The sequence below is a fragment of the Melospiza melodia genome, chromosome 9 (assembly GCF_035770615.1).
Source record: "Melospiza melodia melodia isolate bMelMel2 chromosome 9, bMelMel2.pri, whole genome shotgun sequence".
Lineage (NCBI taxonomy): Eukaryota > Metazoa > Chordata > Aves > Passeriformes > Passerellidae > Melospiza > Melospiza melodia.
Genome location: NC_086202.1, coordinates 2,720,838 through 2,826,865, shown reverse-complemented (window position 1 = coordinate 2,826,865; position 106,028 = coordinate 2,720,838). Strand labels below are relative to the sequence as shown.

Here is a 106,028-nt window from a genome sequence, read left to right as displayed (position 1 = left end):
GGATAAATGCCTGATTTCCATGGAAAACATTCCCAATGAGGAAGATCCTGTCTCTTCCTCTCTGTCAGAGAAGAAGTGGGAAAGTTTTGGGGCTCCCTTCTGGTGTCACCCCTGACCTGGGAGTGATTATTTTGCTGTGTCCTCCATGGATACCAAACCCCAAATGTTTTCTCTCCATGCCAGAATATCTTGCTGTGGCTTTAGGGTGAGACTCCAGGCTGGCCTAAGGGCATCCACTAAAGCAGGGTGAAATGTAAATAACATTCTTTGACTTCCCAGATGTGCAGGAAATAATCACCTGAGGGTGCAGACCTGATGAACCAAAGCTGCATTTTCCTGAAGTCAAAAATCAGAATGTGAGGACTCAAGGGGGAGAAGTGTTCAGTTTCTACTGAAATAAAAGAGAATCTGGGTACTGATCCTGTAGGAAATGTCTCTGGCCATAGTGAGCTAGGACAGGATGAAAGCTTGGAAGAGAATCCTTCTTGGTGTCCCTTTGCTGAGCCTTGGTTTGGTTTCCAGTGCAGAATGACTTCCTTAGTTAAAAAGGTGTTTTTCAGGGAAAAGCTGGCAGGTCCTTCCTCACTGCCTTACCCTCCACATCCTCTCCCAATGGACTGAACTATTGATGAGTTTTTGAGGATATCTATCTGGAATAAATTTGTTCAACAGATCTCTGTCTCCTCTGCGAGCAAAAATTCCCATCGTTATTCCTACGTTAACTGGGAAGCTGAACCACAAAAAGGCAAAACAATCCAACAGAAACAGAGCACAAAACACCCCAGTCCTGTGTCCAGCACAGGTCACCCAGCTGGAGCTTGTCCCAGTGGCTCACAAACATCCCTCTTCCAAAAAATCCTGACCTTACATCCCAGGCTGGATTGGGAAAACAAAGCAGAACCACCAAAGGCCAAATTCCAGCCCCATTCAGACCCCTGCTCAAACTTTGTGCAGCAGAATTTAACACTTGCAGTGATTTTTAGGGGCAGTGGTTTTTCCCCATGGGATTTGTGGGTACAAAGGCACGACTTCTCAGGCAGTTTCAATAATTTTGTTTTATTTAACAGCACCAAATAAAAACACAGTGCTTGGATCAATATTATCCTCATGCTTTATTCCATAAATAAACTCCATTGGTTTGTGAGCTGCTTGTTTTTACTTCCAACATGTACAAATAAAGATTTAAATATTTTTTTGGAGGAAACGTGACAGCTGGTTTGAGTTCTGCAAGTTTTTGATGCAAACATCCTTCTTGGCACCACTCCTTCATCTGCCATTTCTAGAAACACTTTGTGCTCACAGAAGTGGAGTAAAACGTATGTTACAATGAAAAAACGTGAAAAAGTGTTATAAACAAATAGTTAAATATTGGGTTTTTTTAATGGGAGAGCTTGCTAGGTAGTTTCACTCTATGAACAGGAATGGAGTTCTTCAGAAAGCTGAAATATTGGTCCCTTTTGGAATGTTAAGTATTAATGTGAAACTGCTGTTGCTCTGATGATGTGGTAATGCTATTTCAACTGGTTCCTAAACATAACAAATAAAACAGTTTTCTTCAAGGATTTAACTCACAGGAAATCAATTAATAAAATACTTCAGAGAAATAAGTTTTCCATGTATTATAAACACTGGGCTATTGCTACAGAGAAGTGTGCTTTTTAAAAGAAGATTAAGATAAATAATACCCCTGTAATTCAGTATTTGCATTAAAAATTCTTAAAATTATTTCCTCTGGGTAAACTGACCAAAAGGTGATGCTCTGGAACAGCTGTGCTCCCTTTTAGGCTGTTTTTGATTACAAGAAAGTTGCCTTAAAATTTCAATTGAAACATAAATGATCTTTCTTTATACAAGGAGCCAATGATAAGAAAAATACCTCCAGGTAATTGAGATAACAGTTAATTTTATGGCTTATCTAGAAGTCAAAGGCATCCAAGATCCAATTAGGATGATGAGCAAGAGACTCCTTTGTCACTCCGTGTTTCTGTGGAGGAGCTGGTCCAGTAATTGCTAGAAAAATAAAATACAAAAATGCTTTAAAATACTGTTAAAACCCATGAGGTGATAGAAATGTTTAGTGATACAGGAGGTGAGGTGGAGTTGGCATCCCAGATTCAGATTTACTAGCTGCATTTGCTCCAGAAATCACAGGAAATCCTCACCTTTTTAAACATCTCCACACGCAGCCTGTTGCTCTGGATGATGATCCGCTTCTGCTTCTCTTCTTGTTTCTTTTTGACCTCAGGTAAATTGTCATAAATCCTGTCAGGAATTCAGAAAGCAGAGTTCATGTCATCCCTGGGGCTCACAAATAATTAATTTTTCCTGTAGGGAATATTTGCCTTCCGTGCAATACTTGTAATGGGCATCTCTAAGTATTTAAATTTGATTTATGGCATGGGAGTGATAAATTATGAACAGTCATGGTTTGATATGAAATCTGACTGGTTTCAAATCTTGCTGAAAATTCTGATTTTGGAACAAAAAAACTTAAGAAAGAGATGGGATCAGGTGATTTCAATGCAGTAGCTTCTAATGAGCTCAGTGAAGTGGGTTCCAATTTGTAGCAACAAAATTCAAACCAGAATCTGGGTGAACATGGTTGGTTTTTTGTTGTATTTATGTCACACAATTAGTATCAAGCAATCATTTTCAAGTAATCTTCTAAAATATAAGAAAACCATCATTGTAAGTCTGCAAACTGTTTACATTTTTTCACTGTCATTAGGAACATGTTTTACCAAGGACAACACAATCTTTCCATTCTAAAAATAACAGGAGTTGCCATTCAAAAGGTGGCTTCTGATCTTTTCCCATTAAAATCAGTGATAGAATTCCCAGGATTTGGAAGGGAAAGCTGGACAGTCCTGGTTTTGCATCCTCTGTGCCATAATCTGGGGGAAAAAATCCAAAGTGACCTCACTGCTTCCATTTTTGGGTGTTCAACACGAAGGACCTGATGAGGGTTTGGTTTTCATTGCCATGGGGGTGTTGAAAGGGCAGGGCTGCCCAAATCTAAGCTGATAGAACAGAGAAAAATCCATGGACAAACTGTAAAGCAGAGGGATTTGTACCTTTTAGATCTCATGTGCATCTCCCTCTCGGGAATGACTCTCTCCTTTGGTTTGAAGAGGTTATCTGGCAGAGAGAAAATAAAGTTAGTACTGGAGGGGTCTGCTTTTACTGAAATCTCAAATGTCATATTTCACTGAGCCACAATTTGCCATCTCTGGTTAAAGTTTTGAAGGCTTAAGGCCAGATCCAAATATCCAAATCTCTCCAAAATTTCCTCACAGGTTCCTGCAGGCAGCTGCAGCCTGGCTGCTCCTCAGTGTGTCAGGAGCCTGCCCTGGTGCAGCCATTTCTGATTCAATTTACACCGGTTTTGCAGGGCTGTGGATAATTATCTGAGCTTGAGAAGGAGGAAAATCATATTACTCCTTCCTGATCAAGTATGAAGATATCTGTGATAATTCCAATCAGCATTTCCCTGGATAGAGGAAAATAATTTCTGATCTGAGCAGTGAGTGGTTCTGAGGAAAAGGTGATTTTAACACCTGCCTTGCAAAAATGAGTCCTGAATGGGAAGGGGGGATATTTGTACAAGGTGGGAAGCCAAGAAATAAATGAGATCACTGCTGTATCTCTGTGTAAAATTCATGGAATCACAGAATGGTTTGTGTTGGAAAGGACCATAAAGCCCTTCCCATTCCCATGGCAGGGACACCTTCCACTGTCCCAGGTGCTCCAGCCCCAATGTCCAGCCTGGCCTTGGGCACTGCCAGGGATCCAGGGGCAGCCACAGCTGCTCTGGGAATTCCATCCCAGCCAGGAATTCCCAATCTCCCATCCATCCCTGCCTTTTGTCAGCTTAAAGCCATTCCCTGTGTGCTGTCCCTCCATCCCTGTCCCCAGTCCCTCTCCAGCTCTCCTGCAGCTCCTCCAGGCCCTGCAGGGGCTCTGAGCTCTCCCTGGGGCTTTTTCCAGGCTGAACAATCCCAAGTCTCTCATCCATTCCTCACAGCAGAGATGTTCCATCCTTCCAATTAAAAATCAAAATCAGTGGTTTCAGTTCTGAACTGGTGCAGTTTCCAAAGAACAAACTCAGAAAGGAGAGAGGCTCTGGAGCCTCCTCTGCCTCGGGACTGACTTTCCCCCCTCAGCAGTTGTCTACACTTAATCATCCTTGTTAAATCTTCAGCACACACCAGCCATATGCTCGATTTGCAAGGAAAACATAATTTGTCTTTTATTTATTAGTGTTCTAACGCTCATTTGCATGTTGATTCACTTAAAAGGAATAAACACTTGGATGCTGCTGCTGTCCAAAAGACTCTCAAAGTGCAGGGAGCAGCCTGTCTCTGACCCAGGGACACCTTCCACTCTCCCAGGTTGCTCCAAACCCCTTCAAGCTGGCTTTGAACTCCTCCAGGGATGGAGCATGGTGACACAAGAACATTCCAGAGCTTTGTGTAGCCACCAGAACAGGAAATGCCCATCCAGGGGTTTGCAGACCCACTTCCTATTCTATATACAGCATGATAAAGTGATAAAATGCATTTTTCCTGCCAGTCCCTAATCAGGGTGGCCTCTGTTTTCAGTTTCTGGGAAGGCTGGGAGCTGTGCTGGTGCTGTTGGTCCAGAACAATCCTCTCCTGCTGGCACAGAAGGGCATCAGACCCATCCCTGCCCTGGAACAATATATGAGGCTGTGCAGGGCTTTGAAGGGATGGACTCAAAAGAGACTCTGGGGAGAATCCTCCAAGAAAATAATAAATCCACTTCCCCATGGAGCCACGAGGTTGATTCTCATGGCCAAACATTCCTGCAGCACTTCCCAGCTTGCTATTTACCAGAAGAAAAATCACATGCAATCACAGAGGCTAATCCTTGATGGATTGTAGGATTAGGACTCAAAAGTTAAATAAGAAATAAATAAAAGAAATGCTAGAAATGAGAAAATAAAGTCATGAGTGGATTTAAATAGTTGTTAATCCTTGACATTGAGAAGAATGAGCATTTAAAAGGGGCAGAGCAGCAAACAGAGCTGAAATAACCTCGAGCTCATCCTGGAGACCTGGCTTAAAGCTCTCTCCTACCAAGACAAGATCAAATGTAGACAATTCCCCAGGCTGATAGGCTCTAAATTGTGTTTTAGCTGCTCCTTATCAAAGCCCCTTATCAGATTCCATAGCCTTGGATGGCTTTTGGAGCAGGGATTTCAGAGCAGACCTTCAGCAGTACCATCCATGCACCACAGTTGATAAAGCTGCAGACAGAGAGGGCTGAGTCTCCTCCTGGGTGTTTTATTCCCACCCTGTGAAACTCCTGAGTTTCTGGCTTTTACAACTGGTCTCACACCTGCACTACAGCAAGCTGGAAATGAAGGTAAATGGGTCGTCCCTGTAATATATTTTAATTAATGCTAAACTGCACCTCCAAGAGGATGAGTAACTCTCCTGCTTGGGAAGTCAGTAAATATTTAGACAGAGAACAGATGAAATGATTGTGTTGGAACCAGCCCCTGACTTCCTATTTACCACTAAATCACTGGAGCACTTAAAAGAGAAAAACAATGGCAAAATTTATCAAAGAATACACAATATAGACTCATTTCCTTCTAACATGAATGTAAATTCTCAAAATTTGGTAGGAGCTAAAATGTGCCTTTGAGGATGTGTGCAAAGCAAAGCACTGCTGCTGGTGGATCTCTAATTTAATTTGTCATTAACTGAACTGAAAAAATAATTCACCAAAAACCCATTTGCCCAGAGAAATCCTGGGATACAGAACGTTTCTTTTAAAAACTGGGGTTTTTAAAATCAGCAGTCCCCTAGAAAATAAATTAGCCTTGAATCTAAGGTACATGTGGATGTGATGTTGAGCTCTGCATCACATTGTCCTGGGAATTCATCCAGGGTGTGTAAAGCAAAAAAAAAAAAAAAAAAAAAAGGGGCAAAAAATTATTATTATTATTATTATTATCATTATCATTATTATTGTCAATGTTTTAATATTTTAATATATAATATTATATTATAATGTTATTATTTACATTATATATTGCATAATATAATATAATATAATATAATATAATATAATATAATATAATATAATATAATATTATATTATATTATATTATATTATATTATATTATATTATATTATATTATATTATATTATATTATATTATATTATATATTGATATATTAAAACTATACTAAAGAAAGAGAAAGGAGACATCAGAACGCTGGAAAAGAAAAGAACAAATAAAAAAAATCTTGTGATTGCTCACAGCCTCGACACAGCTGGACCTGTGATTGGTGATTAATTAAAAACAATTCACATGCTGGGTAAACAATTCTCCAAATCACATTCCCGAGTAGCAAAACGTGGAGAAGCTGAAGTTTCCCAGTTTCTCAGGAGAAAAGATCCTAGCAAAAGGATTTTTCAGAAAATTTGTCTGTGACAAGGTGGTTCCCAGGTTTTCCAGCTGTTCAGGTCTCTCCTGCTACTACGGAGACTTCTGACCCTCCTCAATATTTTAATTTTTCTGGAAAACAGTACTAATATCTCTAAAAAGCTGTAAAATTGAGAGGTTTATGCAAACATTTTTGTATTAGAATAATTTTGGGGATGTTGCTGGAGATTTCAGTCCTCTCTGTCCAAATGATACTTAAATATTCATGGATTTTATCCAGAAAAACAAAAATATTAGCATCTCACCTGGCCTTCCTAAATCTTTCTAATATCATTAGAGCATATTATCCTAAAAAGCATTTTTGTTCCCAAAAATAGCAGCTTTTGAAGAAGATGTGGCAGAATTAACATTAGTTTAATAATATCTTCAAAACAGATCATTCCTCTTCTTAATTCCATTACCTGACTGCAGCTTAGACTTCATTCAGAGCTGCCAGCCAAAAAAGCCAAAAGAATGGGTGGCACTATTAAAAGTTTGAATGGGGAGAAGGAAACTGGGAAATGACCTAAAGTGAATGACTGTGGTGGTGTTTTCAGGGTCTCAGGATGAGAGAAGAGACGAGGATTTTGAATCCATGTTTCAGAAGGTTGGTTTATTATTTTATGATATATATTATATTAGAAGAAAATTATATGTTAAAACTACACTAAAAGAATAGAAGAAAGGATTTCATCAGAAGGCTGGCAAGCAATAGAAAGGAATGGAATGATAATAAAATCTTGTGACTGACCAGAGAGTCTGAGACAGCTGGGCTGTGATTGGCCATTAATTAGAAACAACTAACAAGGACTAATCAAAGATCTACCTGTTGCATTCCACAGCAGCAGATAATCAATGTTTACATTTCATTTCTGAGGCCTCCCAGCTTCTCAGGAGAAAAAATCCTAACGAAAGGATTTTTCATAAAACATGTCTGTGACAAAGGCCCCAAATAAAGTCCCAGCTGAGCACCAATGTGAATGTCACAGGATTACACCTGAGTGGCTGCAGGATTATTGCAAATTCTCTGATTGCCCCCTTCTCCTCCCTCACTCCAAATAAAACCCTCCCTGGCACAGAGCTGCTGGAGAAATCCACCCCTAGAAAATCCAAACAAACAGCAATCCAGAAAACACCTAAACAAGCAGCAATCCAAAAATACTTTTGGGGAAGGTTTAGAAGCACGACTGAAGGAATATAAATTGTTTCCAAGATATTATTAAATATTGAGGGTTTGGGTGCAAACCCAGAGGAGCTCAGCAGGGTCCACAGTGGGGTGGAAGGGTAACCATCAAATCCCATGGCCAATCCCAAAGAACAACCAACCCCTCAAAGGAAAGGTGGAAAAAACCCCAAAGGTGCCTGAGAAATTGTGTGAAACCTCCCAAAGTCCCCGTGCACACCAAGATCACAGGGCTGTTCATTCTGCAGATTTAAAGGCCCATAAACAGCTGGTAGTCCTGTCAGTGCAGTAATTACATTACGGTTTTGGAGATTTAAATGCAGTTATTTGAACATTGTTTCTATTCAGCTCGTCACAGTGGGATCCCTAATTTGTTCGACACAGTCAACAGCAGAGCTGTCTATCTTGGACTAATTAGCACTCTCAAAATTTAGCAGTGCCCATTACCCAGCACAAAGGCTGCCTGGGAGTTCTGAGCAGGTTCTGTGCCTTCAAAGAGCTCTGGTGATGGTAAAATCTCGTGCAGGATAAACATTTCCAATTTCCTCAGATTACTTTCAGCGTTTTGTAAAACCCTGCTCGTGAAGGACAATTAAAAACTGGTAAGCAGCTCCGGTTTTTGAGGATGGGAAGGTAAATGGGAACTGCACAGATGTTGGTATTTATATGGAAATTATGCTGAATGCCAATTATTTCTTCATCCTGAAAGAAACTGAAGTTGAAACAACACTGTCAAAACACAGGGAAACCCTGCTAGTCAATAATTTCATGTTATCAATAAAGATGTTTTAGGCTGATAGAATAATCTCTCTGGGAGAGAGAAAAATCCCTGCAGGTCTTTGCTCTGGGTGTGAATTATTTTATTGGAATCCAAGTTGCAAGAGCAGAGAGAAGCACATATCCCAAAGTTATTTCAGAGAGAGGCAAGTGCAGCAAACTGCTTAAAACACCTTGGGCTGCAGTTAAAGCCCCATTTCCACCTGAATAAAAGCAGGCACCCACTCCTCCCCACCCTGGGTGCTGAGAATTTCAGACTTTCTGTACTGACCCCCAAGAGAACTCTGCATTTGACCTGAGGCTGTGGAGAAGCTTCCAAAATGGAATAACAGAACTGAGATTATGAGTGTGTACTTTGATATCACGCACCTCTGATATCACACACTTCTATCCAAACTCCACACCCACAATCCCAGTTCCATCATTCCATTCTGGAAGCTTCTCCACGGCCTCAGGTCAGTGCAGTGTTCTCCTGGAGGTCAGTGCTGCCAGCACAGAAAATCTGAAATTCTCAGCAGCCAGGGCTCCAACAAGGGCCCTCTGTAGTGCAGGTTACAGGCTCTGCTTCACCCAGGGATTTGGATTTCCAGCATAACTCCAGTTCTGCTTCAACTACAGACATGTGACACTTCTGTTATTATAAAAATATTAAGGTCTCACAAACAGAAAACCACACTACACGAAGGCAGATGAGTTACAGAAACCAAAGATTCTCTCTAGACAAATTCACCTTTAATGACCAACCACTAAAAGATGGAAATAGTCATTAACTTCAATAATTAATGAATATATTTCAATATTATGATTTTATTACTCATTAAACAAGCATAAAGATTAAAATTTCATTATAATTTGAGGAGAAATAGGTTTAGCCTTTCATATTTTGTTTCATAAATTATTTGCAGAGTGGTTTGGGGGATTTTCAAAGATGTTCAGACAGAAGTGGGAGATTTTTGCCACTTCCTCTAATAAAGATGACAAACTCCTGGTGTGCTGCTGGCAGAGCTCAGAGTCCTCACACTGCACAGCCCTGAGAGATCTGATTCCAGGTAAATTAACTTGGCTCATGGAAATGGTGAATTAATTCTGTTGAGTCTTTAAGATAGAATTCATGCTTTGTGCCATGTGTCCTTATGTGTATTTAGCTCTCACTATAAAAACTCAGTAGGGCTCTGATTAGGACAGACCACTGGACGTTGGAATTCTCCAGGAAACTCCAAGAGCCCTGAAATGTGGCTGCACTCACATCCCCTGCACTCACCCTCATTCTCCAGGGAGCCAAAAACCTATTTGTGTTTCCCCAGCTTGAGGACATCAAATATTCCCTTTCCTGCATCCTCCAGGTGTCTTCGTTAGTTTGTTTAATCTTTTCAATTAATTACTTTTCAGTAGCATAATGTATCTTCAAGCAGCCACAGATTTAAAACCAAGATGTAAAGAGGAATGCCAATCAATCAAATAAATCTTTGTTCTTTAGTCAACTGAGTTAATTAAAATCCAGATGGCAATTAAAAAAAAAAAAAAGAAAAAGAAAAGCAATTTGTTTAACATCTTGAGCTTAGATAACATTTACAGAGGTGTTGTGAGGGACAGAAGGGTTTCCCTCACAGGGTGCTGAGGCTGTTTGCCACAACCTAATCATCTTAAATTAGGAAATGACAGAGTTTGCATGGCCTGATTTAGCAGGGCTGGGCAGGCCAGAGCTCTTCCCCAGCTCTGGGATTTCTGACACAAGAGGCAAATCCACACCTGCAGCTGGGGCTCCCGTCCCAAATCCCACCTGCCTCCCTGCTGTCACCTCTGTCCCCAAACTGATCATTCTGTAAGCTGGGAGAGGATGAAATGTCATTTATTGCCATCAGCCCACAACCAGCAGCAGCTGCACCGTGCTGAAGAACACAACTGCATGTGACAGGGACAAAAAGTGCCCAAGGAGCTGCCACAGAGCACAGGAAACTCCTCATCCCCACTAACCCTTCTCAGGAATTCCTGCCAGGAGCATCTGCACAGATGCTGGAGTGTCACTGTCATAGTTTCTGGAAAATCCCTTTGCCAAGATTTCTTTTCTTGGGAAGCTGGGAAGCCTCAGAGAAAAATGAAAACAATAATTGTCTTATTTGCTTCTCCTGTGTTTTGCTGCTTTGGAATGTGGTTTGGAGATTGTTTATCCAACAGGTGAATGTTTGATTGGTTTCATGTCAATTGTTTTTACTTAATGACCAATCACTGCCCAGCTGTGTCAGGACTCTGGAAGAGGTCAGGAGTTTTTAATTAGTATCTTGTTAAGCCTTCTCTAAGTATCCATTTTCTATTCTTTAGTATAGTTTTAGTATATTAGTATATAGTATTTAGTATGTAAAGAATATGCTATATTCTTTAATATAGCATAAGTACATGAAAAAATAAATTAGCCTTCTAAGAACACGGAGTCAGATTCATCATTCCTTCCTGCCATGGGGGACCCTGAAAATACCACACTGTGGAATGAACCAGGAACAGCAGCTCTCCCATTCCTCCCCAAATTCAATTTGGAAATTCCATCCAGGACTTCCAAAGGCAGCCGAGGACGTGCTGCTGCTCCCAACTCACCACTGAGAGGGTCAGGGATGGTGAATTGCCTCTTCCTGCTGGAGGTGGAGGTGGAGAGCTTGCGCGCCCGGGCCCGGGGGGTGCCCGGGGGAGCCTCCCTGTGCTGGGCCCTCCTCAGCTGCACCATGAGCTCCAGCCTCTTCAGCCTCTGCTGCGAGCGCGAGATGAACTGCGGGTTGTGCAGCTCCAGGGCCTCCTGCAGGACACAGAGAAGCTGCTTTATGCTCTGGTGATTCAAAGGGAGGAAAAGGTGTGATGGGCGTAGGGCTGAGTTTGGTTAGGGATGTTAAAATGGTGAAAATGAATCTGGGTTTTGGTTGGAAGGGAATTTAAAGCTCATCCCACCCCAGCCATGGGCAGGGACACCTCCCACTGTCCCAGGTGCTCCAAGTCCTGTCCAACCTGGCCTTGGGCACTGCCAGGGATGCAGGGGCAGCCACAGCTCCTCTTCACAGCTTCTACCCTCCCAGCCAGGAATTCCATCCCAATATCCCATCCATCCCTGCCCTCTGGCACTGGGAAGCCATTCCCCCTTGTCCTGTCAAGGTTACACATTTCTGTGTTTCAAATTACATATTTTTACATCCAAATTCAAGTTCTTGATGTTTTGCCTGTTTCCTTTTCTCACCCCATCACCGAAGCAACTCGTCACTGGCAGTTCACAAACTTTCCTGTTTATTTAGATTGTCAGATCTCTCCATGGCTGATCCAGAAAGAAAACACTTCCCAGTCAAAGGCTGCTTCAACATTTAGGAATGTCTTAGGACAGGGGAAAGGAGCAGAGATGGGTCTGCAACATGTGCAGGAGGAAAAGGCAGGGAAGTCCATCAGGCAGGTACCACCTGGGCCATGTCCACAGCTACAGCTGGAGCTGGAAGTGCCAGGCGCTTGGGAAGCTGGGGATTTGTAAATTCCCAAACTCTTAACAAGTTCCCCCCCAGGAACAGCAGCTGCAGCTCCAAACAGGGAGCCTGGACAACCAAGCAAGTTCTGGCAGTGGATACAAACTGCCAAAACTTCACTGGAAAGGGAAAAATCAAGGAATGTGAACTTCTGCCCTTAACAAGTTCCCAGGAAGCAAACACCATCCATGGGGAAAAAGGGGAGAAAACGGGAAAAAAAATAAAACTAAGTGGGGGAAAAAGGAAGAAAAATGCTGCTTTACCCGCAGTGAACATGGAGCTGCTGGAGTTTTCTCCTGCTGGGAGCGGGGCTCTGGCCAGGTGAGCAGGTTTTTGTCCCAAGCCACACCTGGAGAGCAGGCCCTGGACAGGGTCACCCTGGACAGTGGCACCCTGGACAGGGGCACCCTTGACAAGGGCACCCTGGACAGGGGCACCCTCCAGCCTTGCTTGTCCTGTGCCTCGAGCTCCTCTGCTCTGTCCCTCGGAGCAGGGAATTCATAATTGCCTTGGAGAGATTTAAAAGTTCGTTAGGAGCGCATGGCTAATTTTTTATTGGGTTCTCCACCTCATTAGACAGAGAGGGCAATTCCTGAAATAAGAAAGCCAGGCTGTTATTAATAGGCCTCATTAGGCAGAAGAGATCAGGTCTAATGGTGGCTGCCCTGTGACACCCAGAGTGTCTCTCACATTATCCAGACCTCACAGGGAAGGAAATCACAATTAAAACTCTGGGACACTCAGCTCTCCTTGCTGGTGCTTCCCAAAATCTGCGCCATGGAAAGCCAGGGATATCTTGCTGTGTGACCTGCAGTTGGAGTTCATTCCAATTTATTGCAGAAAATACCAGATTGTTATGGGCTTTAACCACAAATCATTTCCCTTTCACCACACCGAGCCTTTCATCAGCACCACTGTTTTGGTTTTTTTCCTTTGTTTTTAATCCAGTTTGCTTTCTGTCATTCCTACAGATCCATTAGCCAGTGGAAAAGCTCCATTAAAAAAATAATCAACAAAAGGTTATTGTGCATTATAGGGCATTATTATGAAACCTGTCAATTCACATTGAGAAAAAGAGATTATTTTCTACACTTATAATTAAGTTTTAATGCTCACTGACTGATACTCCCTGTACAAATTAGGACCAAAAGAAGGCTGTGTGCTCAAAAATCAGATTCTCATTCAGGACAGAACGAATCCAAAATAACAAAGGAACTTCAGAATGGCTCCATATGAACTGTTTGAAAAGTCACACTGGATGGAGTGCTCCTTCCTTGCCAAATAATTTGATTTCTAGAACGAAATATCTGGGAATAAAGCCCGTTACTGTTTTATTTCAATTTTTGGTTACAATAAACTTAAAATATTTTCCTCTTTATGACATATTGTACATATTATATTGTACTTTAAAAACATATTAAAAAGATCTGTGTTGGGTACATTTGCCTTATAAAAGCCTGAACTGTATTTCCTCCCTAACACTGTTCTCACCAACATTTTGGAATAAACCTTGAAACCTGTGAACATGAAATTAAATTCCTCCCTAAGCCAGGTTTAGAGGTGTGGATTAAGTTGGGCTTTGCCAGATCTCAGTGGATGCTTCACTTTTGTAAAACAAAGTTGCTCTCAGTTAGGGGAATGCCATGATTTAACTTCAGGCATTAAAAACAGCATTTAGGCTTCCAAATGTGTGACATTCAGTAGCTTTATGCTCAGTGATGACAAATTTTCCCTACCTGCCTGCAAAAAATTCTCTTCAGAAAACACAGCTGTAAGAAAAAAAGGTTCTATGACAGGTTCTATTACAACATTTTTAAGGAATAAGTTTCTCACAAACATATTGATACTAAACCCAAATTATTCTCAGTTGCTTTCTGCAAAAATACCTGGTGCATGAATACAGCTGCTGGTGTCATCCGCATTTCAGCTGTGAGAATTAATGTTGGAAGTAAGACATCCCAGACACAGCTGAACCCAAAGAAATTATGTTTTATGTTATTAAATCTTGTTAATAATCATAGTTCAGGTTGTTGTGTCATTAAAAAAAAGGTTGAAGGAGTGAAAGAAAGGTATCAGAAGAAGGTTGTAAAAATAACCTCACTACTGGTGGTGGTGGGGCTGCTTGACTTTGCAATTTTAATGCTTTTTCAAGATTTTCTTGGGAATCTAAGCCTATCTTGGTAATTTTAATCTTGTTTTCTGTGAACCATAGCAATGTATACAGTCAGATCAGCTGATTGATCTCTCACCAGATGACTCACGCTCAGCACTTAAAGCTGCACAAAAATGGCCCGACTTTCCATTATTTCACTTTTCTTCTCTGAGACTGATCTCATCTTATTATTGAAACCATATTCCTGACAACCACAGTAGGATTTGTACCTTACTTTTTAGGAGCTGCTTTTGCCTGTGAACATTTTCTTCCCAGAGCATTCCTGATGACGCCTTTACATTGCATGTGCTGTTGGAGACACACATTTTTGGTTTCAGGACACCCTGTGCTTGGATCTCTTTGGGTTTGGAGGGGTCTTTGGAGGGATCTGCCCTGTTGGATGAGCCATCAGGAGCAGCAGCAATGGTTTCTCTGGAGGCTGCAAATGGAAGGGAGCCAGGGGTTGTTGTGCTGCTCCTCTTCCTGCTTCCCAACAGCATTGGTGTTCCTGTGAAAAACAGAAAAACAATCCTATAACATGGGAATTTTTTTTTTCTCAGCCTTCTAATCCATGTGGTTTTTATTGGTATGGCAGGATCCTGGAGTTGTATGGGCTGAGCAATCAAAAACTGCAATGGCAAAGCATTGTACAAGTTGGACTTTTGGGTGCTAGTTCTTGCTATGGCTTTGCACAGAGCCAGAGTGGGGCACTGGAAGTGCTGGGGGTGGGAGATGCTCCTGAGGCAACCACTCCACTGGAGAGGGGATAAAACCCTGATCCCAAAACTTGTTAGGCCTTGGTTTTCATCACAGCCACCGCTGAACCCATAACAAAGATTTTGATGAGGTTCAAACAATTTCAAATCCTAGAATCCTGGAACACTTCCAGTTGAAATGTATCCTAAAGAACATCCAGTGCCACCTCCTTCTATGGGCAGGAACACCTCCCACTGTCCCAGGTGCTCCCAGCCCTGTCCAGCCTGGCCTTGGGCACTGCCAGGGATCCAGGGGCAGCCACAGCTGCTGTGGTCACTCTCCCCACCCTCCAGGGATCAATTCCTTCCCAAAATCCTGTCTATCCCTGCCCTCAGGCTGTGGGAAGCCATTCCTCTTGTCCTGTCCCTCCAGGCCATTGCAAAGATTCCTTCACCTTTCTTCTTGTCTTTTTAAAAGCAGATTTAACACAATTCTTTCCCTGCTGACTCTTTGCCATGTCTTGGCTGAGAACAGAGTGAAGATTAGAAGTGTTTTTCTCCTTTGAGCCAATTCATGGCAAAGGGTGAGATGGCACTGCAGGGATTTTAAAGAATTTGTGAAGAATTTGTGGATGTGGCACTTGGGGACATGGGTTAGTGATGGGCAGTGCTGGGGTCATGGTTGGACTCGATGATTGTGAGGGGTTTTTCCAACCTAAATGATTCTGTGATTCTGTGTTTGGCAATTCCTTATCTCAAAGCCACTCACTAAGATCAGATCCTGTCTTGTGGGAAGCTTGCAGTTCACTTTCCCAGTCCTTAATCCACCATCAGTAGATAAGAAATATTCTTTTCCACAAAATGATGATCTCCTATGCAATTTAGTGACCTGACTGACTCGTGTCTTTTGACTCTCCAGTATTTCTGAGAAAATCAGAGGCATTAAGATACAGCATTTCCTCTTTTTCCCTTTCCCTGTAGATCAGAGCTTGGAGCACAGAACCACAGAATTGTTTAGGTTGGCAAAGCCCTCAGAGATCATCGACTCCAACCACAACATCTTGAGCTCCTTCCTGTCGCTGCCCATACAGTGAGAAGGAGTCAGCTCCTCAGGGGATCCTCCAGTGAGGGATCCCTGAAGATCAGCACAAACAGAAAAAACAAACCTTGGTTTTAATGTTTTTAATTAAATTCATTGAGATGGACCCTATCCAAAGCAGTTTCACAGCCCTACAGAAAATCTGGTCAAAGCAAGGACGTGCACACAGAGCTCTCAAACATCCAAGCTCTCTTGCTCTCTGACAAAACTTATTTTTCTCTGTGCTTTTCATACATTGCAAATATCTCCCTTATCTTTTATCACAACCAAGTCCTTTTCTCAGATGGAAATAGTTTTGATGCAAATGCTCCCAAGAAACTGGACAGACTCAATTCTGTGCATCCCCTCAGAGCTCTTGCATATCCATGGACCTGCTCCCTGACCAATCCCATTCCTGCAGTCACACAAAAATGTCTTATGGCACAGAGAGGGGGGAAAAAGCACTGGGACAGATTAATGGGATCATGGGCTCAAAGGGTGACTGTGGGAGGAGGTAGGAACAAGCAGTGGGGTAGGAGAAGATGAAGAAAGCAGCAGGTAGCATTGAGGAGCTGCAGAGCAGCAGGGGAGGAAGCCCTTTCACTCAGGCAGCCAAGAAATCAGATGGATGGAGGGGAAAAAAGGAGGGGAGCTAAGCCACAGGAAGAACCTGAATGGAAAACAGATTATCTCATTAAATCACCTTTTAAATTAAAATAGTTTACTGGCCAGCAGTACACAGAGAAGAGAAGAAAGAAGAAAGGAAGAAAGAGTCTCTGCTCATCCATGGCAGCATCACAGTGGGAGATAATTTGCCTTCATATCAAGAAACGGTCTGTGCAGCAAATGTGTGTTGTGAAGCCAAACAGCTTGGCTGTCAAATTGCTCCAGGCAGTGCTGTGTCCCCAGGAGGGGCTGTTTGCTGCTGCTGGGCACCCCAAAATCAGCAGGAGTCATCAGGGGGGTCACAATGGGCTGAAGGGAGAAGGGTGGAACAGTGGAGACCGGAGTGAGGGAAGGAGGAGGCTCCAAACCACATCTCCCCTCTCTAACTCAGAATATTGATCTGAACACAAGAAAGAAGAGCTGCCTGGAGTATTCACAGCCCATTTACTCCTAACTACCAGACAAGCTCTCCATGGATATTGGCTTCCAAGTGTAAGTACAGCAACCTTCAAGAATGGACAATTAAGCTCCAGGAAATTTCTTACGTGTTGTGCAAATGGAGAAAACCTTCTCTCCTCTCTGTACCACTTCCCTGCTGAAAGAAACTCCACCAGTGGCATCCTCCCAACAAGGCCTGGGGGACCCCTACGAAGATGTGGAGTAGGAGAGAAGGAAAAGAAATGCATGAACAAAACTAAGAATGGGGTCAAAAACTACAAAAAGCGGATGGATGCTTCTCAGCATTTTATGATAAAAGGTTGCCTTGAGAAAGAATTTCAAAACCCCCCATGATTCCTGATGAAATTCAGGAACAAAATCAACACGTCCTTCCTGCATGAAAAGCTTCTTCCTTGTGGATCTGGTTCTAATATTCTAACTGAATCTTAATCCTTATTAGATTCACAGTATGGTGGGGATCTTTTTTTGGTGGTAGTTAATTAAAGCAATTAAAAAAAAAAAGTGCATCTTCTTCTTGTCTAACACTGAAGGCAATCAGAATAATAACAGAGTCAATTTGCTAAATTCTTTCTTCCAGCTCCCTCTTGAATTAACCTTTCTCTTCCAAAGGTGCACCCAGGTGGAGCAAAATCTCCAGGAAAACAGAGCAAAGCAAACCAGACAGGGGCTCCAAAATTCAACTCCCTCATCCTCAAAGCAGCTCTCAGTTACTTTAATGAACACAGATGCAAATGATATTTAGGAATAAAAAGAAAAAAAAGAACAAGGCAAAGGTACTTAAAGGTAAGATCACAGCGTTTCACTCTGTACACCCTGGACCCATTTTTAATATTCTGTGTGGGGAATTAGGACTGTTACTCTCATTAAGACTATCTGGAATTGCATATCTAAATCCCTCCACCAACCCAGCTTGAAATATATATGCCCCACTGAGAATAGCCAGAATTGCAACTGGATGACCAGAAATAGATGGTTTTTCTATTATCCCAGCTGAGGAAAGCCTTTAAAACCAATGAACAAAGACATGCAAGTGTAATGCTTTGGGAGATATGGGAGAGCAAAACTCAAAGAAACAGAAAGCAGAGTGACTCCATTAATAAAATTCAGCCAGTATAGGTTGTAGTTGGAAAAGTTCAGCTGCTTATAGAAGCAAATTTAAGGAACAAAGTCATAATTACATCTGGAGAAGAGTCATTTTTGCCCTGTGCAAGAAAGATGACAAGAGCTCAATTTTTAAATAATGACTTAGTGAAAACCATACCATATAGGAGGAGTTTAAAATATTCTGTAAAACCAAGGGTAGGTTTTCAAAAGCTCCTTTAAAAAAAAAAAAAAGAAAAAAAAATCCTTGATCTTGGAGTAAAATAAGTATATTGTTTTACTGTAAAGTATCTTTTTACATTTCCCCTCTCTCCCTTCAGGGGGTTTTGCTAACGGGAAGTGACCCTGCATTACAGCAGGGTAAATTTGAGACACACACAATCCAGGCAAACATCCCCTGCTCCATTGTTACTGCTTTTTTCCCCCCATTTCACTTTACAGCAGGATAATTCAGCTTTTCATCCTTGAATATAACACTCTTCCCAGAGTTCCAGTGTGGATTTTTGATGATTTATGACAAAGTGCTCCTTTGAAACTGGCCAAATCTCATTTTAGCAGAGGCAGGGCTGCAAATCCTCCCCGGCCACCGAGTCAGGCCGAGAGGTGGCTGGGGAGGGGACACTGAGCTGATTCCCCGGGTGTCTCTAATGAGATCAGCCATCAGCACTGGGGGTGTTTGGGGAGGGGACACTGAGGTGATTCCCTGGGTGTCCCCAATGAGATCAGCCATCAGCACTGGGGGTGGCAGGGAGGGGACACTGAGCTGATTCCCTGGGTGTCCCTCATGAGATCAGCCATCAGCACTGGGGGTGTTTGGGGAGGGGACACTGAGCTGATTCCCTGGGTGTCCCTCATGAGATCAGCCATCAGCACTGGGGGTGTTTGGGGAGGGGACACTGAGCTGATTCCCCGGGTGTCCCCAATGAGATCAGCCATCAGCACTGGGGGTGTTTGGGGAGGGGACACTGAGCTGATTCCCCGGGTGTCCCCAATGAGATCAGCCATCAGCACTGGGGGTGTTTGGGGAGGGGACACTGAGCTGATTCCCCGGGTGTCCCCAATGAGATCAGCCATCAGCACTGGGGGTGTTTGGGGAGGGGACACTGAGCTGATTCCCCGGGTGTCCCCAATGAGATCAGCCATCAGCACTGGGGGTGGCAGGGAGGGGACACTGAGCTGATTCCCCGGGTGTCCCCAATGAGATCAGCCATCAGCACTGGGGGTGGCAGGGAGGGGACACTGAGCTGATTCTCCGGGTGTCCCCAATGAGATCAGCCATCAGCACTGGGGGTGTTTGGGGAGGGGACACTGAGCTGATTCCCTGGGTGTCCCTCATGAGATCACCCATCAGCACTGGGGGTGTTTGGGGAGGGGACACTGAGCTGATTCCCTGGGTGTCCCTCATGAGATCAGCCATCAGCACTGGGGGTGGCTGTGCATTGCAGAGCACCTGCTGGGGGGTTTGTTGGAATTTAATAAAAAAGCCCCACATCCTGAGCTGCTGAGCTCTGCCGGACCTCCGTGCTGGGAGCCGATGCTGCCAACACCCCAAGCAGAGAGGAGCAGGAATGAACATTCCTCAAATATAAGAAACTTCTGCCTCCTTCAAGATTCAGCCCCAGTAGTTGTGGAGACCCACACGTGCCTCGAGCAGCCATCCATAATCCCGAGCAAGGCTCCAGCCCCTGTCTGACAGAGACTGATGGCCCAGCCCTTATCATGAATCAAGGGCTGGCATAGCTGAGCCACGCAGTCTTAGATGGGAGCAAACAGAGCACATCATCTCAACAGCCTGGGAACCCAGAGAAATGGAAACACTGAGAGCCGTGGCAGTGTTATTAGTTATGCCAGGGTTTGTCAAGGGATGCAAGGTAGGATGGAGGATTTATTTTTTACAAAAGGTATCACTTGTGATCAGTCAGCGAGCTGCAGTCAGCCAGGGGTGCCACAAAATTCATGTTTTGACTAAAATTCCTGCTGACCAGCAATGAGACTTTTGTCCCAAACTGCCTCCTGATGCTTCTCAAATGATTCATTTGCAAGAAGCAGCATCAGCTGCTGCTCAGCATCAACATCCATGGAAACCACCTGAATTCCTGGTAATGTGGCTCTGCCCACACTCCCTGTTCAAAATGTGATGTCTAACAAGGTCTTGATTCACCTTTCAATAAAAACCTGGGGCTGGATCCTGAGAAACAGGGCTGGGCCCTGACCTCAGCGCCATTCCCAGAACTGCCAAGATCCAAAGTCAAGGTAACTTTGCTGGCTTCAGGAGAGAGGCTCAGCCAGCCCATTCCTCCCAATGAATGTGTCATTGCACCTGTATTAATGCTTCTTCAAACAGCCCTGCCTGCTGGGGATAAAGCTTAATTATCTCAGCTCTATCAATAACACCGCAAGCTAAGAGTCTAGATTAAAAAATTATCTCTAGCAAAAAAGCTTCTCTTTTTCCTAGCTACCACTTTCTGGGTTTGTTTTTTTTTTAAACCATGTTGACAGCTGTGGCCATATTTCTCAAAAGGAAGAGGCTTTCTTTTGGCAAAAGCTAATATTTGACTGCAGAAAGTTGTAATCATTTAAAACAGAAAGTGTACCTAAGAGCTGTTAGGCTTCAAACCTATAATCAGTCCTAAGTAGGAAAAGCTTCTTAATGTCAAGAAACAGCTTGTTTACAGAAGGCTTTGGGCAAAATTATTGTAGTGGCTTCAGAGCAAACAATCCCAAACCCAGCTAATCACCAGCCCCTAACAATCAGCCTCTCCCTGCTGAAGGCCAATTTATTTTCTCCAAGCACTTTTCAAATAATTAATTGACCTTCTCCCTTGCTGTTAAACAAGGGAACATCACTTATTCCAGGGAGGGAATGAAGACCAACCTGCAGCACCCAGTCTGGCTGCCATGGAGAGTTTTGGTGGAAGGAGGATTTGCAGTGGTTGCACCAGCAAAATCCTGCAATTTGACAGCCTTCAGTGGCACCAGAGCAGGTCCAGGTTGGGCAGCAGCAGGAAAGATCTCTTCACTGACAGAGTGGTTAACCCCAAAACAGGCTTCCCAGGTGGAGCCAGCATCTCTGGAAGTGTTCCAAAAAGTAGCAGATGTGGCACTTGGTGATATGGTTTAGTTGACATGGTGGTGTTGGACTTGGTGATCTTGCAGGACTTTTTCCAACCCTAATGAGAAGGAAACGTTCCTGCCTGGCACCTGCAGGACATCACCTTACACCTGTAATCATGAGAGGGTGTAATTGCAGCAGGATATTTGAGTGGACAGCTAATAACCCACCCACAGGATCTGAGGTGACTGCTCGCACCACGGAGCTCCCAGTATCCAGCTGCTCAACTACAGTGTTTGTATATTTTACTAGCATTTTTCCCTTTCTCTTCCTATGAGCTGGGAGAGGATGAAAGGAAAAAATATTTACTGCTGTACTTTCGAGACATTGCCTGTAACAGCCACAGACCCAAACCCTCCGAGTTAGAAATCCATGTTTGCATTTCCAGGACGTCATGCTAGAAGCTATCAGACGCTATTGTAGTGACTCAAGGAGTAATCTGATGCAGTGTGACTTGGAAAAAAAAAACCTTCAGGATGATTCAGAACATTTAAATGGCGATTTTCAGGGTAAGAAAGACTTGGGCCACTTGGAATTCTCATCATGTCTGAGGCACCTAGTTCAGCTCCTTCTGATAATTTACCGCAGCCAGGCTGAGCCAAGTATTCATTTCACAGACTGTACAAGAGTCGTTCCTGGTTTAAACCAAGTGTGAATTAGGGGAAAATGAGGCTCTTTACTCCAGCGGCATAATGCAGTCACTGAATCCACAGAGCCCATCTCTTTTAATCATTATTTTAATGATTCTGGTATTCCAGCCCTGCTGCTGGCCCCGAGTGCTAACGAGTGACTTGTACCCTCCAGTCTTTCACTTCAAGCTGTCTCACATTCTTACCAAGGCTGACAGCTCAGATAGAAATGTCACAGAATCACAGAATCATAGAATGGGGTAGGTTGGAAGAGACCTTTAAATCATGGAATCCAAAATGGAAAAGAGAGGAAGAATCAAACCCTCAGTTTTCATATGCTGAACTTTAACTTGGATCCTCAGACAACACGAACATCTTTGGGAAAATCTAATTTATAAATTTCACTCATAAAACTGTGTTCTGTATCATCATTAACAGGGCAGATATCATTCTGTCTTCCAGAGAAACAATGGCCTTCCTACCCAACAGCTTCATTGCAATGTCCCAGAACAGAAAATTGAGCCTTTAATCCTCAAAATGCATTTCCTGAAGGAAATTTCAACTCCAGTCAAATTATTTTATGATCACACAAAACCAAACAAAAAAATCCACAAGAAAATTGCAAAGAAACAAACAAACTCCAAGAAGATCCAACCATCTCTGGCTGCTCGTTGTCTTAAACCACAGAGAAATTGATAAAGAACAATTGGCTCCACAGGAAAATGGTCTCAGCCAGGGTCACTGTGACATGGCAGCACTGTCACTGAAAGCCAGCTTTGGCTCTCACAGCCCCGAGCATCACCCTTCTCCCTTGCTGACAGCATTGTTCACAATCCCAGGGGTAGCCTTGCCTCCATATGGCAGGACAGGAGGTCACCACATCTGTCTCCTGATTTCATAAATAAGTAGTTTAAAGGAGTGGAATATCAAAGAATATCCCTCCTGCTGATCCCTTCCTTCTCCTACACCCTTTGTACCACCAGATGATGGGGAAGGCAGCAAACCTTTGAGACAGAGCAAAGCTGAAGAGCTGCTACTCTAAAACATGCAAAAGGGCCCTCCAAAAAACATGAGGCATCCCCTTCTTTCTACAAATGAAATTAAAAGCTCCAAGATAGAGAGGCAACTGCTCAGGCCCATCACACAGGCTGCGGTCTGTCTCAAAGGCTGGCAGCATCTTCCAGAGTAACAGGATTTCCAGTTCCTCACTCGAGTTTTCATCACCTGCAGTGATTGAATCCTCATTTTCTGGGGATGCAGCACATGAAGGTCACACCTCAGTGTAACACGGACCCAGTGACACAGAATGTCTAGACTAAGGAAAATTGACAGCCTCCTCCATTTTAAATTTATCCCAGATGAAGTGAAACATCAAAGGAGCTCCTTTTAATGGGCTTTTTGGCATGTGGTCCTTTGTTCTTAACAAGTCAGCACCAGCTGCTGTGTCCATAATGCCAAGTCAGTAACATCCCCAGCCAAATTCCTGGCTGGTGTAAATCAGTGTCACTCCTCTGCAGGCAGAGATTTCACTTGGTTGACATCAGCTGAAGATTTGGCTCCTTGTGCTTAGCAGGTGCAAGATAAGTAAAATCTCCTGTGCCATATTTCATATTTCTCCTGTCTTCACCACCAGTTCTGCTGCACACATTTGCAGGGTGGAGAGTTAATTAGCATCAGCTGGAGCTGCTCAAGTTTCTATACAATAAATTCCATATTGTCAGGAACTGCTTTCCTCTAATTATATCTTGTTCATGTATATATATATATTTATTTATTTATTTATTTATTTTTACTCACGTACAAATCTTGTACTCTGGCTTATTGCATGGTGACTTTCCCATAAACAGAAGATGATGTGAGAGCAACAGGCCACATTCCTTCATCACAGCATTTCAAATACTATTTAATTAATGAAAGTAAATATTACTCATAGCCTTCAGATTTCCTAATTAGCTCATTCTGTTACCAGGTTGATCTATTAGTTTAAAGGTGACCCACAAGATTTTCTTGATACATATATGTCTCAAATACCTGGAGCTCTTCAGTGTGTATTTAAAACAAAAATGTATTTTTGCTTTGCAGGTAGCAGCTTATCAAAGTCCCACAGCACCAGCTGTTCTGATTTTACCCCAGTATCAGGAGGAATATACATACATGCATCAAAAAATTAAAACAGATCTTGAAACAAATTCAAGTCTAGTTATTTACCCCTTAAAAACTCATTAACACTGCTGACTTCAGCACCTGTTAATGAGTAAGTTCAAGAGGGAAACAGAAATCTGTACTCATCTGGGGCCATTTAACAAACCCAAAGCCCAGATCCCATCTCAGTTTTCCCCACTGGCTGCCTTGGGTTGTTTTAATTAGGCAAATTATGCTTCCAAGTCCCCTGCCACGCTCTTTGGGCAAAGGTGCAAGCATTGGCATTACCGAGTGTCTGGGGTGTCTCATTCACTGCTGTGGCCACGTCCCTCCCCTCCTGAGCATCTCATCCCTGAATTCTCAAAGAGGAACGTTGGGAGTGCTGCCCTGGACACCCCAGAGGCAGGAGAGCTCCCAGGGCTCTGCTGAGCACGTTCATCACAGCCACCCATTGTGTGCCATCCCCATTGTGTGCCATCCCCTCCTGCTGCTGACTGCAGTGTGGAACCATGGAACCCTTCTGGCTGGAACTCTGGAACCTTCTGTGCCTGGGCTCCAACCATTCCCAGCTCTGCCATGGCCACCATGTCCCCAGGTGCCACCTCCACATGGCTTTTGATTCCCTCCAGGATGGGGACTCCACCACTGGAAAACCTTTCCATGAAGGAATTTTCCCCAATACCAAACGCAAACTTGCCCTGGCCCAGCCTGAGGCCGTTCCCTCTCCTCCTGTCCCTCTTCCCTGGCCGTCCCTCCTGTCAGGAGCTGTGCAGAGCCACAAGGGCCCCCTGAGCCTCCTTTGCTCCAGGCTGAGCTCCTTCCCAGCTCCCTCAGAGCCTCCAGCCCCTTCCCCAGCTCCATTCCCTTCCCTGGACTCTCTCCAGCCCCTCAATGTCTCTCTTGTCCAAGACTGACCCCAGGATCTGAGGTCCCTCAGCAGTGCCTGGCACAGGGATTGTCACTGCCTTGGTCCTATGACCACACTGTTGTGGCCATATGATTATCTTATAACCCTGATGTCCCTAATTTTGGGTGGCTTACGTGGCAATGTAATTCATGATTTTCCCTTTTGTCATCTCCCCCTACCCTCCTTGCACATCTGCACCTCAGCTCAGGGCAGAGGGATCCAGCACAGCACCCACAATCCAGAGTGGATTCACTCTCCAGCTCAGCTGTTATTCCTTAATATCTCTCCACATCAGTTTTGGGTATGACAACAAAACATGAACAAAAGTGTAGAGGTGAGCAGGAAATATTTTGGTTTAGAAAAGAGCTGAGATGTGTGAAGGCGCTCAGGCATGAAGTTTACTGCTATCTAAGCTCAAATGGATAAATTTAGATGTTGGCATTAATAATCTTCCCTAGAAAAGTGATGATATTGTTTAATCAAGAGGTCAAAAAGAATTTAAAATTGTCCCATTTTCTTCTTTTTTCTCCTTTTTAATAATTCAGCCTAGTGCCCAGTAGGGTAATAGATAGTGAAAGACGGATGGAGAACTAGATATTCATGGGGAATACATTCTTCATGAAAGCTAGGTGAGAAATTAATATTAAAATGTTCCTGTCTTCAGCAGAAACAAGACTAATCTTTTCATTTCTAACTTACCTTGTATTTATGAGACATCAGCTGCAGACAGGAAAGGAAATTGCAGCATTGCCTAAGAGCAGCGTTAGCAAGTCCTGACAGCTTGTTAAAAGCCATGACCAAAGGCAGGGTGATGCACATCCATCACCCGTGGCAGGCACCTCGTGGAGCTTGGCCTGGGCTGGCCCTTGGCCACATCTCTGAGTGGGTGGCTCGTGTGGCCCCCAGTGGGACCCTTCACACGTCCCTGCAGCTGCCCCAGGGATGGGAATGTTGGCCACTCACTAAAAATAAACACAGTTCTGTCCCACGGCTCTGTCCTCCCACGGTTCCAGCCTGACTTCATGTATAACATGGATTTTCCAGCCCTTACAATCCCATTTCTTGCCAGATAATGGAAGTAAAGGCCCAAAGCAGTGCAGCCAATAGAAGATAGAGTCCACAGTGGGGAAATATCATATTCCATCCTTGGGATGCTCTAGCAGAAACCATGGCTTTGAACTCTGAGTCCCAGAGATTTGGATTTCCAAGTGTAATTCCCATCCACGAGCAGAGCCCAAGATTTACATTTCATTAATAATCCTAAAGCATCCTTTTCATATGAGGCACATGATGAAAATACATAACTCTGGAGATTACCTGGCCCAGCCTCCTGCTGAAAGAAGGGCCTTAGATTAAGTTATCCAGGTCCATGTAAAGCCAAATCTTGAACAGTTGGATTTGGACATGAAATAATGAGTAATACAGTAAGTAGAGTCATCATTACTGCAGTGAAGTCACACAAAGATTAGGAAAAAGACACTCAGCTGGGCCTAGAGGAAACAGCAAACCCAGCCCCAGCACCTGTAAAGCAGAGAGTATTTGGGTGCTCCTTCCAACTCAGATCCTAATAAAGCAACCTATACATCCTGCAAACTGCATTTACAGATTTCATACAGAGAAGTGTAGCCTTGAAAGTAATTTTTCTTTTTTTTTTTCCCTCAGCATAGTGATGTTATTACCACTTGTATTTCTGCTGGCAGGAAGCTCTTGCCTACAGCTGCAAACCAATATAAACTCCAACTTTCTGGGTCATCAGAAACGTAATGGACAAAGTGCTCTCTGCAGTTACCTCATCCATAAGATAACTGAGTTAAAGCATGAACACTGTGGCAAAACTTGTTCACTGTCCCTTCTTTGCTGGTTCCCCTTTCTTTTTAAACACTTCATTTCACAAACATTTCATTGCATAAACATGGAGCGGAGCAAAGCCTAACAGGAACAGGTTTGAATTAGTAAACAGCAGAGGAAAAAAAATATCCAAAATAACTGGGAATCTAGAATGGGATAAAAGTTCCTCCCCAAAAGGGTTGTCCAGTCCTACAGGGATTTAAAAGCCCTTTGGATGTGGCACTTGGGGACGTGGGTCAGTGGTGGCCTTGGCAGTGCTGGGGGCTGGTTTGACTGGATGATCTTAAAGGTCGTTTCAAACATTAATGATTCCATGATTGATAATCTCATACCAGTACTTCTCCTCCTCACTTCACCCAGTCCAGAAGTAAAAAGGACTCAGTTTTTAAGTTGTCCCGGGTTAAAACCACACCATTCCCTCTCATTTTGAGGACCAGTGGGGATGTCCCATGCATTTTACCAGGCTTCTCCTATTAAATGGTTGATGGCTGTGCACGAGCTCATTACTTGGATTATCCTGCTGTTGTTTTGGAGCATTATTCTGGTTGTTTATTGAAATTTCACACAGGAAAGTTGTAGTAGGCTGATAAACACCTCCTTACACATTACAAAGGGTCTGAGCAGGAGAAATGTATATCTTTGCATTCTACATTATGGCCCACACAAAAGGTGGAAGCAGTTAAAAGGTAACACTTCCCATGTTTATTTACACCTATAGTCTTATGTACACAAATGGTGGAAGTTCTTTATCACAAACCAGTATTTCTCAGCTCCTTACTTCACTGATTTCCTCCTTTCAGTAAAACTATGGAACCATGAGGAGCCTCCCAACTCACTTTCTAATTATTTCTAATAAAAGTGGTTCTTCCACACCACCATGGCATCACTAAGCCCAGGGAAGGCTCAGTTTTAAATCTGCTCTATCACAGAGAAACCTTAGATGGTGTTGAATAAAGCCTTGAATACATAACACTCCCCATGGAGTGATATTCCCTGATATTTAAAATTAGGATGTGTACAATGAAGTGATGCATTTGCTGGTGCCATCCCTTTGTATTTCCATCCCAAACCCCTTAGCACTGGTTGGCATCTTCCCTCTCCTGTTCCCCACTGTTCTTCTCCTGTCTAACACCACATAGCCTGCATTATGCTTAGGAAAACAGAGGAATATTTTATGTCAGGCTCTGCCCCTGCAGGAGCAATCCCACTGATTTCAGGCATGGAAAAGGGAGAGCAGCAGAGACTGGGGGGAGTTTGCACCTTGCCCAGCCCTCGAGGCAGCGTGAGGCTTCTCATCTCTCTGTTTCCTTCCACTGGCACACCGGGAGGATGAAGGTACAAAGGAGCTTTAGGAAGTGGCTCGTGTTCGTGCACTGACCCTTAGCTCAAAAAGGCCATATAAGAACAGGGTAATTGCAATTAAATGTAGCCCAAGGCTGCAGGGTACAGAGGGGGCAAGTTTAATCTTTGTGCTTTTGGTAAAAAACAGACTGCACTCATTGACAATCTTCCCATCCACCTTCCCTTCCTGGAAAGGCAATAAACCCAGCTGTGGCTGTCTAAGTGTGCTGGAAAATCCCAGTGCAGCAGGAGCTGCACCACTCTGGGCAGGAAGCAATCCCCAGGGCCCCTCTCCCTTCCCCAAGGAGCAATGCTGCAAAGAACATTTTATGTTTGTAAAATGCTTGGAATGGTTGGAAACAAATGTGTTCAAGATTTGCAAACCTTTTACCTGGTTCCATTAAGTATAAAAGCCTGGGCTTATTACTGTAGCCTTCTAAATAAAAGCTGAAAACAAGATCATTTTTAATTGCAAGGAGCACAAAACCAAGCTCAGTGCAGTCATCTCCTTCTTAAAATTCACACCTTGAAATTCAGCCCTTATTCAAAGATAAACCTAATTATTTTCAGGGGATAAGCACTTGCAGGTTGCTGGAAGAATAATAAAAAAAAAAAAATACTGTTATAAATAGTTTTACAAAGGGATTTAATGCAGAAAACACAGGGGGATTTCTCTCTTTCAGCTGATGAGCAGCACACATCACTACCATGGTGAATATTCATGGCAGTGCTGGAGCTGGAAACCTCTGGGCTGTGCTCTAGCTCCCTGAGCCTCTGCAGAAGTAGAAATTGCTCTTATCTGCTCTCACATGATCACTGTGGTGGGGCTGCTCCAGCCTGAACCTCTGCTCCACCAGCCTGAGGTTTGTGGAAATGACTTACCTGCCTCATTGCTTGAATGAGGAATTTGGAGGGAAAGCACAGTGTGGTGGCTGCCAGGCTGCTCATCCTCTTCCACTGCTGCCTTGTGAGGTCCTCTGGGAATATCCACAAATGCTGCAAGTCCCGAGGCAAAGACACTTTGCAAAGGGTATTTACGACCCAAATGTCCTTCCTTTGTTTTCTCCTCCTTAATTACCTTATTTCCCGTGAAGTCTGTGCTCAGGTGGGATCTGAGCGGAGCTCCGTGCGCTCCTGGGAGCGTCCTTGGAGCTGTCTCCTCCATGGGCTCTCCATTAGCTATGCCATCTACTCCATCTGCTGTTAATCCGGACAAACTGCACTTCAGGCTCAAGGACAACGTGGATCTGTACAATTTTTGGCATTTAACTCGAGGTTGGTGAATGCACACGCTGAGTGACCTGTCCAGATAATAGATGGTGTTTGGACAGGGCTCACACACCTGGAGCTGGACACAGGAGATGAATGAAGGTGGAATTTTCTCCCTCCCATCACTGCTTTGGAGACCCACGCCATCCTCCTTGATTCCAGGGTCAAAAAGCTGCTTTTGGGGTTCTTCACCTAATCTTGAGCAAGACTCGGGAGCCTTTAAAGGAGGTTGGATGGCATGGGCTGGGGGAGGCCAGCGCTCGAGGAGAGCGGGAACTGTGCTGGGCGTGGGGGACACGGTGCTGGGCTCCTGGCCAGCCCCAGGGCCACCTGCCAGCTCCCCAGAGCCCACAGGAACACGCCTGGCCGTGACAGTGATGGAGGCAAAGCCTCTCTGCTGGCCTGGACACTGCTTTGGGCTGGGAGAGTCCGACGGTGACATGGTGTCCTCTAAGGATGCCTGGATCTCCAAGCGGCTGGGAAGCACCAGAAATGTTCTGCTAACGATGGCTGAGCCCTGGGTAGGCAAGGGTGGCTCTGTGTGAGGAGCTCTGGGCTGGGGGAGCAGGGCCTGCATAGGCACAGAGGGCTTCTCCTCATCAATCTGTGCAGTGATTACTGGTGAAATCAATGTCGTGTTTTGGGAAGGGAGAGATTCCTGTAAAAGAAAAGATTCCCAGTTATCACCATACTCCAATATCCTGTGTGCAACTGTTTCTCGTCTACCATCTATCACAGCAGACAGTTTTGTTCAAGATGTCTTGTTACTTTTCTATTCATAATAACATTTTTGTCATTAAAAAATGCACGCTCTTGAAATCAGCTTGGAATTGTCTGGGAGGCTTCAATGAAAACTTTATCACTCTGGTGAAGGGAAAAATATTAAAATTTAAAACCTGTATTCTGTAGCATTATTTTGAGTATTTAACTTGTGACCATGGATGGGATTGGTGGGTGTATAAAAATGGACATGGCAAAGACAGTTGCCAGTTTCAGACTATAAATTCCTCTTTCATGATGATCTGCTGGAATTTAGAATGCATTTAAGTACATTATGAATCACTGCCCTGTGACATCACATGCTGCAGAAGACATGTGGGCACCAGAGGCATGACAGCTTTACAACCTCACCAGTTATAGGCATGAAAAACTCCCAAAAAAGAGCTACAGTTACTCATAAGGGCTCTGAGTACTATTTTAATTAATTAGTTCCCTCTTTCTTATGATTCCCTGGTGACACCTGCCAACAATGTACAAACACATATGTACAAGATTGATTGACAGTAGTCCAGAGACTGAGAGTGGCCCAGATTAATTTTTCCATCCATGACAGGAAATATCCATCTTGATAGACCACACCTTACTTCCCCTGAGGTGACAAAGAGGTGCTTTTATGTTCCAGCTCTCTAACAGAGTAAACCTGAGTTTAAGGCCTCCTGTTGTTATTATCTACCCCATTGGGCACGTAAGTCCCATGCAATAAAGCATCTGGCCTGATCTCATTGCTGCTGTAAATTGGCTGATTAGATTGCTCCTGCCCTGTGTACATTGAATTGGCATGCAGAATGTGAGGATTAGCTTCCTAAAGAAAGCCCATTCTGTGTTTAGGTGCCATCAACTCCTGCTTATTGGAAATTCACCCCAATCCTAGCTGAGTGTCTCTATCACCTGATAATCAATGCCAGGACTCAACAAGGGCTTCAAAACACTACATTGTCCTTCCTCCAGGAGGGCTGTGAGGGTGACACTGCTCTGACCTCCCTGGTACCATGGTCACCCTTCTCAGGAAGAAGGAATGAAGCCTCAGGTTTGGCTTTTTTATGTTTCACATTCTGTGCTGCTTTAATATGCACTTCTGAGCTTCATATTAAGGGCTGCTGAGCAGGGAGACAAAACAATTCCTGCTCCAGCTGGGCACCAAGGACAAATGATCCAAATCTCAGCCCAGGAGCACAAACACCGTGGGCTGCAGAGAGAAAAACAAGCAGGGTGGGACTGCAGGGCTAAAGCTGGAATGGGACAATGAACTGCAAGGTGCAAATGGAGCAGAACTGATCCCAGGGACAGAGCCCGTGCCCGGCCGTGCATTTTGGGGCCATTTTGGTTCATCTTGGGTGCAGCCCTGGCTGGGCTCTGGTGCTGCCCAAGGTGCATCCATGGAGGAGATCCTTTGAATCAATCCCTGCTTTATTCTTTAACTCCATCCAGCCTCTGTTCTAGATCAGCCTTCACAAGGCATCAGGGTGACACCACGCTGGAGCCCATGGGGAGATGATTTTTAAGGACCCTTCCAACTCAAACCATTCCATGATTCTGAGCGCCTATGAAACCATCCCTGTGCTCTTTCTCCATGCAGGAAAACATCACCAGGAACACTTTCTTTGTATCCCTTGGGAAGGAGCCTCTTGGGAACCCAAATGGGCAGAGGTAGATCAACAGTTTATTAACAAGGTGAAATGCCAGATAAATTTTATCAACTCTTTTAAACCAGCTGCCTGTGGTTTGGACAATTCAATAATTTCACAGCCTCAGGGAAAGCATTTTCTTCCTCCTCTGTTTCTTTCATGGTTTGTAACAACATTTGCCTCATATTTTCTTCACTTCATTTACTTCTACCTACAGGTTTAAGACCTTTGCATGCCTTCCAAAACTCTCAAGTTCCCCCAGATTTCTACAGGGCACCAAAGAAGAATGTTCCTTGAGAGACTTTATTTTGGATGCATCTCTCATGCTCCAGTAGTTAATTTGACATTTATTTCTTTTGTTGAGGGCTGCACAGATGGAGACATCCTGCAAGAGTCCAAAGGCATGTCAGAAACGCTCCTGATTAGCTGCAAACTCCTGCGCCAATATTTTAAATAATTTACATTCCTTTTTTATGTAGAAAATATGTATTATTTCCTCCTCTCAATCTTTAGCAAAGAATTGGATCTTTAAGGTTTGCCCAACTGATCCTGTGCTCGTTGGGAGCTTTCAAGCTTCACTGCATCTTGTGAAAAAAATCCACACATACACAAAGTAATTGTGGTGAGCTGAAAACCTCAGGCTTTGTCCTGAGGACATATTGGGCAGAGTGTACTGATATTTGGGATATTGCTTGATTTAGCCTCGTGGGGGGTTTTTTTACAACTTCTTTTCCCCAACAAAACATGCCATTTTTCCCCATCACCAAGAGCACGCAGAATCACAACACTTAGCCATCATTATATTTGGCTTTTCTGCTGCCTAAGCTAAGCTTAGCTAAACAAAACCAAGTCCAAACATTCTGCTCAGCAATCAGTGATTGTTTTTTAAACCCTCCTGCATTCTGCTGACTGCTCCCCAAGCAGAATTTATTTATTTTACCTTGGTAGGGCTGGATTTTCCCCACACACCGCTCTCCCACTGAAGGCCTGTGCATGTCCTCTGACCATCAGGGCCCCAGCGCTTTTGTGTCACCCCTGGGGAAAAACACATGGAAAGGAACATTATTGTCAGTGTTCTGGAGGAGATGAGATAGAAAATGTGCTTTTAAATGGAGTGCAGCAGGAGGGAAGGAGTCCTGGAAGTGATCTGATTGCCCTGGGATCTGTTTCTCCCCCTGCACAGAAGAGGCTGTGGAAACACCCTGGGATTCCATTGCTGGGACTTGGACAGTCCCACACTGAGTCCAGGGCTGATCCAAAGCTGCACTATCTCTGCTTTTGATTTCCATGGGCAGCACTGTGGCGGGACTGGGGAAGCTGGGAAATGTGGATTTCTATTATAATCCTACATTAATTAAGGGATGGGACCACAGTTGGGCTAAGAATGATTTCTTGCTCAGACAAACATCAGTCTCAGAGGCCCTGAGATTTCAGAGGAGCAAGCATTCTGCCATAGCTCAGAGCAGTCACAAGTTCTTTGTTACAAGGCAATCTAGAACTTTCTAACCCCATGGACAGCTGCCACAGGGTTTACTTTGCTTTTCTGACCCATCACCTTTACTCACTTCTGCTGCACTGAGGATGCTTTTGTCCAATGGGCTTCTGTCTCACAGGCACACATCTGCTTCTGTTCTAACTTCTGAACTCTCAGCTCGTTCCATACAGCCCCACCCCTGCATTATAAACCTTCACCATCTCATCAGTGCAGTTTCTCACTCACTTCAGGCAGATTCTTACTTACAACTGTAGAAATAGGAGTTTATGATTTTTCTGCCTAATATCTGTGTATTGTATTGTTACATCAATCCAAGCTTCTCCCAAGGCTGCAGATCAAACCCTTCAGTGTCTGTGGAAGTTTCTATTTTTCCATTTCCCACAGATTTCAACAAACACCCTTTCTGTGTCCTCTGCAGAACAGGAAGCACAAACAGCACAGCAACAAGCTGGATTTCACTGGCACTGAGTCACCTTCACATTTAAAGATCTGCAGTGATTGCAAACCGTGTCCACAAATTCTGTTACATCCCAGCATTCCCAGTTCAGTGATAACTGTTCCACCAGCACCTCAACCTCTGCTCTTGTCACGGGCTGTTTTCTGCAAGCACTATTCCCTCTCTGCAGCTTTTTGCATGGAGCTAATTTCCATTTAACACAGTCTGGGCTATTGCACTGATGCATTACGTCTGCTGTCAACTGTTTTGCCAGAAATTACGTTACTTTCTAGTTTGTATTAAGCATCCAAAATTAATTTTCAGAAATTCTCCATTTGGACTGAAATCTCTTGACGTTCCTGGCTGTTGTTTTACAGCAACATGTCACACCACTGGTAAGACCTTTTGTATTATTTTTCTTCCACCCAGGCAGGCTGCCACAGGAGAAAATTTTTTGCTAAGCAGAATTTCAGTTTATGTGTTACATTATATTAACAAAGGAATATAAATCATCTCCACTTTAGGAACTGTTTATTAAACCATGCCCACCACAACAGAATTCATCTCCTTGGTGAAGGGCAAGAGGGAGAAGATATCAGATCTATCCCTCAAGAAGTCTTTAGTCCCCCCACAACATTTAGAGGGTGTTTGATGAGCTTTTGTTTTAATAAGGTACACTAAAATATACTTTAACATTTCCCTAGCATAACTCCAAGATGCCACCATGTATGTTCATAGCTGGCATGAAGGAAGAGGCTTGTTTTTGTCATTGAGCTACAGAGTCCAGAGCCACAGAGCAAACAGCTGGACTCATTAGCCACAGTGTGGGAAAAGCCAGAGTCCAGCAAACAGCCAGAGCAGAGGGCCCACTCCATGGTTTTTGGCAAAGGAATAATGCTGGGTTGCCATCAGTGCAAAGGTAGGGAACCTGGTCTAGCACTGGAAACTGCTGGCACCAAACACAGGTGAGATGCCTTGGAGCCAGCTCCTCACCCTGCCATGGTGCTCAGTGAGGAGCACAGGATCCAAGGACAAAATCCTCCTCTGCTGCTGGGGAAGCCTCATGGAAAGGTTATTTTCAGTGTATCAGTGCTATGATCAATCACATGGGCACTTTCATGGTGAACAGCAGCCATGCTTGCTCTTATTTATTTTTTAAAGCGACTAAATGGGAAATAACCTGCAGAGAGGGGTAAAGAAGAAATTCTTGGATTGAATAAGACATTAACAGAAATTTGATAAAAAACCCTCTGTAATTAAAGCAACAACTTCCACTAAGTTATCAATATTTTCCTGAAATGCTTTGCAGTAAAAACCCCACAGTTGTCTCAGATCGAGCAGGAAACTACAACAGGTGATCATCAACTTCTGAATGTCAACTGGTGCACAAGGAAATCCAGAGGCAGTGCAGGGATAAATCAGATCCCACAGGCTCATTCTTCCATGAATTTAATTCAAGTCCATTTCCAGCACCAGAGAAAGACTGAGTACTACAGGGTTAAAGAAGAACAAGTTGTCTAAGTCCACACAGCAGATTGCACAGAAGAGGTAGATTATTCTTATCCAAGTAACCTCCCACAATTACCAATAATCTGTGGGTACAACCTTCCAATATCTCACAGATCCTTGGAAAAGATTGGTAAATTCTGGCCTGTCTAACTTTAAAAATAGCTCTTTCTGGAGCAGGAGAGGCAGGAAGAATAGAGACGAGAAGAAGAAGACGATGAAGACGAAGACGAAGACGAAGACGAAGAAGAAGAAGAAGAAGAAGAAGAGGAAATATTTATTTCCTTTGCTAAATCATCCACTGTGGAGTTTAGCATTGCCTTTTGTACCCTGTCCCATCAAGGACATTCTCACATTGCTATAGGAATCCTACAACTGGAAAACACTCAAACTTTTGGCAAGTCATTGAATGTATTTGCTGAGACAGATTAAATGGCATTGGTGGCAAAAGCACTGGCATTTATCTGGTATTATTAAATCTATCGTTGGAAGCTTCACATTTGTTAATTCATGTTAAGAGAACAAGCATAAAAAAACCCCAAACCTTTAAAAAGAGCTTGAATCGTGTTTGCAATGAAGGCACTACAGGCAGCACAAGGCTTTAGCTGAGACATGTCACACACTGAGCGTTCAAATGCTCACTGCTGACAAAACACATTGCCCTGGAACCCTTGTTACACAACAAAATGCAAAGTTCACTTTTCCCTGGTGTGAAAACATGAAAGAAATGGCATTTCAAATACTTTCTGTCTCTGTGGGGAGCAGGAGAAACTTATTTCACTCCAAGCTGAAATCCTGAGGATTGGTTTAACCTCCCCAGACCTTCCCTTCCCACCACAATCAATTAAAAATGGGAGATGCCACAAGGAACAGAGGAGCAACTGCTGGCACGTGACCTCTGTCCTGTGACATCTTCACTCTTCTTAATTTCCTCCCCTCACAAGTCCTGTTTGTTGAACCAAAGGCTGCGTTCCTTGGTGAGGGAGCTTGGGGTGCTCAGCCTGGAGAAAAGGAGACTCAGGGCTGCCCCCATCACTCTCACAGCTCCTGAAAGGTGCCTGTGCTCAGCTGGGGCTGGGCTCTGTCTCCAGCAGCACTGACACAACCAGAGCACACAGCCTCGAGGGAAATACAGGTTGGATATCAGGAAAAATAGAGTGATAAAGTTCTGGAATGGCTGCCCGGGGAGGTGGTGGAGTCCCCATCCCTGGGTGTGTTTAACAAAGCCTGGATGTGGCACTGGGGGCCAGGGTTCAGTTGAGGGGTTGGGGCTGGATGGACTTGATGATCTTGAAGGTCTCTTCCAACCCAGTGATTCTGTGAGTTCTGTGAATTCTGTGAGGCATCTGGACATCCGGCTGCAGCCCAGGGTTTTCCTAATTACAGAGTGCAGCTGGAACCGATTCCCCCGTCTCGAGTGCCTGGATCCTGCCTCGGGCCAACTGGCAGCTGCCTCAGATAATGGCTCAGAAAAGATGTGCTTGTAAATCAGCTGCTGGAGCCCAGATCGATGGCAAAGGTGAGGGAGCTGCTGAGGAATCACGGCCTGGGAATGTTTGGCAGGCCCAGGACAGCCCCGCACGGAGCCAGCTCAGGTTTTGTGCAAAATTTGGGACTCACATAAAAACCTTGGAAAATGCTGGTTTCCCAGTGGTTCAGGTCTTTGCCAGGCTGAGGGACACTGATGATAAACCAGAAGTGACAAGGACATTGAGGCGCTGGAGGGTGTCCAGGGAAGGGAACGGAGCTGGGAAGGGCCTGGAGAATCCCTGAGGAGCTGGGAAGGGCCTGGAGAATCCCTGAGGGAGATGGGCAGGGGCTGCAGAATCCCTGAGGAGCTGGGCAGGGGCTGCAGAATCCCTGAGGAGCTGGGCAGGGGCTGCAGAATCCCTGAGGAGCTGGGCAGGGCTCACCTGGAGCAAAGGAGGCTCAGGGGCCCTCGTGGCTCTGCACAGCTCCTGCCAGGAGGGCACAGCCGGGGGGAACAGGGACAGGAGCAGAGGGAACGGCCTCAGGCTGGGCCAGGGCAGGGACAGGTTGGGAAAATATTGGGAAGATTCCTTCACCAAAAGGGTTTTCAAGAATTGGAACGGGCTGCCTGGGCAAGTAGCAGTATCACCACCCTTGGAAGTGTTCAGAAATCTTGTGGATGTGGCACTTGGGCACAAGGGATGACCTTGGCAGTGCAGGGGAAATGGTTGGACTTGATCTTAGAGAGCTTTTCCAACTTCAAGCATTCTATGATTGACACCCAGAGTGACACCAGGCAGAGCTGGAATGACTTTAGACCACTGGCCCTGGCCTCAGCCCCAGTTTTTGTCAGGAAAGTGGCATATTTTAGTCACTTGCTGTTCACATGCTGACAAATCTCAAAAGTGTGTCAGCACTTCTGATCTCCCTTGTTCTGCTCCAAGCCCTGCTTGCTCTGCACTGATCATGTCCCCTGTCCCCTCTGAGCCACCAGCATCACCTCACAGTGAACTCTGGAGCCCCCAGGAACCTCCAGTGCTTCCCTGAGAACACCATCAAACAGCACTGCAGAACACACACACTGCTCTGAAAAGAGTGGAAACCTCCTCCACTTTACAAAAAAATTACCTTTTTTGTTGATCTTAGCTCAGCATCCATGAGACTGGTGAGGGGAGATGGGCTCCCACCCATGTCCATGGCTGTCACAGACATCTTTTATGAAAAATTCTTTCCTTAGGATTTTTCCTCCTGAGAAGCTGAGAGGCCTCAGGAACACAATGCAAACAATGGTTATCTGCTGCTGGGGAATGCAACAGGTGCATCTGGGATTGGTCTGGTGTGGTTGTTTTTAATTAATGGCCAATCACAGTCTGCTGGCTCAGACTCTCTGAGCCACAAGACTTTGTTATTCACTCTTTCTTTTTCTATTCTTAGCCCGCCTTCTGATGAAATCCTTTCTTCTGTTCTTTTAGTATAGTTTTAATATAATATATATCATAAAATAATAAATCAGCCTTCTGAAACATGGAGTCAGATCCTTGTCTCTTCCCTCATCCTTGGACCCCTGTGAGCACTGTCACACATGGCAGCAGGATCCCTACAGCACTCAAAAATTCCCCAAAATTCCTCAAATTCCCCACGTAGCACCTGGGAGCTAAAAGACAGGGATGGCTTAGCTGCAGGGTGGGGTATCAGAGCAATCACTCTCCTAACACAGTGTCTCACTTAAACATTTTTTTTTAAGGCCTTTTCTTCCTTCTGTGTATTATTCTTACTGGAGGAAGTAATTTATACCCGACTCTGTTTAAAACATTAGAACTGTTTAAATTTCCTTGTGGCTTTTTTAAATTCAAACACCTGCGGAAGCCTGGAGGAAAAAGAAGTGTCGTGGTTAAAGATTCATCAGGTTCCCTGCTCAGTAAGCGCTGGGAGTGATCATGGTTTGCTCCTTCAGATCTGAGGTGACTCATCAAAAAAATCCACCCGGACGTGGTGGATACATCAGAGATGAAAGCCAAGCTGGAATGAGCACCAGAACCAAACCTGTGTCTTCTGCTCTTCTTCATGTGTTACAAAGAGAGGATATCATAAAACTGCAGAGCCTGGTGTCACCTGAAATAAAACTGAGCAGCAAAGCTCAAGTTCACATTCCTGGTATGAAAAGTAGAGACACGAATGGTGAAAATTCCACCTTCTGTCAGAGTCCTTGCTGGTGTCAAAGTGATTTATAGGGAATTCACCAAAAATGTTGTGTTTAGTTGCTAGAGGAGAGAGTGCTGTGTCTCCAGCAAGCCTTGGCACAGGCACATGGAATGGTTTGGGTTGGAAGGGACCTTAAGATCAAGGGCAGGGACACCTTCAACTATCCCAGGCTGCTCCAAGCCCTTTCCAACCTGGCTTTGGACACTTGCAGGGATCCAGGAAGCTTTTCCTGTTGTCCTTCCTGGACATTCTCCTGAGCCTCCAGAAGTGATGTTAAATTCAAGGAAGAGGGGAGGGGTTACACTGATAATCTCTGCAGGATTTCACATTTAGCAGCCTTGGTGTAAGGCTGGGCAGGAATTTTCACCAGGATGCTTAAGGAGAACAGGGAACCATCCTGAGAGCTCAAACACACCTAAAACGCACAGGATGTGCTCCTCAAGAAAGGATGACAAAGGGACAGTCCTTCAGTCCTCTCAGAGCATCTTTGCTGAACTTACAAGGGCAATAAAGAAAGAAAACTTGGAGGAGAAAGGGAAAAGGGAGAAAGTGAAGAATTTTCTTAATTTTGTCTGCGTGATGGATGTGCTGGGGGTGATCTCTGTCTTTATGTTATTAATTGGAGATAAAGAATAACAGCAATGCATAATGAAAACACTTTTTTTTTTTCACTTATGCATGGGTTTGAAGATCTAAGTCCTGTGCCACCTGCACATCCTGACAGCAGGGGTCAAACAGCAACACGGGCTCAAAGCAGGGAAAGCAGCTCCAGCCCTTTCCTTGAAACCTCTCTTGTCATGAAAAAAAGCCAAGCCAACACAAACAAGCACTCTGCCACAAAAGAAAGCACTTGAACACAGTGGCACAAAATGAGGGTGTTTTAAGGCAGCTTGGTGGGGAAGGCTTTCAAATCAGAGCGAGCCTAACAGCCTGAAATCATTTCAGCCTGAAAAGGAGTCATTGTGTAAACAAAATAGAAGAGTTTTCTTTGTTGTTGTGGTTTTTTTTAATGTGTCAGGAGGGATTTTCTTCTGTTACAAGTGAGATTTGATAAGTGAATTATCTCTCCCTGCTTGCACACCTTGGAGCTGTGCTGGCTGCCTGCAGAGATGATTACAGGATCCACCATGGAAGGGACAAATGGGTTCTGGTCTGCTATCAAAAAGCCACAAGTCATGAATGTCTCATTATCTGTGTTATTAGAAGCAAGGTGCTCATCAGGGGGCTGGAAAGAGCACAGGAATTAGATCTTCAAACCCATGCATAAGTGGAAAAAAATGGTGTTTTCATTATGCATTGCTGTTATTCTTTATCTCCAATTAATAATATAAAGACAGGGATCACCCCCAGCACATCCATCACACAGACAAAATTAAGAAAATTCTTCACTTTCTCCCTTTTCCCTTTCTCCTCCAAGTTTTCTTTCTTTTTTCCTTTTTTTTTTTTTTTTTTTTTTTTAATTTTCAGTGATGTGCTGTTGGGCAATCCAATATTATCCATACATCTCACCATGATCCTAGGACATGGATACATTTCCATAGTTTGGACACATTTTTATAAGAGGATTTGGCAAAGCAGTGAGAGGAGCATGAACAACAACAAAACCCCCAAATTCTGCTCAGAGAAAAGGAATCCTCTTTATGAGATCCTGGGAAATCCTGATCCCTCTATGAGGTGCTCACACCAAGGGAGGTTCCTTGCCAAATTCCTGCTTGGTGACCATTTTATTCTTTTGGGAAACTGCTGATATTTCTTTAACCAAACCCTTCAGTGGGGTCAGGGATCCCAGGGAGGGGTTTTGCCCTGGAGGTGTCACTGGCCTGGCATGGGAAGCAAGAGAGGGGAAAAACCACAAGCAAGGCACTCACTGGAGGCTGTTTTATGTCAGAAATTTGCAGCGCTGACTTTTGGGTCAGAACCTGAATAAATATATTCAATATTTCAATATGAACACTGGATGTGCCAGAAATTTGTACAGAAAATAAAGTAACCAGGAGACAGAAACAAAGAAAGGACCTGAGTCCAGGCAACATCAGCACCTAAATTTTTCCTACTTTTAGGGAATTCTGAAGACAATTCCTGGTTCAGAGCCTGGCACTGAGATTCATTAGTACCTACTGTCACATTATTTGGTTTATTGGCCCTGAGCACCCAATATCCTCTCAGAATAAAGATGTAATTAACAGAAACATTCCATAAAGAGCTGATGGAAGGTTTCCTTCACCCCTCTCAGAATCCCCTTCCCAACCTGGCATTAAAACAACCCCACTTTAGAGACCACATCCATTTCTGGAAGTCTAGGAATGCTTGAGACAGCCAGAAAATTCTTAAGTGACTGCAAACATGACAAATACAGTGCATAATCAAACAAAGGCAAAGCAGTTCTGCAGCCAAAAAATTTTATTTATGAAGAGTGATTTTAGTGTTATTACCAGTATTTATGTAAAGGTCACAACGTGCATAGAGTTTGATGGCACAAATGGATTCTGTAAATAAAAATTCCGCCCGTGTTGCTCAGAACTGGTAGCAATTACAAAATGTACACATTTGCCCAGAGCTGCTTGTGCATAATAAGAGCTCGAGGTTTTTGTGTAGCCTCCCAATTCAATATTTCTTATATTTACCTGCTTTTGAAAGAGAAATTCAGAGAGGACAAGTGTGCTGCCTGTTATGCATTTCATGACTCAATTTATGTCCTGCTGCAGGGGTTTTTTTGAGATGCTTTGGCGTAACAATGGTATTTATTGATTTTTTTTTCCTTTTAATACTCCTAAAACAGCAGTGACTCCAGAAAATGATGTGTGCCTTGGGTACAGATATTTCTGTGGAGGTATCAAAGGAGTGACTCCAGCCCACATCTCTATCACTCCCATTTTGTTTCCAAAACAAAGAAATGGGATGTTCAGGAGCCAAATTTGACACTGAGCGATTTGTACAACAAAACAAAACTTGCTGGATTTCCAGCCATGCCAGATTGAATACAGACTTTTCATGTTACTTTTGTACAACAGAAGCATTCATTTTTTTGCGTAATACTTGGGATTATTCTTTCTTTCTGGGAAATCTTTCACATTAACTGCTGTGATTACAGACATCACAAACTGCTTGATAATAGGGGATGCAGGAGGCTAAAGCCAAGATAAAAAAAATAAGCTTTCACAGGATAAAAACACAATAGGCAAGATTTAAATAACTATGAGGCCTCAAAAGTTCCGTTTCTAAGTCGCTGGTGTGATCACAAATAGTTTTGTTTTGCAAAATTTAAGAATATTTTGCAGCTCCCTCTAATTTATTTCAGTTGCCATGGACTTGCCCCTTTTTGAAATCTAATAGCTGAACTTTGTAGTTATTCCACCACATAAAACTTTCCAGTTGGTGAATTATTACCTGAATTTGCCTTTAGAAGGGAAAGCAGAAAACCAAATCTCTATTCATAAGGTGCTTTTACTACACACCCACATTTGTTTCACCTTGAAATTACCCTTTCTGGATTTCATTGCAACAGGTGGAAAAACCCAGAAAGAGATTAAATAATAGAGATTAAATCAAAAATGTTGCCATATGATGATTAAACAGGGGATGTGGTTGGTTTTATCACCAGATTCAGCAGAAAACAATTGGCCATTGCTTTTTTTCTTTTTTTAATCACTCAGGCTTTCAGCTCTGAAATGGTGCAGAAAGTCTGGAATAGATGATTAAATGTTAAAGCCCTCGAACCTGTAATTCCTGGCAGCTTTTTGGGATGAAAGGTGGAGTTCTCTCCAGCTTTCTGTTGGCTGTGGATGTCACCTGGATGGGAAGGAGCAGGGCTGGGCTGTCAGCACCAGCCCAGGCAGCCCTGGCTGCTTTTCCAAGAGGGAAGCAGCTGCTGCCTAGCAACAACCACCCAAACCTGTTTGTGTATTCCAGTTCTTGTGCAAAACTAAGCTCAGATCTCAAATTATTGCATTCAACAATAATTGCATTCAACACCAGAGCTGCATCAGATGGGTAAGAAAGAGCATTGTCCTGAAATTCCTCGTTCTCCAAGGCTGTGTTTGTAAAATTGACACACACCCCCACAACAAATTCAATGCCAGACCAATCATGAAAATATTTCAATATGTGAATAGTTATTTTTTGTAATAGTTATTCTTTTAGAGCTACTTGCATGGATAAAGTCATTCATACAGCTTTACATTTTAATTATGATGTCACTAAGGGTGATATAGGAACAAACTTAGAGGGTTGCATTCTCTTGGGCAAGACACAAATTTCCCTGCAAAAAAGTTGTCCCTGTGGTTTAGAAATCCTGATTTTTTTTCCTGATTTTCATTTACTGCATGTGAAACAAGTAAGGGAAAAAAAACCCTAACCCAAAAAACAAAAAAACCCAACAATTTTGCACCGTGCCCTGTAACTGGGTCACATTGATTTCCAAAAGGAATTTTATTTATGCCCTATCCTTCTTTCTGCCCAACCTGGGCTTTTTGAAGTTGTGATCTCTTCCAAGCAAGCTGACAGAAGGGTCAGTAGCTGATGTCCCAAGCTGACCACAAAAATCAATGGATTTGTGGGAATGAGAGGCTGCACAAACAGAAGCTGACCAGGTCATCCCTGTTGGATCTATGGACACGTTTCCCACTCAGACAGGACACATTGGGAGGGGGCACAGGGGCGGATGGAAGAGGGGAAGGGAAAGGGGACATGGGGAGGAGTGAGGAACAATATTTGGGTCTGGGCTTGTGGGCTCTGCCAGCTCTCATGGAATGGGCTCTTTTTGTCAGCCTGGATTTTCCATTCCACATTCTTGTGTTCATTCTCTAAAACAATATGGAAATCTCCTGGTATGATTATGGAAATTGAGGGGCTTGGAGAAAATCAAATAATGCTGCTTGACCCTGGTAGTGGGGTACCTCAGACATAACCACATGCAACATCTGTCCTGCTTGAAGCCACAGAGCAAAGCAGTGCTGGAGCAGTCACCCTCCTAAATGTGACAGACTCAGCACCAGATTCCCAGATTTTACTGCAGAGAATGCTTGGAGTAATGCCATGTGAAGGGATAACTGAGCAGCTCAGAACAACCAAATGCTGAAACAATTCCCTCTCCAAGGCAAATGAGGTGGCTGGGGACGGTTGCCACCAGCACCACTTTGTTTGTCCTGCAGTTGTTCCTTTCCACAACAATCTCTGATCCAGAGCCAACACACAAACCATTAAATAACTCGGCTGCACTCTTCCCCCAGCCAAACCCTCCACATCCAATCCTTCCATGCTTTGGGATGGGAATTGATCCCAAACATCTCTCCTGCTTTTGGGACACAACTCCAAGGTTAGGTCAAGACTACAACAGAAAGAAGCAGGGAAAGGAGCTCACATGGTGTGAACTAATGCTGTAACAAAACCACTTCCAGGGCACAGACTTTGCTGGATGTGCTTTCAGAAACTTCTTTGGTCACTGTTGATATTCCCTGTTTCATCAAACCTTGGGAATGACCTGCAGGACATGGCTGAGCCTTTTCAGGCCCAACAAGGAGCACCATGAGCTCCCAGCCCTGTGCTGGGATGTGACCAGGTCAGATCTGCCCAAAGCCAAGGACAGCAAAGCTCAGGTGGTAGGTCCAATTCTTTTGGGAAAAAAGCTGCAGCTGGAAATGTGGATGTGAAACTGTACAGCCAATCCACACGGCTTCAGCCCTCAGCAAACTGAGTGCACCCTTTGTGCACCCATATCTTCTTTTGATCCCCATTTTCTTGCACCAATAGGTTCAGCTAGATATCTCTATTGGATTAGTTCCAGTTGCTTTGGTTAATTTACAATTTCAGTTTGATGGTTTGGTTTTAGTTTTTTTGGTTTTGGTGTTTTGGGTTTTTTTTAAGATGAGATGTGTCTTTGTCTGGTTTGTTTTCTTTTTTTTTGTTTGTAAAGGACATTTTTTTACATCTGCTCCAAAAAGGTACCTTGGTGGCTCTTATATCCAAAGGGAAAATGGAGAAAAGCCTGGTGTTTCCCACCCTGAGGAAGAAAACAGGCCAGTTTTATTTCCAACCCTGCACCATGGAGCTCAGTGATGCTGAATTTTCTCTGCCCAAACCCATCCGTGCAATCTGGATGGTGGGAATGCTAAACAGATGTGCACACACAGGGGTTCAATCTAGAGAGCACTGCATTATTCAAGGGAGGCAAAAAGGCCAATATTTACAACAGGAATATTTACTGTAAATTAAACCCAACCAACAGCAGCCAACAGGACAGACAAACACTGCAGGGACACATGCAAGGGCATTGTGTTAAAGTTTAGTCCTCTTTAAACAGATTAAAACCCAGGACTTTAAATTTTTTCCATTTTTAAAGAGCAAAAAAATGTTAAAATACACTCAGAAGTACATGCACTTTATGCACTTTTTGGTCCTTAGTGGGATAAAGGTCATCTATGATGTAAAAAAAAAAAAAAAATCCCAATAATTCCAGCAAGTCACTCATTATTTTAAATAAAAAGGCAAACATGTTTCTCACAACCTAAACTGAAAGCATGATTTTGGAGAATGTGTCTGGTCTATGTCATATTGATTTAAAACCATCTTATTACTCTAAATGTAGTTAGCCTTAGAAGAATGTTGGGATTAACACCTTGGCCAGAAATTTAATGCTGATTGATGTATAAATGTAGATTTATATACTTCATTCAACAGTTCAGGGAAGTTTATTAAGTAAGTCAAAATTATGTGGATTTCTCTAATTTATAATGGTCTTTTTATATTTCAATAAAATACTGAAATGTGCACAGATGTTTCTGTACCTTGGGTGTACACTGGTGTTTCTGGCTGTGTGTTGTGATAATATTAGGATTTTCCCAGGATTTCCGAGGTTGAGAACATGGAGGTTTGGGGGATTTTTGGTGTTTTGGGTTCTTTTTCCACTTTTTTCCCTGTTGCCTTTTAAAAAGCAGTAGCTAAATCAAAGTGTTACTGATTTCCTTGCATACAGACAACTAGAAGTTCCACCAGCTCCAAACCTTATTCTTCCCAATCTTCTCCTTTTCTAATAAAGCTTCCAGGTCATGGTTATCCATTGGCAGAGCTGGATAAATCTGGTAAACAGAGCTGGAAAGATCTGGTAAATGCTCAACCCAAATTATTACAACTTGACTCTCAGATTCCTGGAAAAAACTGCTCCTTTTGGGACACAACTCCAAGGCTAGGTCAAGACTACAACACAAAGAAGCAGGGAAAGGAGCTTAGGTGGTGTGTAGCAATGCTGTAATAAAATCCAATATTTCCCTGAAGAAGAAGTTTGCAATACCTGCACCTAGAGCAGGTTATGATAACAGCCCCTGCTTTGTGGGGAGAAATAAACAGCTTTATGTTCCTGACCTCCAGCACACACTGCCACGGAATCGGAGTGCAATTGGAGCTATTTGCTGCTTTTTGGACATTCATTTCTCTTCCCTGGTGCTGAAAAGGCCTGGCTGAAGGCAGCTTATACTAGATTAGGCTTCCAACACCTTCATGCATTATAGACTCCAAAGACATTTTTTTTTCCCACTCTGAGAGAAGGTGAAAGTGTTGAGTCATTTCGTTTAAAGACCTGGTGGAAGTTACTGTTCATTAAATGAAAGAGCTGGTGCTCAAGGCAGGGCTCAGAAATGCTGCTCCAGGCTGGGCTCAGGGATGCTTTCCCAGGCCAGGCTCAGAGCTGCTCTGCCAGGCTGGGCTCAGGGATGCACTTCCCAGGCTGGGCTCAAGGATATCCTTCCAGGCCACGCTCAGGGATCCTGCTCCAAGCTGGGCTCAGGGATGCTCTCCCAGGCTGAGCTCAGGGATGCTGCTCCAGGCCAGGCTCAGGGATTCTCCAGGCCAGGCTCAGGGATGCTGCTCCAGGCCAGGCTCAGGGATGCTCCAGGCCAGGCTCAGTGATGCTGCTCCAGGCCAGGCTCAGGGATGCTGCTCCAGGCCAGGCTCAGGGATGCTCCAGGCCAGGCTCAGGGATGCTCCAGGCCAGGCTCAGGGATGCTGCTCCAGGCCAGGCTCAGTGATGCTGCTCCAGGCCAGGCTCAGGGATGCTCCAGGCCAGGCTCAGGGATGCTGCTCCAGGCCAGGCTCAGGGATGCTCCATGTCCGGCTGCAGCTTCCACATCCCCTCGTGACTCAGCTCCTGCTCCCTTCTGCTGCTCTGCTCACCCTTCCCTGGCCTAGCTGAGCCAGGCTCAGCAGCTTCCCTGAGATCCTGACAGGGATTAGCAGGAGCTCATGGATGCAGCCAGTGCCAGCAATAATTAGGGTTTCAAACGCGAGCGCCTGGTGGGAAGGGATTGTCATTTGTGGAGCCAGTCCCTTTAATGGAGAAACAACCCCCGTGCTACGGAGAGGATAATTTGGCAGTTCCAGTCCCAGTGGCTCAGAGACATAAAAATCCAGGCTCATCAATGTGTAAGATTAGAAGTAATTAGCCCCTATATGGCAAAGTCATCGCTCAGGAACTCGGCGCCGTCTGGGGACTCGGTGTAACGGTGCCTCAGGGACAAGTAAGATGGGACCTTTGACTTGAGCGATTTGGAAGGGGCTGAGACCTAATTAAATCTGCAAAGATGCTGTAACTGCATTAAAAAGGATTTTTAAATATGAGCCATATTCCCTTTCACTAAACAAACTAGGTGTATTCCACCCTGGAACAGGGAGAGAATTAATCAAGGGACAGTGAGCCAACAGCTGCTGTGCGGCTGCCAAAGAGAAGATGATACAGGATTATACAGAATTGAAGAGCATTTAATAAGAATTCAGGGATATTTACAAGAATTGAAGAATATTTAACAGGATTTTTTGAAGGATGAGGTTTTGTTCAGCTGTGGTGAAAACCAAGCACATAACTCTCACTGTAAATCCAAGAGAATGTGGGGATTTTTAAAATCTGGTTCTCCAAATGTTTAACTTATAATAAACACTGATTGCCTTACATAAATAAAAGCTAATTTTCTTGTAAAAAATAATATACAATTCACTTTTTCACTCATTAATAAAACCAACTTGCAGCTTTTCAAAGAGGGCTACACAGAGCTATTATATTTCTGCTACTGAGCTCCACACAGCACTTCCCATCTTCCTTTTCCTTAAAAAGGCTTGGCATTTTGTACTGGAAAAAGGAAAGATTTTAAGTTCTCTTCTCAGCAATGATTGCCTCATTTATATGATCTATCTTCTCACAAGGATAAAAAAATTCACTGTATAATATTAATATTTTTCTAGCATAACTCAGCCCTCTGCCTTTGTCAGTGCAGAGCTGGATCCTCAAAGCCTGGAAGGTGAGTGGAAAAGTATTTTAAGGGCATGAACTCAGAGTGGGACAACAGAAACATCCTGATGGCAAAGAGAGAAGAGCACTGGGATGACACAGGGAAGTTTAGACACTTCATCATTCTGCCTAAAAAAGATTAACTACAACAGCATCAAACTCATGGGCAGGCAGGTCAATGCTGAAAGAAATCACCATTTAGGCAAAAATCTTCAATATTATTGTTCTAAAGTCTCAGAAGCAATTTGATCTTTGCATTTATGATGGTGGTAGGGCTATAGTTACTGCTTTTACAAAAGAACCATGTTCAGCCATTCCTGAGTGAATTCAGGGTCATTTACACTTAAATTATCCATTGTTATTATACTGAAATTATCCACTGCTACTTGTACTGAAATTATCCAATGCTTGGACTGCCTATAAACCTGTGAAGTCAGTAATCTTTATTTGAGCCAAACTTGGTGAACAAACCTATAAATACATTATCTCATAGAACACATCCACAGCTTATGGGGCAACTAAAAGCCTGTTATTAGCATGATCCCAAAAATAATTCACTCAACAACATCACCCCTTACAAACCAGCCCCCAAAATATAGAGGTCACCCTGTCACCTCCCTGAGGATGTGGTTATGATTTAATTTTAGAGAAATTTTGATAATGGAATGGTTTGGGTTGGAAGGGACTTAAATCCCATCCCATCCCAACCCCTGCCATGGTGTCTCAGGTTTAGCTGAGTGTGTGTTCAATTCAAAATTAACATCTGTCAGAGGTGGGGCACTTATCTCTGTTCATGGGGCAGTTTTCTTTATCCCTTCCACAACCAATCCTCCCTCCAGGAGATCTCTGCTGTCCATGGCCACTGAGTGTCCCTGCATGGCTGATCCAATCCCACCATCCCATGGGGAGATGCCCCGCCCAGGGGAGGAGCCAAGCATTCCTCCCTGGATCCAATCTGAGCTTTGGGACACCCCAGCAGCCTCTGTCCCCTGCATTGCCAGAGGAGCAGCTTTCTGCTGCCCTGCATGGCCAGAGGGAGCCCAGGCCCATCTGCAGCAGCCCTGGAGCTGCAGAGGAAAACTCCCCCCTTGTGCAGGATCCCTGCTGCAGCAGAGCCACAGCTGGCACTGCAGGAGGGCTGAGCCCCCATGGCATGGGGCTGGGACACCACCCTGACACACAGGGGGCCAGGGCATGGTCTGACTCTGGCAGCGTTTGTTTGTACAATTCCATTTGTATTTTTAGTTTTCCTACTAAAGAACCATTATTCCTACTCCCATATCTTTGCCTGAGAGCCCCTTAATTTCAATATTATACCAATTCAGAGGGAGAGGGTTTACATTTTCCATTTCAAGGAAGCCTCCTGCTTTCCTTAGCAGACACCTGGCTTTTCCAACCAAGACACATGGGCAGGGTCACCTCCCACTGTCCCAGGTGCTCCCAGCCCCAATGTCCAACCTGGCCTTGGACACTTGCAGGGATCCAGGGGCACCCCCAGCTGCTCTGGGCTATGCACTGAGTACCTCAACCACTGCTGGGCTGTGGAAATTAATCCCTCATCATAATCATGGCTAATTGGATCCATGCTCTCCTTTAACTGCAGCAGGCACATGGAATGGTTTCTCCTCTGCCCCGCTTGGGCAGATCCAGGTGTCATTCCTGGGATATCCATCCCTGCAGAATGCAGTTCCAGCAGCAGCTGTGTGGGAAAGCTCTGTGGGCTTTCTTTACAAGAACAGAAATTTAACCAAGTAAAGCTTGATGAGCTCGATGGCTCCTCAATTACCATGAGAAAAATCAACAGCAATCAAAGTGCTCTGGTATTTCAAACCTTCAAGTGACCTTTCAAGGGGATTTCAGTCTGAAAATACAATATGAGGAAACTCTGTGGATTTGGGAATTCATCTTATAGCCAAAGCCTTTGCTAAATGTCTCCTGCTAGAAATGCAGAATAAACAGCAGTGGGGATCAAAGGTAGGGGAATAAAAATGAAAGAAAAGGTAGGTGGTGACCAGCTGGTGACCTGGGTCAAGCCACATGTAATTATTTGTCTTCAATTCTGGGTGTTAGAAATGTCCCTCAGCTTTCAGAAGGAGAGCAATCCCAGTTAGACAAAGTGGGAAACATGAGTGGGACACAGGAAACAAAAGAAAATCCCTCACATTTAAAATAGTCCCACTCTAATGGCACAGGAAAAGGCAGTGGAGAGAAGGAAAAAAGGGAATTTTACTGGGAAAACCCTGGGGACTGAGGAGGAGGCTGCAAAGAAAGCCTGGCTCCATCCTCCCCAGAATAGAACAGCAGTTAATGCTTTTACAGCTGAGAGAGTTTTTATGGATTTTTTTTTTATTGGGTTTTTTTGGTTTTTTTTCTCCCCAACTAAAAGCTGAAGGAAAGTTGTTTATAAAAGCCTCTCTATTTTTGGACAGAATGGGCAGAGAAAATCTCAGGTTAAAAAAAAAAAAAACAACCCAAAAACAATTACAAAGAACAGTGAAGACAAGGAAAGCTGAATTTGTACACGGAGCTTAAAAATAGCAACTGAAGCAATGCAAAGTGTGTGAGTTTGAATATGAGCACACAGCACAGAAGTGCTGAGCAACCCAGAGTGCTGCTCAAATTATAAAAAAGGATCTTGATAGCTCAGCCATCTCAAAATTAGGATGGGATTAAGACACATCAGAGGATAATATGAAAAAAATAAAGCCAGTGTAAATTACCTTGACAAGACCAGGGTGACAAAGGAACAGAGCCAGAAATCAAAGAAAATATTAATAAAATAAAATAGAGTAGTGCTTCCACATTTCCCTAAAGTCATCCTAAATGAGCAGAAGTACTCTAGGAATTGATATTTTCCCAGAATGACCCCAAAAGGGGCACATTACTGCAAAATACTGACACGAAATGAGCTTGGAATCATCAGCAAGTCAAAAAAAAAGAAGTAATAGGTAGAGATTCCATAAAATCACAAAATTCAGAAGATGTATAGGAGGAGGTATAAGGAGATGTGAAGCTCCTGGGTAGATTAAAATTGAGTTTTTCTGCACAAAGTGTAATTAAATCTTGAATCTCAATGATCATAATCAGGATAATGAAGTAACTGATGATCTACAACAAAATCCTACCCTCCCCAAAGAGTAAATTGATCAAATCAGTCCATTGCACCATTATTTTAACATGTATAAACTGCAAAAAAACATTAGAAATTTCCTCTGAATTCCTTGAAGGAGTTGATAGCTGCACTCTCTGTTGTATTTTTACAGAGGAATTCTCTAAATGAACAAAACAGAACCAAGTTTATTTAAGCCAAATCAACATGCACTGGTCTGAGGAGGAAATCTCTGCTCTCAAATAAAAATTAGGTTGTTTATTGAAACACAAAGCAGCACATTCAAGGTTTTTGCTCATCCCATGTTACAGGAGGATAATTTAGAGGGAAAGGTCATAAGTTTCACACTCCTTATTGATGTTGGGAAACAATGACAGATTTATTGTAAAGATTTGTCAGCAGCAGCAGCAGCGAGGTCACTGTGCCCCAAGAAAGAGAAAATGTTCATTTACCTGTAACCCCACCCCAGTGAAACCTCCCTCACCCAACCCTTTGGCTGCACAAAACATGCATTTACCTTATAAAGCCCAAATTGTGCATCAGCGTTCAGCTAATTGGAGGTTTGCTGTCATTAATTTAGATAATATACATTCATCTCACATAAATAGCTTCTAGCAGCTTCTTTAATTTAACCTTTCTTTTGGCCTCCTTTTTTCACTGTCACACAACCAGCAATTGAGAGCTCACAAATGACCTCCTGTGCCACAGCCCTGCCATAACAATCCATGGGAGGAATTTCATAAAACAGATTAAATTCTGCAGTGCTGGCTTTGATGAATTAGTAGAATTTGTTACCTGCAGCTGCTCAGAGTTAATCTTTGATTTTTAGCTGAGTGTTGGAAGGAGTAAACCAGGGACATGTTGCAGCTTTGACACCTTCATGGCTGAAAAGGAAATAGAGCCACAGCATCCACAGAAGCAAAACCTTTACAGATTTTTGCCTTTTATCTCTCTTATCTCACTGCTTAAAACAATATCTGAGGAGGGACCTCCCATGACAAAAGTGTTTCTGAATAAATTTTGAGATTATTACAATTATTCTATAATGATTATTCCTTCCTGCCTGGTGTCACATCACAGAGAAGCAGAGCTGAGCATCATTTCCCCACAAAGCTTCAAAGGTGGCAAATGATCCCAAGGTAAAAAATGAGCTCCAGCACAGCAAATCACCCAAAATGTTTTGTTCAACATTAAATTATTATTCACCATTTAAATTAAGGATTGCAAGGGAAATTCATTCTGAGCCTTTTCCATTTCCCTCAGACTCACAATTTGGCTAATGAACCAAGAAAGCAATTAGTGAAACATCTCAATTTATAGCAGGTTGAGGTAATCTTTAGCCAGGGCACAGTTAAAACTCCTGCACTGTGAAAAGGAGACTTTTCATCTCCTGAAGCAGCTCTGGGGAGTTAATGGGAGCATCAGCAATGGCACAATTTGTCATTTCTGGCTGCCCTGGATCCCTGGCAGTGCCCAAGGCCAGGCTGGACACTGGGGCTGGGAGCCCCTGGGACAGTGGGAGGTATCCCTGCCAAGGCAGGGGTGGCACTGGGGGGATTTGAGGCCCCTTCCAACCCAAACCATGGGAGCACAGCAGGGATTTCCACAAGATATGGATTTTTTTCAGGCATTTATCCCATTCAGCTCGGTTAAACACTTCCACACAACATCTGGGAGCAACCCAACCAAGGCTCCCCAGCACTGTGGTGGGCACTTCCCAGTTCCCAGCTTTAGAGGGATTTCATTTCTGTGGGACAGCACTTCCATGTATCATCCTGTGCTGATCCTTTGTTGCAGTAAGATAGAAAAATTATTTCAAAATTAAATAAAATCAGGCCAGCTCTGGCTGGCCTATCATTTCTTCTCAGCCAAGCTGGCATTTTACAAGTTCCCATGTGAAAGCAATCCTGGGGTGAGCAGCTCATTAACATAACAAAATATTCCTTGATAAAAAAAAAACAACTAACACCTGTATAAACTGCTTTTACACCTTAAATAGAAAAATGAAAACTATCTCTCACAAACAACTTTCCCTGCACATACACACCAAGACTTTGATGCAATCAATAACAACTTGTTATAAACCAATAAAGTAATTGGCAAGAAAGCTTCTGACATATCGGAGTTCCAAAAGAGATCTGTGAAACTGTATAAAAACGAGTTCTGTGAATAAAGAATGGGTTTTTTCCACCATAAAGAAAATAGTCCTGTGTGATTTATTCCCATAATGCTGCTGTGCCATCCCAGTGGGAAAAGGGGAGAAGCAGAAGAAGGGGAGCACTTCCATGGGAGGTGCAGCCTGCCTGACTCGTGCAGAGTTAATGAGCTCCAGAGCAGGACACAAGTCAGGAATTGTACAGGGACACACTCAGATCACCCAAAATGCAAGAAATAATTCACTATTCTCAAACATTATTGAGCTGCAATCAACAGATCACTCACAAAAGGAACCAGGACTTGTAAACAGCTTAATGCAAACAACTTTTCAGCACAAAAAATGGGGAATAAGGAAAACAAGGCTGCATAAGGAGCAGGATATTATGGAAAATAATACAATGGAAATAACATAACTTAGTGGAATGCTGCAGTATTTTGCCTAGTAATGATATATGTCTGTAAAATTTTAAGAGGACCTGAGTTGATTATGTATACTTGTTATTTTAAAACTTGATTATATATATTCCTATAGCAAGGATTTGGGAATGGGCAATAAACATAGGAAGTGGGGGTTCTTGGGTTTTTTAAAATTCAATGCATCAATAACCACAACTTGGCTAAAAGAAAGAAATACTTAATTGCAATTCAACCAAAAGCTTCCCCTGAGGCTTGGGCTCAGTTGGATGCTGGGTGCTAAAATCAGCCTCTCCTTTTCCTTAGAATAGCAAAGAAAAAGGAAAACGAGCTTGACTTTATTTACAGCAATGGTACATAAAGTCAAGCTCAATCTCAGGAGAAGCGTGAGCCTGGGTAATTGAGTCAGGAAGAGGAGTGGAAGTCTCCTGTGACAGCCTGTAATTGTCAGAGCTCCAGTTAAATGCAGCAGACACGGATTCAATTCATATTTTGAATGCCTGGGTAGTGCCTGGATCAAACCTGGCCTCCAGACCTCTGGAGAGCTGCTTCTCTCTGACACAGAGAACATTAACCAGAAAACTACATGGGTAATTCTGCACTCTGTGCTGAAAATATTTCATTTAGGGCTGCATCAGAACTTCCATCCCCTTAGCAACTGGGAGGCTCCTGCTGGAAGCAGCGATGGGGAAGATGGGGCTCTGGGAATGGCAGAGGCATTCTGTGGGTGTGAAATTGTTGGCAATTATGTCTGAGCACTGGCTGCACATGTTTCTGCTGAATGTGTTCAGATTTACTGGAGGAATTGGCCTGAAGTATTTACTGAATTCTGGGAGGCCTGATTAAAATAAACTGTGCTCAAGACACTTGTACTGTACTGAGACTCTGGAGTCCAGGGAGAGCTCTGGATGTGTCAGACACCAAAACAACAACAAATTAAAGAAAGGAGTTGGCTCAGGAAATATTACTGCTGGTTCCTGAAAACAAGCTAAAATGCAGTTGCTACCTGAGGAGCACAAAGGGAACGAGAAAGAACAAGAGAAGCAATAAAGTGGAGTTTGGATGTGGGGGAGCGGCTCGCTGCAGATCCACACACGAAATGAGCCCAGGTGATTAAGACTAAATCATTCCATGGTGTCCTGACATTCCCATCCAGGCTGGAAGGGTTGGAAAGGCACTCCTGGGATGAGGGGAAAACATCCCTTCCTTCCTGCCTCATCTGCCAGACCCAGGGCAAGTCTCCATTTACCAGCCTGGGAACAGCTTTAGGTTGGAAACAGGGGTGTGAATTCTATTGCCATCTGTCAGAGGTGGGGCAGTTTTCTTTATTGCTTCCACATCCAATCCTCCCTCCAGGAGATCTCTGCTGTCCATGGCCACTGAGTGTCCCTGCAGGGCTGATCCAATCCCAGCATCCCATGGGGAGATGCTCCGCCCAGGGGAGGAGCCAAGCATTCCTACCTGGATCCAATCTGAGCTTTGGGACACCCCAGCAGCCTCTGCCCCCTGCATTGCCAGAGGAGCAGCTTTGTGCTGCCCTGCATGGCCAGAGGGAGCCCAGGCCCATCTGCAGCAGCCCTGGAGCTGCAGAGGAAAACTCCCCCCTTGTGCAGGATCCCTGCTGCAGCAGAGCCACAGCTGGCACTGCAGGAGGGTTGCAGCCACCATTGAATGAAATCGGGATATTTCATTCATTATATGCTGCCACCACCCTGACACACAGGGGGACAGGGCATGGTCTGACTCTCTCAGTGGTTTTTTTTTTTTTACTATTACATTTGTATTTTTAATTTTCCTAGTAAAGAACTGTTATTCCTACTCCCATATCTTTGCCTGAGAGCCCCTTAATTTAAATATTATAACAATTCAGAGGGAGGGAGTTTACATTTTCCATTTCAGGGGAGGCTCCTGCCTTCCTTAGCAGACACCTGGCTTTTCAAACCAAGACAGGAGCACAGGCAGCTGCAGAGGTTTCCTTGAGCTCACTGTTAAGGTTTCTCCCTTCTGGATCTGTCTGACCTGTCTGGTGGAAGGAGCCACCAAAGCAGTTCTTTCACTCTGCACAAGCCATGAACCCCACATCCAGCCCTCTGCCCTTGGAGGCCTCCATGAGCCTTCCCAAGCTCATTGATTATGGAGAGGTTTGCAGGGAATGGCAGTTTAGGAGTGGGACCATTCCCAACCGAGCACTGCGGGAATCACAGAATCCTCAAATGGTTTGGGTTGGAAAGGACCTTGAAGGTCACCTGATTCCAGCTCCTGCCATGGGCAGGGACACCTTCCCTAATCCAGTGGTCCAGGAGCTGTGATTCCACCCCAGTGCCAGCCTCAAAGGGGGACAGCAGCAGCAGCAGCAACACAAGTGGGGCCCTTCTCACAGCCCCCAGTGAGCCCTGAGCAGGAGGAGATCCCCTGGTTTCCTCCTGGTTTCATGGAAGAGGGCTCAGACATCCATTCCCAAGCCCTCTTATCTTCCCACCTGCAGGAGAACAGGACCTGCAGTGGTGTTTGGCTCTTGCATCCTCCAACCACGTGCAGCAACCAAGCCAGCACAGGTTTCCTGTGGCATTCACATTCTCTGGAAAAATTCCTTTGCCCAGGGATTTTCTCCTGGGAAGCTGAGAAGCCTCAGAAAAAAAGAAAAACAATTCTGATCTCATTTGCTTCTCCTGTGTTGTGCTCACGTGGAATGTGTTTGGAGATTGCTCACCCACAGGTGATTGTTCCATTGGATTCTGCTGTGAGTTGTTTTCACTCTTTGGCCAATCAGGGCCAAGCTGTGTCAGGGCTCTGGAAAGAGTCAGGAGTTTTCATTATTATCTTTTTAGCCTTCTGTAAGTATCCTTGCTGTATTCTTTAGTATAGTTTAGTATAGCATTCTTTAATATAATACAGTATAATAAAATAATAAATTAGCCTTCTGAGAACATGGAGTCAGATGCATCATCCCCTCTTTTGTTGGGGGCCCTGTTTTACAATAGTTTCCCCCAGGACAGAAGGAGGAGGAGGAGGAGGAGGCTGTTTCTGCCCCCTCACCTGCTCAGGGAGGCTTTGGCACAAATTGCCATCCAGCACGCAGAGGAGTCCAACACAGAGCTTGTGCCAAAATTCTGCTCTCCTGCTTCCTCAGAGGATGCAAAAAGAAGATGAAACCTTTCTTAATGATCCCCTGGTGCCACTGTGAACGTGGGTACCAAGGAGACAACACAAGTGTGGCTGTGTAGGGATGACTCCCCAGGCCACAGCTCAATTTTGTGTTTAAGGCAAAGCTGCAGCTCTTTGGATGAGGAGCAGATCATTTAGACAAACATAAAAATACTTCCTTTAGCACAGAAGCATCTCTCTGCTACCTTACCCATAAACTCCAGATAATCTGCTGTTCTAAAGTGTTTATAAGGTAATATCATGAGAGTTTCCTTTTAAAGAGTTTTATTTTACAGCTAAATTGCCAGCTTGTATTCCAAAATCTCAGCTATGAGGTTCCACAGATTTTGGGGGATCTGCAGGATTGATGTGCTCAATTCCTGCCTCTCAGACTCTCCTATCTGCTTTTTTCAGTCATCCTGCTACGAGGCATTTCTCCAGGAAGGTGATTTTCCTTCCTGTTCACTGTATCTCTGGCAGAAAATGCATTTTAGTGAACTAATTAAATAGAGTTGGATTGTACATCAAATATCAGTAATAATATCAGGCACTAACGCTCTGGCTGCTGTGAGAACAGGTTGCAATACACAATGTACCTGTAATACATCACTGGGATAATGATTTGATGCATCTGTGCTGTTAAATCCTCCCTTGGCAGAGTGACCAGCAAGCAAAAGACTGGAAAATATTGATGGGAAAGAGGATTCTGGAATGGTGGAGGGACGGATCCTCCTCTGTGTGCTGTTCTTCCCTGGACTTCTCCTCCCAGCCGCATTCCCAGGGCTTGTGTGAGGCTGCATCCCCAATTTTCTCCTCATTTTCTGACTCTCCAGAGTATGAGCAGTTCTCCTTTTCTGTATTCTACTTATTAATTATAATTAATTAAACTCCTGTTTAATTAAAATCTAGTGTATCCCAGAAAAACCTGAGCTAAACCAGCTTATGTTTTTAAATACATTTTTTCCTCCTCCCAAAGGATTCCCGAGTCCTTCACAAGCTACAACCACAGAATGATTAAGATTAAAGCTTTTCTTAAGTTCAGTTTTAATTCTGTGAGTTAATTTAATTGAGGAGAAGACACATTGATAACTTGTCCTCATTTCCCATTTCTGTGGAATAAAAAGAGGGAGATCTTAGCTAAGCAAAACAATGTCCCCAGGAGAGGAAATTCTTGAGATGCTCAAAATGCAGCACCTGTAGCCAGTGTTTCTTCTCAAATGTAGAGAAGTAAATAAGGATATTTTTTTGGGAACAAAGTTCACAGAACCCTTCTGGAGAATGCTAAACTTAATGCTTTGTTCATCAAGCTGTGATCTCCCCAGATCCAGAATTCTGAGTTTTCAGTGACCCACTCATCCTCTAATGTCCATAATCCCCCAAAAAGAGCCATGAAAAGAAGCAAAAAGTATCCTGTATAATAATAAAAATATAAATTGACCTATAAATTGTCCCTGCCCAGGTTCATTTGGGCGCTGAGGGATGGAAGCACCAGGCTCACATCCATCTCCATTAATATTTCCAGCCAAAGGTTAAAGAACAGTAAAACCAACTAAGCTGTCAGAGAAAATACATATTAGCATTTAGATTAGCAGTTATTATCTGCATTTCCCATCAGCAGACAACAGTGAAATACGTGATGATGGCTTCAGATATTTTTTCAGAAAGGTTAAGGGGCCCCTGGATTCAAAGGGCTGGGAAAGACTGGCCTGGGAAATAAATGGCCTGGCCCTGGCATGTGCTGTGCATCCTCAATACATCTGGACTCTGGCTGGAATTAAAATTCATATTGCAGCAGCAATTAAAAGACAGAAGTAGGTCAGGAGCTGTTGTTCAAGGCAAGGAAAGAAAGGAAAAAACCCAGAGTGAGCAGCGTTTGCCTGGTAGGAAATTCAGCAGTGAGAAACTCAGGCTGAGGTAACACTGAGGGGATGAAACAGAGAAAGGAGAGTTTGGGGGGCTCAGCTCTGGCCCAGCAGGCAAAGGCTGCATGCACACTGACATCAGCTCTCATTGTGCATGGAGAGAGCCTCTCATTGTGCATGGCCAGGGCACCCTCCCTCCGTGCCCTCCCTGTGTGTCACACGCTGGGACAATGCCCTTTGTGAGGCTCAGCCAGCTCCAGGCGTGGAAAATGGGAATAAAACCACATTGCTTCAGCTGCTCCTTGAAAAACAGAGGGATTTGGTGCAGTCACCTGCAGGCTGGCACAGACCCTCCCTGCAGGCTGCTCCTCTGCTCTTGCAATGCTGACAATTAATGCAGGGCAGGGATCTCCTGGGCAGCTCAGCCACAGAAAACTGAGCAAAGTGAGCCCCAGCCACCTCGTGTTGGTTAAACCTTGCTTTCAGTATAATCTGTTCTTAAAGGTGTCCTGCGAACCAAAACTACATTTAAAAAAAAAAGTTCTCTTGTTCTGCACGGGAACTTTGCTTGTTAAAGTTTGATTTTGTCCAGAAAGGGAATTTAACAATAATTTTAAATGCTCCAAAGAGCAGCAGCTGCTTTCAGAAGAGGCAGAAGCTCTCCATGTGTGGCCCTGGGCTCTGCCTTGCCCTGTTTCTCATGGGAATTGCAGAGCCAAGCCCTGCCAGGTATCTGCCAAGCTGCCCAGCCTCCCAAATCCATTTCCATGCTGGCAGTTTCACGTGGCATTAGGAATCTACGGCAATAGAAGCACAAAACTAAATGCAATCAATCAGTTAAACCCAAAGAGATCTGAAACCCAGTCCCAGAGGTGTCCCAGAGCACCCATGGCCAGGTGGCCAGAGTTACCTTCTGCTGCCAAAACACTTTTTTCCATTTATTTATCCTACACACACAAGGGAAAATGTGTCCAAATTGTCTTGACTCTATTCTTCTTCTTCCAAAAGACAGCCAAGGTAATTGTTGATTTTGTCACTGGTTATTTTGTGTTTTCTGCACTGCTTTGTCCTCTGCCCCCCATAAATCCTGCACTGATGGGCTTTAATCACCAGCAGAGGTTTCTGAACCTCATTCCCCTCCTGCCATGGGCACTAAAGACATTTTTAGTTGTTTGAGATGCAAACCTATGCAGGACCCTAATAAGTATTAATGGTAACACACCATCAACAAGTGGGGACACAACACTCAGAGCTGTTGGTACTTTGCAGGGAGGGGAGGAAGAGAATCCCCTGTCACAGATATTGGTCAGGGTTTATTCCCCACAGGAGTTTGCTCAGTGGATTGCCAGGTGTGAGACTGAGGTGTTGCAGCATCACCCAATTAACTGAGTGATTAATGCACGGCTCTGATGGCAATCTGGGACAGGTTTGGGGTGGGACCACACACAGGGGTGGGAGTGGGGCTGTCCCCTGCTCTCCCAGGGATGCAGAAATGTCTCATGGATCAGGAGCAGCATCACAGGAGAGAAGAACACCCTTGAAAATGCCCTGGGGGGAAATTGGGGCTGGGCTGGAGCACAAACAAGCAAGGAGTGTTGGGAACTCTGCTCCCAGGCTGGGATTTAGAGCAGAGGAACTCCTGGAGGAAAAGGGAAAACCTTCATTTTAAAAATATGCATTGCAGTTTTATCTGTCTGTAGTCATACATGAAATACAACATGTACACTCACACCAACTCAGCTTCTCCACTTCAAATCACAAGATCACAGAATAACTGAGGTTGGAAAGGACCTCAAAGTCGCAGGATCACAGCATCATTGAGGCTGGAAATTACCTCCAAGATCATCAAGTCCAACCTCTGACCAAGTACCAACCATGACAACGAGAGACTCAAGAATAAACACATCAATAATCACAGAAAACACCTTTTCCATACACAATTTATACCAAAAAAACCCCAAACCCAGCCATTCTACATCACTGCACACACAATTTTTGATACAAAACAGGCTGAACCATTCCAGAGCACGTTTTGGCCAAGTTTGAAAAACTTTTCAAGAAATTTGCTTGAACGGCCACCTCTAAAATTCTCAAAAAGCAATAAAAACTAAAATGGGCACTTGACCTGTGCCCAATGCCAGAAGGAGATCCTCAAATAATAATTGCTTGCACGTGTGGTTTGGATTTTTATAGGTAGAACTCAATAAAGGAGAACAGATGTGAGAAATGTACCGTCAAAATTGATAAAGTTCAAATTGACACACAACCAGTGCTTGGGGGGCTCTCCAAGGATTGGGAACTTTCAAGGGCAGGGTTCAGGGACAAAAAGGGACTTCCCTGGAGAGAAATGATGCTGCTGCTGGGACTCTGCATGGAGCAGAGAAGGGAAATGCTGCCCAGGGCCACTCCTGCCTCCTGCAGCCGCCACTTTGTCCCCCCAGCCCTTGGCACTGGGGGCATTTTACGGCTGCCAGCTCTCTGAGAGCGATGTAAGCTCAGCCTTAAACTGCTTCTGTAGCAATAAATGCTGTTAATCCACTAAACCTCATGTTTAAATAGGAACCACCACGTAAGAAAGCTGATGGAAGAAAACCAGCTCGTTCTTGATGGCTCAATGCAACAACAAAAACCCAACAGAGACTTAGTGCCAACCTCACTTCAGAGCAAGCTTTTAATACCATCTGGAATCATCATCCAGTGCATTTTTACTTGTAATTTTTTCTATTTTTCCCCCTTTCGGGGTGCTCAGAAGAGAATTTTCCCTCACACAGCAGTGACTGCAGAGGGTCACTCCCCTCCATCCCACCAGTGCTGGCAGCAGCACAAGCACAGAGCACCAGGAGCAGTTCATGACTATTTATACTTCACAACCCATCCTGCTGAAAGCTTTTAGGTAATTAGTTTTCCTCATTAACAGATGCTCTGCCTGGGGAAGGGCACTCAGGTGCTCCCAAGCCCCCTCCTGGATTACAGGGCAGCACCACACGGGCTGGGAGGGCAAAGCTCAGAAATGCTGAGCTGGGCTGGTGAAAGGGCAACAAACCCACCACATTTATATAAAAATGTGTCATTCCTGCAAAATCAGAGAGCATCACAGCAGTAAAAAACATCCCCTGAATGTTATCACAATCCCCTTGTATTTAAATCAGATGGACAATATTTATCAACATCACTTTTAGGGAGAGCCAAATACACTTTAAAGGATTTCTGGAGTTTTTTGGTGCTAAAGTTGCATCCTATCCTAAAAACAAGGCAAATTTGATACATCCCATGGACCAAAAAGTGATTTGCAAACACAGGGAACAGGGGCAGCCAATAAAACACGTGGGGTTTGTACCTTCTCCCTGCCACATCCCATCCATTATCTCATTTTTCTCTTTCACACTTGCAGAGGCAAAACGGACATCAGGTAAAGCCTAATTTAATATTATCACTAATGCATTCAAACACATCAGCAAGAGCTGTGTTGCTAAAATTGCACTGCAGAAAAGACCCAGGTAAAACACTGTTATCTCCTTGGAAAAGCTGGGCCTGGTGCTCCAGCACCCACTGATGTCTGCTGAAAGCAGCAGGATTATTTTCCTGAATAAGGATGACTCCCATGATTAAGGAGTGCAGGATTACATCCATTCTTTGCATATCTCCTGGTGTTTACATGTCCCTCTTTTCACCTCTTGGCTTTGGTTGGTTTTTTTTAATTTTTTTTTTAATTTTTAACACAGGCATTTAATTACTGTCAGCACCAGATATCATTGTGCTGGACTTGTATCCCTTCAAAATTTGGCTGGGTTTGAGATGCCAAAGAAGAAATGCTTTTGTGATCAAAACAAAGGAAATAAACCAGAAGCAGCAGAATGTGGACTATGCAATTAAAAACAAATAAAAAGAGAGGGAACTCGTTATTCACAATCAAGGCTTATTCATGATTCATCTCACATCCCTGCTCCTACCCCTGCCCTCTGCTCTCGGGAGCTGATTGCTTTGGTATCAATTTTTAACTGAGTTACCTGAGAGCTCCCAGGCACTGCTGGCAGGAGCACTGCTGGAAAATAACTCAGACAGCTGAAACAAGTATTGTAGGTAGGTGCAGTTAATGATTAACAAAACAAAAATACTTTGATGTTTTTCACCTTATAAAGAAGGGGTCAGAGTTGCTTTAGTTCGTCGCTGCCATGTGCTTTATATATTAAATATATCTCCTCCATTTCCTTAGGAAAATTAAAGTTACTTTTCTACTACTTTAAGGTAAAATAGAGCATTTAATGCAGAGTTACTAATTAGGAACTTGATGCAAGTTTCAGGTCATTGAGAAATGACACTGAGAAATGTCTCTAACTGAGTAAAAATAACACCACCACAAGTTAAACTTCCGACGGGGAACCACCTTTTTTTTTTTTATGGGAAACAAACTTCTTTCAAGCTCTCACATTTGACACCAAATTACATTAATCTTAGTTTGGGAAAATTATAAAGGGAACATAAATATCTTTAGTTTTAGTAGCTTGAAAGCTTAAATACCACCAGATAATTTCAGGCAGCTTCATCATAGCTTCAGTGCCAGTTCTGTAGGTGCTGTTTACATATTCCCTAGAGTTAAAAAGAAAAGCACTTCCTGACTTTTTAGGCTTTTTTAACCCCACTTCAGACTCCGAAAGAGCAGAGTCTGTTTTGAGAAAGAGGCGCAGGAGCGGCAGGAGCTGGCAGGACGCTGAGAACCCCCCGAAGCTGCCCAAACTCACCCCAAATTCGCGGTTCGCTCCCTGCCGGGGTGCGGAGGACGCGGGTGCCCGAGGGCTGCGCTCCCGGCCGGGGCATCCCCGGGGCGACAGCGGCGGCAGCGGCCGGAGCTGCCAGCGCATCAATTATCGCACATCAATTATTCACCCTGCAGCTGCTCCGCTCTGCTCCTCACTGCCGCCTTTGTGCCCGCAAAAATGGCAAAAACCGAACGGCCCCGGGCATGGGGAGGGCTGGGCGCGCTGGCTGGGGACAGCCCGTGTCGCGCTTGTGCCCTCTCGCTCGCCCCTGGGTGTTGGAGCAGGGCAGCCTCTGGATTGAAATATTGGAGTTGTGTCCCTCCTTCCGAGCGGTCTGGAGCGAAGAGGAAATGTCCGAATGTGCTGCTTGCACATATTTCTGTAATGACCTCCCTGACTTTCAAATAGCAAACACCTGTTTCTGTTCCTGTTCCTGTTCACCAAAATGCTCCTGTTCTAAGCATGAAAGGGGGGGGGGGGGGGGGAACAACCACAGCAAATTCCTAATTTACTCCAAAATCCACTGCAGTGTTGTTTTTGAAATTATGTTTTGAAGGTGATATTTTCACCTGGATGTTTTCATTTTTATTGCAAATTTTTTAAATAATCAGTGGTAACACCATTTTTCTCCTTGATGTTTGCCATTTAGAAATCATTAATAACTGAATATAACAACAGTTTAATAATCATCCTTCTGATAATTGATCACAAGACTAATGATGGAACACAATGAAGGATTTTTAATCATTTACCTGTGCAGTTATGTAATGCCTTAATGGGGTAAACAAAAATTAACATCATTTTCTCTGATACTGCTAAGAGCAGCACTGGAATATTGCATTAATTTCAGTATCCATATTCTAAATAGAACTATAGAAAAAAACTGCTCAGAAATTATTTGAACCCACTAAGGAGAATTAAAAACATGTGATCCAGCCAGGTTTGCTGTCCAAAAGGGTACTGAGAGTTCATTTGATTACAGAGCACCAAGGGTTTTTCAAGGAGAAAATACCTCAAAGTACTTCTGAGGTAGATATTTCTTTGGAGACAGTGATTACATACTGCAAAAATGTTCTGAGTACACCGGTGACCTCTGCATTTCTTAGATACCTTTCTAGAAAATATGCTTTTGCCAAACAAACAACAAAATTCACAGAACTTAAAAAGCAGAGAACGTAAGAGCAGATTCCTTTAAATCCTTTTAGACTTGCACTGTGCTCATGTTGTTCCTTGGATCTCCACTACCTTCCTATCAGCTGCATGTGGTGATTTTAGCAATCTTTAAATAAATAAAAAAGAAAAATTGCGATGATTTCAGGATTTCACCCAGAGAACCATGACATTGTAATGCAAATGAGGCTGATGAATGTTTCATGGCAGACTTCAAAACGTTTGCTGCTGAGCCTTTCTAGAGCAGCCCAGGTGGATGCACTTCTCCTCCCACCTTTTTCTCATTATTCCAGTTAGGATGAGAAAGAAAAACAACTTGGGGCACAAGGACATGAAATAATTTGATTTTGCTTGAGAATTATAAATGAAGCTTATTTCTGCCTCTAATATTTCGGCTCTAGACAGGTTTAGACTGAGAAAAACATAACTTTATTCAGTGTTTGATGTAGATTGCATTGAATGACTTTTAAGACTTTGATCACCAGCTTAAAACTGCAGCAGGGACAGAAGGGTTTGTGATTATCTGCTGGATTTTGGCACCAGCCAGGATCTGCTGTTCCTTCCAGATTGCAGGTGCACTTTGGAGGTGCTGATTACAGAGATCACTGCTGAGGTCACCCCCTCCTATGGCAGACTTGTGACAACGGCCAAAAAAAAATGTGTTTTCACCTGAACTGAATGCTGGAGATGTCCTTTAGGATGTGTGCAGCATGAAAGGAAAGGTCAGGCTGCAAGGAAGAAGATAGCCAAGCAGATATTGGCCAAGCCAGCCCTTGGAAGCGTTTCCCAGCAGGATGCTCTGAGCCCAAACCCAGCCCTGATTTATGAGCATTAAATGATATCTCTGGCTGCAGCTGGGCAGGGCATTGTGCAGCTCCAGAGCAGCTCCAGCCCCAAAACTGGCACCTCCTGCACCCCTCCAGAGGATTGTGCAGCTCCAGATCAGCTCCAGCCCCAAAACTGGCACCTCCTGCCACCCTCCAGAGGATTGTGCAGGTACAGATCAGCTCCAGTGTGACGGTGCTCACTGGGGTCTGAGGATGAGGGAAGAGAAGAGGATCTGACTCCATGTTTCAGAAGGCTGATTTATTATTTTATGATATATATTACATTAAAACTGTACTAAAAGAATAGAAGAAAAGGTTTCATCAGAAGGCTGGCTAAGCTAAGAATAGAAAAGAAAAAATTATAACAAAGGCTTGTGTCTCAGACACAGAGTCTGAGCCAGCTGACTGTGATTGGCCATTAATTAGAAACAACCACATGAGACCAATCACAGATGCACCTGTTGCATTCCACAGCAGCAGATAACCATTGTTTACATTTTTTTCCTGAGGCCTCCCAGCTTCTCAGGAGGAAAAATCCTAAGGAAAGGGTTTTTCATGAAAAAATGTCTGCGACACTCCAGCCCCAAAGCTGGCACCTCCTACCACCCCTCCAGAGGTCTGCAGGTGGATGGTGAACACCAAAAAGTGCAAGGGGCACGGGGAAGGGAAGGGGAATTGCTGTCTGGTGGTGCTACATGAGTTTTGCCTGGGAAAAATAAATGATTGACAGAGTTGTAGCTGAGAGTCCCTGTTCAGACAGTGTCACATATGCAAGGCAGTGACAAATTATGCTTGACTGCACTTGAAAGCTGCAGAAATGTTGAGTAGCACGGGCAGGGAGATGGGGTTCCTATCCATTGCCATCAAAATATCATCTTTTAGTGCTGTTGACAGTTTAATAGCTACTTCTGGATGGTGGAGAGCATTGTGAAGTGCTGCCACTGTATTATTAACCCAGGCTGGAGCTTCCCTGCAAATCGGAGCGAAAATCCACACAAATGGAACTTCTGAAACAGTTTTAGATGAAAGGTGTGCTGGTCACAACAGGAATTGTATCTCTCTGTCTGCATCCCAGGGGATCCAATAACTCTTTAACCCCTGATTACGTTATCATAAATTTTCTGAGCTCACAGAATCATTCATGTTGGAAAAGACTCCAAAACCATCAAATCCAGCCATTAACCCAGCACTGCCACATCCACCACTAAACCACATCCCTAAGCACATCCCAGGGCCAAACTCCGTTCCATTTCCAAAATCCAGGTGATGGAATTCTGCTCAAATCCAACATTTTTGGTTCCATTTGTCTCCTCCAGGCAGCTGAGGTGGGATGTGGATATGGATAATTCCATGTGGACATATCCTGCTCTGATCTGCAGGATGCAGTGTGTGACTCTCCACTGCTCCTGAGAAAATGCAGCTGTGCAAAGCTGGATCCATGGATGTGACTGTCTGAAATCATTCCTGGGATGTACAGAGCTGTGCCACACCTTGGAAATGGCTTGCAGGGCCCCAGTCTGTGACGGTTCAGAGCAGATTTGTGCAATATCACCCAGCCTCAGCCCATCCTGTGGCTGGGGAGGTGTGGTGTGATGGTGTGAGCACAGGACAGGTTTGGGATTGAGCAGATTGGAGTGTGACTCTCTATTGATACCTTTAAATTAGCTATCACTGTAGTATCTGCTTTCTGTCAGGGTGCTGCAGGAAATCAGTGAGATGCATCTGGGAGGGGAGTGAATCAATTCCCTGCTCTGCCTGGGGGCTGACCCTTCCCTGTTGGCTCTTTCCCAGCTTGTCACCTCACTCATTTCCCTTTTTTCCCACTGTTCCTTGGCACCACTGGCAGGGAATGTGTTCCCTGACGGGACACCTGCCTAGAACTGCCACCTGCCCACGGTGGCACCTGCCCCAGGGGGCTGAGCTGGCTTTGGGGTGAGACTCCCAGCATCTTCCCTCTGTGCTCAGCTCTGATGAGGAGCACCTTGAGTCCTGTCCCCGCTTTGGAGTCCCTCACTCAAGAAAGGAAATTGAGGGGCTGGAACTGGTCCAGGGAAGGGAATGGAGGTGGGGAAGGGGCTGGAGCCTCAGGAGGGGCTGAGGGAGCTGGGAAGGGGCTCGGCTGGAGAAAAGGGGGATCAAGGGGGACCTTGTGGCTCTGCACAGCTCCTGACAGGAGGGGACAGCCGGGGGGGTCGGGCTCTGCTCCAGGGAGCAGGGACAGGAGCAGAGGGAACAGTAGTAGTATATAATTTAGTATATAGTAATATATAGTAGTACATAATAGTAATATATAGTAGTAATATAGTAATATAATAATAGTAGTATATAATTTATATTATAAATTATATATCAAAATAATATAATATAATATAATATAATATAATATAATATAATATAATATAATATAATATAATATAATATAATATAATATAATATAATATAATATAATATAATATAATATAATACAATATGTAACATTTATATTATTATTATTTTGTGTTATTATATAATATATTAATATAATCAATTATATAATACAAATATATTATATTTCTATCCTAAATTATGTTATAGTATATAAATTATATTTACAAAATTATATATCCGTTATAGACTATTTGTATATGTATATATAAATGTCAATATGATTATATATAAATGTATATATTTGTGTATATATAATGTGCATATGTGTATACATGATACACTCCTGCCAGGAGGGCACAGCCGGGGGGAACAGGGACAGGAGCAGAGGGAACGGCCTCAGGCTGGGCCAGGGCAGGCTCAGGGTGGGCACAGCAGGAATTTCTTCCTGGAGAGGACTGGAAGCACAGGAACAGGCTGCTCAGGAGGTGCTGGGATTCCCTGGAGGTGCCCAAGGAATTCCTGGATGTGGCACTCTGTGCTCTGGGCTGGGGACAAAATGGGGAATGGGCACAGCTTGGATTCGATGATTTTGGAGGTGTTTTCCACCCAAAATAATCCTGGGATTCTGAGACACCAAATGTGGCTCTTGTGGCACGTGGCACCAAGAGGGGCAACACTCCAGGACAGTCCCATGGAACTGTGGCAGAACTGCCAAGACACGTCCTGCTGGCACTTTATTCCCCATCTGGGATGGCTTTTTTTTTGGTTTTTTTGAAGTCTCAGAAAAACAGAGCATTACAAAACCGTCAAGCTGTGAGAAGAAAAGTCAAAAGGCAGAAAATTCCAAGTTAATGCTGACTCCTTAATTCACATCATTAACTCGGAGGCACGGCTGAAGGCTGGGCAGCAGCCTGAGCTGAACTCTGCCGGGGTTTGGAACAGGCTGAGCATTTGCACATCCAAGGGAGCACAGATTCCTGTGTGGATGCAGGAGGGGAGCTGGGTGAAGGGGCTGGGTGCCCCTGGAATGGGGAAAAAATTAAAAATAAAAAAAAAAAGAGGGGCAATCAAGAGATTTCCTGAAAAATCAGGTGGGGGAAGGGAGGTGAGAGAAGAGATAAGCTCATCCCAGAGGAGAATAAGATTAAGGACACTGACAAATGAAGGAGCCAAGACATGAATTCAAAGGTGAGCAGGGAAAGGCAGATAGTTAAACAGGAAAAATAGGGGGTAATTGTGAAAAAGGCAAAAGCAAGAGGGAGTGAGAGGAGGGAGACTTGGCCGGGGATCTGGGATGGAGCTGGCACAAAGCTGGGGAAAGCTGCAGTGAAAGGGCAGGAGAACAATGGCCTCTCAGAGAGGGGACATGCAATTAGGGCTGGGAGAGACCAAAGGAGAAAAATCAAGAGGAAAAAAGGCTCAGGTTTGGTGGGCAGAAGAGTCAGGGCACTTTGGGCTCCCTCCTCTGAAGGCAGAGCAGGATTGAGCTCCCCCCCCTCCCTCTGCCCAAGGCACATTGATCGTCCTGGCTGAGCCCTGGCCTTCATTTCTGCTTATTGTCTCAAAAAATTCAAATTGCACACGAGAAACAGACACTAAACCAATCATTAAGGCTGCAAATGACATATCCCAAAGTAAGGAAATTCGAGGAAAACTGAGGAGGGAAGGGTTTTGCAAACTCTGTGATACATAAATACACATATTGCTCTTCTGCTGGAGATCTTAGAGCACTTTGGCTCTTTGAAAATACACACAGCTGGATACTTACATTTAATTAAATAGGTTTTAAGATAATGACTACAGCAGTTTTGGCATAATTCACAAGTAAAAGCAATCAAACCCAAAATTCAGAACTGCTTTTATTCCAATATCCAGCATCAGTAACAGCCTCTACAGTTTTCGATGGAATGGGAGCCATAAAACTCCATTCCAGAGTTTACAGTTGCAATAAGAACAGATTTATGGGCAATAAGAAGTGTCTGTGTGCACCTTCTCGTGCCTCTCCTTTATTAGGCTAAAGCTGAGACATCCCCAAAAACACCTTTAATTAGCTCAAGCACTTCATTTAACAAAACAAGCAGTTTAGAACAAATACAAACCCCTATTCTCCAGCCACCACGTCCAGGAAGCAACCATTATTTGTGCAAGATTAATAAAGCCACAGGTGATTTTAGAACAACCTCATTAAAGCATGATTTAAACCTAAGAACAAATGTGGTTTTTTGCATCAGCACTGGATCAAGGAAAAGAAAATATTATGTTAATAAATACCCCTGGTTTTGTATTAAAAAAACTATGTTGAGAGTGGGTATGAAGACACCTTGGGATGGAACTTGCTTTTCTTGTAAAGACATGCAATAAAGGCACTTGTGGGATTTTTCCCTCAAATAAACCAGAACTGCTTCTCTGTCCCATCATGTAATCGATGAATTAAGGAAGAACAGTGCAATGATGAGGGGATAATTGAAGTTAGAAAGTCAGGGGGAAGGTCTGGCTGAGGGGGACAGTTTGCTGTCTCACATTTCAGATGTTTCACATAAAATGACCAAATATCTGCATAGAGTTTAATTAAGATTTTTTTCCCCCCTGTGGTAGAACACAGCATTAAAAATACTGAGCACATTCAGCTACACCAAAATCAGAGAGAAATTCCGGACCCCAGCATTGTCTTCAACACATATCAGAGCCCTTTGGGCTGCAATCCAGCACTGGATTTCTAAAGAATTCCTTTTCTCACAGCCAGGGCTTTTCCAGAGATGAATTCCCACCAGTGGACCCAACTGAGGATCCAGAATTCCAAACTCTTCTGCAGCCACAGAGTCACAGGATGGGTTGGAAATGACTGAGAGACCATGGGCAGGCACACCTCCCACCAGAGCAGGCTGATAAATTTTTTTAACTTTCAATAAACTACTTTTAACTTCAATGAAACTTCTTTACTTTTTTTTAACTTTCAATAAACAATGCAAAAATTGTGGCCAAAGAAGGCATTGCAATTTTTGCAAAATCACCAAGAAAATGTGGAGGGTGAATGTCTCCCTGAAAAACATTCACACAGTGACAGGAACTGTTCTAGAATTCTTTTCCCCACAATGCTTTCTTCTCATCATTATTCATCATTGATCTGCTTCTCCAAACTTCATTTTGAAGTCCTGTGAAATGGTTCTGTGAAATCCCTTATTTTAGGAACATAAATTGGTAACTTCAGACACTTTTTGCATGAATTTTAAAACTCTAGGCCTTGGGGAAGTATTTTACTGCAGGTAAGGGTATTTTACTGCAGGTAAGGGTTTCTTTCCCAAATGTCTGCTGCAACACCTGAATTCTTCACTGTGGGTTTTGTTATTGCAGCAGGGATTTTTGTGAAGATTTGTCTGCATTGCCCAGCCATCCTCCTCTTAAAGATTCACTTTGTGGCAAATTTGCACCAAGAAAAGGTTTTGCTTTCTTCCCCCATTTTTGTTTCTCCCAATAAAGAGATTAATTTATTATGTGCCAAGAGAAAGTGCCTGTAATGACCTCTTTTTCCTCAAATATTTATCTCCCAAACATTTTTAATATTTAAACATCAGCTATTTAATTGCTAATAAACCATTTGGTATTAATTGGGTTCAAGGAGTAAAATAGAGGTGGATTCTGTGCTGTCCATGGGTCCTGGTTAGTAGTGCTGGGATTGTATCCTCAGTATTGTCTCACCAACAGTTTATTCCAAATATTTTAATGGGAATAAAGGGAGGGAGATGAAGTTATAATCTCTTAGATAGATGTAATCATTCATCAGTGCCTTTGCTTCCCAGGAGCTGTGTTATCTGGATTTATCACTGAATGGTTTGGGTTGGAAAGGACAGTAAAGACCTGTTGCCCTGACTTTTTAAGATTTTCTAAGCCTTCTGATGTTTACATTCTTGTAGTGAACTTTCTCACACACTTTCTGTAAATAACTTATTGTTTTGCATTATTTTATGGAAGAAGAGAATTTTGATGGACTGTTGGTTTGTCCAGTGTCATTGGAGAGGTGGCACTGTCACTCTCCAATCTGCTGTCACTTTTGGAAATCTGTAAATGTTGCAGTCAGAAAATAAATTTCCTTTTCTTCACCTTGAGAGCAACAGTGTGTGAGCTTGTGTTGTTTTGTGTCCTATAGTGACAAAGACCATCTCATTCCAGCCCCCAAAGGACAGACAGGTCCTACCATCTTTTGTGTTATTTGATGTAAGTTCTGCTGGAGTTACAGCAATTTCTGTGCTTTTTCCTGCACATTTCCAAGGCCTTTCTTAGGCGGGTTTTGCTTTTTACCTGCACACTGCAGAGTGCTCATCTTGATCTTGATTAACCTCTGTCTTGGGCTGTTGGAAATCTTCCTCTGACCCTGACAAATCCCAGCCCTCCTCAGTGACAGCCATCCTTCCTCACAGGTCATTTTTCTGGCTCACTGCTCCAGCAGAATCCCCTCCCTGCTCTTCCCAGTTCCTTCCAACCCAAACCATGCCAGGGAGGCTGATCCCAGCCCTGCTCCCATCCTGCCCAGCCCTCCCTGCTTGGCACTGCATTCCATGCCAGGCTTAATGGACTGAGACAATTCCCCTCTCTAAAGGAGCCTAAAAGGAAACCTGATTTCCCTCTGAGGTCACCTCTGCTGCCACTCTGCAGAGAATAAAGCACCAAACACCTCAGTAATGGTGCAGAGCTGAACTCCTGGGATGGCTCTCGTGATCCTCACAGTGACCTTGTGCTTCCCTCAGCTTTTGTGAGAGTCACCCACGTTTCCCCAGCTTTTACCTCAGCCATAAATTCCCTGGCACTGCTCCAGTGCAGTCTGTGCCCAGTGCCTGCCCTGATGAGCTGGGAAGGCTGGCCAGTGCTGCAGGACAGATGGGACTGTGCCTCTCACTTTGGCAGCCACAGCGAGAGAAATAGATCATTTCAGACAGGAGAAATTGGATTTTTTTTTTTTCCCTTTCACGTTTTCACGGGTTCATTCAGGGCTCGCAGAGGTCAGGAAAAAAACCCCATGAATTGCTGAATGAATTTTACACATCAATTAATAGCAAGCTTTTATAATATCTATGAAACAGTTCACAGGATCCCAAGGTTCCCCAGTGGGAAGGACTTGAGAGGGTTCAGATTCAACCCCTACACATTGGCTCGGGGTTTTCCCCCAGCAAATCCCTTGAAATCCCAAGGATAGGGATGGCAGAAGCTCCCAGGCAGCCATCCCACAGCCCCTCTGCCCTCCATCCTGCAAATCCACAGCTGCAGAAATCCTCAGTCTCACAGCAGGACAGGCTGCACTGAACTCTAACACAAATCTATCTGATTTTATAAAAAAAAGAAGAGCTAAAATGTGCTCTTTGCCCACTAGAACTTTGCAATTGCCTAGGTAATGGAGTAGCATTGGATCACAACCTTAGAATTACCTGTGCTGTTCCGTTCCCCCATTACAACTTCAACCCAGAAATGATTATTCTTTTTTCCAAATGAGATTATGAAAACACAGATGGTGCCACAAAGCCTCAGGACTGCACCGTGCACTCTCCCCTCTGATCACAATTTCCTGCTGCTAAACTCTTTCTTTGGGCCTGTTTTAGACAGAAGCTCCTCAAAGCCATCCTGGGTGCAGCCGTGGCCTGAGTGGAGCAGGTGTGAGGCACTGACCCCACATCATCTCTGCTTTTCCACGGAAATTGCTGAGCCTCCCGAGGTTTTGATTACTTTATGCTCTGCAGCAACCAAATCTTGTATAAAAGAAATTTCCAGGCACAATAACCTGCCCGACCTGGAACAAGGAGCAACAAGAAGCAATTTCATTGTGTCGTGTGTGGGGGTTTCACGTCTTCCCTCTGGCCATTTCCCAATCCAAGGCAGTAAATTAATTCCCAAACACCAACCTGAAAGGGCTCTCTTCACTTCTCTGTGTCTTGCTGCCTGATTTTCTAAGAAATTCATGACCTCGGTAAATAATTCAAGAGGGAAGAGGGAGCTGGGAGACCACAGAAGTTTATCTGGCTGCAGAGGGGAGGGTGTTGTTTCTGAGGAGGTCACAATGAGGGCAGGTCTCTAGAAGATCAAAACTTAAACAGGTTGATGGCTGTGGTTATGAGCTGGAATTTGGGAAAACACAGCAGTGATAAGGATGGCACAATTCCCATCTCTAAGCTGTAGGTGACTGCATTTGAATTCTTGTCTCACAATGAAGAGTGAAAATACCTGGTGCAGGAATTAAAGGCAGAAGGATCTGTGATTCCATCTTAGAATCCTGCTGCATTTAAAAAAGAAAAATTAAATACCAGGCAAGGAAGGAATCTAGATTTTACAGGAGCAGCGTCCACTTGGATGAATATGGGAAAACACTTTTGTTCTAGAAGCCTGTCAGGTCCCCTCACAGATATGTACATTTGTAATGAAGATTTTCAACATTTTCTCTGGGACAAAGTTCATGCCAGGCTGTCACAGGAAAGGCTGATGGACCTTTCAAGAGGGAAATCTACCTTGGAGGGCTAAGTGTAAGATATATAATAATGATATCTAATTACAATATATAGTTCTATCCATATACAAAGTGTGAGAGAGAGACCCCAATCACACAAGTTCTGAACATTTCAGGTTAATTAAACATCTCAATTTAATTCCATACCAACAAAATGACTTCCAGCCTTGGGAAAAGACAGCTGCAGACTTCTGTGGGAGGCAAACCTGCTGTGGATGCACACGGGGCTGGGGAACTAAAGAGGGATCAGATCTGGGACACAGTGGAACATCTTCCCTCAGATCATGAAAGCACAAACACGAATAAAAAAATTCCTGATCACTCTTGAAAGGCTGAGTTTCTGGTAGGAGCAGCCCAGGCTGCAGCAGTGTTGTCACAGCTCTTTAATGAAGTGCTTCTCCTGGCTGCTCTGCTCCAGCTGCTGCTGAGCTGGGCCTTCCAAAAGAAGCAATCACTGCCTGCGAGCTGGGTTTACTCAGCTGTGCCACTTCTGAGCTGATTTAAGCACTCTGTCAAAATGGAGTGAAATTAATTAATTCACTGGAGAGCTTTGCCTTCTCCAAACTTAAGGAAAAGGGAATGCAAACGAGCAGTAATCAGATCCACATTTTTTTTTTCAGGCCAAGTGTTTGAATACCCTCGAAAGATGTTCTGGTTCTGCACAAATCCAGGGAAGGACCAACTCAGTCCTCTCCCCCTGGAATGCATTTCCTCCTCAGAGGCAGCTCCTGCATTTTGGGTGTTTGGCTGCACCCACAGACCCCATTTAATTCCCCAAGCTGTTGCAGGGCTGTGAAAGCAGTGGAAGGATGGAATAAAAGACAATTGGAGCTGGATGACTTCCACGTCCAACTGTGGAGATGCTGAAGCAGACAATTGCCTTCTGCTTCTTACTGAGGCTTTTTGGGGTTTAAGTGCTCCTTGATAGCTTGGTGCACAATTAGAGGTGGATTAGAGGAAGTGGTAATAGGGTATTTTTTGTCTAATCTGCTCTCAATTGTTAATATTAATTAAAGGAGTTCTTCCTCTTTGTTATACAATAAACACGAGCCACTCTTTAAAAAGAGCATTTTAACTTCCTAGCTGCTTAGTGCTGCTTATTTTCAACTATTTATTTTCCTTGCTTTTTCTCTATATTTTAATTTTTTTTCCCAGCAGAAACCATGGCAGGAGCCTGGCACACATCACCACCAGGTGAGGATCATCTGATCCTTGACTTCATCACATTCAGAGCTGGCTGCAACACCTAAACCCTCGAGCTGCTTTTTCCTTAATACAACTGTCAAACTCTCACACAAAGAAAGAGCAGAAAGAAATACAAAATAATCAAGGCATTTCAGGCAGAAGCTGGGGAGGAGGGAGATACAGAGCTGTTGTTCCAGCTGAATACCTGGGGCAGTGGAAGGTGTTCCTGCCCATGGCAAGGGGTCGGGCTGGATAGGCTTGAAGGTCTCTTCCAACCCAAACCAGTCTGGAGTTGTGTGAAATTCAAGGAAGAAGCACTAAAACCCTTCTGCTCCCATTGGGAGCTCACCTGTAACAAGGTGCGATGATCAGGGACTAAATCAGAGAGGTTATTCCTGTCAGTTGGATTAACTCTGGGTATGTCATTAGTTAAAAAAAAACCCCACATTCTCTTCTAGAGCAATAACACAAGAAGCTGTGCTAGTAATCCACAAGCAGCAGCCTCCCTGCATACACAGGGGCAGAGAGTTCTGAGGCCTCTTTGGGAGGGAAAGAAAGACAAAAAGGGAAAGGAAAGGAAAAGAAAGACAAAAAGGGAAAAACAGCAAGAAAAGGCAGCAAAGAGGCATCACCCAGGTCCAGAAAAGACAGAGGGAGGAAAACATTCCTGTGCTGAGCACTGAGTAAGGGTTGAGGAGGCTCCTACAGCCCCAGCCCTGCTGTGCCCGGGGAAATGGGAGCGGGAACATTCCCTGGGAACAAAGAGGGGCTCATCAGAGGTGGCACAGCTCTGCCAGCACTGTCTGCCCCCGATGGAGCAGCCTGCAGGACACCACACCCGGGAACAGAGCACAGCACACTCATCAGGCTGAGCCTGCCTCCAGCTCACGGGGGGCTTTCTCTCTGATTGCTTCCCCACCACGATTCTGATTTCTGATGCATCAGGTTGGAGAGGAGAAACGAATGCTGTAACAGGTGAGAAAATAGCTGGGCTCATCATATCCATGAGAAAAGAAAGAGGAAATAAGCAGTACATGCACCACAGGCAACATAATAAACCATAAATAGGCAATAAATCCATCAGAGGATTAAATGGTAGGGCAGAGGTTCCAGAGCACAGTTTATAGTAGTATATAATTTATATCATAAATAATAGATGCTATATTTCTAATATAATATATTGATATTATTATATCAATAGAATAAATTATATCATACAATACAAATATTTTATTTATATTATAGATTGTTATATAATATATTAATATAATAAATTATAGTATATAATACAAATATATTATATTTATATAATTTATATTATATTATATAATTTATATTTATAAATTTATGAATTTACAGAATGTAATTTATATATATGTATTTATATTATATTATATTATATTACATTATATTATATTACATTACATTATATTACATTATATTATATATAAATGTCAATATAAATGCCAATATGAATATATGTAAAAATGTATATATAATGTATATATGTGTATACATTATATATATGTTATATATATACATATATATAATTATATATGTGTACAATTATATATCCGTTATAAAATATATGTATATATAAATGTCAATATGAATATATATATAAATATATATATATTAAAGAATATATATATATATGTTTATGTAAGTGTATAGATACATAAATCACCTATGTAAAGCAAGGAAAAGAGTCTTGGAGAGACTTTTGCAGAGTTTGGATTTTAATTCCTAAACAGGTAAAATGAGACGCATAGAACAAACCCAGGACACTTTTGTCCTCTAACACTTCCAGGTCACCTGCTCAAATCCCGTTTTCCAGAGGGGAACTGCAAACTCGGCAAGTTTAGTCAGCAAATACAAAGAAAATCTGCCACAGGGTGCTGGGGCTGGCACCCAGGAGCAGCAGACCCAGCCTGAGCCTTGGATGCTCTCACACCACTCCTGACAACTCCCGTTTCTTTTATCTCGGACCGATTTCGAGCTCCTTCTCCTGATAAGAGCATCTGAAGGACTCGGACTATTAAAGTTATCTGGAAGTGATAATCGCTGTCTCCGCGGGGAGCCCGTGATCCGCTTCCCCTGCTTCTCCTGGCCATGCCTCTGCATCCATCTCTGCAGCTCCATGGCAGCTCTGCCTCCAATCCCCTCTGCCTGTGCCTGTTCATTTTTAAAGGCACCTACCTCTGTCCATCAGCTCACCTCCATCTGCAGCATTCCCTCATTTCACTGTAGGCTTGCCATAAAATCATCCACTAATGCCTGTTTGCTATCCAAACACCTGCTGTGTGTTCCCAGCCCAGCCAAGCTGCTTTTTGCTTTGCCTCTCTTATTCTGTCCCTCCCCTGCTTCCTGTGCTGACACTTTTTCCCTAATTATTTTATTTACCCAGATACTTTTTTCCACTCGGGGCTCCCATCTTCACAAATCCCTGTCATGGATTCACCACTTCAAACTTCACTTCAAATGTGTTTAATAAGATCTCAAATCTTTGCCTGCTTCTGGATGTAAATAGGGTGGCAGGATGTGCTACCCAATTTGTGTAGATAGGAGCCTTTTAAATCTAAGATCACTAACATGAATCCAGTGCTGCAGTTGCAATTAAATGCAAAATTAAATGAGGACAATTTGTCAGTTTTGAAGGAAAATTTAAGGAATCAAATTATTCAGAATTGCCTGTGTTTATGCTTTACTGTGTGAGGGTCTCCAGGTCTGATATCACCTTTGAACACAGTTTTTCTGGTTCACATCTCTCTGCTCCCCCAGCACAGCATGAAACTGTTCTGAACTGGTCAAAATGCAAAATCATCCCCAGTTCTCAAAGAAAATAAACCTGGTGAAGCACACATTATAAAACAAACCCACCCTCCTTTTTCCTCCTGGGTTGTGGCTCCACATCCATGTCCTTTACAGCCAAAGCTGAGACCATCCATGAATCTGGAGCAGCATTTTCCCTGGAATGCAGCAATGCCCAGAGAAGCAGCAGCTGCCTGGGCTCCCCCTTCACCAGCAGTCTCTTGCAGAGGCTTGAGGAGTGATTTCCTCCTGAAGAAGTAGGGGATGGAGCTTGCAGCAGGTCCCAAACCCTCTGCCTCCAGGTGTGCCACCTGTGGGAGCCAGCAGAACCTGCCCTTGCGGGGAGCCAGTGCTGCTGGAGCCAGTCTGAGGCTCTGGATAAAAACGTGCCTGGAATGTAAACTCCAAGCTCAAGGGATGCATTTTCAGCCTTGATTTATCTGCAGGCCACTCCAAATTAATTAGGGCAGGAGCTCTCCCTTCACCTTCCCGCTGGCGGCAGGCAGAGGTGCCTGGGGTGGCAGCAGCTCTCTGTCCCTCCTGGCATGGGGACAGCCAGGATGCCACCCCTCCTGCAGCAGGGGCTGTGACCCCGGGGCACACTCTGCTCCTCTCCTGTGCAACCCCTGAATTTGGGCTCTTTTCTTCATGCAGTTCCTCTCTGGATCAAGGTCTCCACCTGGCTCTCCCCAGCTCTTGCTTGCAAACCAACGTAAGAGCACCTGTGGCTCCTTCTGTCTTTCTTCCACCTTGAGTGCCAGCTGGGCAGCCTAAACTCTTCTAAGTTCTTCCCCAGATAAAATTCTCTCTTGGCTCTCCAGGGCCATTTCTGATTTCCCCTGGAAGGAGGCTGTGTGTGAGGGGCAGCGTCAGTGAGGGCAAGGTGTTTCCTTCAGAGGGAAGAAAGCCTGGAGCATGTGGAATTATAAATTTCAACTTCCTTGGAAGGGTTCTTAGGACTACATGACGGAGAAAACCCAAGTTAGGTGGGAAAAGTCACTCCAAATAGTCTCAGGTGCATTCTCTTGATGTGCACCAGTGCAGCAGCCTTGGAGAAATCTCCTTTCCCCCTCCACTCTCTGCATGGCTCCCATGTGTGCTCTCTCCATGGGATATGTGCCAGGAAATCCTAAGAACCTACAGACCAACCTTCCTACGGGGAATGTGAAAGCTTTAATACCCTGCATGGCTAAAAGCAGAGGTAACAAACCTCTAAACCAAAGTGGAAAAACCCCCAGTCCCACCACAGAGCCATCCTGTGTTTTGACAAGCTGCCATCTCTAATTACACCTCTCCATCAAGTGCAAGCTTTTCTGGGAATCATCTTTTGCTTTCCCTTAGAATTATTTCTTATTGGTTAAAAACGGTGAGGGAAGAGAATTTTTTTCAAAAGAGAAAAAAGACACAGCTCAAGTTCACCTGAGCTCAGCCCTCACATGCCTGGTAACATGTCTGCACTCTGGCTTGTTCCTGAATGTCAAAATAAAGACTCTGAGTCTGAACTTAATAATTTCCCTGGAGCACCATTGTCCTGCAGTTTGCCTTTCAGTCCTGCAGTGCTGCCAAGGGAGAGGTGAGGGAAGTGAACCACTTTATTTATTGAGCTGGTTGCTGTAACCACTTAAAGCGAGCTCAGCATCGCTGGCTGCTGCTTTGGGGTGGGTTCCTGCAACGAGGAGATTTTCCTTCAGATCTGCAGAGGGGAATCTCCCTGCTTTTATTGCGCAGCTTTGTCCCAGCTTCAAATACATCTCCTGACCTGAGAGAGGATTAGAGCACCTTTGATACCCCAATTAAAATGGATCAGGAGGGGGAAGGAGCGATTGATCCTCCAGCCCCCGTGCTGATCTGTGAAAGTGCTGACTTGTGCCCATGAGCACAAACACTGAATCACAGGGATCAATAAACAGGGCTGGAGTGCTGCAGCTGCTGCAGGCAGCCTTGCACTGGCAATTACAGAATCTGGGCTGGCTTTACAAGTGCCTCGACAAATGCCCTCTAACCCTGATCCTTCCTATCCAAAAACAACCATTAGCTGCCCTTTGAATTACCAAAATGGCACATAAAAAGGGAAAAACACCTCAATTGCCTGGGAAGTGCTTATAGCTCTGTGTTATAAACATTCTCCTTTTAAACTTATGGGTATTAGGGAAGTTGTTCTTAAATCTACAAAGCTTGGATGTGCTGTGGAGAGAAGGTTTATAAATGAATAAATGATTCATCCTTTTTGCTTTCTGATGCTGCAGGCAGGCAATTAAGTGGGATTGAAGTTGATAGTTTAGGGGGGTTTGGAAGTTCTTAATATAAAAGATCACAACTACAAAATACTTATGAATTATAGAAGAGGCCAAGGGACAGAATGCTATAGATTTTAATGGCACTTGAAAAAAGTGCCTAGAGGAGACAATAATGTGGTTTTCTTTGCTGTGACCTCATTGAAAAGGATCTAAAGACTAAAGGAGCAAAGGCAGGTGAAGGAGGATGAGTTCCATCTTGGGTGTGTCACCCTGAGGACAGTGAACACAATCTCAAACTTCCTTAATCTGCATTTTTCCCATTGCAGAATCCAAGGGCTGGGCAGAGATGTGGGGAATTGTGGTGCTTGCTGACTGTAAGACAAAACAAAAATGTATCTTCCTCATCCCCAGTCAGCTCTGCAGGTCAATATTTACATCCCTCTGCGAGAGTCAACACCAAATATTTGGGATGAGTATTCCATAGGTAAATATCAATACCAAATATTTGGTTCAAACATCTCAACAGCCCAGATATTTGGGGAAAGCCCGATTTGACTGCCTGCAGCTCGGAATAAGAGTTATTAAATGTTTTAAAAAGAACCTTTAATTTTTCATGTGCAATTTTGGGATGAAAGAAAACAAGCAATAAGTTGTTGCTATACTTCCTGCTTGAAACTCCAAATTTTCAACCCACCCCAGCTTTTTCAGAACTGAATTAAATTTTTAATCAGATATTTACCCGATAAGCAATGTCAGCTCTTTCTCTCTGTGTAGGAGTTTTATCTGTTGGCTTTAGAATACAAGTAAAACTGAGTATGAGGTCAGGATCCATAGAATCACCAAGGGGAATCTCTTAATATGAAAACCCTGCTTTGTTCTTTCCATTGGTTTTTCCTCCCTTTTTTCATCTTTCACATAATTTTCATTTATTTCCCAAAAATATTGCCACGAAAACTTCACCCCCCAAAATGGGGAGTTTTAAGAGCTGGGTACTGAACTCTATAAATTCCACTACTTGCAGCTCGTTCTGTTGATTTTTCCCATGGCAGGAGGTTATGTGGTTTTAATGGAATATTAGTAGCATGGCTGCATTAAATGCCATTTAAAACCTCTTTCAAAGTGGCATTGACTGTGTTGAAATGAGACTATGGAAACATCCCAGTGATGGGAAATAGGTGTGAATATTGTATTTTCATCACAGAATTTTCCAAGTGATGCAGAAAACCCTGATATATATATTTTTAAAAACCCTATAAAAATTATTACATTGTTGTGAGTGGATTTGCCTTTCTATACAAAAGAGCTAAAACCAGACTCATTGATGCATTAACAACAAGGAAAAATATTCCAAGTAATTATCAGCTCTCCCCACGTGTTGAAAGCCCATTTTGTCCCGTAGCTGTTTCAATCAATACACTATTTATTTTCAAATAACCATGCACTGAGGATCATTTGGACACAGAGCCCATAAATACACATTACCTCATTATCGACCCTCTCTGGCCACTGCTGCATTATTAACATTTCACTCCAAGAAGCAATCAAGCTGTAAACAGGAGGAATTTCTAGAGTTATTCCTCCCCCAAATGTTTTTGTAGGGATGACCAAGCCTGGGATTTTGCCCCCAAGAATTACTTTTCTCTGTGATATTCTTTACAGAGAAGCAAATGTACCCAGTAGTCAGTGAAACGGGAAGAAATACAATATTTGCTAAGAGGGAATGTACACAGGACAGTTAAACTCCATTTTTTATCCAGGGATTATCACTTGCACATACACAAGAACTCTGAATTTTGGTTCCAAAACACCCTATTGTTTTAATCCTATAAATCTGATTTCTGCAGTTGCTCAGGAGGCTGGAAAAGGAACCAATGAGGCAATCCAGTGCTGGGATGTGATGTTTGTGAGGTCCCCAGATGAGGTGAGAGATGAGAATCTGACTCCTTGTTCTCAGAAGGCTGATGTATTATTTTCTGATAGATTATATTATATTATATTATATTATATTATATTATATTATATTATATTATATTATATTATATTATATTATATTATATTATATTATATTATATTATATTATATTATATTATATTATATTATATTATATTATATTATATTATATTATATTATATTATGTCATATCATATCATATCATATCATGCTATACTAAAACTATACTAAAGAAAGAGAAAGGAGCCATCAGAAGGCTTAACAAGAATGAATAATAAAATCTCATGACTGCTCAGAGAGTCTGACACAGCTGGACTGGGATTGGTCATTAATTGAACACAATTCATCAAACCCATCAAACATTCATCTGTTGGTGGCAATGTCCAAACCACATTCCAAAGCAGCAAACAGATAATTATTGTTTTCATTCCTCCCTGAGGCTTCTCAGCTTCCCAGGAGAAAATCCTGGGCACAGAGGGTTTTTCAGAAAATATCCAGGTGACACTGGGAGCAGAATCACTTAGCCCTGGCTAGGACAGGAGTGTGCAGTGCCATCTTCATGCAGCTCATGCAGGGAAATTTTGCTCCCTGGGTGCTGGGGGTGACTGATGGCTTTCCCATAAAAGATGGGGCAGCAGCACAGGCTGCCCTGGCAATCTGCCAGGAGCTGGAGGGCTGCACCTCGTTTGCATGTGAATTTACATTGCTTTTAGAGCCACTGGTAGTACTTGAATATTACTTGATAGGTTTGTCAGCGCCGTGTGATCTCCAGAATTAAAAACCTGGCTCTGAGCGGCCTGGTCGCCCTCTGTGCCTTTGGGGCTGTGTCCTGACCCCACTGATCTTGGCAGAGGGTGCTCAGCACCCCCAGAACCCCCGAGATTCAACCCCTGCACCTTCACCCCAGGGCTGGGTGCCACAGTTTCACTGTGCCATCCCTTAGGTGCCATGTCCGGCACAGATCCATGCCCACATCCCACCCTCTGGCTAAGCCAGGCCCAAACCAGCCCCACTGGTACCACAGGAAATAAAATTATTGGGGTGCAGATGCTGCATTACTGCTGGGTTTGTAAAATAAACTCCCCTGCTTATGATCAGTAAGAATTTAATGAGTTTGTGGTGGGTTTAGGTGGGATATTGGGCAGGAATTTTTCCCTGTGAGGGAGGTGAGGCCCTGGCACAGGGCGGCTGCCCTGGATCCCTGGCAGTGTCCAAGCCAGGTTGGACAGGGTTTGGAGCCACCTGGGATAATGGAAGGAGTCCCAGGGTGTGTAATGAGATGAGTTTTAAGGTTCTCTCCAACCCAAAGCAGCCTGTGGAAGGAATTCTGTGATGTCTCTGCATTCCTCCACCCATGTGCTGGCACAGGGATGTGGCTCAGGAAGGATTAAGCCCGTTTTGCATAAAACCAATTGCAACAAGTGAGGGGAGAAGGTGTGTAGGGGTCCAAAGTGGAAAATCACTGAGGGAAGGAAAAGAAGATTGAGAGGACAGAGGCAGGTTTGTGTGCCAGCTGCTCTGCAGAGGAAGAAAATGGGAGGGATGAGCTGAAACCTTTGGATTTCAAATTTGGACTGAGGCTGGGGATAATGCAGAAGCTTCCTGGCAGATTGGGCATCTGACGGTAGGAGCTGCAGTCAAGGTGATCTTCTGGGTAGCTGCTGCATTCACTTTATTTCCAAAGCTTGCATTCATGCTCCTGCTGTCAATAAAAATCCCTGCCTGAATAGATAAGCCAGTGCCCCGTATCTCATTAAGCCTGAGAATTCAATCCTCTGCTTCAAGCTCTGTGCTCCTATGCTTCTTTATATCATTAAGAAATATTGCCCGAGCTGATCCCCTAAATCCTTGTATTAGCCAGCACAATTAAATCTAATATGGATGGAAAAATGAGAGCCAGGGGGACTCCTGCATGGTGTGAGCTCCAGGTGCATCCCCATGGATGTGACTGGAGAGTGCACAAGCAACAAGTCAGAAAGGAGACACTTATAAGCCCTAACTCATTCTGTTTTAAATAGCTTAAGAAAATGCTGAGACTTTCTCAGGCTGGATTGTGGAATACCTTGAAGTGAGACCACAAATCCCTGTGCTGTCACTCTTTTTCTCTGAGGAGTTATTAAGTGAAGCATCCAAAATAAAAAGTCAGGCTGTCGAGCTCCTGGGTTTTTGTTTCTCTGTCAGACAGGAAACTTGGTGACTGTTGAGTTTTAAAACAATGGCCTAAACATGCCAGCCATTAGCAGTGGCACTTAATGAGATTCTCAGATAACCCTTTAAGAGAATATGTAGTGATTAAGTCAATTTAAATGATTCATCTCCACTGCAGCCGGTGAGACTTGTACATAACAGCCATTTGCATAGCAATAAAGATCTCCATTTCTCCACACAGGACAGGTTTATAAGGATATTTCCAACCTTAGTCATGTCTGCCCTCATTTGTCTGTTGGGAAGTTTTTTTCACTCCTTTTTTTTTTGCCAGATGCTTCTCCTGATAGGGGAAGATCTCAGGGCAGAGCATCTCCTCGTGCAGTGCCAAGTTTTGAGGAGGAGCATTCCCAGGCTGGCTGCGAAGAGGCTCCGGGGGGAATTTTGCTCCTGTGACATTCCTGGTGTGTGGCCAGAGCATCCCCTGCACTTCCCCATACACAGAGCAGCCCTAATGAGCCCCGACCCTGCCAGCCCAAATTAACCCAGCACTGCAGTCTGCTCCAAGGGAATTGCTAAAATCCCTCCAACATCCAAAGGTGCAGGATCAGATCCTCACAGATCTGAGATACATCAAAGGATGAGGCTCTGCCAAGCCAGTCCCTGGCAAGGCTGTGTTTTCTGGAAGATCCTGGAGCACCCTGGCCAAGGCAGGTTGTTGGAAACTTCTTTACCTTCTTCTTCCTTCTTCTTCACCTTCTTCTTCCTTCTTCATCATAAGTTTAGATAACATTTTATAATTAAACAAAAAAGTCCGCATTGTGGACTTCAAGTAATTAGTTATTAAATTAAAAATAAAAATAAACTATCATTTTTAATTAGACAGTTTAACCTTAAAAAAAAAACTTGTCACAGAATATTAACCATTTTTTGTACCTTATTACTAAAGAACTGCAAAACTTACTACCTATAAAACTATAACATAAATAAAAATATTAAAGATGTAAGTCTAAACACAAACTGTTGTCTTGAATACCTTCAATCCCAACCTCAACAAAAGTAAGAAAAAAACCCCAAAACCAACAGGAGGGTTGTGTAACAGCCCCTCCCTGCTGCCCCAGCCCAGGCAATTCCTCACTAATTGAAATTGCTTCTCCCCAGCTGACCCAGAGCCACACGGATTAAACCAGATTTCGGAATGCTAATTACACGACATCATTTTCCCAATTATTGTTAAAATTGGATTATGTACTGGGAGATGGGGTGTTTGAAGCAGCCACTAATGAGCAAATCATGCATAAAAAACCTGGTTTGTTATGTTGGTGACTGAACAAAATAAGGTCACAGGCGTGAAGTCGTGTCCAAATAAACAAAAGAAACCAAAGAGGTTCCAAGAGTAGCACCAAGCTGGAATTTAGGGAGCTTCAAAAGCCATGGCAGAGCCAGAGAATGGATTTTTCTTCCTTTTTCTCCCATTGTCCATTGCTGGCTAAAGCTGTTTCTGGGTTATTGGGTGTTTCAGGGTATTTTCCCAAGGAATCATTATGTTATCTCAGTGACCGAGCTGCTTATAATCCATTTTCAGAAGTTTCTGTGGAGCTTAAGAACATAAATCTGATTATCAGAGAGACTCCACTATTGCATTTTCCTCAGCTTGCCCCACCTTTCTGATGCAATCAAGAGTGACACAGAAATTTAATTGCTCCAAGTAGTCTCTGTATTGCAGAACTCTTTAGATTCCCAGCACAAATATCATAACTCTGGTTTTAGGCCCTCTGTACTTTCCTGGCTGAACAGTTTTGCTGTGGTTCCAAGGCAGTTCAGGAGAATATTCCAAATGGGTTTCCAATCCCTGAATAAATAATAATAAATAAATAAACTGGAGATCTATCAATCCACACCTGTCTGACTATCCACCATCACACTGCCTGGAAACATTCATTGCTAATTTATCCCCAATATCCTTATAATTCAATTTCACAGCCAATTTCAGTGCTGGTTTTTTGGGTTTTTTTTTTTTCCCTCATGAATTTGAGACAAATATTGCTTTAAAGACCAACCAAAAAACACAACAGAAATCAAGTCATGTATGCAGTTTAAAAAAACCCAAAGTTTCCAGAGTACTTGCTCCAAAGATTCCAATTTAGTCTACAAATAGGAAATAATATTCCTCCCTTCTCAACAATCCAGAATGTTTGAGTCAAAATGGGCCATGCTTTAGGTTTAATTTTTTTAAGTATCATTCCTAACAGAGAAACTCTGAGCTCCTTGAAATAACCCTTTTTTTCTCTTCAAAGGACATAAATTTAAAAAAAGTTTTTAAAAACTCAGGATATTTTTACTCCCTGGGCTGATAAAGCCAGTGAGTTGTTCACTGTTCTTTCCTCCTTCACAAATCTCCTTACCAGTCTCTCTTGGCTACAATTTAAAAAAAAATCTCAAACAATTACTGAGATAATTATTTTGTGATGTAAAAATTCTGTTCTAAGTTTGAAACTTACGTTACAAGTCTATTCTGATATTAAAAAGAAGACATAGAGCAAGAAAATAATGAAATTACAATGCACTTTGTAGCAACAATGAATATCTTTTGAGTCAATCTCCCATTTACATTTTTAAATTCTTTTCTTTGGTAAAGCTTAAGACAAGACTTCCATAGCAACAGAGACAAGGTCTGGCTCCCACTGCAAGGAATCCTAACAAAAAATGTAGTAAGAAAAAACCAGGGGGTGATTATTTATTTTTAAGTTATTTGAATGAGGCACATTAACCTCAATTAAAAAAAAAAAAAAATCAGTGTTTTTCATCAGCCCAGCCATCAATCAAAATAAAATAACATATTCTGTTAATTGCTCTCTGTTATTCTCACGGTTTCAGGGGAGTGCAGGGGAAGAGGGAAATTCTTGTTGGGTTTAGTTTTTTTTTTTTTTAATTGACTTCCTCTGATCTCAGTGCTTTTCTGGAGGTTCAGCAGCAGATCCAGGTTCTGGCAGTGAGTTTTTATCAGCCTGGGTGGGACAAGATGAGCTTTAAGGTCCCTCCCAACACAAACCATTCCATGATTCTGTGGTGACATTCCTTTGGCTCTTGTGCCTGGCAGTGCTAGTTGCCTTTGACAGTGAGTTTTGGAGAAAAGCAAAGCTGTCCCCGCAATGAAACAACTCAAATAAAAAAATTCAGTGGTCTTTTTTTCTCTGATAATATTAATTTCCATAGTTCCAGGTTAAATGGAACCTGTTTAGGGTTTTCAAGCTGCTGTAGGGATAGGAGGAAGGTGGTCACCTGCTCCCAGACCATCAGGGTGGGCTCTGGTCCCCACCACATGTTTTCCCACAGGATTTACTTTTTCCTGCACTGGTGACTTTCATGGAGCTCAGTCCTGAGGATTTCTCTGAGGCAAATGAGATGGAGGAGATGGCAGAGCATTGGCTTCAGTGCCAACATTTTGCATCCACTGAAAGGACTAACTCACTTCTGCTCTTTGTTTTCTCCTTGTTTCTGTCTAACATTACTCCTTTCTGCTTCCTGTTTGCTTTTTAAATTATATCCTCAATAACTGCATATGCAAACCCTATAAATGTTTTTTTCCCCATTACATTTTACCTTCTAGGTAACAGAGCACTGCTTTTCCTGCCTTTCTGGTAAAACTTTAAAAAAGCCCCACTGTTTGAGGCAATAAATAATAAATAATAAAAAATTTTAGTGGTCTTCTTTTCTCATTGATTATTTCAGTTTCCAATAAATAATGGTTCCTGAGACCCTTAAAAAGGAACAAAACCAGAAAACCTATTGCTACCTGCTGTTCCTTCCCTGCACATCACCTCTCTGCCCCTAATCTGTACCTTTAGGACCAGAACTTGGCAAACCAGGCCCAGCAGAGCTGGAGGTGTGGGAGCAGGGGCTTACAAAGGCAGAAACTCCCTGGCCAGCAGCAGGGAGGGATTGTGGCTGGAACAAGGAGTTGCATAACTCTCATCTGTTGTGTGTATTTTTCCATGGTCCTTGGAGGCTCCGTGAGGGCACCGTGAGGGAGATGTCAGGCAGAGAGCAGGAGGGATCAGTTTAGAGTAGAATAAGGGCAGTCTGCAAAAACAACCTCTCCATGCCATCAGGGAAGTCACTGCCTGTCAGAGGAAATGCAGAATTGTTTGGCTTGGAAAGGCTCATAAAGATAATTCACTTCCAACCTCCTGCCATGGCAGGGACACCTCCCACTGTCCCAGGTGCTCCCAGCCCCAGTGTCCAACCTGACCTTGGGCCCTGCCAGGGATCCAGGGACAGCCACAGCAAATCTGGGAATTCTGTCCCATCCCTTCCCCACCTTCACAGGGAGCAATTCCTAATTCCCAAAATCCCCTCTAAATCAACCCCTTGTCAGCTTAAAGCCATTCCCTGTGTCCTGTCCCTCCATCCCTGTCCCCAGCCCCTCTGCAGCTCTCCTGGAGCCCCTTCAGGCCCTGCAGGGGCTCTGAGCTCTCCCTGGAGCTGCTCCTGTCCAGGTGAGCACCCCCAGGTGTCCCAGCCTGGCTCCAGAGGGGCTCAGAGCAGCCTCCTCTGTCATTTGGACAATTTCAGAGTGGCCTCCTCTGTCATTTGGACAATTGCTCAGATCTTCAGCAGTTTGAAGTGAAGGCCCCATGCAAAAGTCCACTTTGGCTGTGGTTCTTACACACCCTGTGCCTCTTATTTAGCTCTTAATTAACCTCATGGCAAAGTATGACCAGGCTGTCCCACAGAGGTGACACTGGTGCCATCCCACCCCAAATCCCAACAGAGCTGGGTTTGCCAACACTTTCTGCTGGCACAGAATGGAAATTACCTACCTCTCACTTGTGCCACTGTGTTTCCTGATACCACTGAGCTGCTACAGTTATTTTTTTAAAGTGGTTTGAAAGAAAAGACTGTCATCAATATTTAAAATTAATATTTTCCATGAAAATTTAATTGTGTGCCATGGTGGTTTTAATCTAATCTAGTCAGCAATCTTCACATAGTCCCAAAAGGCAGCAACAGCATCCCAAGTGACCAATTTTTTCCCTTGCATTTTCTTTGCTTTTGTACTACTTTATCATTTAACAATGTTTTGTTTAGAAACCCAGATTTACCTTCTGCCTCATCATTGCTGTTCCATTATGCTCTTTATGTGTAAACAGAGTGTACTTCAAAGAGCATATATCATTATTAATAGTTAATAAAAGAAATGGAAATAAAAGCTGCACAAGCTGGTCCTGTAGCTGGGAAGCAATTCCCTGCACTTTATGGGAAAGGCTTTCCTTCCTGCTAGATGTCCTTGATGACTCTTGCAGGGACATAAAAACAACCCCCTATTATTGCACTTACTGATATATAATCTTCAAATAATGAGCAACAGGATGAAAACAACTCAAAGAAGCCTCCTGGAGCATTTTCCCCCTGCCTTGCCAAGGCCAGCAGTTTCCCTTGATGAAGGGTTAGAGGATCAGAGTCCCAATAAGCAGTTAGCTGTGGAATTGAATCCATGACACATCCTTCTCCTCTCCCCTGAGCTAGCTCTGCCACCAAATGAACCTGGGATATTGATGACTTCAAAGGAACTGCCAAAATGAAGCAACAAGCCACGATCAGCCAATATTCCTAAATACTCTGTGACAGAATTACCTTCAGAGAGGGAAGGTTTGGAGTCTGTAGTATTTTATTATAAAGTGTAATGAAGCCTACAGGGTCCTGTGCCCACCATGCCCAAAGCAGCTGCACGGGAGAGGTGAAATCCAATTTATTCCCATTTTTGTGATCAGTTCTTAGCTCAGCAGGAGATACTGTTTGTCATTTATAATCCAGTCCCCACGAGCCACAGGACTTGTGTGGTTTCCATGAATCCCATCAGCTCCCTGAGGTCCTGCTGGGAATGGGTCTCCTGGTGCAAGGCAGTCCCCAAACATTTGTATAAATGACATTTTTGAGGCTGGATTTCCCGGTGCACTGCATGCACACCCTCATTGCCATTCCATGGGTACAGCCAATGAGGAGCTGCCTGTTATCCCATTGGGAATTGAGCAGGAGTCCTTGATCAAAGGACAAATACCTTTATATTCAGTGATTCCCAAATCATTCTCTTGGGAAGCTTTACCACCAGCAGATGGTTTTGGTGGTGGGATATTTCTTTAGCTGCCCATATTGCTCTCCTCTCATCAATGACAGGCTCGTTTTCCTTCTACTTAATTAAGACTACCTTCAAAGAGACCCTTTTATAAACAAATTAGGGCTATCTGACTCAGAGTTTAAAATGGAGCAGTGTTTGATCAATACAATCGACTGGAGAGATCTAAACTCATCTCTGGGATACTCTGTTCCTGTCTTGGAAAGTTTTTAATGCCTCACTGAAGCAGAGGTTGAAGTGTGTGGCAGCCTCTGGCCTCTTACAACATTAACTGGGCACTTTTAAATGAGGCAAATAGCACTGGAAAACCTTCCAGTGGAGCCATTCCCTTGAAATAACGCTGTGTGGAATGCTGGTGGAAAGCCTGGAATGCTTTTAGGAGGATCAGGGATCATGGACAAGATGATGCTGGCAACAAGACAAACACTTGTGTATTTTTAGCTTCCACAGGATGCAGTTTGGCATTACAAGAAAAATCACAGAAAAAAAAAAAGAAAATCACAGATAAAAAGGAAATCACAGATAAAAAAGAAATTACAGAACTGTTCAACCATCCATCCATCCATCCATCCATCATCCATCCGTCCATCCATCCATCCATCCATCATCCATCCGTCCATCCATCCATCCATCCATCCATCCATCCATCCATCCATCCATCCATCCATCCTCCATCCATCCTCCATCCATCCATCCATCCATCCATCCATCCATCCATCCATCCATCCATCCATCCATCATCCATCCATCCATCCATCCATCCATCCATCCATCCATCCATCCATCCATCCATCCATCCATCATCCATCCATCATCCATCCATCCCTCCCTTAACACCAAGACTGAACTGGAAACACCTTTAATTTATTTTTGTTGTCACAGCAGGAAGTTCAGATCGAGCATGTGAAGATCTATGGAGATTCAGATCCAATGGATAAGATAAACAATTAATTTATATTTCTTGAATGGAATGCAGCCTTGTAGCCTAAATGAGCTTGACTCTCATTTGGGATGCTTTAATATAAAACATTACAGGCTTGTCTGCATTACAAAAAATATAGATTGCAGTGTATCAGTGAATTTAAAGAAATTTTAAATATTTCCTCCAGAAGAACTTCTCCAATTGATGTATTCTGAATATTTTGTCCATGTGTGTGAACTTCCTAACTAGGGAATCTGCATTCCTTCACACATCCCTTATATTCATTCCAAGAAGCAGACAGCACAGCACTGCACAGGCTTTAATAAAAAGGACCTAATTACACTGCAAACCTATGAGCAAAATCAGCCTGGAGAAGGAGCAGAAGAAAGCAGCAAAACCAAAGTACCTGAAGAGTTACCAGACACACAGAAATTACATCTCTGTCTCACTAATTCAATCCTGCCACCTAATTCCTGACAGTAACTAACAATTTCTTGATAGCTGTCCACCAGTTCACCAGGAAATTCTCTTGTTCTGGAGAAAAAAATAGTCAGCTGCTCCTTAGTAGACTTAGAAAAACACTCACAATGTCTGTGAATCTCTAGTCTCTTCTTTCTCTTTTTATTCAGTATAAAATGCCCTTTTTGCTAAAGAAAAATTAGAGTTTATGGATAGAACTCCTGTACTTCCCACATTTGGGAATAAAGGATTGTGTTTCAGTCTGCACTGGGATCCATTTCTACCCCGTGCCAGTAATCATGTCAATGTGATATTGATACCATACATTTTTGGATGGTTAATTTAGTTCAGCTTTATCTGTGCCAAGATATCAAGCTGATAATTGATCTCCAGCTTTGTTCTGCAGCATTAATTAAGTTTTAGAAAAGCTTACAGATCAATTTATTTGAGTTAATGCAAATCTGCACCTAGAACAACACGGCTCAGATATTTATCACTCTGCTGTTAGTCCCTTCTCATGCCTCAGCAATTCAGGTTTACATCTGGTTCAAGTTTCTCTAATCTAAAATAAACCAGCATGAAAAAGCATTTGATTTCTCATTTAGATTCCCGATAGCCTTTTATTGCAAAGATAACATCCCTTGTCTGATTTGAAATGGTGAAATTCTTGGGTCAAAAATAATGAATAAAATGTTGGCACTCCTGAGTTTTTACAACTAACCTGAATTTTATTGGTCTTAATTAAAAGGAAATTGGGGTTCTTTTCCACATGAGAGATAATATAGCATTATTTGAGTTGTGCTACAATTGTCATTAATTTCTATGCCCTAAAAATATTGACTTCAAAGACATTGAAAGGTTGATGTGAAAAGCTCCTCACTGTGAGGACCTGGCTTGACTTTGCTCTTGCACAGCCCCTCAGCTGAGGATGAAGATAAAACCAGCTCAGGCCAAATCAAATCAGCTGCAGCAGCACCAGGTTTGTTTATCTTTTCTTAAAATGCAACGGATGGCTGTTTTCAGGTGGATTTATCAGGGAATGGTTTGGGTTGGAAGGGAATTTAAAGTTCATCCAGTGCCACCCAAGGACATCTTCCACTGTCCCAGGATGCTCCAAGCTCTGTCCAGCCTGGCCTTGGGCACTGCCAGGGATCCAGGGGCAGCCACAGCTGCTCTGGGAATTCCACCCCACCCTCACAGAGAACAATTCCTTCCCAAAATCCCATCTGAATCTACCCATTGTCAGCTTAAAGCATTCCCTGTGTCCTGTCCCTCCAGGCCTTGTCCCCATTCCCTCTCCAGCTCTCCTGGAGCCCCTTCAGGCCCTGGAAGGCCTCTGAGCTCTCCCTGGAGCCTTCTCCTCTCCAGGCTGAACAATCGGTGCCCTTACAGCAGGATGTGGATCCTGCTCATGGATCTGTGCTTTACAGAGGCCTTTTGTTCCATTTTTTGAGTTTAAACAAAGCTTCCATTTTCTCCAATCACGCCCAGGTGCTGAAGAGTTACAACTCCAAAACATCCCTCGATTTTCCCACAAACCTTTTTTTGCAGAGTCACGGTTTTCTCAGTTTTGTTTCAGAGCATTTAAACACATTTAAAGCTGAGCTGGTCACAATGACCTTTCAGCACAGCATGCAGAAAACTCTGCATCGGGAAACACTTTTTATTGACTGTTGCACGTTTCCCAAGTACTCAGTCAATACTTTGCAGAATTTCTCTAACAAATCTTCAATATGGGGATGGATACATTTGCCCACCTCAAAATTTTTGCTGAAGGCAACTTGGATTTTCCTTAGCCTGTATCTGGTATAATTTTCTATCAAGGATGATAAAAGGGAGGATAAAAAAGAGTTTGTAAAACATGAACTCACTGTATTTTTCATGAGAGGATTTTTATGTACATTGTGTTAGGTCAATGAGGTGTGATTTTTTGCCTAATTAACAGAGCACGACACTACTAATTAATCAGATGAGATATGCCAATAGGGCCCTCTTTATCAGAAGCAGAGAAAATGGCTTTAGGAATTTTCCCAAAATCTTAAAATCTGGAGTTTTGATAATGTGAGATGCTTCTGCCAAGCCTTTGGGTAACTCCCCATAGCCAGGACTGCCTTCAGCAGCAAAAAGGGTGAGAGTTTTCCTGAGGAAATTGGTGAGGTTTTGCCATGTGGATCCCACTTTTCTATTTCTATACTTGTCCTTTCCTGAACATTTCAGTGGGGTTTTTTCCCTTGCACAGCTGCCTCATCCAAACCCCCTGTAGATCCTGCTCTGTATTGATTGTGTTCATAGTACAAAATGCTGACTGAAGGAATAGAATAAAACTCCACTCCTCCTGGCTTTTCCTGATTTCCATTGGTTCAGCAAGGTCAGAGGAAAATGCCCAATTCCACCTTCTAAATAAGAGTTGTTTGGGAATTGGAGAAGGTTCAGATTGTGACAAACATCATGGGCTGCTGCTCAAAAAGCTCCACAGCTCGAGAGATTGGCACAACCAGCAAATTCAGGGCTTGGACACTGATTTTTGGGTTTTCCTATTTGTGATAATTTTAATCTGGATTTGGGAATGTGTCTCAAGTGCTTCCCTTTTTTTATCTATGAAAATCAATAATCATGGAAGCACAGAATGGTTTGGATTGGAAGAGTCCTTAAAGAACATCCAGTCCCCGTGCAGGAACAAATTCCACAATCCCAGAGTGTTCCAAGCCCCAGTGTCCAACCTGGCCTTGGGCACTGCCAGGGATCCAGGGGCAGCCACAGCTGTGCCAGGCCCTTACACTCTAACAGCCAAAAATTCCTTCCCAATGTCTCATCTATCCCTGCCCTCTGGCAGTAGGAGCCTTCTCCTTCTCCTTCTCCTTCTCCTTCTCCTTCTCCTTCTCCTTCTCCTTCTCCTTCTCCTTCTCCTTCTCCTTCTCCTTCTCCTTCTCCTTCTCCTTCTCCTTCTCCTTCTCCTTCTCCTTCTCCTTCTCCCTTCTCCTTCTCCTTCACCTGTCATTCCAGCTCCTTGTAAAGAGTCTCTTTCAATCTTTTTGCTCCTTTCAGTCACTGGAAGACCACAATTAGGTCACCCCAAAGCTTCTTTTTTTCCTGGTGAACAATCCCAGCTCTCCCAGCCTTTCCTCACAGCAGAGCAGCTCCATCCCTCTGATCCATTGATGGTTTCCTCTTGCCTGGCTCCAGCACCTCCATGTCCTTCCTGTGCTGGGAACCCAGAGGTGGAGGCAGAACTCAACAGAAAATCCTAATTCCAGGATTTAGCAGTGCCTGCAAAGCAGCACAGCTCCTTCTTTAGCTCTCAGCTGGTGGGGTGAGAGTGGGTGAGGAAACAGCTACACCACACATCACTCCAATCTCCATGAATTGAGCTGCAATTTGTATGTCCTACCTGGACTTCCAGTTGGATATTTATTTTCCCAAATTAGCTTAGCCACAGTAGTGGTGCAGGTTCCCATTTCTATATTTGATGGGGGTTTTTAGTATGCAGCTTGAAAACTGGGAATAAGACAGCTGAAATAAAGGAAAAAAAAAACCCTCCAGCTTCCTCTGGCTGTAATACCTAAGGCAAAAGACCCTCTTTGAAGCAATAAAATGTTTCAGCACGATGTGGAAGGCAGGATGTGCTGAGGGAGGTGGTGCAAACATCCTCTGTTCCTCCTCAGCTGCTCGCAAAATGAGGGACAGACATAAGGAAGAGCCTGAGCTGCTCCCTCTGGCACAAGTTGGACATGAAAGAACCTTTTATACCAAAAGAGAAATTATAATTTTCCTCCTTGGAAAGGAAAACTTGTTTCTCTGTCCATGGCAGGGGGTTGGATGGTCTTTAAGGTCCCTTCCAACCCAAACCATTCTGGGAGTGATCCTGTGATTCCTGGTTTCTTGTACAAAATACTCTGTGATGCTTTTTGCATGAACGACTATAAAATGTTCTATTCTTCAGCTTTTACTGACAATTTTGTCCCTCTGGAACAAAAGATTAATTTACATTTTTCCTATTAATAGGCAAATTTTTACAGTGCCTGCACCACTGTAGAAAAGGGGCAGCACAGCATTATTTTTTTGTCTGCTTACTCAATTATTGTGGGAGAAATAAGCTATTTTAGAGATGTCTTCCAAAGTAGGTCAGGACAGAACAAGAGAAGAAGTCTGTGAGTACCTTTCCAAAAATAAGTGATATCCCCTGATCTGAGTGCCTGAAAACCTCATTGGCTGCAGCACTGCATTTAGAGGGCTGTTAATTAGGAGTGAAAAATTAATTACCTTCCTCTGTCTGCTCTGGGGCTGGAGGTGCTGCTGGCAGATGGGCAGGGCTGCACCAGCCCTCGTGGTGGCAAAGGTGATTGAGTTTAGACTATTCTGTGTTTCTCATTTTCCTCTTTTTAGGTTGTTTTGGATCATTTAGTAAAGATTCATCTCCTTCCAGAGCAGTCTGTTGATGAAGCCACCAAGTGGGATGCTGAATGCTTTTAATAAGATTTTGACTGAGGTTGGGTTTTTTGTGGGGTTGGTGTTTTTCCTTTCAAACTTTGGAGTGTCACTGGGCTTTTTAAGATCTCCACAGATCTGAGCCTTGGTTTCTCTCTGCTTCAGTTCCCTGCCTGTAAAGAAGATTAATCACATTTCCCCATCTCACAGGAGCATTGTGTAAATGAATCCATAAAAAGATTGCCAGCTGTCCCTATATCATTTAACAGGAAAATATGGGTACCAAAAACAAACATCCAGAAGCCTTCCTGGCCAGAGCAGAGAAACACAAAGAATATTTTTCCATGCCAGCAGCCAGCAAGTAATTTTGAGTGTGAGCAATTCTTTCCTTCAGAGACAAGCACCAAACACATGAGCTGTGGATTTAACTGGAAATGTGGAGTTATCAAGTGTTCCACCAAGCCTGGGGCTGTTCTTGCTCATTAATCCAGATTTTGGCATAGAAGGGATCAGGAAATTGTTTTATTATTTTTTACTCTTCTTCCTTCCCAGTCCATCTTCCATTAATGAGAGTCTCCAAAGCATTTGGAACAAGGCAGGCACCAGGAATTAATTCCCCTGATAACGTGGATTGCTGGCACTGGTGTGGTGTTGCCAAAGCACCACTGCAGGTCTGTTCTTGACATTGTGCTCCTAAAAGTGAGTGGCTGCACTCTGGCCTTTGCTTTCCTGCTCTTGAAGTTTTATAATAAATTTAATTTAATTTAATTTAATTTAATTTAATTTAATTTAATTTAATTTAATTTATTTTTTCCTTGATTTGTTTTGATTTTACTTATTTTAATTTCTTTTTGCTTTATGATGAAACACTGCTCCAAGCCCCAGCAGCTGCACCTGAGCTTGTAGGTGTTTTGACTAAATGCATCCCACACATTCAAACTCTAGAGAATAATTAATAAGGCTTCATTTATTAAATATCTGCATACCTATAATTATCTTAACCCAGTGATTTTGGAGTCAATAATTTTTTGGTTGACCTGATGGTGATTTTAATGGAATTGCTGCTCCTGACCGACACTTCACTGTAAATAGAGGAAAAACAAGGAACTTCCTCTCTTCTCTGCAGCCCTGCAGACCCAAATATATCAGCTAAAATATTTATGTCTCTGAAAACTTAAAATTAGAATTTTGAGTGTCCCACAATTCATAGAGGGATTTTTTTGGGAAGTATTTTGTAAGGTGTTTTGTGTTGGAGCAAAACCAAGGACTTCAAGGTCCTGGAAGTCTGAGTGAGCTTTGACTAAGCTGAAAAGCTCCTTGCTGGAATTGCTGTTGTCATGTCCACATGAAGATTAAGCCAATGACATCCTGGCACTGTGGCTTTTAAGAGGTTCCTTTACTATACAGCAAATTTATCTGACTGCTTTGGAGGTTTCACCAAGTTCTAGCTCCTTTTGAGGCATTTCTGCTCAGTTATCAGCAAAAGCTTGGCTTTTCAATATTCCAAAGACTTGTGGAAAAGCCATTTACTCTCGTGCTTCCTCCTGTCTTAGGTTATCTGTGTTCACTGGGTAGTTTTCTTTATCCCTTCCACAGCCAATCCTCCCTCCAGGAGATCTCTTCTGTTCATGGGCCATTAATTACTAATTATCTTCTGTCCATGGCCACTGAGTGTCCCTGCAGGGCTGATCCAATCCCACCATCCCATGGGGAGATGCTCCGCCCAGGGGAGGAGCCAAGCATTCCTGCCTGGATCCAATCTGAGCTTTGGGACACCCCAGCAGCCTCTGCCCCCTGCATTGCCAGAGGAGCAGCTTTCTGCTGCCCTGCATGGCCAGAGGGAGCCCAGGCCCATCTGCAGCAGCCCTGGAGCTGCAGAGGAAAACTCCCCCCTTGTGCAGGATCCCTGCTGCAGCAGAGCCACAGCTGGCACTGCAGGAGGGTTGCAGCCACCATTGAATGAAATCGGGATATTTCATTCATTATATGCTGCCACCACCCTGACACACAGGGGGACAGGGCATATTCTGACTCTGGCAGTGTTGTTTTGTATTTCTGCATTTTTATTTTGTTTTATTTTATTTTATTTTTATTTTCTTCCCTAGTAAAGAACTGTTATTCACATTCCCATATCTTTGCCCGAGAGCCCCTTAATTTCAAAATTATAACAATTCAGAGGGAGGGGGTTTGCATTTTCCATTTCAGGGAAGGCTCCTGCCTTCCTTAGCAGACACCTGGCTTTTCCAACCAAGGCACCTCCACAGCTCCTCAATTCCTTCCCAGTTCCTCCTGGCTGGGATGAAAGCAGGGATCAGGAGAGGTCTCAGCTTGGAGATGTTTTGTAGCAAAGCCCTTCCTTACCTTGTCAGGTGAAATGATCATTGCACTGTCAAGCAAATGACACATCCACTCTCAGCCCTGCAGCTGCTTTATTTAGCAGGGGACTTGTTTAATCCAGCAAACTCCTGCTCTCCTCACATCCACCAGCCCTCACATGCTGGGAGAACAGCCCAAAAAATTCTGCTTTTCCTTTTTTCCTAGCTTTGACTTTGAGTAAGAGCAAGAAGGCTGCAAGAATAAATAGCCTTGACTTTGAGTAAGGAGAAGACTTTAAATAAACCTTCAGATTTCCTTTAGATTTTCTTCTTTCAAAAGAAAACTCTACAAATCCTCACCTTTAAAGTACAACATTCCTTTTTCTTTTTTCATTTTGCTGCCAAATAAGGGAAAAAGAACATTTTTGCACAAAAAAATGGCGTGCACATAATTTCAATCCCATTTATCTGTAAATGTTCTGTATCAAGACGTGGCTTTATTGCTTTGCAGCCCTATCAGACAAGGTTTTAACAAAAACTGCCATTGCACAGGTACTTGGGAAAAGCTTCCAACATCCTCATTGTGGATTTGATGTGCGTGGGGATCGTCATTGCCTGAGTGGAGACCCAAACTGAGGCGTTTAAGGAGCTCTTTCTTGTCTTCAAATAGGCTTGCTGGGTGTCTTAAACTGAGATAAGCACCCCAAGTGATTTATCTTCAAAGAGTTTGGCCACTTAATGTGAATTTTTGTCATTTAAATTTCCAGTAATTCCTGCAGTTGGTGGATTAGGAGCGATTTCCTCCGGAATTGTGCAATCAACTCTACCCCAACCACTTTATACCTTTATCAAAACCACTTGAAACCTTCAATCCTCTGACAGTGAGAAGGAAATTTATGACTGGCTGTATTCTAAAGAAAGGTCGTTTGTACATCCCTGAGCAAGGCCCTGCCAGCTCTCAAAGAGACACAGAAAGGTCTTTGAGCTCCTGTCATCTCTGGGAATAACAGCATCAATATGCACCGAGGTTAATGCCTCACAAAGGAGCAGGAATCTGCATATTACATTTATCAAAAGATGTGTAAATGAGCCGTATAGGAGTCTCCTACAATGCCCTGCATAATTTATTCCGTGTACAATGAAGAGCTGATCAGATTTCACGCATGTTTACTTTGGGGAAGATAACTGCTGGAGTGTCTGAACCAGCCATGGAATACAAATATGGTTCAAAGTAATGTGTTTATCTACCTGACATTTTAATCTTGAAAACTTTCTTATTCCCATTGTTTTGACAGAGAGGTTCCCTTTTGTGAGAATAATCTCTGCCCAGCACTGGAGGACTTGCTTTGTTGGAGACACACAATATATCTGGGGGTTTATTAGATATGCAGAAGTGAAACAAAAGGCCCATGCTGGCACCATTTATATTTCTGATATGGTTTATTTTCTTTCTCAAACTTTGAAGGAGAGGAAAATTAATTGAACCTGAAGTTTTAGAAACAGAGAAATCCTGGTTTCATAACTCAGAGGCAAAGTGCAGAGCCTCATGCTGCAATCTTGCTCCTTGAGCAAGGTCCTTGACAAGTCAAGTTGGGCCCTTGTACATCCATTTCCCTCTCCTAATTCTAACCAGCTCACATTTATCCTCTCAGCGTGAGTATTAGCTAAGAGAAACACGCAATTTAAACTTTTTATAGCTCAATTTCACATTGCTTAGCCATCAGTTAGTGACCAACTTCCCCCACAATTAAATATTCTGATTTCAACATCTGGACGTTTTTACTGCAATTCTGAATTTACCCTCGTCTTTACCTTAGATTTGCTGGCTGTTTTGTCTTTGTTCTGCAGGGTCTGGCAGGTGCAGATGAAGCTTTCCAGCTTTGCTCTTGCAGTTATTCCAGAGCCTTGCCCCTCAGCGTGTGAGCGTTGGCGGATCCCGTGCGAGAGGATGGGAGCTGCTCTCTGCTGAGCCCATTTCCAGCATCCCCTGGAGACTCTGAGCTTCCCAAAGCCTCCATGCTGGAGGGAGCCCTGCTGCTGTCAGCGAGCTCAGCGCAGGAACAGACCCTGCTTTGTTCTCCCTTCAGGTGCTGAGGGCTCTTTGGAGCTGCTGTTCAACTCCTGCTTTGCCCTCCCCGCGCAATTCCTTTCAATCCACGGGATCAGGTTCTCAAGCCTGCTGGATCTGAAGCTCCGGAGAGAGATTTAGCATTTGGCAAAGGCTCATCCCCAGCAGGACACTGCCCTGCAAGTGCTGGGGAGCACGGCTTGGCCCCTGCTTGTGGGGCTGCTCCATCATCCCACGGGGATCGGGTGTCAAAGGCACGGCCTCATTCCACACCCAGTTACCCTGAACTCAAGGATTTCATTGCTAAACAAGTGTTTCTTAGCCCTCAAATATTGGTTTTAAATAATTCTTAAATATTTTCTAAAAAGCAGAGGACTGGGGTTTTGCAGAACTCTGCCAAACCTTTTTTTCCTTGACGCGATGGATGAATGAATGTACATTTATTTAAAATAACAAAGCTGTTTTCAGAATTCACATTATCATGATCTTTTGTCATCTTCAAGAGGCTGTGTCTGTCTGCTCTGTGGTGCCAAAGCAAACAGTGACAGTTTCAACAGCTGCAGAGCAACAAACCCAACAGGATTGCTGTGGTAGGAGAGATGTGGGGACAAACCAGGGATGACTTTTTAGCAGGGGCTGTTGTGGTAGGAAAAGGTGCAGTGGTCTCAAATGGAAGGAGAGGCAGTTTGGATGGGATGTCAGGAGAAATCCTTCCCTGGGAGGGTGCTGGGCTGGCACAGGGTGCCCAGAGCAGCTGTGGATGCCCCTGGATCCCACGGCCAGGTTGGACATTGGGATTTGGAGCACTCTGGGATAGAGAAAGGTGTCCCTGCCATGGCAGGGGTGATGCTGGACAAGATTTAAGGTTCATTGTCTGTCCCAACCCAAACCATTCTCTGATTCTCTGATTGCACAGGCAAAGAGGGGTCACAGCAACAAAAGGCAGCTGAAACCTCGATTAATACTGTGCTGCTGAAGGGAAGAATTCAGTGCTAAATCCAGGCAGATTCCTTTAGGCACATGAGACAAAAAACAAACAAACAAACAACCACACATCATTTGAAGTGTCTGTTTAAAAAAAAAACCAACTTAAAAAACAACTAAAAGTCTGCTCCTTGAACTGCAGCCTGCAGTGAGTCAGTGTTTGCCCATCCCAGCCTTCACCAGGTGGAACCCAAGGACAGCCAGCACCCGCTTTGCATGGATCTTCTCATCCTCCTGTTGCAAATTTTACACCTTCCCTTTTCCAGCAGCCATGGGAATTAGAGTATAAATAGCATTTCTTCATCAGTTCACAAATGCTCCCCATTAAATGTGCCCAGTTAATGCAGTCACATGGCTTGGGCAATGCCAATCACTCCTGTCAAACAGATTTATGCTACAACATGAATATGTCAGTAACTCTTCATTAAAAAAAAAATAAAAATGGCAGAGAGGGAGACTTCATGAGGGGGAATAGAGCAGCCATGGAAACCACACAGAGATAATGCTGTCCCAGGAGACAAATTTCCTTCCCATATAAATTTAGATGCCTGTATAGGTTTGCACCCCCCCGCTTGAGAGGATCCTGGCTGGTTATTCACCAGCTTGGAGCAGAGATGGGACTGATCATGGATTATATACATTAAAAAAGCAACCCCTGTTGAGGCAGGAGCCCTGAAACACTCGCCTTTTATGTGGGAAAACTGCTACAACAGTGTTTTATTCCCGGAGCCCAATTGCCTCTGTGTGAGTCATCCGAGGAGTTAAGTCAGCAAAAACATTTGTGATAGTACAATGAACCAGCAGAACGGGTTCTGCCACAATGGATGTGTTCAAAAAAAGGGCCCTGTGCTTACTCTGGCTTTACTCACAGCCTGCTGCAAGGTTTGGGGCAGCTGCAGGGCTTGGGTCAGGTAGATTTTGGGATATTTCAGGCATTTTTCTATGCTAAAGTTGAAACCAGGCTGGGAAAACAACAAAAAAAAAAAAAAAAAAAAACCAAAAAACAAAAAACAACAACAACAACAACAAAAACAAAAACAAAACAAAACAAAAAAACAAACAAACAAACAAAAAAAACCAAAAAAAAAAAAAACCAAAAAACCCCCAAAACGGACAAAAAAAAAAAAAAAACAAAAAAAAAAACCCAAAAGAAACAAGCAACAAACAAACAAAAGACCACCAAAAAACCAAAACCATAAAATATGTTTATTATAAAATATAATATATCATAAAATATAGCATTAATTGTAAATAATATATAATATTAATATATAATGATAAAATATAACTTAGCAGCAATAAGTCATATGAATGGGGAAATGCATTCATTCTGTTCCATAATATCAGCAAGTTGGAAGTGTCAAAATTTGGGGTTTCAGTGCTGGAACCACTCCTGGGGCACAGTGGAGGAGAGAGGGTCACCTGCAGTGCAGTGGGTTTGGGGCTGGAGCTTTTATCTACCCAAGAAAATCTGTTCTTTCTGTAAAAAATTTAATTTATCTCTCCTTTTAAGAAGAACATACTCAGTTAATTTTTAGTGTAAAATCCATTTATTTTAGCCCCAGTGCTCAGGGATTAACCTGGTCTTGTTCTCTTGCAATGCAGTGGAACTTGCAGTATTTAATATATGTTTAATCGTTTCAATAATGAATTATTTTAAAAAAGTAAAATAGCTACAGGTGCTCCATGCCAGATGTTTATGCCACTGAAATCTTAATCTATTTTAAGGATGATTTTTAGTCTGTTTTATCAGAGTAACATTCACTGTCATGAAAGATCTTCCACTGCAGGAGATGCAACATTTCTGTGCTTAAACCTCAGGATTACCCTGAATTAATGAACTGATAATTTAGTTTCTTTTGAAATGCTGATAATGTGCATTTTTTTACTTCTAGATACATCATGGGCATAGTCAGGTATGTGATTTGTACAGTTTGAATGTTATTTACAGTAATTTAATTGCTGCATCAGCCAAAAGTTCATCAAGCCTCCCCAGACCTGCTGGGAAACAACAATTCCTTGTTTTTTCCAGGAATATTGATGTGGATCAGCACTTTTTGACACTGTGCGGTTCCAGGTGGGTGTTGAAGGCTGAGAGACAGAGACAAGGGAGGGATCATAATTTCCATGGGAGAGCACGAACTAATTCCTCCTTGGGTTGTTGAATTCTGCAGGACTGAAATCCCGAAGCATTCCCTGAGGAACAGTAATGGCTCCTTGTCATTAAATACCTTGTGAACACTTCCAGTCTGTGTGACTACCAGAAAATCACAGTCACTTCCTGTTTTCTGTATATCATTACCCTGAAATCACTGTCACTTCCTATTTTTCATATATAATTATCATACAATCACAGTCACTTCCTATTTTTCCTGCTTCTCTTTGTCTATTACAGCACCAAAATGTTTTAAAACTTCTAGTGCTTTTAGAATTTTGAACAGAAAATGGGGAGATTTTATCCTCTGGAGAGGATCAAGCCTAAATGTTAAAAGCACCCTGTGCTCTGAAACAAAGAGAGAAGAGTTTTGCTCTCACTGCTCTGATGTTAAGCTGTAAGTGAACTCAGCAATTATTGGATTTAGGAGTTTTTCTTCCACCCTTTTGTCTGAAAACACTCTCCTTCTGCACCTCTCCCAAGGATTTTCCTTGAAAGGCTCCGTAAATCACCAAAATCCTTGGGAGGGGAGGGTTGAAAAAACCCCCTAAAATCCTGTTTAGAATCTCTGGAAAAGTTTTCTCTTCCCAAAACAATTCTGAGCACTCTCCAAACCCCAGAGTGCTGCAATGGCTCAGTGTTTTCCCTCTGGGACAAAGGCAGCTCTGTCCCCAGGATGGAGCCAGCTGTGCAGAGGGGGACAGCCACAGTGGGGTTGGCATCACGGCTCCTCCTGTGCTCCCTGGGGACACAAGGGCTGCCAAAATTCACTTCCAGCTGCCCCTGGGGGCTTTTGTTTGCCCTGAATCGAAGTCATGTCATGATGGATCTGGGTTTGGATTTGGGAGCAGCCAAGTTGGGTGTTGGGGCTGCCCAGCCACAAAATATCCTCCCTGTTGTCCTGTGAGGGTGCTCGCAGGGGTCTTATGTTGAGGGAAGAGACGAGGATCTGACTCCATGTTTCAGAAGGCTGATTTATTATTTTATGATATATATTATATTAAAAATATACTAAAAGAATAGAAGAAAAGGTTTCATCAGAAGGCTGGCTAAGAATAGAATAGGAATGATAACAAAGCTTCTGTCTCGAACTCTCTGTCTGATCCAGCTGTCTGTGATTGGCCATTAATTACAAACAACCCCATGAGACCAATCCCAGATGCACCTGTTGCATTCCACAGCAGCAGATAACCATTGTTTGCATTTTGTTTCTGAGGCCTCCCAGCTTCTCAGGAGAAAAAATCCTAAGGAAAAGATTTTCCATAAAAAGATGTCTGCGACATTGTCCCATCCAAGCATCTCATTGAATCCCAGAAAGGCCACGGCCCTCCACATGAAAGCAATGAAATTATTTATTTGCTGTTAATGAGTTATGAATAATCCATAAACCCACTGTATTTTTGGCTATTTTAACCAAATTCTTGGTTCAGGCAGGAGAAGGAACGCTTTATTACCACTCATAGATTTGGTTTTGCAAACTGCTGGTCTGAGTGTATTTACAATGTACCAAAAATGTGGTGTACAAGCTGCTCCTTGCCAAGAGTAGGACTTGCCCCAGTGAGACACTGCAGCACAGAAGGGGAGAAGACAGAACCCCACCATCCCCAGATCCTCCCTGCTCCCCCTCATGGGAGCTCCATCCTCCTTTGGGCCACACAGGGATCACTGTCAGCCCCCAAACATCCCCAGGACATTTCAAATGGGACCTCTCTGGGCTTTCCTTTGATGGAGAAAATCTCCTTGCAAAGAAAACCCAAGCACAGAACCCATCAGAATAATGTGTGTGCACAGTTGTGAAATTAGAGCACACAGTGAGGTGAGATCATTGTCCTGAGCTCCACTGTTATT

The 106,028-nt window shown here is 43.5% G+C and overlaps 1 protein-coding gene across 4 annotated transcripts; it reads right to left on the bottom strand.

Moving 5' to 3' along the window:
* Nucleotides 1-1,040: 1,040 nt before the first annotated feature.
* C9H10orf90 (chromosome 9 C10orf90 homolog) lies at nucleotides 1,041-101,380 on the bottom strand. Of its 4 annotated transcripts, none has more exons than XM_063163005.1 (9): nucleotides 100,774-101,380; nucleotides 32,655-32,749; nucleotides 28,923-29,967; nucleotides 14,298-14,570; nucleotides 12,174-12,418; nucleotides 11,009-11,204; nucleotides 3,075-3,138; nucleotides 2,163-2,262; nucleotides 1,041-2,010 (listed from the first exon to the last, which is right to left on the bottom strand). In XM_063163005.1, exons 3-9 carry the CDS (start codon nucleotides 29,884-29,886, stop codon nucleotides 1,972-1,974), a joined length of 1,881 nt encoding a protein of 626 aa, XP_063019075.1. In that variant the 5' UTR covers nucleotides 29,887-29,967; nucleotides 32,655-32,749; nucleotides 100,774-101,380; the 3' UTR covers nucleotides 1,041-1,971. The 4 variants fall into 4 exon arrangements, with proteins under 4 accessions (XP_063019075.1, XP_063019076.1, XP_063019074.1 ...); XM_063163006.1 differs by having other exon boundaries at nucleotides 100,786-101,380; XM_063163004.1 differs by lacking the exon at nucleotides 100,774-101,380 and adding an exon at nucleotides 63,520-63,596.
* Nucleotides 101,381-106,028: the final 4,648 nt, after the last annotated feature.

Coding starts and splice junctions, on each gene's coding strand:
- C9H10orf90 (XM_063163004.1), bottom strand. CDS start 63,595: ATGCCCCGGCCGGGAGCGCAGCCCTCGGGCACCCGCGTCCTCCGCACC. Junction 14,571..28,922: donor TCATTCAAGCAATGAGGCAG/GTAAGTCATTTC, acceptor TGTTTTTCACAG/GAACACCAATGCTGTTGGGA. Junction 2,011..2,162: donor GTGTGGAGATGTTTAAAAAG/GTGAGGATTTCC, acceptor TTATTTTTCTAG/CAATTACTGGACCAGCTCCT.